The sequence below is a fragment of the Vigna unguiculata genome, chromosome 10, assembly GCF_004118075.2.
Source record: "Vigna unguiculata cultivar IT97K-499-35 chromosome 10, ASM411807v1, whole genome shotgun sequence".
In the NCBI taxonomy this organism is placed as follows: domain Eukaryota; kingdom Viridiplantae; phylum Streptophyta; class Magnoliopsida; order Fabales; family Fabaceae; genus Vigna; species Vigna unguiculata.
The window spans coordinates 37096728-37240906 of record NC_040288.1 but is presented as its reverse complement, the minus strand read 5'-3'; the positions used below and the strand labels follow the sequence as shown (position 1 = coordinate 37240906).

Sequence of the window (144179 nt, the reverse complement as noted above, 5' to 3'; positions counted from 1 at the left end):
ATGAAGAGAAAAGAGGAAGAAAAAGTAAGTGGCCTGGGAAGGGATGATGATGGGGTTGTGAAAATTAATTGGGAGACACAAAGGAAAAGAAAAGAAGAGAAAAAGGTAACAAGAGAAAGGCATGAATGAACAATGGAAAAAGAGGTACACCAGTAGGCACCAGCAACTCGAGGACCAAAAATGAATAGGACTGAGGCTGGGGTTGGGCCTGAAAAGGAGAGGGTGGTTTTGTCCTTCTGACACACTTGCACATGGGGATGGCTGCTACTTTTGTTCCTCTCTAACCCATTCTCTCTCATTCACAATCACAATGAAAGACAAATCTTTCATTTTATTCTCTAATTTTATATCTCAGACCCACCAATGTGGATTTAGTTCCTACAAATAACAAAAGTTGATTACTTTAAACAAGACAACACCACCCTTTACTTCATTACAATACTTACACAGGTATTTTTTGAGCTTCAACGAAAGTTATCTAATCCAAGTTTAAAAAAGAATGAAACTTGCTTTCTGGGAGAGACAAATATATTATATTATAATGATAAATTGATGAGTGAGTGAGTGAGAGAGAAGACAGGGTGTGCTGTGGTGTGGGGCTGTGAGATAGGGACTGCCCCTTCATCATTATGTTGACTTCACCCTACCCTTCACACACCTTCTCGTCAAACACCTTTCACCATAGCCAATTTTCCACCACGTCACTCTCCTCTTTTTCCTTTTTTTTTTTCTCCTTCCCCTTGCCTCCAATGATGCTAATCACCAAAAATGCACGAACCATTTCACACCAAAACACCCCATTTTCAAACCTGAAACTGCTCTCAACAAGGCTTCGTGCTATCCTCTGTCTCACCCGATATGGCTCCCTTCCGCTACTTCATTCTCAACCTCACTCTTCTCTCACTTCCAAATCATCAAAATACTAATCTTTTTTCTCTTCTCTTGTCTCTAACAATTGCATTGCTGTGTTTCTGTTAAACGGATAGAACTAAGGTCTGTGACTTGGATGGAGGGGTTGTTCACAAATACGACAATAAGTTTGAATTTAGGAAATTATCGATTCTGAGAATACCATTGTACATATATATATAACCTTTATTTTAAGATTATAGACACATGTCCTTGTCATCTATGTCTTAATCATAGGTAACATAAATACCATATTATTTCAATATAACTCCCAAGTGTACATTCTGTCTTTTCAAGGAGAATATCGTGATGGCCTTCAATTATAACTTCTCCATCTCATATCAGAACAAAGTTGATTTTTTTTTTCTTTCACTTTTCTGTGTAGACAGTCATTTATACAAGATTGTTTATTTATATGACAAAACTAAACAAACTTATAAAAAGTTCACTTTTTTTATCTTTTTGGTTGCAGTATGGTGCATGATTTATTTGGTTAGATAATGGCAAAATGGATGATGCTGGCATGAACTGGAGGAGGCCGAAAAGAAGCCATCATATATATTATGAAACATCTTTTATAGTATACGGCTATCACGCAAAGTCAATATAAAAAGAGAAGCATCATTCCCTCCTAGTAATTCGTAATGATGAGAACTCCAAAATTTTCAAAAGTGGGTCCTTCCTTCTTCTCATGGACCCTACCACATTCCAATGCACCAAAAAAACATGTTAACAAGAATTCACCACAACATTATACAACAAAAACTAACATTTTTCATTAAATCAAACACAAGAGAAACCATTGGAGCAGCGAACAATAATATACATCACATGCCTTAGCCACGCTTCAGTACCATCATCATCATCATCTATTATCTCTCTCAGCTACCACCTAACATTATACACCTCATACTGATATGAAGACAAGAAATGAATGCCCTGTGTTCCCCGTTTCCCCATCTTCCTTGCAATGATTCGTCCTTTATTCCTCTGCTGCCACTCCCTAAGACTGAGAGCTAGTGTGCTCTCTAGCTACCATTAATGAAGTTGAATATATGATGAACTGCTTCTGCAATGTCACTTGCTGAACGTAGGTTACAGCCTTCTTCAATCTGCATTATTACCACACCACGCCAAAGTCCATTATTTGTCACCCAAATTAAAGAAAGGAAAAAGTTTCAGTGTAGTACAGTCGGAAGAATATACTAATGTTAAATGAATAGTGGTTTACCAAAGGTCCGAAAAGAAATTCTCCCTGTAATTATAATTATAATTTGTAGACAATGTTGGAAATAGGGAACGCAGGTTTGGCTTAGATTGCAAGTCAGAAAATAATAGTACACTGACTTGATTCCTCTCTCTTTGTAGAGTTGACCATATTTAAAAATAAAAGAATTGAGGTGAAAAGACATAGTAATACCTTGAGATTGAGGGAGTAAAGGACAGAAGTCTCTGAGGAGGTGATGTTGAGGTGCAGAATAGTTAGCCTTAGGTCCTCCAAAGCAACAATGACCTTTATCAATTGCCCTGGTTTCCTTTGGCACTCAATTTTCAGGTTCACATGGGTTTGAATCAAGGTCACTTTTATGTCTGCTGTCTCTGACTTGTTTTCTGCCTTCATCTCATCCCCACAGTTCACTTCCTCACTGCTTGATGACCTCATTCCATAGCCATGTGGTGATGAAGATGATGGTGTTGGAGGGGGCTTACACAACACACTGGAAGAAGAACCACCTCCCTCTTCATTCTTTCTCATCCTTTTTTGTGCCTCAAGGGACTGAAGCAACTGCTCCAACTCCTTCACAAAATCTATTGCACCCCCAATTATTGAGGCTTGGTCACCCTACCCCATGAATGATGATCCAATACATCAGTATCAATAAAAAGGGTAAAAAACAAAGACAATATTTTTCAGCATCCCACACTGAAAAAGGTCGGATTTTTAGCACGGACAAAGCTAGAAAAGAGACTTGGAAAGGGAAAAAACTTTCCCAGTCTGAATTTCAATTTTACTTCAGAGATTTATGTTGTAAATCTTAAATATAAATTTTTATTATCTAAATTATCAGAATAAAATTCCAAATTATCCTGAGTAAACAAACAAAAAATTACTTTGAAAAAACGGGGTTGACAATTGGAGTCCGTATACAAAAAAGTTGCATACCCTTTGAATATAGGAAGGAGGCATGAGGGACCTTAGAACACTGAGATGATCATTCATTTGGCGCCGCCGGTTGCGTTCAACAGCAATGTGGGTCATGCGTTGGTTCTCCACATCTTCCTTGTTCTTGCTTGGCCTTGTCCTCTTTCTCTTTCGCCTTTCCCTTGTGGCTGCTGGCTGAGATTTGGGGCATGATTGTGATACTTTCTGTGGTTCCTGGTTGCACTCATAGCTCACTTTCTCAACACACGAAAGTGGGTGTTGGAGCTCATTGCTTTCTGACTTCACTGGTGACTGCATCTCCAACATGTCATGCGTCACGCAACTCTCTAGCTCCAATGCTGCTTGAACTTGAGCTTCCATTCTTGGAACATAGGTCATTTCCTCCCACGGTTTCTTAATGTGCTGCAGTCTCAGAAGTGTTTGAAAGTTTGGCTCTTTGAAAGGGAAAAACTGTGGGGATTCCACACTCTGAAGCATCTGAAGGAAAGGCATCTTGTCCTCTAAACTTGATATCAGAAACCGTTCTTCCTCCTCTAGTCTGAGGGTTTCTTCGTCAACCAGAACTTGGTCCAAACAATTCACTCCCAAGGGGTCTCCAAAGAACTGCAAGAGAAAGAATTTAGCAGATGGAGTGAGAAATAATGGCAGGAGAATGAAGTATTGGTTTCAGTTCACTCTCACACCCAAGTGAATTAAAAAGAAAGAAGGAAGGAATATACGGTCCCATTAATGGAGAAGAGGGTAAGTGTATACAGAAAAGCGAGTAATAAAAGAGGAACTAAAGAGGAATGTCAAAGAAGGGAGCAGATACATGTATTTTCAGGAAAATAGTAACGCAATGGTGCATTTAATGCTAGAGTTTTGAGGAGTAAATGCAGTACTTTTCTTGTATCCAGAAATGGGGTTGGATGAAAAGGAAAAGGAAGAAGAAAGGAAAGGTGTGGATGGGAGAGTAAGGAAAGTAAGTAGAAAATTAGAAAGTAGTAGTATTAATTAGTAGTATAATATAGTAGTAGCAGTAGAGTAAGTAACACATACACAGGAATTGAGGGGTCCTTGGAGCCTCTCCATCAAAGCTGAGCAGTGATGAAAGTATAAGGCCTTAAATGCTGCTGCTACCTTAGGCCTCTATGAGGGTGACCAACATTCCGTATGGTAGTGATACTAACAAAAGAATGGTAATAAATGTAATCCCTAAGCAGAAGCAGAGCGAGACCCCATATGAGTAACTAACACCCCCGCAATATATTCCTTTGTGTTTCTGGTGGCTTTGGTATAGCCTCTTATATATATATAGAGAGAGAGAGAATAATTATATATAAATAATAACAATAAATGTTGTGCTTGGAACAAGTTTCAGGTCACAGAACAGTAGCAGAAGTAGAAAGTAGGGGATGATATGGGAAGAGGGTTAGAGAGGGATATGGTAAGAAATGAAAGGTGGAAACTTCTCAACTGGGGTTAGAAGAGATATGCTTTGCAATGAGATGATGATGCATTTGAAACAGTGTTGTGAAGAGTTGGTAAGTGAGTGTGTGTGAGAGAAAGAGAGAAAGAGAGAAAGAGAGCGAGAGTGAAGAAGTTACTTGTCTGGTTTACAAGGTCCCAAGCATTATTGGCGGTGGCAGTTTTGTCCAGCAGCGGGGACAGACAGTTGTGGGACTCTCTCCCACCTTTCTATGTCTTTCTTCTCTCTCTTTCTCGCTCATGACATGAGAGAGAGAAAGTACGGGAAAGCCAGTGAGGATTTTAATAATTTAGAAAATGGAAAAGGAAGCAGCTCTGGAAAGGCCTTCTATGGATTGTGTGGTCTGCATGATGATCATGATGGATCATGTCCAATTTCCTATTCAGGCTAATATTAGTTACACATAAGAACAAAATCACATACCATACATCATATTTTTATTATTTTCTCAATCACTCCAATTTCAATCCATGTTTCACAATTCAAACATACTCTTAATAGCTAAAAAAGAAAGTGAGAGTCACATTCCAATGTTATAGGGTATGATACTGGTAATATGTTTACAGCATAGGATTTTAAGGTTCTCAGAAAGAGTATTACACAAGCATGAAAGAAATACAAAATTATGATACATTATATCTAAAAGTTGGAATGAACATTAGTGTTTGGTTTCTACTTAGTAAAGGAAACTTATGATATCCATTACCATCTCTCATTCAAGTCAAGAGATGTCAAGAAAGACATTCTAGTATTGGACAATTGATTGTTTTGATCTTGCTTTGATTGAACTCATACATATGAAAATAGTTTCATATTATGGCACAACATTTATTTCTAAAGTTAATATCTGCAAAGCATTGTATTCTTTTGCTCTAACCAAAGAGTTGTTGTTATACAAGTTTGAACACATAAATATTGTTGAGGCCTTTAGATAATATAGTTTGGAGGACATGATAAAAAATAATGTAAAGAATAAGTAAAAGAAATCTAAAAAATTAATGAGATGCAATACATTATTTGTTTAGTGATATAAATGAATTTTCATAGAGTTATATTATTAATGGGATTCATAGCTTATCTTTCTCTATGTTTATGATCGTTTAGTAAGAATGTCATTGAACATTGAATGTTTTAGGCATATGCCATTGTCATAGCTTGAAGTTGATCACCATGCACAAATCACTTTAGGTGGTCAAACTATAGTTTAATGAAGTATGATTGAAAAAATTATGAATGTGATTAATGTTAATGATGTCTAACAATATGATAAAGTTAACCAAAATCATCAACAACATGAAAGCCCTATAAGTAGAGATGAGGGTGTTAGGATTAGGTGACCACAAGCTCAACCCTACCTAATGTTGATTTGCCTCATAAAATAAGCGCTAAAAGTTTAACAAAATTCATCAAATATTTGATTAAATTGAATAGTAATTTGATAAATTTCAAAACTTTTTTTTAAAATAAATATAAATATGAATATTTTTTCAAATCTTTGTGTTAATTTGATTATTATAATTTAATTTATATTTATATATTATTTTTCTTTTCTTTTTCTTGGATAATTGTAGTGTACTTCTCTTCTTTATATAAAATTCTTACTAATTTTATTTATCAATTATAATTTACCTCAATTATTTTCTATATATATGGAAATGACGTTTCTACTACTCGTATATGACTTTTTAAGTTAATTATTTAAAGTAGTATAATTATAGCAAATTATCCAACATAAAATTAACCAACTTAGAATTTTATGCTTTGTGTAACACCTTATTTTAATTTGTTGTTCCGAAATATTAATTTCCTTTAAGTCAACTTTATAAGAATTTTTTTTATTTCAACTTAAAAATCATTTCAACTTAAATTGATGTTTAAATTTTTTTACATAATGTTGTTTAAAAATTAAAAATACTCACAAATATGAAATAACAAACTATTATTTTATTAAAAACCTAGAACAAATATTTCTAGTCAAAACAAGTTACAAGTTTTCAAACCTATAACTTTTTTTTTTAATATTTAGCTAAATATGATTTTCAATATAAGTACCTTTTCATTACTTAATAAATCTTACAATTAATACATATTTTATTTGATTATATTTTATCGTTCATAATTTTTATTTATTTTTACTTTCCATTATTTCTTTCTTAATCTAAATAATTTCATTTATTTATTATTTTTTTCTTTTGACCTAACTCACTTTTAACTTTCTAATCCAAACATTGGCTTTGAGACCAGAAGACATGGTTGGATTGAAGTTGTTGAAGTGAATTTACGTACGCATGGATAGCAAAGGGAGCAAGTACAAGGTAAATTCTCTTTCCTGTTCATGTTTTTTTTCTACGTAACACTGTCTATATATTCTATATTCATTCTTCCTGCAAATTAAATTACAATAATCCAACCAGATTCATGGTAACCTTCTGCTTAAATTTAAACTACGTGCTCATAATTAGCTAAGTAATTTTTAAAACATTTTTGAATAATATTCATTCACCATTACAGAACAGCAACATAATCATGTATTTTTTTTTTTTTTAAGAATGCTTAATTTCAAGATGTTTCTTGCAAGCCAATAATGAGAAATTAAAATTTTATATTTCAGGAAATCATCTTGTTTACAAATATATCTAAATTGTTATTATTATTAATCCAAACAAATTCTGATAGAAGTTGACTCTCATTTACATGTAAGGGCCCACATCTGTGTATTTTGATTCAAATAAATTTTGGACTGGGGCCCAAACAGCAGCCAGCTTTTGGATATAGCATTCATTATGTCTGTACATGGTTTTGTTTTAATAGAATCCCATTTTTCAAGAATGTGTTTGATTTTTCGTTATCATAAGATTTGAAGCATCAAAAATAGAAAAACACTACTTATTTATGTCTCAACAAATGAACATTATCCAGTAGTTTACAGTTTAAAATTTCAACTCTTCTGCTTTTATATGATATTCACAATTGAACATTGTTTTGGCTATAGTTAAGTTAATCACTAATACAAACAACATTTCATAGGAAACTTTGTTAAGGTGGACCAAATGGTTGTGGATCGTTGTCTGTGTTAAGAAAATACCTATTTGTAAGTGTTTAACAAATGAGTCAGGATACTGTATGAACATGAAATGAAGCTCAAAACAATCAAAGATAATAGAACAAAATAGAATGCTTGATTTTGTTTTGTGTGCCGAAACCAATTAGTGGATAATAATTGGTATAGGAGAGACATGTAGGACTACCTTATCATTTATATATGATGATGCAAATCCTGAAGCTATGGTCAGAACATGGTTTTTAAAAAGAAACCCTAAATCTAATAGTCTAATTCAAGTTTCATCGATCGATGGGATGGAGTTTTCATTTATTTATATATTATAAATTTATTTCATTTTTAATCAATATGAAATTTTTGATTTTCTTATATTATAATATATATAAATTGAACTTGAAATTAAATATTTATAGATATTTGATTGATTGTGTATGACCCAACATAATAAAATTTAGGGTTAAATATGTCTCTGGTCTTTCAAGTTTCAGTGAATTTTGGAATTAGTCATTCTTCGAAATTTTATACAAATTTAGTCATTCATCTTTAGAAATACATGGATTTAGTTCTTTTACCAAATTTTGTTAAGTTTATTTGACATTTTAAACACATTTTATGATAATATTTGAGTTAAATTGAAGCAAAAATGTGTCAAATGGTATAAACAATTCAAATACTATCATGAAATGCGCTTGAAATGTTAGATAAACTTAACAAAATTTGGTTAAAATGACTAAATTCACGCATTTTTAAAGATGAAGGACTAAATTAGTCAAAAGTTTTGTAGATGCATTAATTCTAAATTTCACTTAAACTTGAAGGACCAAAAAGATATTTAATCCTAAAGTTTATAGAGGATAAACTTTTAAACAACTATAATACTAGTTTAAAACATATACTTTAAATCTAACTCAGTTTTACAAAATTGATGTATAAAATAAAATTTACACTTATTTATGTATTATAAATTTAATTTATCTATAATCGATTGAGATCTAACCATAACTAAGTCGTTAAAATTGAAGATGAAAGTTGACAGATAAGATAGAAAAAATGTGGAGGATAGTTGATTTAGCAAGCATATGGTAGAATGGGATAACCTGGTATTAACCACGTATGAATGTAGGAAGTGTGGAACATGGGACAACAATAGTTGGCCTCAAATTCTACATACGTTATCTGGTTTTGTGAGTGTGAAGGATATATATGAAGATCTTGCAGAAAATCTCAAACCGAGTCATAGAGTTTCAATTTGCAAAAAGAGCCAAATAAAGACAAAGCATGTGCATGGAAATCCAATGTCTGTCATAGATGCATGCTTCTCAGCCATTCATGCGAACAATCTTCAACAATGATTTATTGTGTGTCGTATAAGGCGATTTTCAGTTTTTTTCTGCATTTCCTTCTATACAGGTAACACCCTTTTACACTTGTACCATACATTTATATTGTAAAAAATGAAAACTTCAAATTATATTTATGAAAATACAGTTATATTCTTAAATATCATTTACGTAATTTATAATTTATCTACAATTTACTCATTATATTGTTTTGGAACGAAAATGATTATTTTGATTAAAGGATGAAATTACTTAGTGCTATACGTCACAATAGAAATGATATACCAAACCATAATCGTTATCTTAGTGGGTCCAAAAAAATTGACTAACATTTTTAAAGACGATAAACCTAAATATATCATTGAATTTATGTTTTCATCGACAATTACCAACATTTAACTTTTGGAAATTATTTATAGGACCAAACATATATGATAAAAGTTCCATATTAACTATCAAATCCATAAACAATAATATTTTTGTGGACAAAACTTAAGTGTGTTTGCGCTATTGATTCACTGTGTTTAGTACTAAAAAAGAGAGAAAAAGATGAAAAATTGAAGGATATATATACACACACCTGTATATAAAAGAGAATTTTTTTTTTTGTGTGTTTATATTTATTTTTCAAATTTACACTTTAATAGGATTTTTTAAATTAAAATAATTATTTTACAAATTTTACCATTTCTTTAAATTTAATCATTTTTTAATTTGATAATTTTTTGAAAATTTAACTATTTTTTAATTATAAAACCACCTATAAAATAAAATTTTTTAACATAAAAAATTATATTTAATTTCATAATTATAATAATAAAAATAATAGTTATAATAATTTTATTATCTTTTATTATCATAAACAAGTAAACACATATGATAAAGATGGTATCATTTTTTTTCATTTATAACGTTTTACACTAATATAAAAAAAAATTATGGGAACGACATCCATCTTTTAAGAATAATTTGTTTACTAAATAAATTAAAAGTAAAAAAAAATAACTACATATTTTTTCCTTCTTATCTATATTTTTAACATTTTAAGACAAATTACTATTCTTCAATTATACTCTTAGTTTAATTAATATGAAAAAAAGAAAAAATTGGTTATGATAAGAGAAGAAAAGTCACATAATGTACAAAACTAAACTGAGATATAATAAACAACTCATCTAAATTGCATTAAAAATAGAAAAATAAACTACATATTTTTTTCATGCTATTAATATATATAATGAAATCATATCATTGTCGTACGACTTCACCCGTAACTTTGTAAAAAGCTAACCCCATTGATAATTTCCAATCTTTATTAATCCAAAATGATAAAAAATAAAATTCTAAATTTGATGATTAAAGATAATACGAATAAGTTATACATTATATATTAGTATTATATATAATTAGCGAAAACACATACGCTATAAAATGAAAAAGTTACAGGTCAACAAAAGAGATAGAAAAAGTGTGGAGGGTATTTGATTACAAGAGAAAATTATTAAAAATATCCATATACAAGCTGAAGTACACTATGCGAATGTCACGAGAACATAAATTATAATTAGATTGTAAGAATTCAAATTTATGATAATACTCATTTAAATATCATGAAGAACAATTTTATTAATTATAATGTAAAAAAGTTGAGAATTAAATAAAAAATCGTGAACTTTCTAAATATTTAAAAACTAAAATTTTAGAAGAAAAAAGTAGAAAGATCAAAATCGCAGATTTATTTTCTTTTAAAAAGAAAAAGAAAACAATTAAATTTAACTTATGAGATATTATAGTGAGTTGTACTAACAACTTCCTTTTAAAAGAAAAAACACTATAAGAAAATATCCTTATAAAACTAATTTTAGAAATAATTATAATTTTACTGTAGATGCCTTGGGTCTGAGGGCGGGAACAGTTTGGGATGTTTTCCCTTGTCTGTACTGCTAGCTAAGGTCTCAATACTCAGCACATGTGACTTCTCTTCCGATAAATCGTACTTCTACCAAACAAAAAATCACTTCAATTTGTAGTTTTCTTACTCGTGCCATCTTATTGAGGGTATAATATCTTGTATAGTAATTTTACACCTTTTCAACAACAATCAATCATACGTTGCACAACACAAGCATTTGCAACATTTTATTTATTTTAACTCTTATTCAGTCAGACGTTGACTACAGAGTCTTGTCGTTGTTCACCAAGGACACCCTAAAACCTAAAACTTGGTGATTCATCAAAATACCGTGTGCTTGTTTTGAGGGAATAGAACCTATGATTCCACACACATGCTTCTTCTGCATTTTGAATTTTGCCAAAGCAAAGCAAAGTCGTGTGCTAAAAGAGTTTCGCTCGGCAATAAATTTAGTACCAACCAACAATAAAACAGACAACTGAGAAGTTTTACAGTCTCATGTATGTGAAGCACAACAATTGTCGGTAATACACTCCAAAACACAATAATAGTGGCTCATCTGTTTGGCACGGGATTAGATAGTAGCAAATAAAGTTTCAAACTACTTCACAAATTTCACATGATTTAAGTAGGGGAAAAAACAATAAAGCATTTGGCAATAATATCAGAGATATACTTGACATCAAAAATATGTAATGAAAGAAGAATAAAAGAAAGTATTATTGCCATAGAGAAATTTAAGTTTCAGAAGCATAATTCCCCAAAGTCCAACTAAATCCTTCCCATCTAATCTTTCACTAGCTATCACGAAATATTCAATGGAAAATGAAATTTAGCGCTCTATCTGTATGGTTACATGACTGATGTTATAGACCCGTTTGATGTAGTCTATAACGTTGTCCAGCACCACGTCTGCATCTGCTTCACGTCTGATTTTAACATGACATGCTAGTAAAACCTTTCCAACTGTAATGGCCCATATGTGCAGTTCATGAACAGCCACTACGTCTTCAATATCCAACAGCCCCCTTTCAAGCTTAGTAGCATCTATCTCACGAGGTGTGCTCTCCATCAGCACTTCCAAAATATTTCGCAGCATATTGATGGTTGTCACCAACACTATTACTGAAAATATTAGAGTGCAAATTAAATCAACTATTTGCCACTCGGGTTTATACCATATTACTGCTCCACCAATCATTACTCCAATACTCTGGATAGAGTCTCCAAGGACATGGAGATAAGCCCCCTGTACATTTATGTTCCATTGCTTCTTCTTCTTAGTTTTTGATTCATCAAGAAGAGATTGAGTAAGCTCTTGGTGATCATGATGGTGCAAGTGATCTTCATGAGTATGGATATCATATTTTGAATGTTTTTCCCCGTGACGGTCTGTGTGATCATGTGTGTGATGGTGCTCATCTTTTGCATGTTTTGCATCATGATGGGCAGAAACTGTAAACCCATGACCGTGGCTGTGGCTATGGCCATGTCCGTGCCCCTCGTGCCCATGTCCATGTCCATGTCCATGTCCGTGACCGTGACCATCATGTCCATGGCCATGATCATGACCCAATAACAAAGCCATGATGATATTAACCACAAGACCGAATGCGGAAACTAAAAACATTAAGAAACCATCCACGCTTTGAGGACCAGCAATGATTCTATCAATGGCTTCATATACCAGAATACCAGCAAGCAGCCATATTAATTGGATAGAAACCAAGGCACCAAGAATTTCTATTCGGAAAAATCCATATGACTGGCGAGGTGTAGCTTCCCATCCAGCAGCCCACAAAGAAAATAAGGAGATGGCAAAGGCAGCAACATCAGAAAGCAAATGTGCTGCATCAGTCAGTATAGCAAGACTGTTAGCTTTGATGCCACCAACCACTTCAACAGTCATAAAAATAACACAAAGGATCACTGCCATAAGGAGCTTTCGCATAGAAGTTGATCTTTCTTCAGAATCCTTGGAGATGGATCCGGCATCTGCAAATCCACATGGTGCTTCCCCACAAATCTTTCTTGCGCCATCAGGAAGATCTCCACTGATCTCAATAACTTGCGTTTGCTGAGAGCTTTGCGCTTCCATCTACAAAAAATATAACATTTCTTGAGTTAGAGAAAAAACATAATTCTTCCAAGCATTAAACAGAAACAAGTAAACATATCAAATATCAATAAATTTTTACAGTGCTCAGAGACAATTTGATCCCACGGGACACTACTCCAGCAGTAGAACAAGTATCTAAAAAGAAAGCTGGCCAAAAAGTAAGGTTTATTGATACCAAGCTGACCAGCTGCATCAACCATTATCCAATTGCACATCTATGACCTATATTAGTTGCAATGGAGTTATGAATCAATTAGAGCTCCCAGTGACATTCTTTAATTTTTGCAGTAGCCCACATGATCTGTGTCTCTTTGTCTATGCTTAGTTTTTAATAACTAGGCAAAAATTTAGTAGTCTGAGTAGAAAATCAAAGTCAAATATGATCATTTTGAGAGAATGAAATGTAATTCTTTTCAGTGAAAGAGTTAGATACAATCCCTTACGGGCAGAGTCAATTGAGAAAATTGCGGCACAACTCTCATATTGGCAGAGCCAATTGAGTAAAATTGTGGCACAACTATACCAACATAGATGCTAATAGAAAAAAATAGTAAAATAAGTAGACCTCAACCAACTGTGCTTAAAGAATTGAGTAATGCTTAATCCTCCTAACACATACTTCTTCTACAAACCCTCCTAATATTTTATAGATAAAGTACTAAAGGAAAACAAAAATATTCAATATTTTGGAAACAAACTGTTAATATCTTCTTAGTTAGAAGAATTGTTTGGAAGAATACGACCAAGGATGTAGAAATTTTCAAAACAATACATATTTCAAATCACCATTTGGCAGGGAAAACATTATTGACAAATAGCAAAAATTAACAAAAGAAACTGAAGGATAAATTTGACGCATACAGTATGAATATTCCCCTTTGGACTATGAATAGAACAAAAAGAAAAAAGGTATATTCCTTTTGCATTCAAAAGATATTTGCGTCTCTATGTTCAACTATAGGCAATTGAAGCTATACATCAAACCCCGGGTCAATGTAAACTGATAAGAACCTTAAGAAAAGTACACATCAAAAGTTAGGTGTTGTTTGAGAGATAATCAAGAGCTTATAAACCCTACAGTAAAATCCCCCTCTTCAAATGGGGGCTTTGGATGGTGAACACAAGGATCTGGAAGATATGGAGAAGATGCTTGAGAAATGGAGAATGGAGGCACAGAAGAGAGGGATGCCTACGAGCTACAGGTCAGGAAGACAGAGGAAGTTCACCATGAAAACTCCCTTCGTTTCACAATGATTGTTGATTAAAGTTTTTTAACACAGATTAAGAAGAAGAACAAGTATAGCACTTATTAAAACAATTTTACCGACCTAGCCTCACTTTTTCAATAAATGCATTTCTTTGAATGAGAAAGAGAGTAAATAACTTCAGTATAAATCAGGGCGGGGCAAATTAATACTTCATTGAAATGTAAGATCAAAAGAGAGTCAATTTGGAAATTTTTTACATAGCCTGGAATTATTGTGGAACAGAGGAAGTGCTTAGGTTGCTGTGTGTATTCTGTAACAGTCAGATTCTCAATCTGCTTAAAACCATGATTCAGATGACTAGTGTAGAAGGTTGCTAAATTCCAATTTGCTCAGGCAAATATGCTTCAGAACAAAGGAAATCCTTTTTAACTTGAGGTGAGCAAATAAGTATGACTGTGAAACTGTAAGGCACAAAATGAAACTCCTACTAGAGAAAGATACATTAGGAATAGGTCAGAACATACTGTGACTAAGAATGCGTAAAATCAGAAAGCCTTATTGAAATTGCAATCCCAGCTCAAATACTTATAAAATTAAGAGCTTTATGATGTAAATCTATGATTAGAAATATAAGGGCATTGATGCATGATAATAATTAGGGTGATATGATTGACTAATAAATTTAGCTAAATATATTTTACATACAGAATTTTCGTTGCAATTCCGTGAATGAAACATGACAATCTCACTACGAATGACTAATTTAAATGAACTAACATAGGAAAAACAGATTTAAAACCCAGGACTTAAGAATTTCACTACAAAACAAATAATTAAATGCAAGCAACTTGTAACATACAATAGCAACATTTTCCCATTGATTGCCAAAATGAACAAACTCAGAAAGAATGAAAACTTCAAGGGAGAAAAGCTTTAATTCAGACAGATGTTCGGTGATGTGTTTCAGTAAATGACAAGCCCCAAAAAGGTTTACATTCACACTACGAGTAGGGTTTGAACAAATAGTATCACAAGTGTAGGAAAACCCATACGCATCAATCATAAACATCAATTCCTTTTCAAATCATTATTCACAAAATTATGCAACGCACTCGTTAAGTAGGCAACAAAGTCAATGAATCACAAACATACTCCAAAAATTCAAATGAACATGAAACATAAATCTACACCAAGCACGGCAGAGCAACCCGCAGAAGACCTAGACCTCATTGCATAATACAAGGAATATCAATACAGCAGAGGGGAGGGGGGGGGGGGGAACCGGGACAGCCCTTACAGTCCTTGAAGCACAATTTTTTTGCAAAATAATCAAGTCAGCAAAGAGCAAGACTATTAAGTGGTGGGTTTCATTAGTCAACACAACAACAGTAAACTCCGCCGTCAAGAACTGAGTATATCTACATCTGCATGGAAGCACTCAAATTCTCATATGAACAGAGATAAATAAACGATGCAAGAAAACACGAAGCATTCGATTGATTTGGTGACTGAATTTCATGTACAACTGTACTCGCATCAAGTTCTGAGACGGAATAGAACCTTCAAGGAACCCGACAAAAGAAATTTGCAACAGCAAAACAACAACGAGGATTCACCTAAACCACATTAAAATTGAATTCCAAAATAATCCCCAGTGAGAGCCACCAAAATAACCGAACCACTAATCACCACGCACGCATGCAACACAGCCTCAAATCACAGGCATTGAAACAAAACCAAAACCACAAAATAAAATTCGAAAAAAAGAAAATGGAGAAAGCAAGAAACAGGTATTCACTATCTAGCTAAGAAAAAGGTGAAGACTCACTTGGCCTTGGGTTTAGGGTTCTGCCGTCGTGAGAATGGAAACGCGATTCTACGAAAATTTAGAAAAAATGAATAATGGAAGAGGGTATAAGAAAGGTGATAAGGGAAAAAGAGATGAAAAGGTTGAAGAGAAAAAGGATTAGAATAAAAATAAAGGCACGGACCCACCTTAACAAAAATGGGCGCAACCTTTCTGGATCTCTCTCCCTCTTGGTTTCGTGATTCTGATTCTGAATCCTTCTTTCTTTCCCAGTCTTATTTTAGCATGGGTTTGTTAAAAAATATCCGTTGTCCAAATTTTTCAGAAATAGAACCATAACAAATATATTTTTAATATAATTATTCTAAAAATCGATGAATTTATTATATATTTTAATTTTAAAATAAATAATTGCATAACTTTTTGTACTTATATTAATTACTCCAATTTGGTGGACATATATTGTAAATTAAAATCTTTAACGTCATCAACTAATTTTAATATAAGTTTAAGAGGATTTTGATAAAAGGAAAAATAAACTTTTTATTTTTCAAAATAATTTTAATTAATCTCCATTGTAAAAGACCAGCGTAGTGGTGTACGCATAGTTAAATATCTACAAATTATTTAAATTTTAAAAATTAAAAATTACAAAATGAACTTAGAAAATCAAAAAATCAAATGAATTTATTATATATTTTAATTTATAAATAAATAATTACATAATTTTTTTTACATTTATTAATTACTCTAAGTTAGTTTACATATCGTAAATTAAATTCTTTAACGTACTAATTTTAACATGATTTTAAGAGGATTCAAATAAAAGGAAAAAGAAACTTTTTATTTTTCAAAATTATTATCGTTATAATTATTAATTCTCCGTTATTAAAGACGGGCATAAACATAGGTATCGTAATTAGGGATATAAAAAAAATTATCCATATATATATAAAATTCGTAACGGATAGAAAATATACATGATAAAAATAGATAACAGGTATCAGATATTTTTTTATACTCGCATGTTAATATGTTAATGGAGCATGTAAGAGTATCATAGTATATAGTATATGTATCGTTATACTTTAATTTAAATTAAAAAAATTAAAAAAATATTATTAAAATATTCGCACATTGATTTTAAATGAGTTATTTTTTATCAATTGGTTTTAAAAAAATTTCATTTAATTATAAACTGTCATCTAATATTATTTAAATGGATTATTTGCACTTTCTTTGAAATTTATGAATGTTATACATTGTATTTTTTTAAATTTATGGTTAAAATATGTGGTTAAATATTAATTTTTTTTTCTAAATACTTACGAATACCCGTGGATATTAGAAGAAATGTGTGGATACCCGCATGCGGATACTCACACAAATATGAAAACGAGTATAGGACATATATTTATCCAGCGGGTAGAATACGAGCTCGTACCCTACCCTCGTTGACATCCTTAATCGTAACTATTAACACATTATTAAATATCTAAAAATTATTTAAATTGTAAAAATAAAAATTGAAAGAGTAAATTTAAAATTGAAATATATAGTCACATATATATGGACAAAATAAATTTTTATTATTGAAATAAAAATATTAAAATAATGTTGTGTAAATAATTTTTTATTATAAATAGTTATTTAAATTTAAAAAATATACAATTACTAAAATAATAAAGGAGTAAATAAATTTTTTATAATGAATAATTATTTAAATTTCAAAAATAGTACTAAATTGAAAAAATTAAAAAATATTTTTTATCATAAATTATTACTTAAATTTAAAAATAGCAATCAGAAAGAAATACCTAGACGAGACATATAGTTATTAATTATATGGTTAAATATATTTTTGGTCCCTCAAGTTTTAGTAAATTTTGGAATTAGTCCCTCATCAAAACTTTATACCAATTTAGTCCTCATCTTTTAAAATGCGTGAATTTAGTCTTTTTAACCAAATTTTGTTAAGTTTATTTGACGTTTCAAGCGTATTTCATGATAGTATTTAAATTAACATTGAAACAAAAATGTGTCAAACAATATAAATAATTTAAATATTATCATAAAATGCGCTTGAAACGTCAAAAAAACTTAACAAAATTTGGTTAAAAGAACTAAATTCACGCATTTTAAAAGATGATGGACTAAATTGGTCAAAAATTTTGAAACGGGACTAATTTCAATTTTCGCTGAAACTTGAGGGACCAAAAACATATTTAACCCTTAATTATACGTAGTTATAGATTAAAAAAACACGATTTTAGTATGCCATTAATATTTTAAAATTGCTTATGTGTATTTCTGAATAATAAATAAATTATTTATTACACTAATTTTGTTAAAATATCTTTATTAGAATTGAGAAATATTTTCATAAAACTATATTTTCCAAAATAAACTATATTTCCTAACTTCTGACTAACTTGTGAGGTACTTTAATGGAGATACATTTATTATAAATCGGAATTAAGTATAAGTTTATTATAAACGAAGGTCTTTATTTAGTATAAGTATAAATATTTATTAAAAAATAAGTATAATTATGACGGAGATACATTTATTTAGTATGTCCTTGATATTTTAAAAATGCTTATGTGTATTTCTGAATAATAAATAAATTATTTATTACACTAATTTTGTTAAAACATCTTTATTAGAATTGAGAAATATTTTCAAAAAACTATATTTTCCAAAATAAACTATATTTCCTAACTTGTGAGGTACTTTAATGGAGATACATTCATTATAATTTAAAATTAAGTATAAGTTTATTATAAATGAAGGTATTTATTTATTATAAGTATAATTATTTATTAAAAATTAAGTATAATTATGATGAAGATACATTTATTTAGTATGTCATTGATATTTTAAAAATGCTTATGCGTATTTCTGAATAATAAATTAATTATTTATTACACTAATTTTGTTAAAACATTTTTATTAGAATTGAGAAATATTTTCAAAAAACTATATTTTCTAAAATAAACTATATTTCCTAACTTGTGAGGTACTTTAATGGAGATACATTTACTATAAATCAGAATTAGGTATAAGTTTATTAAAAATGAAGGTCTTTTTTAAATAATAAGATTAGCATACAACTTATTTTGTGATAAAAGTTGAATTTGGTAAATATACATCGTAAACTTAAAAACTTAAAAGTCTTTATATTTTAAATTAATAAAAATATTAATGATTTTAAAACAATTATTATGAAATATAGGTTTATTTGTGTTTTAAATCTTTGCTAAATTTGATAATTTTCTATTCAACTAATTATAAATTTTGGTGGTATTCAATTAATTTAAATTTGTATATTAAATCCTGCTATTAGCTTTTCTTGTTAGATGGGTTATATGGGTGTTAAGTATAATCACATTACTCATATCATTTTATTATATTTTTATTTTAAAATTTAAAATTTTATAATTTTATAATTTTTTTAATTGTATAATTGTATAATTTTAATATTTTAATTTAAAATTGTATAATTAGAAAATTATGATATTATGAAATATAAAATAATGATATATTTTTAATTCGTATTCAAATCATAGAATCATAATTTTATGATTATAAAATTTTGAATAAAAATAATAAAAATATAAAAATATAAAATTATACAATTATAAAATTATAAATTAAAATAATTAAAAATTCATAATTAAAAATTAAAATTTTTTAAAATAAAACAAATAATAAAATAATATATGGTGACAACTAGTCATATGACATAATAAAATAATAATAATGTCATTCTTGTATTAATAAGCATATCATCCCATTAATAGAAAAAAATTACATGCTGGAACTCAAATAAAAAAATTTTATTGAGTGTTCAATATAACACAAAAATTATTTAAGAATTTAATTAAAAGTTTTCAAATTTAGCATATAATTAAAATATAATTAAATCTAAAATATATTAAATTTATCTTATATAATAAATTATAATTGAATGAGAGGGTGATCACAAAACAAAATTGACCTAAAAGAAGATGATTAGGTTACAAAATTAAAGGTGAAAATGCGACGGAAAAAATATCACTGGAACATGGAGCAGCAATGAAAAACCTTAAACGAGATATTGCTTATGATCTATGGATTCAATCTCTTCTCTATTTTTTTTTTTCAAATATATAACCCCTAAGTTTTACATCATGAAGAATTAATTTCTTGAATATTTTATGAAAAAAAAAACAATATAAAACATATTTATCAAGAAAGTTAAAGTTATGTTTTTAATTATACTATTTAGCCTAGTTGACTTGGACAAATTTATTATAATAAAACTTAATTTTGTACGTTTATTTTTATATTTAATGTGCATATTTGTAAAATATTAATGATTTTAAAATAATTATTATTAAAAGATAAAATTTATCTTATATAATAAATCAAAATTGTATGAGTGTAAACACAGTACAAAGTATATTTATCAATAAAGTTAATGCTGTAATTTTATTTTAATTTTATTATAATTTATAGATTCAGACAGGTTATCTGGCCAAATTTATTATAATAAATATCAGTTTTGTACAGTTATTTATATTTGTATATTTACATGTGTCTATTTGTTTTGATTTATTTATCACAAAACATTTTTTTTTTAAATTAGTTCAGTAACTCTCATCCAACTAATTCTCTCAATTATGCCGTGTAGATTTTTCTTGTCTAAACAACTCACATGTTTGGCATGACTCTCATCCAATCAAAGTGTTTTACACTTTAGTTTTATACTCTAAATTATAACTCATTTCTACTTCCAATTTATTCGAACTCTAGAGTCCATAATTTTAATTTAACATTTATTGAATTTCTTTTAAATATGTCTTTCACTAATCATGACTATTTTTAAACACTTGTGATAATCTTAGGTAAAGGCAAACTAATATCAAGCTTTTTTTCATTAAAATTTAAAAATAAGTTTTTTTTTATCATAATTAAAAGCTAAGTCGACAAAAAAAAAGTGTAAAACTTATAAATATTTTTAAATGTATAAAATTGAAATAAATAGAAAAGAAACATTTATAAATAAAATATAGATGTTCATTTTATTTTATTAGAAATCTCATCTTTCAAATATGTATTTATAAACTCTATTTAATAGTAGAATTTGATAAATACTTTGTTTTGTTGCTATAACATATTCATGAGGAGAGGTTGCAGTTGAAAGATTAAGATAGTTTGATGAGATTTTTTTAATATATATGTTTTCCCTTTAAATTATGATTAAGAAGAGTTTTTATAAGCATTTAAATCGAGGGAGTTTAATGAAGAAAAAGTTATTTTTTAGAATTTATTTAATTAGATATTGTTTATATACAAGAATAATTTGGTTGTGAGATTGTGTGTTTGTTAGAATATGATTATATTTTTTTTTTCAGATTAGAGAGTTGAAATATTAAGAAAAGATATTTTGGAAGGACGATAAAGAAGGATTTAAGATGTCTTTTAATAATATTAACTAAAGAAAAAGGTGTTGTCGATCAAAGTAAAGAGAGTTAATTAATTTATATATTATTTTATTGTGAAATGATATATTCTAATAAAAATTAACTAAATATTTTGTTTGGATATGATAATGACTTTTTTTTCATAATTAACTAGAATTTGTAATGAGATTTTTAGAGTTGGTTGGTTGGTATGGTAGGAGAAAGATGTACACTGGTGTTGGTTATTTAATAAAAAGGGAAAAAAATGTGGTGAGCGGATGTAAAAAAACAAATAAATTGAGTAAGTGTTTTTTTTAAACGAGTTTTGAGACATTCGTATATTATATTATAAACTTCATAAAAAAAAGCATGATATATATATAAATTTCATACAAGAAAAGCATGATATATATTATATTATATTTTTTTATTGTATGTAAGAATATGTTATTTTACAATATTATATATACTTTGTAATGAATTGGTATATACATTTATATTATTATATTAATTGGTTTTAGAAAGATGTTAGCTTAGATTTTAGAAAATCAAGTGGAAATAAAAAAGGAATGATTTTGTCATATCATAACATGCGTCGAGCAGTGATTTATTCACCAAGAGCTATCTAAGCACAGGTTTATGAAAAAAAAAGTATAAAGATAGGAAATGTTGAAGCTTTTAGAAATTTGTTGAAGCAGTATAGGTATATTGGAAGCTCCTCCAATTATTTCGTTGGTTTAAATAATATTATAATAAAAACATGCGATGCAGTTTTAACATAGTTAAATGCATGCTATGGGGAAGGCACATGTGTTGGGGTTGGGTACGCATAATTTTTATTTAGGGGCTGGATTAAATTATGAATAGGTGCTGAGTTAGTTTTCTAAGCGATGTAGGCTCAATCATGTGTTTTTTTCTTAGTGGTTAAGGTGATAAAATTGAAGAGATATTTAGTGTAGTGTAGGGGCAAATGACGCAATTTTTTTTTCTATAAAAAGAAAACTATGTGATACAAATTGGTTAGGGGGATGAAATTAATTAATGAAAAAAAAATTGGTTAAAAATTATATTTTTGTGTCAAAAGCCGTTTGGAGACTTCTGCGAAATAAGAAGGAAGAGTGTGTTTAACTCTAAAAGTGAGTTAGTTTGGATGGTAAGTTACACGCGAGGATTATGTTGACGATTGAACCTCTTCAAGTGAAATTTCACATGAGCTTGTTGTCAATGAATGAGATAATAGACATTGTGAATAATTATTTAATTATGTGATATTGAATGATTTGATAATAAATGCTTGGGTGAGGTGTGATATGATAATTTTATTAGTTATATAACTTATGTTAACTATTATGTTATTTTAAGTTAGCTCACCCTTGTATGTTTATGGTTGTGGTTTCTATCTGTGATGATCGTATAATTTGTCTTATACAATAGCATATGAGGTTGCTGATGATGTTATAGATGCATTGCAATGAGGAGCTTGAGTTTGCATTCAGAAGAAAGTTGTTTATCTCAAATGTATTTGGAATAGTTTTAATTATTGAACACTTTAAAATGTTTTTAGTATTGAATATATTTTAATGTGTGAAACATTTATTTTATGAAATAAATGAAATTTTCATCTTCAATTTTTTATGGTGAAAAATGAATATAAAAAAAATTATAAGTATTTTGGTAGCATCCTAACGCGGTGTTATAGGTTCAATGGATTATACCATTGAGTATATGTAATTTTCACTGTACTAGAAGGGTATAATGATGTTAACTAGATATCTGATTTAGATGAGACAAAATCAATCAGTGGTTAAGTATTCACACTTAGGGGTAGTGTGATTACATAAAGATAATCCAGGAAAACATTATTGCTTGATCAACAACGAAATATGAGTTTGTTGCTCTTGAAATGGTTAGTTGTGAAGTTGAGTGGTTGATGAACTTCTTAGCTAAATTCCATTAGGAATGAAACCAACCCCCTCTGTGTCAATACATTGTGATTACCAATCAGTAATAGCTAGCTAAAGACTAGAATAATTTACATTGGCTATGTGAAGTTGAAACAGAATCTAGCAGATCCCTCTGACAAAACTCCAGGGAAGAAATATGATTTTAGAAACATCAAGGGAAACGAGACTTAAGCCACTTAGAAACAAATAAGTGAGGGTAACCAACCTTTGTGATGGAAGATTTCATAAATAAGGTTCATAGGGGTAAAAACAAGTCACTTGTTAGTTCTGATAACACTAAATTGATTTTTATTTTTTAATTAATTATGTTCATTCCTATAATGTGTGTGAAAGTGTTAGAGTGCATTATTGAGAGGTTAAACTTTGCAATTAAAATTCAATATGGTGTAAGAATTTCAGTTTATTTTTTTTTAATAATTTTTATATCCCTTACAAGTGGTGTATGATTTGCAGCATATACTTGATGAAATTACCTATATGGGTGTCAAATGGGACCGCTTGTATGATATCTTAGCAAGATCTTTAGGGAACTCATGAATATTGTGTATGTGCATGACCTAGTAAGCGCAACACAAAGATAACAACAAGAATTGTAAGGATGTATGTGATTAATAAACCGCTAACACATACTAAGTGTTTTTGGTTCATATAGCTTATTATACCAATTACATTGCATGGTAAATATCTAAGTTTGGTTCATATAGCTTGTTACACCAATTCTGATGTATTACATCTTAATGATACCCATAATTTTCTTCTTTTATTTCCTTCTCTTGCCCTTTTCAATATGTGGGAGATTGTTATATATCAGAGTGTTGCAAAAGGGTCGCAAAACCCCTGCGATTGGAACAACAAAGTTATTTTTCTCTTTTCTGTTAAGGGCAGTTCTATCCGTACAAGTAGCAAGTTGTTGTGATATGTTTGCGCAATTTTGGAAATGCTCACCCGGGGAGGTTAGCATTAACTTCACATCCACAAGTCATGGGAACTTGGTTTCTCACTAGATTTTAGCTGCGAGTCATGGGTTTGGCTCGTCACAAACCCCTTTCTCAATCGAATAAGGGTTTGTGCTTCATTTAGAATACAACACATTCGAGCTTTCAATCTTCTCTTTTCTCTCTCTGTTTTCTCATCTCTTCTTACCTCTCTATTTCCTTTTTATTTCTTGAGTTTAATTATTTACTCTTTTTAGAGTTTCTTGCTAGTTCTATGATCCTCAAAAGATTTGGAAAGTTCATTTTGTATATGCAATACACCGCGGATAAGTCCTTAATGACAGTTATCTTACACAACTCATGAAATCTTTTTTGTTTGTAATTTCGTCAGCATTTACAATACCACTTTATGTACCGATTCTGAATCCAACCAATATAAATTTTTTTTGAAATTTATTACAAAATTATCATCGAATCACTATGTATATCGATTTTGGGTTAAATCTATATAGAAAGTCTTTAATTTTATTATCAAAATATCACTGATCATGTCCAATTTATATACTAGTTGAAACTATGACCCATATAAAATATCTTGTAATATTTACAAATATTAGTTCATTTATTATACCGAGTGGATTATAACTTAAATAAAAATTCATGTAAAAGGTTTTTTTGCACGTGTGATCGTGACTCTATTTATGTTACGAGATAATATAATAATAAAAAATATTCAATTATCTTAGTGATTTTCAAAATATATATACAAATGTATTCTATTAACCAAAAATACATAAAAGAAAAAAAAAACTCTATATTCATACTTAATCTCACTGGTGTTACTGATAACAGCATAATATCATAAACTACAGTGAGTAAATCATAACAATTTTTTTGTACTTAAAATATAATAAATGAATTATTTAAATATATTACACAACATGATATATTATATGACATATATCAATCAAACATCATTTTCACTCCATATAATACTGTAATATAAATTGTTTTTGGTTCACTATTATACAAAAAATACAAGAATTTTAAATTGTACCTCAATAATTAAGATAAGTTTGCGCATTATTAAACACCTTTTGAAAAACTTTTATTAACTATATCCCACTATAGACTAATAAATGACTATCATGAATTTATTAGAAGGTCGATCACCAACTTCCCAGGTGGTTTGTTGCACCTACTTTGTAATAACAACACATGCATTTCTCTCTAAATATATCATTTTACTCACTTTTTTGTATATTTTAAAAAGTAAATAGTGTGTTCATTAACACGTGAATATGTTTTTGTGTTCTTATTTAAAAAGAAATTGCTATATGTGATAAATTTATTAAATTAAATATAATTTTATGTATAAAATTTATATTTTTAAAATATACAAAGTTTAAATTCAATTTTAAATATATCTCTATTATTTCTTTTGAAATAGCTTAAATCAATAGATTTTTAAACCCCACATACAATAAAAGAATGCATGCATTATTTATGCGAATATTCAAACAATATCAGAGTGACACAGGAGACATAAATTGTTTTGACCACATATTAATTTTAGTCAACCTTGTTAGACTCAAAAATAAAATTGATGTGGAATAAACATTCCCTAAGAAGATTCAACTATATGCAAGCAAACATAAATGCCACATGCAATGAATTTTAAGATAAAATGTATATTTAAAACTTTAAAAATTTATCCTTAGAATTATTGTCATTAATTTTAAAAACTAAATCTTTTTTCAATTACTTGTATTATTTGTTTGTTTGATACGATTTTATTTTCTTGTGAAATATGATTAGTTATTATTAATTATATTTTTAAGATATAAATTCCAAATATAATTCGATCTTGCAAAAAATTATTCCTAAAGATATGTATGCACTTTTATATACTATAACTTTTTAATAAATATAAGATCTTCAACCCACCTTTTATATTAAAACATATACATATTGAGTAGAAATTAAATAATCTAATAATAGACCGAAGATAAATGACACGATAAATTCTAATAAACATATCATATCATAACGTACACGTCGTGAAATTAAATAGATATTAACCCGTTAACAATAAAATTTAATAAACAATAAATTTAAGTAGAGTGTGTTGATATTTACTAAAGAGTGTATTTTTACAGTTTTAAATAAACTTCGAATAATATCATATATTTCAGATTTATTGAATGTTTGAACACTTTTCTCATTGATATGCTCCCGTTCAAGTTTTTTTCTAATATGACATTTTATTGTCGTTAATTTTTTTTTTTCATAGTACACATTAAATATTTACGAATTAGGTGAAGATAAAATAATTAGAAAAAACAATAACTAATCTTAGTTATCTTACACTCTTAAATAAATAGATAAATAAAAACATTTTAACAGTGAGTAAATGAAAAAAAAGAAAGATATAAGTTTGAACTTTTAAAACAAGATAAGAAAATATGTTTGGATCTTTATGTCATTTTATATTCAAGTGATGTGAGTTATTAAGTCTTAGTCTGCACAACATTGATTAGTTGTCGTATTTGTCCTTTTGCAATAAATTTTGTGGTAGAAGTATATTCGAAAGGACATTCATTGTTTATTCTACCAATTTTTATTCAATATTTGTTCCACAGGATAACCACTATTTATGAGATGCAGACCTCAAAAGAAAACAAAAAAAATTATTAGCAAAAAGATATGAATTTGCACTCATTACTTAATGATATCACATGAGATAAAAGTTTTTTAAAAAATTAATTAAAAATCGATTTTAGTAGGCTAGCTGTAAAATATCACAAGAAAAAGATAAAATTATAATTGATAAACATAAAATATCACAAAATAAAAAAGTTATACAATATTACAAATTTCAATTCTTTTTAATAACCAATAAATTTGATTTTTTCTAAGATAAATATTAATAGTAACGGACAAAATAAATGTATAATTCTTAAATATTTGTTTTTATCTATGTTATAATTTCTTTAATTAATAATATCTGTCCAATCTCATTTTCTTCAATAGCTTATTATCAATTTTAGATAAATTCTCGCAGGTTTTTGAGATGAACATGACCTTTTGAAGTTCACGGACTAACCATTCTTTTCACTTGTTTTTACCAAAGTGTTGTGTTATGTGACCAATAATAATACCCTGATAAAAAGACTTACCCAAGTTTCTTCTTTTCTTACTGAACAAGTTCAATCTTATTCTCTTTCCTTTTCAACAAGTAAAGACAAAAGTTGATAAAATAATATCTAGTATATGTTCTTCTGGCTTTACAAAAGCAATAACCACTTTATTTATGTAAGATAAGGACAAGACATTTTTCTGATCTGGTAACAAGATAAGATAAAGACAATACATGACAACTTGCTACTTCTGTTGCATCAAATCTCACTCGTCCAATTTTGATTCCTCTGTGCCACTATTCAATCCAAAATCCAAAAAACCATGCCATGCATTTAATTCATAATATTTATGATTCTATATTTTATAAATCTTTCTACATCCATAACATAAACATTGTACAATAATGCGACTTTAAACAATCAAATCTCTACGTTCTATTACATATCACTCAAACACAAAACATAAGTCCCCCAGATACAAAATCCAACTTCTATACCTATTTGCTGGTTTTTGACAGAAAAATATTAAAATGTAGTAAGAATAGGATCACTAAGATACATGCATGCACACATTGTACTTTATTAATCAGACATATATGTCACTTTTCCAGCATGTTTTCAAACATGTTAGAAATCGAAGAATCGCGTCAAATGTGGAACAGAACATAGTATTCATGTGTTCACGTCGCAAACCGGAGATCCAAGAAGAGGAACCTGACCCACAATACCTTTCTTCAGACCCATCAACACATCACATTTCACATACAATCCATAATGTGCTGAGTTTATTTCACCAGCTTTCCACCTCAACCTTCCATACAACACAAGTTTCACATCCACCACTCCATAACTCTCGTCCATCACCAATCCATTCGTCACCTCCACCGACACGGGCACCGGCACGCCTCCGATCTCCGGCGACAGTGACACGGCGCTGTGCTTGTCCAGGAAGAGCGGTGGAAGCATGACATGCGGCGTGATGGGTTGGTTTCGGTAGGAAACGTAGGCCGAGAGCCTGTCGAAGTAAATGGAGACACGCCTGTTAGGGTTCCTTATGACGACGTTGAATTGCAAGGAGATGGATATGAGTGGCGGCGTTGTGGCGTTGAGGCCGTAGACGGCGGCGCTGGCCACCGTGAAACGCGGCTTGGTAGGGTGGTAGGCGAGCCATAGGATGAGGAGTATGATGCCAAGTAAGAGGAGGAAAACGGTGATGCAGATGCAGTGTTCACGTTTGGGTGCGTTGGGTTTGAAGCGTGAAGGTGTAGCTTTGTCCATGTGGTGGCGTTGATGGTGAGGAACTTTGCCAGGGAAACGGTAGTGTGTGTAATGGGTAGGGTTTGGATTAGGGTTAGGGTTATTAGGGTTATTAGGGATATGGTTGTGGTCTTCTTGATGCTGTATCTGCATTTCTGCCATGGGAGGAGTCGTTGAGACGTAGTTAAAGAAGTTGTGTGTGTGAGTGTTTGGTGTATCATATATGAGGATGGTTCTGTGGAAGTGGCAGCTACAAATGGTGGAGGTTGTGGAAATAGTGAAGAAGTGAAAAAGTGAAAGGAAATCCATATGAGACGGAATAATGAGGGAAACTTGGAATCAAAGCATGGGTGTGTTTCTCTTTTAGTTTTTTTAGATCATATCAATGGCTGATTATTGATCTCACTTGATGCTATGTGTTTTACTTTATTTTTTTTCCCTGTTTTATGCCTTGCTTTGTCTTTATCCAACTTCTTTTCTTTATTTGCTTTTACTAACGTAATGTGAATAACAAACCCGTAAGTTAACAATGAGACTCGTTTACATCTTTGTTAAAGAAAATGTTAGATGTAGTTGGATAGAAATAGGTACATATTTCATATTCAGAAAAACCAAAAGATATTGTATGGCACAATGAATAGTCTCATCATATAATTTGGAAGTTAAGATAAAATAAGTTTTTCTTTTTAAAATTTTTAAAACAGTTTTAGTTTAATAGTATTTTTTTCCTATATGTTCAATCTTCAGTCTCAATGTTCCACTTGGGTTGTCAGGTCTCGATTTTTGGTTTGGGTTGGCTTTTTTTAATTTATGACCTAGGTCCATCTCGACCTTAAATTTGGGTTGATCCGTTTTGACCTTAGGATCAACTTGATTGATATTGATCTTTGATCCGATTAATACCATCAACTTGATATACAACTTGTTTTGTCCTTCAACTAGATCGAGCCTATCTCAACCTTTAGCCTGAGAAGGCCATTTTTTTACCTTCGATTAACGATGGTCTGTCTTGACCTTTGGCTTGAGACGACTTGACTCAGGTTGAAGGTGTTGCTTTTAAGAGTTAATTAAAGTGTTTGTAGTGGAACCAAGCCCACTTTGACCATTATCCTAACCCACTTGAGAATAAACTTTGGAGGTTGGACTTCATTTTGTCCCTCATTTAGACCCCCTAAAATGGGACTTATTCGAAGGTGGGTTAAGGCTGATCCATGGATCAAATTGACAACTCTAATAAGGATTCAATTATTTCTCAATTCATTTTGACTTAATATGTTTCCTATATTATTTTAAAGAATTCAATATGTAGTATTAATAATATTATTTCGAGATGACCACTATAAGAAAATTGCATATTTCGACGGGCACTATCCGTTAGTAATAGCAAAAAAATTTCGTTACTAGCATACAAAAATCCATTTGTAAAGTGCTCATTGGTAAACTTTACCGACAGGCCACAAATCTGTCGATAATTAGTAACAAGCCACAAATCTATAATAACAATAAGACAAACCACAAATCCGTCAGTAAATAATCGTTGGTAATTACTAATAGATTCTGATTATCGATAACATTTGTTGATAAATTGCATGATCATTCTTCCTTGTCTTCTTTTTCCTTTATTTCTTCACTTTTTACTCCTCTCCTCATAGTTGTCAAATCGCCACGCCACCACCATTGGCGGAAGTACGAAGGGACAAGGGGGAGCCGCAACCATTTTTTTATATATTTTATTTTCTATGTATTTAAAAAATAATTTTTATAAATTATTATTTTATTTATATTAATTGATTTTTATTTTATTTTATTTTCTATATATTTAAAAAAATATATTTATATATTATTACTTTATTTATATATTATTACCTTATTTATATTAATTTATTTTGAAAAATCTTTTTTAAAATTTAAAAATTATGTTTTTTTCTAATATAATTTCTTAAACTTTTTTATTTGGTTTCTTTCTTCCGTGCCTTCATCTCTCTCTCCCGTTTTATTTTCATCTCAATTTTGACCATCAATTCCTTATTATTTTTAAAATCAAATTGCACTAGGACAAAATTGAAGAGTTAAGGAACATTTTGGATCGAACAATTTCTTCTTTTGAGTAAGTTCATCTTTTCCTTTTTATTTTTGAAGCAATATGTTTATCTATTGTATGTGGCTTTTCTACGCTCTAGACATATCTTTATCTGTTAGAGATCATAAAATCATGCTTTAATTGTTGATCAAACTCTTCTTTATGTAGATAGAGTTATTTTAGGCTTTGAAGTTGTGTAAGGGAAGAACAAGATTAGGAATCTACTCTAAGGTAAGGGAAGCTAATCATTTAGAAGTTATTAATTTTCTTAAAATATTGAGTCTTGCTTTTAAGATTTAATTTGGGGTATTCATAATTTTATCTTTTTGTAAATAGGTGAGAGGTGAAAACTTTATATTAGAAAAATTATGATAAAGAGTAAAATAATTGATTCTTTTTTCAAGAGGAATGCTTGTGATGAAGATGAAAAAAGTACATCTACGTCATCTAAAACTGAGAAACTTCATGAGAATTCAAATATTGAAGAAAACGAAAAATAACTCTCTAAGGTTCCTAAAGTTACATATAATGAATTTGAAAATGCTTTAGAACGTGATCCGGGAAAGCGTCTTCAAATTTGGCAATACCCACCAAATTAAATTGATGAGGTACAAAGGGCTTATCTAAAATGGGGTTCATATCAAATGCGTCTAGAAGATTATTCATTGTTATATTATTTAGATTCTATTGTTTAGATTCTATTGTCATGAGTGCTTATTTTGAATAAAAAAATTGATGTAAAGAAATTATTATTTTTTAATTAAAAGAAATTAATTTTTTTAATTAAAAATAATAATTTATATATAACAAATATAATTTGGCCCCCCTAGAATTTTTGGTCAAGTTCCACCACTAGCCACCACTATCACCTTTAGGTCATCCTCATCTTCCTCTTTCCTCTTCTTCTTCCTCCACCTTCTTCTCTATCTCTAGCAACCACCATTATCAACATCCTCCACCTACACGTTACCAACGACCCTCTGTGTCACTAAGAGCCATTGTCGCCTCACCATCTCCTCCTCCTCTACCTCCACTTTCACCTCTTGTTATTTTCCTCTTCCTCCTCCTCCTCTCTTATTCTTCTTCTTCTCATATTTTTCTCACTCATCTCTCTTTAATATACATAAAACTTCATCAAATGGGGCGAGGAAATTTGTCACCCAAATTATTGATAGATTTATCGATTAAATGAGTTTGTCGGTAATTGTGATGATAAAGTAATGACAGAACTATTTGTCAATAATAATAATTATAATTTACTGATTAATCTTTTCAACAAATTTTACAAATGAATACGAAAGAATATCAATAAATTAAAATATAAAATCTGACAAAAGAATTTGTCGATAAATTAAGTTTATCGATAAATTTATTATCATCAGTATTATTCTGTCAGTAGTGAAACTGACATATGTTAATACAATCACCCACTCTTTTTACACATTTATTGTTCAATCCAAGAATAAAATGAACTAAATGATGTTAATGATATAATATGAGCGATCACATTGAATCTTCGTTAAAAATGTAGGAGTCACAGTAAAAAAACAAAGAAAGAAAAAAATTAAATCATCACATGGTAGAAACAAAAAATACTGTTAAACCATTTTTAATATAACTTTAAATCGAAAAAAACAATCCTGATAACTTAATATTTTAATGAAAAATCATATATAAGAATATTTTTTAAAGGTTAAAATACTCTCTTAGCCCATGTTTTTGTTGAAAAATCTCAAATAGGTCCTAAGATTTTTTTTAGTCTCAATTAGGTCCATATTTTTGAAAATGTGTAACAATTAGGTCCATTCCGTTAGTATAGAGTTAACGGTGTTAAGGATATGCCACGTGTCAGCTTCTCATGTTTTGAATTTTTTTATTTTTTTTAATTTTTTTTTAATTATTCATGCCATGTGTCACATCAATATTGTGCCACGTGTCAAGTCAGTAAGATGACACGTGTCAAGTCATTGTTTGAATATCAATTTGGTCCATATATTTGTTATTTTAATTATATTTCAGTCCAGTTTTTTTTAATTTTCAATTTCATTCTTTCCAAATTGAGATCAAATTTAACTTTTATATAAATTCTATAATGATATTTTATTAAACATTTTAATAATATTAAGTTTATTTTATATTTTGTTTTAAAATTTTAAAATATTTATTTTAACTTGTTACAAAATTGTTTTGAATAATTTATATACAAATGTTAGAGTTGGTTTAAAATTAACAATTTTATAAATAAAAATATAAAATTTTAAAACAATTTTGAAAAAAGTTAAAATAAATATATTTAAAAAATTTTAAAAAAATGGACTGAAATGTAATAAAAATAACAAATATATGGACCAAATTGAGATTCAGACAATGATTTGACACGTGGCACCTTACTGACTTGACACGTGGCACAATATTGACGTGACACGTGTCAAGTCATTGTTTGAATATCAATTTGGTCCATATATTTGTTATTTTAATTATATTTCAGTTCATTTTTTTTTAATTTTCAATTTCATCCTTTCCAAATTGAGATCAAATTTAACTTTTATATAAATTTTATAATGATATTTTATTAAACATTTTAATAATATTAAGTTTATTTTATATTTTGTTTTAAAATTTTAAAATATTTATTTTAACTTGTTACAAAATTGTTTTAAATAATTTATATACAAATGTTAGAGTTGGTTTAAAATTAACAATTTTATAAATTTAAATATAAAATTTTAAAACAATTTTGAAAAAAGTTAAAATAAATATATTTAAAAAATTTTAAAAAAATGGACTGAAATGTAATAAAAATAACAAATATATGGACCAAATTGAGATTCAGACAATGATTTGACACGTGGCACCTTACTGACTTGACACGTGGCACAATACTGACGTGATACGTGGCATGAATAATTTTCAAAAGAAAATCAAAAATTTTAAAAAAAATTTTTAAAAAAATTCAAAAAAATGTGGAGCTGACACGTGACACATCTTTAACACCGTTAACTCTATACTAACGGAATGAGCCTAATTGTTACATATTTTCAAAAATATGGACCTAATTGAGACTAAAAAAAATCTTAGGACCTATTTGAGATTTTTCAACAAAAACATGGACCAATGGAGTATTTTAACCTTTTTTAAATAATAATCAAACTTGATATTGAAAAATGATCATAATTTTTAAATGAAAATAAAAACATTTAATTAAATTGAGATTAAATTAAAATAAAATAATAACTATATACTAAAAGTAAAATAGTGACAGTGACATATTCATGTGACAATTATTTGATAAAAGAAATGAACTGTTTACGCATTTGAAGGTTCAATTATTAATGCATGAAAAGAACAACTTAAACGTGGATTGATGATATACGAGATTTGCATGTAGGTTGCATTTTATTCACTTATTCTCTTGTGATCCCAAATCACAGACACCTCAACAAGAAACAACTAATGAATTTATTATTGACATTTAAAAGGCAGAATGATTTAATGTAGAAAGGACACATGAATTTAATGCATTATGCACATAAGAATCAGTTTTCCCCATTGGAAATATTTGGGTCAATATAAAGAAGTGTTATTCTAACAAATAAATGATAATGAACAAGTTTAACATTATATACCTTTGAAAGTAAGGTAAATCAGTCAAATTATTGGTAAAGTATTTAGTTACAAATTATTAATTATGTGTTGAAATTATCGTTTATTAAATTGAAAAAAAAGAGTTCAGCTTTAAGTTAGATTTTATTAATTAAATAAATTAAATTTTAATTTTAAAAATTTGTCACGAAAGATTGACATAACTAGTTTATATATGATATATTATATATTTAAATATTTTATAATATAGTGTTATTTAGGTTTCATTGAGATGGTAACACACTTGATTTAAAAATTATGTTCTTAATTGAGTTGCACTTATATAAAATACTAACTTTTTTCTAATATATGGATAATTTTTTCTGAGAAATTATACATATATTTTATTAGTATTAGTATTTAAATAATTTTTAGATAATATATTGTTAAACTTGAAAAACGATTTAATTAAGAAAGTTTTCATAAAAATAAAGTTAATTAAAGTTACAAAGGAGTTAAACCAGTTAAACTCAAGCTTAATATATTTTTAAAGGTTAAATATGTTTTTGGTCGTGTAACTTTTAGTGAATTTTGAAATTAGTCTATTTTGAAATTTCGGATTAATTTAGTCATTCATCTTTCGAAATACGTATATTTAGTCATTCATCTTTCGAACTACTTAAATTTAGTCCTTTAAATCAAATTTTGTTAAGTTTATTTGACATTTCAAGTACTTTTCATAATAGTATTTAACTTAACATTAAAGAAAAAATGTGTCAAACAATATAAACAACTCAAATACAATTCTGAAATGCGTACGAAACATCAAATAAACCTAACAAAATTTGATTAAAATGACTAAATCCACGTATTTCGAAAGATGAAAAACAAAATTGGTTCAAAGTTTCGAAATGGACTAATTCCAAAATTCACTGAAAATTAAGGGACAAAAACATATTTAACCCTATTTTTAATATATCAAACTCAAGTTCCTAATTATGATTGATTGAAACAAGTTATTTTACAAGCAGACAAATCTCAAGAAGTTGACTCGATCTGATTTGTTTGCACCCTTAAGTTAGAGAATAATCAATGCAAGATAGCATTGAAAACATTTATTAATTAACTTAAACTTGTTTTAACTAAGTAATTTTGAGTTCAATTCAAATATTAAACGCAAAAAACTGTGTTGAGTAATTTGTTGTCTATACTGGTGAGTCTCTATCAGTAGATAAGATTTAAGAATATTAATTAATTAATTTGTAAATTTTAGTCCATTAATATCTTCATGTGTAAGCATTCACTATCAGCTTTCTGGCTACTTTTATCATTCAATCTCAAAAGTCAAAACAAGCCTCATTAGATTGGAGCCTAGCCAAGACTTCACTTCTTGCTCATGTAGGCTCTTCATTGGAATTTTCTTATAATAAAAAACTTAAAATGTGAAAGGGTAAATCACCATTGTGTTTTCGTTTATGATAAAATAACTTATGCATTGGTTTAATTGTTATTCTATCACAAATTTTATAATAATTATTGATAGTGATTCTTTTTATCGGTAGGTCATATAATTGGAAATATATAATTATTATACTCTTAAAGGAAGTTTGGCAATAGATAAACTTTTCGTATTAGTTTTAGGAATCGCGAATCCGTAAAATGCTTCAAATCTATTTGGTTAATGAGATGTAGTACACAAAATATTCACATACATGATTTCTTAAATACAAGTATTATTCATTAAAATACTCTCTCCATTTCGGGTTTTTCTCCTTTGCACCTCCAAAATTTCTTTTACACCTCCAATTCCAATATATATATTTTACATCCGAAAGTCTAAAATGTAATGTCGACTTTCGAAAGTATTTTTTATTGGAAATCAACATCTGAAAACAATTTTGTTGATTTGATTATGAGTAAGAAGAAAGATCCCTCCATTTCTTTTCTTGTTAGGTCTTTAATATTATCTTGCAGGAACAAAGAAATATAATAAAATAAATTATTCTAATAAAATAGTTGTAAACTTTCTTTTTTTATCTGTTTTTCTCTCCATATAAATACATGTGTAAATTTTGGCAATAACTGTGACATTCCATTTTGATAGATTACACTACTAAATAAAGTATCACACTGTTATAATAACGAGAAGCACTTAGATGAACAAAAACGATAGAAAAGTTAACTGTTACAGTCATCCAGAAGTATAATGTGAAAACAAATTTAGGCATACCACCATGCCATAGGCAACTTAATAGAAAGTTAACAGTTCTACAAAAGGCGATGCTCCTCTAGAGCATGAGGTTACAAAAGGCACTTAGGGCCATAGACCAACCCTGAGAATCACATAGACAGATCCCTTAAGCTGCACCACTGCTACCACCGGGCCTACTCCCAGAATTTCCTCCATCTGCTCCCACCAAGGGTGATCATCGCAAAAGAGAAAACACCACAAACACAAAACAGAAATGCAAGGGTAAGCTAGTGTAATTTAATTTTTATCATGATACAACGAACAAATACTTAAATATACTTTAGCATGCAACACAACAGGCACAGAACATCATGTTATAGCAAACAAGCAGGACACTATGACTCAATTATCCGGATAAATATATCAAGATCGGATTCACTGGACGCTTGCACTTGTGGTGGCCTCTACTGCTTTGCAGAGCCATTGCCAATGGGTTTCACCCTACCACGCACAAGGTTAGCCTTTAAACGTCTAAGGCCATTATCCTGCCATAGACTAGGGCCTCCCGCTACTCTCACCACTTGGGTCAGCTTGCTCTACTTGAGACTCGCTGACCCTTTAGAGCTTCGGGATGCAATCCTTACTTGAATCCATATCTTAACATATACACTACACACCACCATGAAGTCTCCCCATGGGACTCATGGAATTACGCCTATCTCACAATCAGAATCATGTTCCTCATACAATTCCCCAGCTCATTTTGGTCCTTTATCCAATTCTCACGTCAAGTTACTACGAACCCACAATCCATGATAAACCACATACCAATCATGCCAATTAAACTCACAAAATTCAAACACCCAAGCATATTTATGTACATCTTATTTAGGAAGGATAACCTAACCAAGGCATGCAACAGACCATTCAAACAACTAGGAAAACAGAGCACGCCTTCGCGGACTCGCTCAGGCGAGATGCTGTCCTCACAGAAACAGCGAATTCTCGCCCAGGCGAGACGCGCAACAGTGGAGGTTTCACGAGATCTCGCTCAGGCGAGGCCTTCTCGCCTGAGCGAGACTAGGCGTCGCTCAGAAACGAAAATGGCCGCCTAGGCGAGTTCTCGAGGCAAAACCTTAAGCAAAAGCCCTGTTATTCTCGCCTAGGCGAGACGAGCTCGCTTGGGCGAGATTAACAGGTCTCACCACTGTCAACACACATGCAGTAGCGAAAACAGCCCAGATCAACACCCAAAACACATGCAACTCAGTTTCATTCAATTAAACAGGCTTCTCAAGCTTATAAACATGGAACACACCAACAAGACACCCAACAACAAAATGAACGGTTAAATCTAGTTTCCCTTACCTCTATATTGAGCACCAAAAGCAAACCGATCTGAACTAAGGGGTACTACAGCCCCAGGAATGAGCTGAAACATGGCAAAAGGGACAAAACGAAGTCAAGAAACTTAACCCCAACTTGACCCACGCGTTTTAAATGGAGTGAAGAGGAGAAGGAACGGACCAGGAGCTCTAAAGCTCAGCTTACCTGGAAAAAGAGGGAGTTTTTGCTAACTTGAAGACGTAAGGATGGTGTGCCCTAGCAGAGCACCTTGCTTGAGATGAAGAGAGGGAACAGAAGCTGGTTTCTGAAAATGGAACAAAAATGAAGGGGTTAGGGGTCCTACTGAAGGGCTGGCCTTGGGCCTACGAATAGGCCAGGCCCAAACACACATAAGACTGAAAAATGGGGTTTACATTATCTCCCCAACAACAAAAATTTTTCGTCCTCAAAAAATTAGACTTACCAGAACAGATGTGGGTATGAACTCCTCATGTCCTCCTCAAGTTCCCAAGTCGAGTCACCCGTCCTCTGGTCCCATATGACCTTCACAAGACTGGTGGCTTTTCCCTTGCACTCCTTCACTTGGCGGTCCTCTATAGCCACAAGCTGTACCACTACTCTGAGATCTTCCCTGACTTGCACATCCTCTGCCTCCAAGACATGCGATGGGTCAAACACGTACTTCCGTAGCTACGACACATGGAAGACTGGGTGTAGATTAGCCAACTGGGGTGGCAATGCAATCTCATAAGCCACAGGCCCTATCCTCCTCAAGATCTGATATGGACCCAGAAACTTAGGAGACAGCTTCCTTGAGTGGATAGCCCTCCCCACACCAGTGGTTCGGGTCACTCTCAAGAACACATGTTCCCCAACCTCAAACTCTAGGGGTCTTTTCCTTCGGTCTGCATAGGCTTTCTGCCGACTCTGAGATGCTCGCAACCTGTCTCTCACTAATTGCACCTTCTCTGTGGTCTGTTGCAACAACTCTGGTCCAACCAAAATTGACTCACCGTGCTGGTACCAACACAAGGGAGTCCTACATCTCCTCCCATACAAAGCCTCATAAGGCGCCATCCCTATACTCGCTTGGTAACTGTTGTTATAGGTAAACTCCACCAGCGGTAACACCTCGTCCCAACTGCCAAGGTGATCCAAGATACAAGTCCTCAGCAAGTCCTCCAAGGACTGAATCACCCTCTCTGACTGGCCATCCGTCTGAGGATGATAAGCGGAACTCATCCTCAGCCTGCTACCCATAGCCTCCTGAAGTGTCTGCCAGAACCTGGAAGTGAACCGGGGGTCTCTGTCAGACACTATGCTACTAGGCACTCCATGAAGTCTCACTATCTCTCGGATGTAGAGCTGGGCCAACTTGGTCATAGACATTCTGAGATTCACTGCCAAGAAGTGAGCACTCTTCGTTAGCCGATCCACCACCACCCAAATAGCATCATGCCCTCTCACGGTGCGAGGCAAGTGGGTAACAAAATCCATGGCTATGTTATCCCACTTCCACACCGGAATATCTAAGGGCTGGAGCGTTCCACCAGGTTTCTGATGCTCCACCTTAGCCTTTTGACAAGTCAAACAGGCCGATACGAATTGTGCAACCTCCTTTTTCATGCCTTGCCACCAGAAGTTCTCCTTGAGGTCTTGGTACATCTTAGTCATGCCAGGATGCAGACTAAGAAGACTCTTGTGTCCTTCCTCAAGGACCAACTTCCTCAACTCCACATCATCTGGTACACAGACCCTGCCTCTGAACCGCAGCACACCATCACTACCCAAGGCAAACTCCTTGGCCTGATCCGACCCCAGTAGTTCTTTCACCTTCTGCAGACTAACATCCCTTGCTTGCCTCTCCCTGATTAGGCCCAGAAAGTCACTAGATATGAACAAGGTGCTACACCTAATGAATTCCGGCTCTAACTCAAATTGTAGCTTCATGTCTCTGAAGCTCTCTAACAACTCCATCTCTTTTATCATCAAGTATGCCACATGCACGGTCTTCCTGCTCAGTGCGTCTGCCACCACATTCGCCTTCCCTGGGTGGTAGAGAAGCTCGAAGTCATAGTCCTTCAAAAACTTTATCCACCGCCTCTGCCTCATATTCAGCTCTTTTTGATCAAAGAGGTACTTCAAGCTCTTGTGGTCACTAAACACACGGAACTGTGCACCATACAAGTAGTGCCTCCAGATTTTCAAAGCAAAAACCACCGCTGCTAACTCTAGGTCATGAGTGGGGTAGTTCTTCTCATGAACCTTCAACTGCCTTGAAGCATAGGCCACCACCTTCCTCTCCTGCATCAAGACACACCCAAGACCCTGATGAGAGGCATCACAATAAACCTCAAAGGGTTTACTCACATCTGGGATTACCAACACTGGGGCACTCGTCAGCCTCTGCTTAAGCTCCCTGAAGCTCTCCTCACACCTATCCGTCCATGCAAACGGTTGGTCCTTCCTGGTTAGCTGTGTCAGGGGTGCCACTATCTTGGAGAACCCCTCTATAAATCTCCTGTAGTAGCCAGCCAAACCCACAAAGCTCCGAATCTCAATCACTGACTTGGGACATTCCCACTGTATCACGGCCTCTACCTTAGCTGGATCCACAGCTATACCCTGAGCTGATATCACGTGCCCCAAGAACTGCACCTCCCTCATCCAGAAGTCGCACTTTGACAACTTGGCAAACAGTTGTTTCTCCCTCAAGATACTAAGCACTACTCTCAGATGCTCGGCATGTTCCTCATGCGTCTTGGAATAGATGAGAATGTCGTCTATGAAGACCACGACAAACTTATCTAGAAACGGACGGAAGATCCGGTTCATGTAGTCCATGAACAAAGCCGGGCATTAGTCACACCGAATGGCATGACAACATACTCGTAATGCCCGTATCTGGATCTGAAAGCAGTCTTCTCAACATCTCCTGCCTTCACCAGAATCTAATGATAACCTGACCGAAGATCAATCTTGAAGAACATCGACGCCCCATGCAACTGATCTATCAAATCATCTATTCTCGGCAAGGGGTACTTGTTTTTGATAGTCAGCTTGTTCAGCTGCCTATAATCCACACACAGCCTCGAGTCGCCATCCTTCTTCTTTACCAATAAGATAGGCGCTCCCCACGGCGAAGCACTCAGCCGTATAAACTGTTTCTCTAGCAATCCCTCTATCTGTTTCTTCAACTCCACCAACTCCGCTGGGGCCATGCGATAAGGAGCTATCGACACAGGGCTGGCTCCCGGTACCAAGTCTATGGAGAACTCAACTTCTCTCCTCGGGGGCAAACCTGGTACCTCTTCGGGGAACACATCTTCAAATTCCCTGACCACTGGTATCACAGTGATCCTCTCTTCCTTCTCAACCTCCATCTTGGCAAAAACCATAAAGCACTGTGCGCCGCCCTGGATTTCCTTCATAACCCCATGAGAAGACAACAACTCAGGCTCCTCTGAGTTTGAGAACAACAGCTTCTTCTCCCGACAGTCTATGAAAACATGATTGGCGGAGAGTCAATCCATTCCCAAGATCACATCAAGCCCTTGCAGAGGGAGGCATATAAGATTGACTTTGTATACGCGCCCCTCTACCTCAACTGGATATCTAGCACACACAGAGGAAGTCCTAACCAACCCAGATGCCGGGGTAGATACCACGAGGACAAACGGTAGCTCACACACCGGCAGACCCAACTCCCGCACACAAGACTCTGACACAAATGAGTGTGTCGCTCCAGAATCAAAAAGCACGCAACAAGACTTTCCAGATATCACACAACAATCGATCACAAGGTTACCTGAACCTGCTGCCTCTGACCCGGTCATCGCAAAAACCCTGCCTGTAGCCTGAGGCCTGCTGCCTCCCCTCCTCTACTGAGTCTGACCAGAAGTTTGGCTCGGAGCCTGTGGTGAAGGTCGTGCAACTGTCCTCCTCAGAGTGGGACAATCTCTACCAAAGTGGCCCTCCCTGCCACAGTGGTTGCATCTGCAAAACCCGGATAGCTGTGGGCAGAAACTTTTCACATGCGATCCTCCGCAGTGGTGGCACTGTATCCTGCTAGGTGGGGAAGAAAAACCTCTAGACCCCTGTGGCTGTGGATGAGGCCTAGCATAAGGCTTCTTCTTTTCTTCAACTCGTGGCCTGGACCCAGATGGTCCGCTAACTCTCTGATGTGACTGCTGCTGGGCTTCTACCTCTACCTTCATACGCTCCATGACCCTGGCCTTTTCTACCAAGGCCGCAAAGTCCTTGATGGACAGCGGGGCCACCATCAAGCGGATGTCTCCTCTAAGACCATTCTCAAACTTCCTGCAGCGCCACTCCTCATCGAGCGGCATGGTGTAGAAACGTCCCAGATGCTTGAATCTCTCGGCGTACTCAGCTACTGATTTGTTCCCCTGTGTCAGCTGGAGGAACTCTACCTCCTTAGCGTACCTCACGCTATCAGGGAAATACTCTGAAAGAAACCTCCTCCTGAAGGCTTCCCATGTGATATTCTCATGCCTCTCCTCCATCACTAGCCTCATACTAGCCCACCAATGCTCTACCTCTCCTGTGAGCATGTAGACAGTGAAAGCAAGCCTGCTCTCATCGGGGCACCTCTTGGCATCAAAGATGCGCTCCATATCCTTCATCCACTGGTCCGCCTGATCGGGACTCGACTTGCCATCAAACTTGGCGGGGCGGTGCTTCAAGAAGTCTTCCAAACTCCATTCAGGGGGTGGAGGTTGGGGATGAGGACCATGCATCTGAGCACCAGCAGCATTCTCCCCTAACTGACGGAGAGCATCCACATGCTGCCTCTGAGCGTCCTCTGCAGCCTGCCTAGCAGCTTCCATCTGCTGCATCATGAAGTTCTGCTGCTCAAGAGAGGCTTCCTGGCGCTGCATCGCCGCCTCATGCTGCTGCAACATGGCATTGCTTTGCTGGGTCAAAGTAGCAGCCATGGCCTCGATCGCCCTAGCCAGATCTTGCCCATCGCCCTGAGGGGGTGGAGGAGGAGCGATACGCGGGGGTGCCATAACACTGGACAAGCAGAAGAACCATCAGAACTTGGTTAGACTTGAAACCCATCTAAACACGACAAGAAACACACAACGAAAGCTAAGCAAACACATAGCCCACAGACACTTAGGAACGAAGGCTCTGATACCATAAAAATGTGACATCCCATTTTAATAGATTACACTACTAAATAAAGTATCACACAGTTATAATAACGAGAAGCACTCAGATGAACAAAAACGATAGAAAAGTTAACTGTTACAGTCATCCAGAAGTATACAGTGAAAACAAATTTAGGCATACCACCATGCCATAGGCAACCTAATAGAAAGTTAACAGTTCTACAAAAGGCGATGCTCCTCTAGAGCATGAGGTTACAAAAGGCACTTAGGGCCATAGACCAACCCTGAGAATCACATAGACAGATCCCCTAAGCTGCACCACTGCTACCACCGGGCCTACTCCCAAAATTTCCTCCATCTGCTCCCACCAAGGGTGATCATCGCAAAAGAGAAAACACCATCAACACAAAACAAAAATGCAAGGGTAAGCTAGTGTAATTTAATTTTTATCATGATACAATGAACAAATACTTAAATATACTTTAGCATGCAACACAACAGGCACAGAACATCATGTTATAGCAAACAAGCAGGACACTATGACTCAATTATCCGGATAAATATATCAAGATTGGATTCACTAGACGCTTGCACTTGTGGTGGCCTCTACTGCTCTACAGAGCCATTGCCAATGGGTTTCACCCTACCATGCACAAGGTTAGCCTTTAAACGTCTAAGGCCATTATCCTGCCATAGACTAGGGCCTCCCGCTACTCTCACCACTTGGGTCAGCTTGCTCTACTTGAGACTCGCTGACCCTTTAGAGCTTCGGGATGCAATCCTTACTTGAATCCATATCTTAACATATACACTACACACCACCATGAAGTCTCCCCATGGGACTCATGAAATTACGCCTATCTCACAATCAGAATCATGTTCCTCATACAATTCCTCAGCTCATTTTGGTCCTTTATCCAATTCTCACGTCAAGTTACTACGAACCCACAATCCATGATAAACCACATACCAATCATGCCAATTAAACTCACAAAATTCAAACACCCAAGCATATTTATGTACATCTTATTTAGGAAGGATAACCTAACCAAGGCATGCAACAGACCATTCAAACAACTAGGAAAACAGAGCACGCCTTTGCGGACTCGCTCAGGCGAGATGCTGTCCTCACAGAAACAGCGAATTCTCGCCCAGGCGAGACGCGCAACAGTGGAGGTTTCACGAGATCTCGCTCAGGCGAGGCCTTCTCGCCTAAGCGAGACTAGGCGTCGCTCAGAAACAAAAATGGCCGCCTAGGCGAGTTCTCGAGGCAGAACCTTAAGCAAAAGCCCTGTTATTCTCGCCTAGGCGAGACGAGCTCGCTTGAGCGAGATTAACAGGTCTCACCACTGTCAACACACATGCAGTAGCGAAAACAGCCCAGATCAACACCCAAAACACATGCAACTCAGTTTCATTCAATTAAACAGGCTTCTCAAGCTTATAAACATGGAACACACCAACAAGACACCCAACAACAAAATGAACGGTTAAATCTAGTTTCCCTTACCTCTATATTGAGCACCAAAAGCAAACCGATCTGAACTAAGGGGTACTACAGCCCCAGGAATGAGCTGAAACATGGCAAAAGGGACAAAACGAAGTCAAGAAACTTAACCCCAACTTGACCCACGCGTTTTAAATGGAGTGAAGAGGAGAAGGAATGGACTAGGAGCTCTAAAGCTCAGCTTACCTGGAAAAAGAGGGAGTTTTGCTAACTTGAAGACGTAAGGATGGTGTGCCCTAGCAGAGCACCTTGCTTGAGATGAAGAGAGGGAACAGAAGCTGGTTTCTGAAAATGGAACAAAAATGAAGGGGTTAGGGGTCCTACTGAAGGGCTGGCCTTGGGCCTACGAAGAGGCCAGGCCCAAACATACATAAGACTGAAAAATGGGATTTACAATAACTAAAGGTATAATAAAATATATCATTGAAATTCTAAAGAAATAAATAAAAAGAAATATTCTTTCTTCAAAAATAGAGGAATATGTTTTAAAAAATCGGCTGCCTTCATTATAAGGTATTTTATAGTTCGTCCAAATTAAATAGTATGAATATATTTTTCATTAATAAGAACAGAATTTTAAAAGTTTTTAATGATAAAAGGTAAATTTGGCAACTGGTAATATTGAGTTAAAAATTCAGTAAAATAAACTGAATTAGTTGCTTCTATTAGCATGTGGAATTATGTTATAAGTGTCTTACATTAAGAACTAATGCGAGGATTTTAGTTTTTACGAAAAACATAATAATTTATAACTCTTTAACGATTTAATAACAGTAATAAACGTTTATTTCTAACTAAAAAAAAGTTAAATTGTCATCTCTCTTGGTAGGAATTTTTTGTGTGAAAAGCTTCACTAAAAATCATTTACGGAAAACCTAGTTTACTCGAATTGTTATTTTTAGAAGATGGACCAGATGAAAAAAATGAATAAATAAAAGAAGAGAACTAAAAAATTCAGTACTACCGAACGCACCTTAATTTATTTCACAAAAAGAAGCAAAAGGTTAAGAGTGAGATAGTAATACAATTGCCAGTGATGAAGGAGAAAGATTTTTTTTTTTTGGGTCAGCAATAAAATAGCCCAAGAAGGTGATGTGGCTCGATCTGAACCCTTTCGCAAATGTATGGACAAAAATAATTGTGAAGTTTGTGCATGATGTGCTGATTATTGCTAACGTGTCTTCAGTTGAGTACTATTTTGAGTTTGGAGTTTGAATGATTGCGTCTTGCAGTCCCACATCATCCCAGACATTATAGTGTCCCACAAGTGCACATTATTGATGCTTTTGCCGTAGGAAGTCCATGTGCTTGTTTCATCAAGGACCACTCTTCAATGTCAATCGTCCACCATGTAGCCACTACCTATGAAACTGCTTTCTCCATCTTTATGTCCCTTAACATTCAGCATTTCAGATAATCTGCGTTCCAATCTCTTCATTAGAGAAGACGAAACTCCAGAGAAACGGAAAGAAAATTGTAGAACATGAACATGAACATGATGAACATGCGAAGGAACCATACAGTATTAAAGCCATAATTTATATAATCTGCCAGGTTACCACCACCTTCCAAATGGCACGGAGACTACTTACAGGTATGCAATCTTACCTTGCCACTTATTGCACTTATTGCTATGTATCGAGTAAACAGAGAATTAATGTCAGTAAATAGTTGCGAATTAAAATAGATAGGGCAACTGCATGATGAGTTTAAAACCATGCTCAACAATCGAATGCAAAGAATGATCCTTCAACAGTAAAACCAGAGATTCTCGAGGGTTTTTTTTCAAACTGAAACCTACGAACTATGTAATTACAGACCCATATTAGTATTTAACCAAGAAATCATATACACAGGTAAAACCAAATCGATCCCGCTAAATATTACAAAATCCTAAATTTGCATGTGGCAGTCCAAATATAAATTCAGAAGGAAACACCATAAGAATAAATGACACTGCCCTTTAGCTATCTCCCTACTGGCCTACTCTTACTTTGCCTAATGCTTCATGATAAACAGATTCCACCAACACACACAAACCAACCTACAGCTAATCCTTGTGGATGCAATCAGTGTTACAGTCAGCAGTAATTTAATACTACAGGTAACCTAAGTAAATAAAAAAACAAATTTCATGAATCACCACCGGCATCAGCAACTGGATGATCATTGTGTACTTGGCGTACAAACTGCCCTTTGACCCGAGGCCGCTGCTCTGCCAGTCTTTTCCGGCTTTGATATCGAACCTTTACAACAAATTAAGAGTTCTTATTAATAGGATAATCAGCAGAAGATGGTACAGGAGTTTCCAACCTAATTCTAATCATAGATTTACCTTTACCGTAAATACTTTTAAGGTGAAGTAGCATTCTACTAACAGTATCAGTGCTGGTTGAAATACCTTTTTTTCGAAGCATCGCTCTTTCCGCTTCAGTCGAAACTTGGTTAGAGCTGCTTCTCTTTGACTAGTGCGATGAGATTCTGTGCCTCGAGACCCGTCATAATTATGACAAACACTATCACTGAAAACTTCTGGGTTGTTCTTGGATACTATAGCTGAAGTAGCATGCCCATCATTTCCACTGTCCATGCTTCCATACGCACTACTATTGACGTGATATGAAGCATCATGGCATAAACTATAACCAGCACTCTGATCAGCAGCAGGAGAATCACGCCTTTCCTGATCCAAATCAGCGTCTTCCTTTACATTTTGATTAAGACAAGTAGCATCATTGGAACATTCATGATATTGGTCAGAGTTGTGACTTTCAGGATTGGACTGGGAGGAGGTACTTGTGGGAAAGGGAGAACTCTCGTTCTGGCAGACTGGTTTCGGACTCCACACAGGGTGAGGACCAGATGGTGCGTAGAACACTGAAGTGAAAGCATTACCATGTCCCTTGGACTTAAGATCGGAAATAACCCCTGAAACAGGTAACATTCCACATTGACTGTTTGATAATTTTGGCTTAACTTGTCCATGCTGATCAATGACTGTACCGATCATATTCTCCAGGTTTTTATTTGAGCCATCATACTGACAACAATTTCCAGAAGTAGTTCGAGACAATTTATGCGATTCATGAGAATCCCAACTGGGGTTGTTTACTTCTGCGGATGTAATTGATGGTGTTCGAAAAAGAGGGTGCACCAATTTACTATTACTATACCTGCATATAGAAATTGTCACCCACCGTCAGAAAATGTGTAATCGCAAAGAATTATTGCAAGTTGATTTTCTGAAAGGATCACTAGGAAAAATAATTTAGAATGAAAGATTCGATATTGATTTCACATTATCCAAGTGAAAGCTTAAACATGGCCTTAATTTTGGGTGTTGGGGGTTGGGGGAACCATAAGGGTGCAGAAGTTTAACAAAGAGGGGCCAACCTGTATAGTTTAACAAAGTGATTATTTGATCTATAAACTCGAAAATGAACAATCCAATTTATTTTAACAAGCCTCATTGAAGAACTCCTCTTAATGCAGATGACGGTGCACAAAAGCACCCACATTTGTGTGGTCTCTTCAGTATTTAAGGTTTTAGAAGCATAACTATAGGCTCTAAAAGTTTTACCATGATTTGGATCCTTCCATGAGATTATAATAGATCATAGGCTCTCAAAATTATGTTTCACTCCAAATCACCATTTGTTCAGCTGTCACCAATGTTAATATATAACAGCATAAATAAAACTGACAAAAAGACATGAAAGAACATGAGAGAAACAATATAACAAAACTCCACAAAGAACTTTCTTCCACTGGTCAAGATTAGTTTCTTAGGGAAGAAAGATTTTACGGTATCGTAGATGTCAATTAAAGAACTAAAAAGTCACAAGAAAACACAGAACTCACCAAGAAAATGCAGAGGTGTTTGAATGGTTCAATCTTTGAGATTCCTCAGTTGCTTCGCTTGCTTGTTTACATGAACTTCCAGGAAAATCACTTCTTAAAGAAAGTTCCAATTGCGTAACACCATCAAACATGGTTGTATTACCACCATTAAGACTACAGTTTTCATCAGGGTGCTTTGGAAGATTTCCAAATGTTGCAATCAAGTCAATAGCTCCTTTAATAGGTTTCACCCCTTCATCACTGCATCCATGCAACTCAGTACTAATATTAGAATCTCCTATGCCTAAATCAGATTTTAAGATTTCAACCTCAATTTCAGTATCAGCACAGCCATGGCCTTGTTCTAGCCTTAAATCCGCCGATTTAAAAGTTTTGTCGCACCTTGCAGTGTTTGATACAATTGTAATTGAATTATCTGCATTAAATGTTTTAACAGATAGCTCAATAATCAATACGTAAAAACAAGATTAAAAACACATTCATATCCAAATGTAAAATAAAATTAGTATACCTCTTGTTTCATTATCCATCTTTGTTGATTCACTTTCAAATCTGGCAAAATTTTCATGCTTCACCAAATCAATTTTCTTCTGTTTAGAACTTTTCAGTTGGGGCACGTCCTGCATAGTTTCCATGTATGTACTATAAACATCCAAAATTGGCAATGTACAAGTGCTCTAGACAAGAGTTTGCAAAACTTATTGTTACTATGTGAAATTTCACAAGCAAAACCAATCTAGAAAGGATATTTTCTTCAAGTGAAGTGGTTTTGTAAATGCATTGTGCAATAAAATTTAGGTTGCATATCTTTATATGTCACTCAATCCATGCAGAGTGAAAATTGTAGAAAGAATTTCAGATATAAAATATAATTCAATTAAATGTCAATCACTTCACACTCAACAAACCAAACTCCAAGAAAATTGATACTGTAAGAATCACATTAAAAGAAAAATTTGGCAACATTGAGGCAGTGAACTTACTTGAGCCTCGCTTAATCTTTCACTGCATTCGTTGTTTTCCTTAGAGGAGGCCACGGAACCACTAGATTTATTGCTTGCAGAATTGTCTTCGGAGGCAGTTTTAAGATATTTTGGTGAAAATGTTGTATTTAGAGTAGGAGTGCTACTCTGAATGAATAGCATACGGCAGAGAGAGGAAAGAACAAGTAAGTATATGCTAAACATTATAAAAGAAGAAAATAATACAAAAAAATCTCTATAAAAAGATTGAAAAATATGACGTACAGCGTGCCTTCTCCATACATGCTGCCACAAGTTCCCTAGTTCATTCCTCCTAATAGGTTTTATAAGAAAATCAGCTGCCCCTTTTAGCATGCATTTCAACACCATGCTTACAGAATCATGAGAAGACATCACTGCACAGCGATGAAAATAAACCTGAGCCCATTAGCCATTTCTATCTAACATTGAGACTAAAAATACAAATACAAAGTAACAAGTCAACATACTTATGACAGGAATGTTTTTACAAATTTCATGCTCCATGATTAAAGAAAGAAGTGCAAATCCAGATATTGCTGGCAGATCCACTTCAGTTATTATGAGATCTAGCTCGGACGCCTTCATCTTCAACAACTCCCATGCCTTTAATCCGTCTGGAACCGCCATAACTACATGGAAAAAGAAAACTATCCTTAAGTAGTAAAGCATGATAATAATAATGTCTAGCTGAAATTGGATCATCCCTAATGTTTTCCGTTATCAGTTTGTTGAAATAATAAATTGTTGGTTATTCCAACCAAATACAAATACATATATATAACATAATAAACGTTACCAGACTTTCCTTCCCGAAATATAATGCAAACAAATACATCATTTGAAACGAAAGAGGTTGAAATTAAAACAATTGGATTATTCACTTTTTATTCAAAGGATGGAGACAAAAATGGGTACCAAGAATATATAACAACTTACACTGCTTTAACCAACATAACTGCACCCCTCGAGAAACAAAGATTATTGAAACATTACCAAATATACTTCCACTAAAACTAAAATTACAGTGGGAGTCAAGATTTTAAATTGCGGATTACAAATGCAGTTTCATCGTGTTAATTGATATTGCAAAAATTGCCTGTGCTTCTACTGTTGCGTCATCGATGCTCGTGAACTTGTACAGGGTTGCCGCCTTTTTTAAAAACCTTGGTAAAGTAATCACGTTTATTGCGTTTTAAACACTCTAAACATAACGACGAATAAGCCTATGTTTGAATGAAAACAGAGATTCTCATTTTTCATACACTCAGGTCATAATTCATCATAACTGCAAAAACTTACTAAAATTTATCACAAAAAAAAAAAAACAGAAACACATTGACCAACGTATCCATAACGTTACCCGAATCCAACATGAGGAAAATTAAATAGAAGTATTCTCTGGATACCACCGCGGTTATACACGTAACTTAATTCCATAGACCATAATCAAAACGGTAGAACTAAAGAAAAAATTTAGCAAGCGAACGGCAAATAGTTAAATAATACAATGCCGCAAACATCATCCAAAAGAAAATGACATAAACAGCGAAATCGATAACGAGTTCTTCCGAATTAAGAAGAAGAAGAAGCAGAACCTGTGTAACTGCATTTGCGAAGAAGCGCAGCGATGATTTGTCGAGTGGAATGATCAGCTTCTACAAGCAAGACTCTAAGCACCATCCGCGGCAGAAACCTCTCCCACCGAACCACCTCAGCGGAGCGATCGCCATTGTTGCCCGTCCCGGGGTCTTGCATCGTACTACTCAACTCAGCCATTCTCAAACAAAAGCATGCTTCACTCCACGACCAAACAGAAAAAACCCTAATCGGTTACGACGAGGAAGACGAAGAAGAAGAAAACAGAGTAAATGAAATTGACCTCATCACCGTCGTCGTCTTCAGGAGCAACAATAACAACAATAATATTATAATAAACAAAGAGAAAAATGATTTGTTTTGTTTGGAACAAACCCTTCTTCTTCTTCTTTAGTTGCTTCCGATTCTGATTCACTGGTGACCAGCTTTCGCCCACAACCGCGAAAATCGTCAAAAATATCTTCCCACCAAAATCTCCATCCCTCTCACTGGATCATCAAAAGGTGGATCGCTACTCCCATGATGACGTGGCGCAGTTTCCGCCATCAATTATTTTAATATGCAACGCTTGAGGTGATCTTCTGCCACACGTGGGGTCCACCCAATGGACACTTGTCATCCTTATATCCTCTCTCAGGGCCGATATTTTTCTGTACAGTAATATCTGGTTTTATTTTACAATGCTTTGATCTCGTGGTCTACAGACTGACACGTGGAGTCACCAAGATTTAATCTATTTGTTTTTTCATTCTTTCTTTTGTTTGTGAGTCCAGTCACTTTAATACGTTATCCATCATTGCCTTTTCTTCATATTAGTAAAAGTATTCTAATTTAGGTAAAAAAGAATATGCTCAAAATATATTTAAGTAAAAATACGCTGAAAATAAAATTCAACAAAACTAAATTGTTAAAAATTTTGGAAATCAGAAAACAAGAAAAATGAAATATAAAGCAGCTTATCTCCCTTCTTAGTGGTAAAATGAAATAAGGTCATTACAACTGGAGACACCAGCTTAAACTAAAATATTCAGTGTAGTAGTTTTTGAGTACTTCAAAATTATGAGTATTAGGTCATTAATGTGATTTTTTTTTCTTATAAGTGTAAAAGGGATTTTCTTATAAGTGTTAAAAGGATTGTTAATAGAAGTTAAAATCACAAAAGGTGTGATGTCAATTTAGATAAGATGTTTTGCTCTTTTAATTAATTTTCTCTCAACCCATTTTCAGATGAAGATATATAAGGAAATTTTAAACAATAAGTCATGTGTAAAGAATTATAATATTATTTTTCATCTAAAATCTTAATGGATAAATGGGTATTTTTATGTGGTGTTTAATTTGTTTATTTTTATTTCATGTGACATTTTTAACTTATTTGAGTTCCTGAATCATCTTAATACACTTTCATTAATTATAGATGTTATCCAATTTTACTACAACGAGACTCGGTTTGCATGTGTTTGAGATTATCACTAAGATAAATTTGGTTCTAATACCATTATTAGGGTATTTTAGAAGGTGACACTGAGAAGATTTGGGACATTAAGCCATGAGACTTTAAGATAATAGTTATCAAATAGTTATTACCAGGCCGAGTATTAATTAATAGTCAAAACACTTTAGTATGTAACAATCCAAATATCATGATTCACTTTACTTATGCCATGAGACAATTATATCACGTACAACAAGTTGAAGCTCCAACTCAATTTCAACAAGAACTAGCCAGTTGAGAAGATCTAAAGACTAAAAAAGAAGTACTGAAACTTCCTCAACAAGATCTTTCAAGAACACACACAATCACGACACCTTCAAAATCTTTCACAAGATCTAGGACATTGTAGTTCCAATCAGCGAAAATTCTTTAGAGGATGACGAAATCAAGCATTGCCTCAATCCTAACCTTATCCCACACCCAACCTTAATTTAAGCCTTGTAATTCATAAGAAGGAAATAACTTCCAGGAATTTCACATAGAAGAAAACACTCAAATGTTAGTAAAAGTTGAGTCAGACAATAGAGCAACATCAAATAAGAAACATATGGTGGTGGAGAATTTGTGAGTAGTTGTTTGTCATCGAATGTGAGAGAGTTGATGGGAGCAATAAAAGGTGGAGAATTTGGGGGATAAGGTTTTCGATGAATTTAAACCTTATGCCTTCCATGATTTGAGTTATGGTATGAGAGAATTGGAGGGTGAGAAATGGAGGAGGCATGGAGGAGGTGGGGAAAATTGAAAAAAAAAGGGCAAAAGATTTGAGTAGAAATGGAGAGACGGAAGGATCGAAGAAACTAAATGTCTGACACTGACACATATTATTTTCTAACTAGTGTCAACACCAATTTACGAAAAAGATTTCATATTAATTCCTTTTAAATAAATGAAAATTGATTTAAGAATAAAAGATTGAGAGATGAAATTAAATAAACCAATTAAATATTAGAACAAAAAAAAAACCTATTAAGTCATATTAAAAAAACCTTTGCAACCATTATTTCATAATACAAAATTATAAACTTACCTAACAATTCAATAAATATATAGAAACTATATTTTATAAAAGAACAAGTTAACTATAGAAAGCTAAAATTGATATAATGCTCCATTGATAATTGAGTTGAATACATATGTTTTATTATTTAAATTAAAATTAAGAGAAAGTGTTTTTGTCAATTCAAATAAAGGTTACTCAGTTTATATACCTAATTACTATATAATAGACTATTTTGTAAGATTTTTTTTTTTGGATTTTACTTATTTTCATCCAATATTTCTCAGTAGCATGCTTTGCTATCGCGAGTTCTCTGTTAACTAGATATTATAAAATAAAACGTCTTCAATGGTCCAGAAAACACTTTTTCTGTGTTACATGCCACTTTTCATGAAGCAAGGCTACCCACAATATAGTATTAGGATTAGTTTCAAGATTAAAAACAGTCCCATTTCTAAACACACTTACACATGCTACTGTGACCTATAATAAGGCACCTGTTCTTGATGTACCAGCTTTACTCTGAATGAGGTTATTCATGTTCTACTTCACAATGCTCTGCAATATTTGTACTACCAATAGTAGCACTATTTCACCCCATCGTTAAATTCAAAGATCAATTTGACTCAACAACAACACTTTCATATTACTCATTGCAATTTGAAATACAAGAAAAATAGAATAGAATTCACCCATATTTTTGCTGAACTGCCGCAGTGACAGGGTCACCTCACCTCTTCTCTGACCTAACATTTTCTAGTGTAGAAGCCTCGCAAATATGCCTCAGCTATACACACCAGAAATCTTCCTCCTTGAGAAAAACCAAAATTGCTGCCATTGTTATGCAGACACTGAAGCTTCAGTTAAAGGCTCTGTCCTCTCAACACCCTCTTTAACTATTAGTGTTCGACCATAAAATTCCTGCAAGAAAGACCAAACTAAGCAACAAACAGTAACAAATGAAACAAATATCATAAAGTGGTAGAAGCAGATTTTACTGTTCCATTGAGAGACATTGCTGCATCACGTTCCGCCTGAGATTGAAAGGAGAGAAAGGCATAGGCTCGACTTTTCCCTTGTTTAAAATCAAGCATAACTCTAGCACCAACTATATTTCCAAATCTGCTAAAGTGATCTCTCACTTGTTCAGGTCTCATTGTCTTAGGAAGATTGCCAACATACAACTTATGAGAAGATTCATAGTATAAGATTCTCTTGGTGGAAGAGTTCACTTTATTAAAACCCCTTCTTTTAGAATTCACCTCAATTGAAAATCTAACCCTCATTTCGCGCCCACCAACATCCTTCAGTCCAAAACAGAAAAGAAAAATTAAATCAAACACCTAGGCATAATGATTCTAACACAACCAAGGGAGGGAGTGACAGTTTCACAGTACTAACTGATCCATCCAATGTAGCAACTGCATTTCTTGCTGAATATACAGATCCCAGTGTCACGTAACCACACCCCTTACTTTCATTAGTCTCATCATTTCGGCAAACCTGAAGTAAGGCAAGTACAAACACCATAAAGACAAGACCTAATGATGATCCAAACTCTCAGACATAGTACTCACGTATCATTTCTGAAATGTTGACTCAGAATTCAGATTATAATGATAATGACCAGAAACTTTGCTCTATAAACAATTTTCAAATTGGCCAAGCAAAATTTGACAATTAAAATCTTGTAACCTATTATATAAGCACAGATACTTCTTCCCTATGTTACACTTGTCAGACACTCCTGATTAGGTGTTCAATTGCAAAATTATATTTTTCTAACTAGCCTTATTCACAATTTAGAAATGCCACCTTATTTCATGTTTTCGAAAAAACTATAAAAGAACAAACAGGAATGAAAGTGACATTTTTTAATTATTTTCCTTCGGATAATACATAAACCAAAATTAAAAACAAAAATACCAGACATGTTTTTCCTGAATAAATTGGACGAGCTAATTCATAATGAAAAAACAAAATTAAAAAACAGAAACAGAAGCTAAGAGGGTAACCTCAACAGATAGAATGGTCCCATATGGCCTGAACAAGTCAAGCAAGTATGCTGCATCACAGCTTCTGGGGAGGTTGCACACGTACACTTCACACGATTTTCCAAGCCTTTCGTTATCTTCTTCATCCACAAAACCATCACCTTTTTAGGGTAAACATATTCTTCTCCATTAATCCGTTCTCCAACCACCTCCCTAGTTTTCCTCTGCGGAGAGAAAGAAGACGATGAAGAAGGTTCTAGAGATGTGCGGGAACGCCTTGGAAGCCCAAAATGTAAAACGAATCGTTTCACTTGGGGTTTGTACAGGTTGAAGGGTAGCACATAAGAAGAAGAAGAAGAAGAAGACGGTGTAAGAAAAGTGTGAAAAAGGGTGTGTGGCATTTTTTTTTTTTGGTTTTGCTTTTATCCACCCAAAAAGAAAGGGTGAGAAGTGCAGTAGATAGAACAGAGGATAACAAATTAAGCTCGCGCCTAAGTTATACCACTGTCTCAAAAACCTAAGTAAAGTGTACAGAATAAAAACTAAAATCTAATTTGAAAATTGTTTTAATTGACAAAATTGTTTTTCAGTGATAATTTATGAATATTCATTTTTTTTTTGTATTTTTGAATTAAAATATTAAATGTTATTTAGGTTTAAATATGTTTGTGATTTTTTTAGCATTTTGTTTTCTAATTCTCTTGTCATTGTGGTTAGGTTTCATCTGATATTCGAGTAACAACTTCTCTCATGTTAAATTAATATCAAATTAAAATGATAAAATTTTATATTACAAATATTAAAATTATAAAAAAATGTTATGGAAATTATCAATGTATTGAATATATATTAATATCTATTGCGAGTGGTGTCCAAATTTAAACATAAAATAATTTTAAAATAACAATATTAAATAAGATTATGTTTGTGAAAAAAAAAACATAAGAGATTAAATTATGGTTTTCAAAAAAGCATTTTGCACTCAATAAGTACTGTATCCAAAACAATCTATAATAAATATAAATCATAACTTCTTTATTATTAAAAATGGCATAAACGATGGCCATTAAACTAAAAAATCTTCCATAAAAATCTCTTGCAAACAAGTTTGCGTAATCATTATAGACCTTTAATCACATATTTGTAGTGATTTTGACAACAATTTAACATTTATTAGTAAAAATGCGTTTGGTTTTATACTGACATAATACAGACAGGAATGCAAATAATGACATGTTTGGCTTTCACTAATTTATAAGGAAAAAAATTGGATTTTTCGAAAAGATCCACAACAGAGAACAACACTGAGTCACTGGAAGCATTGATCCTATCTATATTAAAGTTCTATGGAATTTCACCATTAAATTGATAGAAAGCAAGAGAAAAGAGAAACAACAAAAGTTTTATTATACAGCATTGGTAGAGGCTATAATCTATAATGAAGATTGTCATCATTCTTGACATTAGTTCAACAAACAATGATAAATGTAAGACACATAAAACCAAGTTTCCAACCTAAAGAACAAATCCTGTTTATATTAGACATTGTGTAACATTTCATAACTAATTAAGCATGAGAAAAGAACACTGATACAAAACTGAAAGTTGAAAGAAAGAAAGAAAGAAAAGATTAGACTTGAGCAGTGCCTTCAGTGAATTTTGGATCCTCACATCTATACCTTCCATCTGGACCAATTCCAAAGCCTTTTGGATCAGCAAACACATTCTCCAGAAGCTGACTACGTGGTGGAAGAGGGCTATTGTCTGCAAACTCAACTGCATCATCAAGAATCTCGTCGATTTTCTTCTCTATGGCCTTCAATTCTTGCTCACTGGCTAAATTGTTCTCAAAAAGGTATTGTTTCAGTGCAGTGATGGGGTCCCTACCAGCATAGTGTTCCTTCTCAGCTGTCAGAGCAGAAAAGAACTTATAATTAGTAACTATTATGACTTATGAGCACCAGATACGCAAAAATCAAAAGAATTTATCAAAGCTTATGCAAACTCATCACGAAATAAAAATGTAGTCACCTAACTAGACATATGTAAGTACAAAACATAGTTATTATTTATGAGAACATCTTAAAAGGATACCCATTTACCATGCTAGAACAACTAAGAACCTGAAACCATCATATTTCAGTGCAATTTGTGACATTAAGGCAGAAAAGAGACTGCAGAAACAACTGAAATCAAACTTAATAAACTCTATCGGACGATAGTTTCACCTGTCAGACAACCAGATTGTTGTCGTCCAGCAGATGAAGTGTCATCTGGCAGGAAACTATAGTCTTATAGTCTGATAGAGTTTATCAATCAGAATATGCATACCCTTACACGAATTGGTTCAGTATTCACACACGTATTTTTCTTTAAGTCAAGATCATTTTTAAAATTCTGTGTATACTCTCAGCCAGGTTAATAACACTTCTTCTCTATTCTACAACCATTGGCTTTAAAACTGTTGGTTTTCTTTTAATAAAAATGTACTGTATGAGCGAAGCCTAAACAAAACTGAAAATGTTATCCCAAATTTCAGAAAAAATAACTAAAGTTTGAGAAATTGGTTGTTTAGGCCATATTTCTCTTCAGTAAGTATAATACCTCTTCACACTGTTAACAAAATTTGGAATGCATGACCACCTCCATCAATTAATATCACTAATCTAAGACCAAGTTGAGCAAACTATATGGCAAAGTAAATTTGTAATGATTATACAAAGTGCACTGAAGATAAATACCACAAGAAGTGCAAAGGAACATCAACATACACACCTCAAAATTAAGAACTACGAAGAGAAGAAATTATCCAAGTAAATGCTCACCAGGGTCACGAAGCTCATCAGGGTCAGCCAATGAATGTCCTCTAAATCTATAGGTCTCACATTCCACTAGGGTTGGTCCCTCTCCCCTTCTAGCCCTTTCAATTGCCTCCTTTGCCACCTCTCTGACCTTCAAAACATCCATTCCATCAACATGAATCCCCGGCATTCCAAACGCTGGTCCTTTCTTCCATATCTGAGGATCTGAAGTTGCTCTGAGATGAGACATCCCAATAGCCCACAAATTATTCTCCACCACAAACACAATTGGCAATTTCCACAGAGCAGCCATGTTCAGACATTCAAAGAATTGTCCATTGTTACAAGTCCCATCTCCGAAGAAAGCCAGTGTCACCTGATCAGCATCTGCCTCATTCAGCACCTCCCTTCTGTACTTGCTCGAAAATGCAGCCCCAGTGGCCACCGGAATTCCTTCACCAATGAATGCAAAACCACCGAGCATGTTGTGCTCTTTTGAGAACATGTGCATTGAACCGCCCTGGCCTCTGCAGCATCCTGTTGCCTTTCCAAACAGTTCACTCATTACAGCTCTAGAGGAAACCCCCTTACTCAATGCATGAACATGGTCTCTGTAGGTGCTCACTACATAATCCTCCTTCTTCAGAAGCTTGATGAACCCAGTTGACACAGCCTCTTGGCCATTGTACAAGTGAACAAAACCAAACATTTTGCCCCTGTAATACATCTCAGCACACTTGTCCTCGAAGAACCTCCCTAGTATCATGTCTTCATAGAGCTCCAACCCTTCCTCTTTGGTAATAAGCTGCACTCACAAATCCAGACAAAAGCAATAATCTCAAAACACTTACTCCCAAACAAAAAATTTCCAAACTTACATATTTTAGCAGTAGCACAACACCAACAAGTTTCATTAATCTGAACTTCTGAAGCCAGTTGGACAAATAACACACAAAACTAAAACCCACATAAAATAGGACAAAACTTAACCGCATCGCAATTCCATAGATGTTTTTTTTTAGTTGCTTTTCAACCATAATTGAAGTTTCACGTAGCTAATTCACGTCATAAAAGTTTCCATGAAAGGTAAAAAAACACGGACTACTTTATTAATTGAGGTGAAACTCCAATTCTAATTGAAGAACAACGCCAAGTACACTTGCAGAACTGCATCTAATCTAAGTTTTGTGCTGTAAACTATAAAAATATAACCAGTGTGTCGAACCGCACATCTGAAAACATCAACCCATATAATAAATTAATAAAAAGAAACATTGGCATTTGAATCAAGCAGCTCATAAGCAAACCGGATCCAATTCCAGTGAACTCAAATGAATGAAAAATTTGAGATTTCCAACCCAAACCAAGAGTATTGTAAAAAGAATAAACAGCAACCCAAATAATAATTTATAGGAAAACAATTAACATTTGAATCATCCAGTTCAAAAATTCAACTGGGTCCAACTCCAATGAGCTAAACAGAATAAAAAACGGAACTTTTTTTTCTTATTTTCACCAAACCCATGTCACAGAACCAACACCCATTTAAGCAGGGATATTTCAATGAAGAAAGAAGGAGAAAGGGTCACCAGATTGGAGGTTTGGTGGAGAAGAACATCAGCAACAGGGGTAGAAGCACGGGTTTGGGCACGAGGCTTGGCAAGAGCAGTGAAGCGAAGAAGCTTGCGAGTGGATCCAAGAAAAGAGGAAGAAGGGTTGGTTTTGGAGTGGTCGGAGGAGAAAGAGAGAGGCTTGTCATTGGATCTGGGGGTGGTGGAATTGAGAGGGAGAGGAGAGGGTGCGAACTTGGTTGCAGTGAAAGACATTTTGGTGTCCCTGCAACAAAACGCCAAATGGAATCAGTGTGACGAATTGAGGCGAAAAGGAAGCAAAAAAGTGGGGTTTATTATAGAAGAGAAGAGAAGTAAGAGAAACAAGGAAGTAAGTAACAGGGGCGGAGGTAACGAGGGAGTGAGACTTGGAGATAACCGTCTTTGAGGTTGGGTTGAGTGAGGGACACTTGCTTTATGCCTATGTATGTACTTGTCTACTCTCATTGCAAACAAATATTAATGAATACCACAAAATCCAACCAACTTTTCCTACATTCACAAATTTAAGCTTCCTTTTTTTAATGAGTTTTATGGCCATCTTTTACAAGATGTTTGGTTGTGAAGATGGGAAGGATGTGAGGAAAAAACTAAAATGGCACATGGGTCGGAGAAGAAAAGAACAAAATTTTTAAAATTCTAGTTTTTTTTTTTATATATTTTTAAGTCACTTGTTCTCTTGACCTTTTCATCCAAACATCTTCAATTTTTATTATATTTTTCATCGATTTTTATCTTTTTTTTTTTTCTCATTTACACCATTCAAAACACTGATCATATAGTATATTTTTATTGTTATTGTGATGAAACATTTATTTTTGATTCAAAATTTATATGTTTAACCTCGGTGAGAATGACATTGTAGAAAGTAAAAAATAAAATAAAAATCTTCAGAAAAAACTTTTTTTCTCCAAAACATATAACAAAGTTTTTAACACCCTCGTTTCCTTGTTTTAATTATCATTTTACTATCTTAGCAATATAGTCCTATTTTTATTTTTTAAAATATAAATATATTGATGATATAACTTTTTTATCTTGTTATTATGAACTGTGATATATGTTTAGATTATTGATTTATATAATATTTATTTTAAGATCATTTTAATTAGATAACACCGAAAAAGTAATTACTTACATGTAAAAATTTATTTGTTTATAGGGACAGATAAATGTTGAATAAATGTTTCTTTGGAATAACTAAAATATAATTTTTTAATAGTATTAGTCGATAAATTAAAAATTATAAAGCTTAGTGGTATAAATGCAATAACATCATAATTTTTTTATAAAACGAATTCTCCAGCGAAATATTAATATATTTTTTAAAAAAGTTACACGAAATCACTTTTCTTCTAAAAGAAAGCAAAGAATTTCTGTGTGAAAATAGATGTTTCATTCAAAGGTTAATTGAGTTATAAATTTAATTATTAAAATAACATTAAAGTTTATTATAATCATATTAGTTAAAATTTGTGTCACATTTTATTAACTTTGTGTTACATTATTTATAAGTATTATTTTGATTAAAGTTTATTGAGGTAAATTACGTGTATATATATATATATATATATATATATATATATATATATATATATATATATATATATATATATTTTGTTTGTTTGTTTTGAAGTTTGTAATTTTTATTCTTAAAAGACATATAAAATAAGGATTTGTCTTGATACATTCAACAATATTATAAATGATTTAGAAGTTAAGGTTATAGTATAGCTTAAATATATTTTTCTTTTTTAATTTTTCAAAAAGTTTTTAAGAAAAAGTAAAAATAGACTATACTTCAAATATAATAATTAATTATAACGATATATTTATTAAAGATGAAATAGTCAATACTAATATGACTGAAATAATAAGTTAGTTAGTTTGTAAATTTTATTTAACAAGTTAGTTTGTAAAATTCTGTTATGATGTAGTTAATTTTTCTCAAATAAATGTCTAAAATAAATTTATTTTTATCCTAAATCTCGAAACTGATCATAATAAATTATTAGTAGTCGTGTAAAGTGGTTTTTCCTTTGACTTTTGCTTTAATATATAAGAAAAGAGTGGTATAAGATTTACATTTTAATAATATTTTATTTATATTTAACTTTTAAAATTAAAAAATAATTTTTTTAATGTTATGATCTAAAAGTTTATTTCGAACTCATTGATATCATATTAGCATTTAATAGTATTTAAATCTTAAGGTATTAACCATTAGTGATACCTAGGAGCTAACATGGAAATCTTATGGTACATTTTTATAATAAGTGAAAAGGCTTTGGATTATTTATTATTATTATTATTATTTTAATTGAAATAATTGTTGAAATAAGCATTGAAAGTTGGGTAGGAGAGAGAATATTGGAAATGGAGTGAATAAAGTTACAAGAAAGTATGAAGACATTGAATGATAATGTGAACCTCATTTACATGGCCACGTGGCAAAGCATTTATGAAAATAATCCAAAGTCTTTTTCATCATCTTCACAATACTTATCCATACATTTTTTTTTTTCAAATAGAAATGGATTGTTAAGATTTTACACCACTTAAAATAATGGTTACTAATATTAAAACAAAATGGCATGCAATGTTTTCATTTGTTATTTATCTGTTTATAGTATAAAGCAAATATATGTAAACAGGTGTTATTTCTTAACAATTTGGCTTAAATATATTTTTGATACTCATTTTTGTAGTGTTTGTTGTGGATGGTCCTCATTTTGACAGAATGTTTAAAATGGTCCTTATTTTTACCGAATGTTTAAAATGGTTCTCATTTTCGCAATTCGTGTTTTATTTGGTCATTTTCTGTAACGTCGTTTAAATCATTAACGGAACATTGTACATGTGACACGGTTTGTATTAGGGTGTGTTACGTGTATTGTACAAGTGTGGTAATTAGATATTTGGGGATAAATAAGTGAGCTAGGTTTTGGTAAGGAATGTTTGGACAGTTGGTGAGTTTTGGCAATCTTGTTCCTTCATTCCCAATTGGTGTTACTGCAATATTCTTCTTCCTGCAATCCCATTATATAGATATGTTACGGTCCTAATCTTCGTGCACTGTTGGTGGTTCAACGAGAAATGGATTAACCCCGAGTTGTAGCTGCGGAGAGATGACATCTTTGAGGATGGCAAGAACTCCAAAGAATATTGGTAGAAAATTTTGGGTACAATCTGTTTTTATTTTTGTGTTAATAATAAATTGGTTTTAATTTTTGGTTTATTGATTTACAGAGTGGTGGTTCCAATAATGTGGACTGTAACTTTTTCAAATGGTGGTGTTGATGAAAAGGATGTCATCATCATGACACAAATGAGGCAAATTAATGATGGAGAAGTCATTGAAGGTTGTTGAGAAGAGGCTGCAATTAGTGATAAGGTTCACTTGTGTTGTTATTGTATTAATCGTACTGTTATTGTGTGTAATCTTTTAAAGTCCAATCTATTTTGTACTATTGTTAAATGAAGAAATGAATTAGTTTGATTATGTTGATATTAGTCCCAACATGTTCAAAATGACATCTTAATATGAGCATTGAAGTAAGTGATATTGATCTAAGCTTGCGAAAAATTAAATTGATCTAAGTCTGGAAGAAGTTAAATTCATAACGTTAATTCATCCTGATCAAAATGCACTACATCAATGTTTGGCAAAAGTGAGATTGAACGAAGTTTAAGGAAAGTCAAAATGCAGTACATCAATAATGAATTCTACATAAGAAATTCCAAAAAATAACTAAGACGTTTGTAGTTGCTATCATGGCCTCCTCCTAATCTGTAATTTCATGCTAAACTGTTGAGATGGTTTTTCTGGTGTTGGTAGTGGTGTTGCTTGACTCTCCACTTTGGTGGTTGAGTTGTTTGAGTTTCAGTCGTTGGTGCATTCTCAGCAGTTTCAGCAGTTGGTGCATTCTCAACAGTTTGGGGATCTGGAATCGAAAGACAAATAAACCCTAAAATAGAATTACGAAAACCCTAACCCACGAGCAAACACAACCCAGAAAATCCTAAACCCACTTACCTCGTTGATGATGATTAATTGGAAAATTGAGATGAAGAGCGCAATTGCAATCCAATGATGAAATGACAAGTATTAGTTGCTTCCTCTGCAAATCCGAGTTCAAGAAAGGCGAAGATGAAAAAATTTCTCTAATTGCAAAATTTCCCCTAAATTGAAAAATTAACGTTAATTAACCACCTGTACAGTACACGTAACACACCTTAATACAAACTGTGCCACCTGTACGATGCTCCATTAATGATTTAACGGCGATACAGAAAAGAAGCAAATAAAACATGAATTGCGAAAATGAGGACCATTTTAAACATTCGGTACCATTTTAAACATTCTGTCAAGATTAGGACTATCCGCAACAAACACTACGAAAATGAGGACCAAAAAGGTATTTAAGCCTAACCATTTTTATTACGAATTTGAATTGTAAGTGTTTTTAGTGAAAATATATTTTAAATATCTAACCAAATTTAAATATGATTAAGTTTTTCCTTATTTAGATTCTTAACGTTTCATAATTTTCAACTTCGATTATGATTTTTCTTTGAGATTTTATAAATTTAAAGGAATATATTATTTGAATAGAAATTCTGTAAGTAAAATTTAACCACTTTTATTGTTTTTGTAATTTTTTTTTGTTCTTTTTTTGATATATTTTATTGATTTTGTAATTTTGTGATCAATAAGAAACCTTTTAGAATTTTGAAGAAAGGACAAGAATTTATTTAAATAATAGAAGAATTGTAAAAATAATAAACATTAATTAAAGTGAATTAATCATAAAGTATTGTACAAAAAGTTATTGCAATGAAAAAGAAATTGAATGATCAAATAATAAAATAATTTGAAAATAAATGAATAAGACAGTATACTAGATCTAGGTTCAATAAAGTATAGTAAAGCAAAAATAATTAAAAGGAAAGTGAAGTGTATAACCAATTGAAAACATTAACAAAAATAAAAAGTAAAAGAATATAGTATTTCGTGATCGTAACGTTATAAAAATTAATTATATGTGTACTATATTTTCTCATTACAATTTTTTTTGAATGTTTTATCTTATATTATTTAGGAATGTTAAAATAAGTTAACTTGATTTATACATTTTAGCTTACCACATGTTGAGTTAAAAATGAGTAAATTTAACCAAATTTATTTTATGATAAGTAAAAAGTTTTGTAATATTGTTCAATATATTATTGATTGATGTGTTAAGTGGGTTGACTCACTAACCCGTCTAAAAATAAAAATATAATTTGTCATTCTTTTTGTTAACTTACGAATCTTATATTAGAAAAGTGGAGAAAAAATGCGTAGAAACAACAGAGGAGTGACAAAAGAGCGGGAAAGTGCACAAAGAAACTCCAGAGGAGCACAAAGGAGCGTTAAACCACAGGAATGCGCACAAAAGAATGTAGGGGAGCACGAAGCATCAATGGAGGACCAAATCAGAGGTGACCGAATGAAGATAAAATCAAACAACCACCCATTTGGGAAGAGGCAGTGGTGGTTAGGAGTCAAAGAAAAAAATCTTGTTTCCTATCCTTCCCGGATCCTTCTATTTATACTCTAAATTTGACTCATAACAAATCAATTATGTGTTATTATTTTATTTTTAAGTACTTATGTATTGTAACACTTTAAAAATCACACTATCAATTATACTGTGATTTCATCAAAAAGATTCATACAAAACTTATGTCAATGCAAAATACAATTTTTAAAAATTAATTATAAACTTTTATTCCCTAGATGTTCTTTCTACACTAATACCTATATTTACTTGTGTACATAATATAATCATCAAAGGTCACACCACAACAACAATTCAAAGGTAGGCTATTTAAACATAGTTTTGACTTAAGAAAATATGTGTAAAGAAAACATTGTAATTAGATATCCAAAACCAATTCAATAATATTAAAAAAACCATAAAGATCACACATGAATCTTATTCATCAAAGATATTCAGCCAACGAAATATCAACTTATGCCTTTCAAAAGACTCATATTATGTATGTCCTACTAGAGACTAACATCAATTCAATTTAAGACATGGATTTACAAGCGAACTCATGAATCATAAATCAGGATAAGTTCATCATAACCCAAATCACATGTCTACATGTGTCACAGTGTGTGAAAACACTTCCCTCAATTTCTCACCACCACATATCTTAATATACTCAATAAATCTACAAGATATTCGTTGAAATTAGGATAAGTTTATCACTATCTAAGTCGCACATCTACACATGTCACAATGTGTGAGAACTTCTACCTTAATTTCTTACCCACTGATATCTTAATATATGTGACTTAGACCATATGTGAAGTTAGGGGATCTATGTTACACCATAGGTGTCAATAATTAATTAAAAACTAAAATAATTGTTCACATATCATCCATATGTATGACATCAAATTCATACGAATTTCACCAATCTCAATGAGCATCGTAATATAATATAACTCTTTCAAACAAAACCAAATTTCAAGAATACAATTTCTAAACAATTTCAATCATTAATCCAAACCATAATTTGATCAAACATCATTCATTAGTTATTTAAAATAAAATTTGTTCTCTTAACTCAAAGTATACATGTTTAAACCCAAATCAGTTTCATAAACAATCATAAAGAAATATTCTATAATTCACATGTATAATATAGTCATGAGATCAACATATAATAAAAGTGTTAAATTCAAAACATGTTAAACAATAATTTATTATAAACGTAACAACATTCAAGTTCAAGAATTGAAACTTTTTCTCGACCAACCACAATCCCTACATACAACATAAAAAATCTAATTTCTAAGTCACCTTCTTTCACATACAAATAATTTATCTCATGGTTATATAAAAGAATTTAAATAGCTTCTTACTTGAAGTGTGCAACTTTAAAGAAATTTTCAAAATCAAATAATAAGATTATTCCAAAATTTAGAGATAGAGTAAATATCCAAACATAAATTTTAGTATGTCATAAAAAAAAAATTAAAATGATTACTTTTTCTCGATTAACCCTAATATGATTAATGGAAATGTAATATGAAAAAGAGAGAACAAACAAATTTTCCTTTTCAAATATACACTAGATGTTTTGGATAACAAAGGTAATTAAGCATATAATATTATAATTACATAAATACTAAGAAATAGCTTCAAAAAATAGTAAATAAATTTTACATATACATAGATAAGTATAAATTATATACGGTAATTGTATGATATTTACTATAATTGAAGAGGGAAAGAAGCATGGAAATGCTTCAAATTGTGATCAATTTTATAACTATAAATAATGAGTAACATGAATGGTTTTGATCAAACATTGTTGGGTCCATAGCTCAGTGGTAGAGCATTTGACTGCAGATCAAGAGGTCACCGGTTGGGCCCTTAATTTTGTTTTACTTCCAAAAAGCTCAATTTTATTTATAAAAATAAGTCCCCTTTAAAATCAAAATTGGGTCCATAGCTCAGTGGTAGAGCATTTGACTGCAGATCAAGAGGTCACCGGTTCGAACCCGGTTGGGCCCTTTTTATTTTTAATTATGTTTTATACCCAAAAAGTTAATTTATGTGCATAAATTCGGCCATTATTTGACCCCATCATATCTTACAAGGCCCTTTTTATTTTTAATTATGTTTTAATATACCCAAAAAGTTAATTTATGTGCATAAATTCGGCCATTATTTGATCCCATCATATCCTACAAGAAAGTATTACGCAACTGGAGCATTTTATGCCATTTTTTGCAATTAAAACTCCGGGTGCCCGACACTTTCTGGTTATAAACATTTACCATGTTCTGCGTTTAATAATAATAACTATGAATTTATAGACATAAAGGATAAATTATAAACGCAAAATACAAATTCGTTAAAATATTACGTCTTTATTTTTTATATTCCGTACATTTTCTTTCATTTTACCCCACTTCCAATGATCAGCTCTTTCCTCAAGTATACACAATACTTGAACTAGCTACAATTCCGAATTACAAGTAGCTCATAATTTTGCCCTATTATGTACTACAGTTTATGTGAAGAAAAGTATGTAGATCTCGGTGCTTCCAAGAAAATATTACGCACAACTTGAGCATTTTAGGACATTTAGTTCAAGTGAAACTTAGGCTAAAATAACAATCATCGCCGATGCCACTCTCATCCCAACAATATAAAAACTACATGGTGCGGCAAATAAAATGAACGATGCTTGTTTGAGAAGAGAGAGTAAGAAAACAAAGCAACCCAGCGGGAAAAAAAATTGAAAAGGGAAGAGAAAAGAGGAGGATGTTTGCTCATGGTAGGATTAGAATATCTCAAACTCGCTAAAATGGCTTTTCCATTGTACGACGTACATACAAAACTTTGTGTATGAGATAACAAATAGATAGAAGAGCTAGTAAAATGTACAGGGAGAATAAAATATAAAAGAATAAGAATGGGTTGAGCTAAACTGAAGATATCTATTGTTAGTCTGTACAGTTGTTAGTGCTTGATCTCTCTTTGCCTACACTGTTCCCTTTTCTCAAAAAAGTTAGTCACCGCTTATTTGTCTTCTCCTTGCCTGCAGACAAGTTTCCCTTGTGTCAGAATTAGGCATTACTAAAGAGAAACCATAATTTTCTTTCGTAAGTAATTACTCACCAAATATACTTGACTTTAAAGGAAATCGGATTGATGAACCCTTAACTCTTAGCTCCCGGTTTTGCTTGTTTCTACTTTGTTTCTCAATAGCAGAAGAATTATTGCTACTTTCGCCTGTCAGAAAGTTTGCAACTTTACTTACCTTTTCATGGTACACAGCAGGCGGGGCAAGCTTCAACGGAGGCAAGTTTTCTATTTGCATAAACCTCTGATTTTTCTGCAGGTTGCTCAAGATCTCAAACTGCAGAAAAAGATTCAATATAAATGTGTTGGAAGTTGTACAATATTGATGGGATTATACAAAGATTTGATTACATTTACCCGTGATATCTGTTGTTGTCCATACATATTCTCTGTCAAATCACTGTCATGAGGATGGAGGGAACTTCCATGGGGGTACTGGCGCTTCGATGAGAATTTGTTGACCAAGCCATTCGTTGCAATGATTGATTTGTTTCGGGACTGCTGGGATTTCTTGTTAGGCACGCACAGAGGGCATCCCGACGAAGATCCTCTGCTTGATGCCTCAATTTCCGAAACTTCACATTGGAGATGAATTGCATGGCCACAGTTGAAAATCCGAATTCCAGAGCTACCAGAGTTCTTTGTAAGAAGGCAATTACAAATACAGCACACGAGACTCCTGGGGGCATATCCATGGGAGGCCCCTTTCTTGAGTAAACTCATTGTATAGAATGAGTCATCTTCTATCAACGATTTGGCAGCATCCTAAGTGCAGAAGTAGCAACATGAGAACAGAGACAGGACAATACATAAAACTTATGGATGAGGAGAAAATTTAAATTATCTTTCGCTGTCTAGAAAGAAACGGTAATTTGTCAATCAATTTTATATTCTATACCGAAGTTATTTTTACATGTCTACTTAAGAAAGTTCATTTTGTTCTCAGAAATGTCACTAGTTAACACATCCATAGAATAAAATAGATGAAAGTAAATAATTTAGCATAGTGAATGAGATAAACAAAATGCACCAACCAACTATTTGTCAATTGGTGGCATCCTTCAGATCCGCGCATGATAAAACTCATGAAGGGGAGCAAGTTTGGGACAATATTTTATCTCCCAAAGAATTGATAACAAATACAAAAAGATTATTGAGTAAGAACTTAGCTTGAATGAATCTTGCCATGTTTCTTACAGCACTTTTTGAGAAGACTATTTAAAACTTCAACCAGTCAATTTTAATTGGAACTTATGAAGAATAATACACTTCATAAATCTTGACTAGTGAAACTAAAAATATAAACAGAACAAATTGAACAAGTTAACCTTACCAGAATTCTTCTTTCGAAGCCATATGTTCCCAGCATTCCCAATATTGTAAGTTTAAAATCACCAAATTCTTGACTACCATTATCAGACAGAAGTTTAGACATGATTGTTGGAAGGTGAACAAAACCAATCATTCCCTCTACAATCTCTTTAATGAACTGTGATAGCAATTTTCTCAAGATATGACCATTCCGGGACTTTGAAATTTTCCAGCTGCTTTTATAGGCGTCCTTGTCCTGTTGTGAATCTGCTGATCCAGCTAACATTCCAAAATGATTTTTACTTTCATATGCTCCTTCAACATTTGAATCGATCAATGGGTCACAAAACCTGAATTTCAATCAAAGGAAAAAGGTAATTAACGTAGAAGTTTTCCAAATGTCAGGAACAAAAATTTAGGAAAGCTTGTTTTTCAGATTTACTTGATTTGATCATTTACCGACAACCATAGAAATCTGTCAGCTTATGGTAAAAAAATCTTCTTGTTTTACCCATTTTACATTAAAAAACAAAGCTATGTCACAACAACGAAAATAAAAAATCACTTCTGTACTCTTCTTTCCATGGGTTAAACCATGAGGTATGTGGACCAATCTTCGTGTAGGTATAGAATCATCATAGAGATTAAATTTGATCTTAACTCAATCCTACAAAACAAACTTATAAAGTAAGAGTTGTTCTCTACTTATATACTATATTTTAGTCATCTCCCACGCACTTCCTTCGTATTGAGAACTGGACTTCTCAAGCAAGAAAATTGCAAAACTAGATGTCCACATTTCTGATTTTAATTGAAGCCTAACTTAATTTTACAAAATTGACTTATAATGTGTGATTTCTCTCTAATTATAAACAATATTTTAAACCTAACTCCAAATGATGTGGAATATCTAACAAGGGCTATAGTCTAAAATACAAGAAAGGAGGTGGATTTAAAAAAAAAGAGAAATGTTCTTTATTTGCTCATTTATACAAAAGTAATATCATGATTTTTTTTTTTTTTTTGTGGGATGGGACGGGTGGGGGGATCCTCAAGTAAGAACAAATGAAAGGAAGGAAACTAAATAATTAAACTCACGAATCAAGTAATTTAAACCAATGCGCTTCTGACTCCTCAGGATTTAGACGAGGGGTGTTCCGCTGACACAGACCAATACAGGCACGCAATAAATCGTGGATGTCACTTCCCTATTAGATTAGTAACCACTAAAAGAATTAGGTCACCAAATAGATAAAAAACAAAGCATACTTGCATCTTTGGAGATTCATTAAAATATAATTTCAGGAATAGATAAACAAACCTCTTTTGTTCTTAAAACACTGTCGAATACTTCCACATGTGAAGAACCAACTCTGCTATGGTTTAAAACTACAGCTTCCACAGCAGCATCAAGCTTAACGAATTTATCATTTAGATCAGAAAGTGTAATTGAAAGAGCTTTACCAACATCACCAACCCTTTCTAGTAAGAACGCAGTTGCATCTATAATGCCATATTCTTGACAGAGACGTAAACAATGTTCAACTCGATAGCTATCAAACATTTCCAGAAACTTGAGAACTGAACTACCTTCGTACCGGCATAGTAACTGCAAAATTAGATAAAGTGAAGAAAAAAACTAAGTTCCTGCTGCAATTACAACAACGAATTCCCTCAATACAGAAAAACAATTTAAAACAGATGTAAAACGATAAACACTAAGTAAATAAATCAAAAGAAGAGAAAAGATGACAGTATGTCCAACCTCATGAGACATGAAGTTTTAAGAGATAGAAAGAAGTAATCACTAACCACCCCAATTTGGTGCATCCCAAAAAGAACAAAGAACACAAAAAACACTCTGCCGTAACAGTTAGTTCTAGATGGCAAAAAGAACAAGATTGAAAAATCAAGCTAGTCCAGCCATGCAAAGGCATTGGTATAAAAGCTCACCTCAAGGTAAAGCTCAATAAGATCATCAGGCACGTGAATAGGTTTTTCCCGCATGAACTTGGGGAACTTGGATATATTCTCTAAGTAATCTCTAACTCCTTCAGAGTGATCCTTAACCTGCCTCCCATTAAGAGGATTCATAGTGTCATCCTTGCTCAAATTAGACAAGTCTAGGGTGCCAAATAAGTGAAACTCAATGAGCGTCTTCAAATAAAGAAAAAGACTTCTTGGATGAGAGTGAAGTTCAGTTATGATATGGGAACTTTCTTCACTAAAATGACCGAGAACCACATGGAATGCACCCTCCCTACAAGAAACCAGATACAGTAATTGTAAATTAAGATGATTGGTTACATAACTTGAAATATAGAAAAAATCATAATTGCTGCATAACCTTTGAAAAGAATCCAACAAATTAAGGTAAATATAATAAGGAGGAATACCTGCTTAGTTCAACCAATTCAGGAATTCGCAATATGACTGCGGACCGAAATGCTACATGCTCATTGTCAGTCAAGTGTGATAATGTTTTATTAATAAAGGAAAAGGTATGAATAGGCTCGTCTACATCTTTCATATAACTATCCAGTGCAGCCACGTATTCATGTCTGAAACTATGGATCAATCCACAAACCTAAAAAAAGTGGGTAAAATTACTCAATTAGATAAAAAGTTCATATTTGGTATCATTGTGCTTCTGAAGACAATGTTGCCAAAATGAAGAAGATGCCTACCTGATGATATTTGGCTCTTTCACATAGATCTAACACAAATGATGGATCCCAGTCTGACTTAGGAAGTACTTCCAAAAGTGCTAGCACTTGCTTCTCTCTGTTTTTTGGAGTTGAGCAATGAACAGAAATATTGGTAGAGGAGTGACTATCAGATGTCAAATATTCCAATATTTGACACAGTACATCCTTTGAAATTTTAGCTCTTTGGATAGCAACATAATATGCAATGAACTCAAATAGATAACCTATGTCCTTCGAAGGCCACTCTTTTATCAACCCATCTTCACCACTACTAAAGGTTGTATCTGTCTGAACAATATTCATATCAATTATTTGAATGAGTGCATCAACTGTGTTCTGAACCAAAGCATTTTGAGTTTCAGTAGCTTTATCTTCTTTTTTTGCTTCCTCTATAGGTTTATTGACTGAATCTGGTGAAGATGAACAGGCATTTGAAATTTCGTCTTCCATAAAAGCACATCTGAGGACATCTAAGGTAGCTTCAGTGTCTAACTTTAAAAGAAGATAAAGATTCAGGTGGGGTCTTCTGGACTCAAAGTCTGAAATGGTCTGAGATTTCGAAGTACAGGAGTCCTTTAACAAAAACTCCACAAGTTCTCTTCTAAGAGAAGGTAAGCGTGTGGGAGGAATAGTCCCACGGCCTACAATTATATGCAACAAATGAATCACTATTTTGTAGTATTATTGGAATATTTTCAAACTAGAAAAAAAGGAAAAATAAAAAGATTATAAAGTACAAGGAAGAATATTACCTGGTGGAAAGGGAAGACCTGTAAAGCAGTACTTGAGATAAACCAGCATTCTATACCTGTTAAAAGGAGAGACAGAAGGGAAAAAAAATACATATTTAGTCACTTTTAATGTGTTCAGAAAAATTGACAATTTTCTCTGGCGTAGGTGAATTGTATATTAGCTTCAGTGTTTCAGCTTCTATTGTAAGCAGTAGGTGATTTGTTATGTTTCAGCTGTCACTTCTGTTATTATGCGAAAGTTGGTTTTAAATTTAATTCAACCTTCCAAAACTAACTTTCAAGGTGAGGTTTGCACCCTTTCTATAATATAAATTGGTCATATCTTTAAAGAAGTCTTGTCCTCTCCTCTTCAGAAGCAAGCCATGCAGCTTGAATAGGATTCACATTGATTCCTTCAACACCTGACATAACAGTTGTTGGTTGCAATTGTCTGTTCCAAATCAAGGAAAACTAAAATAGAACCAATATAGGGCCCGACTTGTAACACAGCTTTCATAAAAATTATGGTTGTGATTACTTTGAGACATATTTCCAGGTTGTTTAGCTTGTCCTCCCCCTTGCCATCACTCACAAATAGCACATAAAGGAAGTTGATGTTAACAACACAATCCTTAATGGTTTCTCCGAAGATGTCTACATGGCTCACTCCCTGGGTTTTGAACATGCAGATAAAACCCTTGTTTGCAAGCTGCAAAAGGCATGGTCTTAACAGGCCCCTAGGGCCTGCCATGATAAGTTGACCAACATTTACTCCGTTTTGGCTTTGTTAGAAGCAACTGTGAACCGTCTCTTCTTATTCTCATTAAGGATGGCTGCTGTCTTTATACGTTGATGATAGCATCCAATTTGTTCAAGTGTCCACACTTTTAAAGCATGTATATCCAATAAAGCTATAAGAAAAACGTATGTATATATAATATATAAACATAAAAACATTGTCTCTTCATAAACAAGAGGGAAATTGTTCTCTTTATGAATTATTTTTAAAATATAATGAGATTAATAGTGTTATTCCAAAATGTAAATAATAGGAAATAATTTATGATGACGATGATTTATAATTTTTTTATTTCTACAATGGATAAGAAATGTGATTTCAATTTGGATGTGCACAATTACAGTTATATCTTCATTAAGTTTAAAAAATTTATATTTTTCTGGATAGTATCATATCTCGTTATTCATAAAATAACCTCAGCTACTTATTGGATAGACATTTTATCCGTTACTCCTAGGGTTTAGGAGTGCATCATAGTTAGTTCCTCTCCCATTTTGATGCAAAACCAGATCACCAAACTTAACACTGTATTTTCTCTAAGCAACTTGATGACTGGGATTATTTACTTGACATTGGGGTTAAGAACATCCACAGGTTCCCTAAGGCTATTCCAAGCTAAGTATATTCGTGACTCTTCAACATAGGGCTGACATGGCTACAGCCAAAGGCATTTCTGCATCTTTGCCTACAAATATAAACTGTCTTGCAATGGATCTGATTACTTGGATGATCCTGCTCGCTACAGACCTACAGTTGGTAACTTGCAGAACCCCAACATTACCAGACCTGAAAATGTGTATGCTGTCAACAAGGTGTATCAGTTCATGTCACACACAGCACTTCAATCTCAGGAATGCTGTTAAACACATTCTTTGGTATTGTCAAGGCTCCACTGATTTTGAACTTGTTCTCCAGCCTGACTCCTCTCAGCTTGAATGCCTTTTGTGATGCTGTTTCAACATCTGATGCAGATGATAGAGTATCCACCTCAGGTACTTGTTTCCTTCTTGGGCAGTATCATTTCATGGTGGTCTAAATAGCAAACACCTGTTACTAGATCAAATACTGCAGAAAAATACAACAGCTTGGCCTTGGCAGCTTCTGAAGTTCTTTGGGTTTCAATCCCTTCTCCAAGAGCGTAAGGTTTCAGTTTTCACTCCCATCATCTACTATGACAATTAGAGTACTGTTGTTCTGAGTCACAATCTTGTGCTTCTCTCTCAGAGCAAACACACAGCTAGATATTTTCTGTGTCCAGGAGAAGGTTCTCAATACATCTCTCACAGTTGATCATGTTCCTTCTCAAGAGTAAGTTACTGAAGTCCTCACCAAACCTCTTTCAAAGGCCAAGTTCTGCAATCTAAGACAAACTCAGAGTTCTAAGCTGCTGACAGCACTCAACCTCATGTGATTGAACATTAGCTCAAGTGTTTCAGCTTCTAAGGTAAGCCATAGATTATTCTTTGCCAGCTCTGGTTAGCTATCTATTGTGTCATTTCAGTTACAGACAGTTACAAAAGCTGCTTCTAATCTCTTTACTACGAACAGCTGAGCCATCTGTTGAGAGATTCCTAAAATCATTAACTTAAACTTTCTTCTCTTTCAATTCTCAGTTTCTCTAAATTCTTCGTAATGTATAAACTGCCATCCATTTTCTTGTGCACATTATACAGACTGCCACAGAAATTGTAGTCAATTCAATTTTTTATTAAAATTAATGTCTAAAAATTGGTTATAAAGGCTTCACGCAAGATCAGAACTGGAGCTAAATAAGGTCAACGGACGTAAAGGTTGTACATAGCTATTTTGTGTAATTATTGGGTACTGGTGAATAAAAAATGTTTTTTTTTTCTTTTCTCTTCACCTTTTCCACGGGAAGTTAAAATAATGGAAGTATGTTAGAACTAGGAATGCTTTAGAGAGATTCCCATTATTTATTAGGTTCCTAGCACTGCCACCATCTCCGTTTGTTCTCTTACTATAACTACATTGCTCATGTAGGCTTCTTCAGAGACTTTGGCATATTTTTTAACTTGAGAAGACAAAAAAAATCCACAAATTTTACAAATCCATATTGGCTTTCTCCATGAGTTGGAACTCACAAACAATACATGGATATGGAGAAAGAAAAATAGGATACTGGAATAATAAGGAGAAAGGAAACATACCCAAGTGCAGTAGCACTTTCCTTTTGGCTATTTTGTAAGACAGCAAACAGCTCCTCGAGAGGTGCCCTAAAATCGTCTAATCCTTTATTGAAGACATAAACCAGTGCACTATAAAGTCCATGCTCCCGGCATAACCTGACGACCTAAATAAAGTATCAAATTAACCATTTGACAGTTGTGCCAACAATAAAAATTAAAGGCAAGAAAAAATGTATCAGAAGATCAAACAACAACCTGATTAAAATCCAAGGATGATATATCCATATGAAGTACACATTGCTCAACCCGCTGTAACCACCCTTTGGTACTATAATACTCAACCAATTCTTGCATGATCTAGACAAAAGTGGGAAAAAACATAAAAATGAAAATATATTATTAGAACTAACAATCAAGAATATAAATTTGAAAGTCAAAAAGATAATATTGATAATGTAGCATCACACTATGTTAAAAAAAGCTTGAAATAATCCAATACCTCGGGAGGTAGAGATCCAAGCATGTCTTTCAAAATATATGGCTCCAGAAGCTCCAAAAATGTTTCTGGAAAAAATTATGAAGTATTTGTACTGTTATACATTTGAAGTTGAAAAAGACTGAATTAATGATGTAAGAGCTTTTACACAAACTATTCATTTTTCCTGGATCAAGTAATCTCAATAAATCAATTGTGAAAAATAGATTTAGCACAATATCCATTCAACCATGCAACCATTAATCAAAGAAAAGTAAGAAAATTAAACTGTTGATGACAATGTAATAATTTCAAATGAATATTTAATTAATTTTCTTTTCATGATTCTTTTGAGGTCTCTGTTTACTGCTGAATGTTTGGCATTTCCGTAAAGTGCCAACAAGAGCATAAGTTCAATGTTGCAAAGAAGAGAATGCATTAGCTATGATAACAAATAAATGCATTAAAGAGAAAGTAGGACTAACACAGGTTGAACCATTGAGAAATATATGTAGAATTGCATCTAATATGGTTTGGCCAAGTAAGAAAAAGATAAATAGAAGCCCCAAAAAAGAACGTTAACCAGATAGAGCAAAGATGGACTGAGTGCTAGAGGTATTGTTCAATATAATACCTTATTAATGGTTTTTGTTTGAGAATATGGTTTTCAACAAAATATTTGGTATCGAATATTTTACTGAGATATCATTAATCAGCTCACAAAGATACACTAATTGCCAGAGGAAGAATATTATACAAAAATAAATAAAAATTCTGTGTTTACTTGTTTTAAATACAGAGCATCTGTTTCAATCATGGAGAGAGGACATTTACAACATCCAAATAATAGAAGACGTTTTATGGTTACTCTTTTGTTTTGGTTTGTAAAGAGTGAACTTCTATCAACATTAAATTACAAATTTACAATGAATTAGTTTTTTTTTTCACTCTGCTGCATCCCCTTTATTAAGAGCCATCCCTTGTCAATTTAAAAATTCATCGAGTTATGAAATTAAAATAAATTGTTAACCAAAAGAAATAATTGAAGCTGGTGCTGAAAAGGATCAAAACACGAAGTGAAATGAAAAGAGACACTCTCTTAATAATATACTACTATAAAATGCTATAGACAACAGGTTACCTCGCTGTTGAACACCCACGAACTTGGAGAAAATTTCATCAAAAAGAATGTCCATCCGTTTGACATGACAACAAAATTCAACAGCAACCCCACCAACACGGGTGTATTGCTCCTTTATCTCGCAATGCATTGAATTGCTTCTACTATTTGAATCATTGGATTGGTCCACTTTACCTATTTGGTTGCAAAACGCCACTGAAATGTAGGAGAACACTTCATCAACATATGATGTAAGCAACTCCACTAAGAAGGGCATTATGGCCTCATGTACGGCATCCAAGGTTCTAGGAAGATCAATAACCCCATGAGCATGGCCATCATAAAGAGTCATTGCCATGTTCAAGGCACCCATCCAGTCACCTGCTTTACGCAAAACAGAAATCCGCTCTTTCCAAGGTAGAAGACGAGAAATGAGAAGATGTGTTGGACCAAGTATATAAATAGAAGCTCCTCTTACAGCAACAGAGTTATGATAAGCTTTTTCAGGATTTCCGAATACATTGATGAAGTGAGTATGATAAGAGACTAGATCATCTCCTCCAATACCATCTATGGCAATACTTGTTTGGTGAATCACAGTTCCATCCTTGGAAAATAAATACAGTTGTCCACTTGAAGTTTGAACTACCAGCATCTGAGCAAGAAAATATATCTTTAACTACCCTTATAGCAAACAAGCAAAGAGATACAACAGGAAGTGTAAAAGGAAACAAGTCGTACACACCCACACACAAAAAAAGTGGTCATACATCTACCTAATCCAGGGACGGAAGTTGATATAATACCTGATCATCCAACCATGCTAGACCTATAGCCGCACCTTCGAGAGACCACTTTCCATATACTTTTAGTTCTGATTTCACCAACTTTGCAACCAGAACCTTACGTTCCCAAGCAATTGCAAGCAATGAAACTCTTTCAATAGCTTCTGCAGACATATTTTCTACAAGAGCAAGAGATATTAGAAATAAGTCAACATCAATTATAATTTGTGATAAAATGAATCGGTACCAGTAGAACTATGTGTTTGTGTCATGTATTTCCATGCAGTATACGGCATGGACCCCTCCCGAACCCCATCTGGCCTAGAGAGTTGTGCATAGACTTGCAATGTAGGGCTCAGCCGTACCTATAACAAAGAAGTCTCAACAAAGCTGAATGAAAAATTATGGCACAAAGGCACATCGAACCAGCAGAAACATCAGATTTCCATACCACCAGTGCAGTTTGATGAGTTACAAATACAACCACACCTTCTTCCAACAAAGAAGAGGATTCATTGAAGAGTTTCCAACCTGCATCTCCACCAACAACACCCATCATGCTGCTTATACTGCTGGCTGGGGTTGAGGTGTTTCCCTGAGAAAAAGGTGAAGCACTTCCGCTGAAGTCATCAAAAAGGAGTGGTGAAGCTGAAAGCACCAAGCCTGTACTTTGCCCATCAAGAAGACACTACAAGATTAAACCAAGTTCAACAAAGGACAAATGTGAGAGGCTTGGATTTTAAATTAACCCACAGCACATTAATGAAAAATGTTATATACCTGAGTTTTGATGGAGAATCTGCTAAACAAAGGAACAACCGAGATAATGTGCAGGAGAACCAGACCCTTACAATCACCAGTAACTGCTTTAAATTGACGAGTATTCTGAGGATCTTGACCTAGAAATAAGGTATGTACTACTGGTGCTGTATGCTCACCACTAATAACTTTTGCTACAACCCCTTTCTGTACATCCCACAGGATAAGATGACCATCACCATAACCAGCTAAAAGAAGGTCTCCTTGTTGATTGAAAGACATGGATGTCACCGGAGCACGCAACCGATCACCTTGTATAGCAAGCATCAACATCTAACAAGAAAACAGCATATATTGATAAATGATGTTAGAGCTGATACCAAACTCAGTGACATAAATGCTTGAAATTATAAGTGTCAGCATTACTGATTTGTGCATTGTCTAGTAATCATTAAAAGAGTGTGTTAATACTAACCCATTAATAATGTGTACACGTGTGTTGGGGAAGCAGGTTTTTTTCTTGTGAGGTAGTTTAATCCCTTATTTTTATCAACAGCAAAAACTAAAAAGTTGTTTGCATTTCCATATTTTTTTCTCATTCCTCAGATATTCCAAGCCAATCTGATACAATATCCTTTCAATGTGAAATCTAAAAGAAAAACTTATCAAGTTAAAAGATAGCATTAAACATAATATTAATATTTGAAAGTCATCTTAGTTGTGGTACTCTTGACAGGCCTTAACTGCAGCCTCATTGGTCTGCTTTCATTGTAGCCTCCAGCACCTTCATAATCATAGTACTAGGAATGAGGGGATATGTTTAGTCCTACATTGCCTTAGCGACATGACCTAACTAAATGCTTATAAGGCTCCTCTCCTTATAATAAGTTTGTTTGGAGCTGAATTAAGCCAAGTCTAAATTTGAAGATCATATCAAGATCTATCATAGATCCATTGTTGGATAACTGCATTGTCCACACTCCCAGCCCACAGCCATTGGCATGAGGTTGTGTTGGAAAGACACCTTAATTGCATCCTCTTTCGTTTGCCTATTGCTGCCTCTTTCATTGTACCACAGCCATCGGCATGAGGTTGTGTTATCAATCATAGATGGCAGAAAATGGTAGAAAGTCAATAGTTCGCAACACCATATAATAGATAGCGTTGCGGGTAAATAGCAAAAGGCACTTAGCCGTTGAAATATGACATATATGTGTGTTAAATTTAAGTTATATTCAAGTAACACTAAAATGCACAAAAATGGGGACAATATTAACGCAAAAGTTCAATTGGCTTAAGACTCGCTGAAAATGACAAGAGAATGTAGGTTGCATGACGCAACTGACACCAACAACGCCCACAGAAGCGGACAGAAGCAAGACTGCAGATCCATGAATTTTATAGCGGCTATTTAACAACACTGGTAAAAGGTGTGAACGGTGTAATTAGTCCCACCGATTTTGTGAAGTTAAATTAAGCACCGAACCCAAATTTTAAGAATTGCATTACTTTTATTGCTTAATTATTATATCAGACTAGGTATATGTTTGCAGGCAACGATGTAAATTAAATTTCCATAATTCATTAAGCATTGAACTTGAGCTAGATCAAAAGAGTTTGATTGAATCGGAAGCAACCTTTCCATCAGAGCTATCAGCATGATGAATGGAATATTTACTGGGAAAGACAACAATGAGCCCTTTTGACATTCCTACTGCAATATAATTAGCATGAACTGCCAAGGCTCGGGCAGAACCTTGCTCGCGCCTGAATGTTTGGGACGAAATTGCCCTGGTGACTGCATTATCAGCATCAACATCAAAGTATCCCAACGTCGTGGACCCTCTCCTAACGCCCTCGAGTCTCATTGGCTGGGCAGCAGCACCCTCTTCCAAATGCAAACCAGTTGAAGCTCGCTTTTTCTCAAGTTTTTCAGCCAATTCAAGTGGTTTCATTGAAAACTCTCGTTTCTTCTCTGCTCTCTTAGCAGCCCTTCTGCTTTCCAATTCCTCAAGCCTCTCTTCCACTAACTCTGAAACATCACCCAATGAACTACCCTCGTCACTACCGCCACCACTCATCTCATTTTTAACATGATCCACAGAGCTGTCACCATTATCCACCGTTTCTTCTGTTTCCACAGCTGAATCCGTAGCTGTGATTCTCTTATCAGCACCATCATTGCCATCCAAGTCACGATCTTTAGTATCTTCATCAAACGTTGAAGAATTCATATCCTTCCCATGGTAACCGTCAACCTCATCTAAATTCCTATTCTCCTCACTCACTATAGAAGAATCATTATAATTGCCATTTCCATCATCATCGCCATCCCCGTTGTCATTATCAGTATCACTATGCACCTGATTGTCAGCGGCACTACCAGCCTTCAAATCAATGACAATATCTGTATCACTCTCAACACGTTCGCCGTTAACAGAAGCACTTTCACTAGACTGAGTCTCGATTTTCAGCGGCACAGGATCGTATTTCTCGCTAAGCTCGCCCAATTCCCCTTTGGAAGAAACATCGGAATAATCGTCGCCAGCGGCAGTGATCGAACTCAACTCAGTGCTGATCGCGGCCGCAGATTTCCTCTTGGAAATGATCGCCGCCGCGTGCGGCGTAGGAACGGATCGAGACGCCGCAGCAGCAGCCGCGAGCGCGGCGCCCGGCTTCGCATTGGACCGCACGCCCTGTAGTAGAGAAGAGAACGGACGCGAAACGCGTGTGCGGTCGGAGAATTCGGGTGGTTTTAGCCGAGAAATTGAATCGAGTGCAGGTTGGAGTGGTTTTGGTTGAAGAGTGGGGTTTTGAGGATGGGAATTGGTGAGTGGAGAGAGAGAGTGAGAGGGAGAGGAAGGAGGAGAGGTTGAGGAAGAAGAAGTGTCACAGTCGTTGAGAATTTCATCGATGGTGCGGTGGGGAGCGTCGTCGTCGGCGTCGGAGGAAGAAGCGGAGGAGGAGGCAGAGTTAAGGAGTGAACGGATGTCAGGCTCCATGGTGTGTGCCCAACCACGATACGCAACAACTCTTTTGTTCTTTTATTATTTTAACTCAATATTCAATTTAACCAAGAAAACAAAAACTTAATATACTTTTAGCTTAAAATTTTTTTAAATAGTATTTATTTAAAAAATAATAAATGTTTTACCTTAAACTTTTCATTATCCTGTCATACAGAGTTTTTTTTATATATATTTTATTAATTTACCAATTTATTATATTTTTAATAAGACATATTAAAACATAATAAATCAATCTTATAATACCATGACAATGATAAGGAACTATAGGAGATTCATGGTTTGTCATCTCAATTTTATCATTCACTCCAAATGAAGTTACACTACTCTAAAAAGAGACAGGATTGTAATATATTCGGGCCAAAACTATTCATGATATTTAATGAAAATCTCTAATAAATATTATAATCCTTGAAATTTTGTGTCTTAAGTTTGTTGGGTTCATATATCCGATAGCCTGTACCTATTATTTATATCTCTTTGGCACAATAACACGGCACTGATAATTTATATATCATGTGTAGCTATATATAAAATAAAGGATTCAATATCATATATGCTTCTAAAGAACTTTGCGGTAGAAAAAAAATTAAATTAAAAATCTAGTCAGAAAATAAATAAATTCAAAGTGAGAAAAAAAATACAAATATGTAATTGAAATGAATAGCAATTATTTCAGTCATTTCAGTATATTCATTAATCGCCCTCTTGGGACAAGGGAGAAGTGCTGTGTAAACTAATATATATTAGTTCCAAAGTGCTCTAAGATATCATGATGATAAAGGAAGAAAAAACCATGATGATGAGTACAATCTGCCAGCCATGTATGATATATATATATATATATATATATATATATATATATATTAAATATAACAGTGATGATGTATGTAATTTTTTATTTTAGAAATAAAGTTAAAGATACAAATAAATAATATTGCATATATTTTACTATATTATCATCCTCTTATTAGCCTTCCTAATATATTACTATATGTTTACTATTATAGATCAATACATTTTTAAATTTATTATTTTATTATCATTTCATCAATTCCAATGAAGAACATATAGAGTATGTCAACATAATATTGGTCAAAGTAAAATTAAGCTTATGTAAAAGGAAAAATAACTTTGTTTTTTCTGAAAGAAGGTTTCCTCTTTGAATTTCATGAATGAAAATAAAACATATTTAAAGAAAAAGTCTCAACTAAAAATATTTATTAAAGATAGGTTATAAATAAAAGTAATAAAGTTAGATAATTGAAATATATAGTATGATGGAAAAAAAAAACATTTTATCATATAAGACATATTCCCCACTTGAATATTGGCTCTTAGCTATTCTTGTTTCTATTATTTTGCGACCACACTTTGTCTCTTTCACAACTCGTGTTCAAGCTTAGCTTTGCTCTCCACCGTCGAAGAAAAAAAATTGAATCACTTTACATCCTCCCATAAACAAATTAAAATCCAAAGAAACCTTTTATTTATTTATCACCTTTTCATTTACCTATCTCAATTAAAAAGTAGGCAGTTGATAAATTCACACACAAAAAAATGCACAGTAACTCATTAAGACAAGGTAAAAAGTTATTTTAAATGTAAATGGAGTTAATCTAAATTTACGATTCGTTGTTGCACACATTTTTTTCTGCACATGATGCACTGACGGACACAAACTCTCAAACCACAACTTGGAAAATGACAACGAACATGACGAGTTAGTGATTTAACCCGTGAAATCATTAACAAAAAGAAAAAAAGGTTGTCTAAAATGTTATTAATGATAAACCCACGAAAAGAATTCTTATTTTTTTTAAGATTTCATTGTCTACTCGAGGGCATATTCCAATTATTCATAGTATCATGCCCCCACAAAATTTCTGAAATCTCAAAAACTCTGCAAGCCTCTAATATCATTTGAGGTGTCCAAGCCATGCAGGTACACAGAATCAATCTATGGTTGCCACGTGGAATCTACTACACTACAAATGTTGCATTCCCAGTGCAGTGTTTTGAAGCAAATCAATAATTCACTGATAATTTTTCATTCCAATGCTTTGTCCTTCTGATTAACCTTGCAACTTGGTCATTCAAACTCCATCAAATTTCTTCAGTCAGGTCTCTCTCCCAAACTCTCTGTGTGTGCTTCATTGCCTGGTTAGTTGGTTCCTTCTCTCATTTTCTTCCCCTTTTTCAGTGGTCCTGGTTTAATGTGCCATTTTCTGAAGTGTTTGTTGTTCTTAATAATTCAAGACAGTTTTTTTGAAAAACATGGTTTCCCTTTTCATTGCAATGATGCTACCATCTTGAATATATGAAAAAGCTCAGAGCTTTGAACTCGTAACACTGATTACAAATGTGTTGCTTCAAGATGATTTCAGTTGAGGAAGTAAGAAACTTTTTTTTTGTTCAGAGTAGGTACCAAAAATGGCAACTTTGACTGCTTCAAGTAACTTGATCTCTGGAAATTCTCATGCCCAACATGGACCAACTGCATCATTTGAGTCTAAATCAGTGGCAATGGGATTTAAATCTCTAAAGCACACCAATCCTCATAATGGACTGAGAATTTTGAACCCAGTGGATGAGCTACTTAACAGGACCCCAATCAAAACCAACTCAGTACAAGCTAAGAGGAAGGGACTTCAAGGCAAGAATGTCAAGCCTAAAGGTGTAATCATATGTGGCATGAATTTGATTTTTGTTGGAACGGAGGTGGGTCCATGGAGCAAAACTGGTGGGTTAGGAGATGTTCTTGGAGGTCTTCCACCAGCATTAGCAGTAAGCTTAATGTTATTATTTTATTGATTGCCATATTTGAAGTTCTTGTCAGCAAGATTCCCTCTAACTAGTCCTTCTCTAGGGTTATGGACATCGAGTTATGACTATCGCTCCACGTTATGACCAATACAAAGATGCCTGGGATACAAGTGTTGTGGTTGAGGTGTGTTCTTGACTTTTCAATTTTGTATTGATGGAAGAGGTTTTAACCCAATTGGGATCTGCTTATTGCAGCTGAAAGTAGGGGATAGAACTGAAAAGGTTCGCTACTTCCATTGCTATAAGAGGGGAGTTGATCGTGTCTTTGTGGATCACCCTTTGTTTCTTGCAAAGGTTGGAATATTTCTTAACCTTTCTGTGATACTGTTTTGCTTTCAGATATTTATTACTAGTGACTGAACTTCCAGGTCTGGGGGAAAACCGGAACCAAACTTTATGGACCAACTACAGGAGATGATTATGAAGACAACCAACTACGTTTTAGTCTATTTTGCCAGGTTCAATATCGTATCCTTTCGATATTTGCAGTTTCTATAATGTTTTCAGTAGAAAACTATTACTTCTAACCAGAAAAGATTATAATAAAACTACTATTTTTAACTGAGATACACGTTTTTAACTTGGGAGGGGGGTTTCACTGTTATCCATCATATCATTTCAATGGTGGTATTGCACATTTTAATTGATTATAAGAAATGCATGCAGTTTGCCTCTGTAAATATTCTCTTTGAAGCATGTTTATAAGTAGTAATATGAAGTTCTGAGTGCAAGAAGGCTACTTGCAGAGTTGCGTTAGTTATATGATGGATAAAGTAGTGATATGTGCTCTTTATAATAACTCATATACATCTAATGTCTACCCTTTCCTTGTTTTTTCTCTTTGAATTAATCTCCAGGCAGCTTTGGAAGCACCAAGAGTTCTCAATCTCAATTCCAGTAAATATTTCTCTGGACCATATGGTATGGACTAAGTTCATGAATGAAGTTCTTCAAAGCTCACAACAACATAGGATCTTTTGTGCATGATGTTTAAATTTTTCTTTTGCAGGTGAAGATGTAGTTTTCATCGCCAACGATTGGCACACCGCCCTTATCCCCTGTTACTTGAAATCTATGTACCAGTCAGTAGGCATCTATAAGAATGCTCGAGTAGGTCTAAATCACACTGGCTTGTTATTCTATACATGATCAACTTACAAGTTCTTCAAATTTTCTTTATGGTTGTTGCTATTACCAGGTTGCTCTATGTATCCACAACATTGCTTACCAAGGAAGATTTGCATTCGCAGACTATGCACTTCTAAACCTCCCTGACCAATTTAAAAGCTCCTTTGACTTTATTGATGGGTATGTTGCTCATAATAAGTTCTGAAATGTAACCGTTGCAGACAACTAAAAAATTTAACCACTTTATGTTGTTCTAATATTGCAGGCATCTTAAACCAGTGGTTGGAAGGAAAATCAATTGGATGAAAGCTGGAATTATAGAATCATGGTTTGTGATAACTGTTAGTCCAAACTATGCTAAAGAACTATTGTCAGGTCCAGACAAAGGTGTGGAACTGGACAACATCCTTCGCAAAATTGAAGATCGTTTCATTGGAATTGTGAATGGCATGGATGTTCAGGAGTGGAATCCATCCAGTGACAAGTATATAGCCGTCAAATACGATGCTTCAACAGTAGGAACCTTTTTTTAAGAGTTAAAGTATCTCTAAATGTGTCATGGCTCATAATAGAAATGAATAAATAACAAATTCTCCTTCTTAGGTTTTGGAAGCAAAGGCTCTTTTGAAAGAAGCCCTCCAAGCAGAAGTTGGATTGCCGGTGGACAGAAATATTCCTCTCATTGGTTTCATTGGTAGGCTTGAAGAGCAAAAGGGTTCAGATATTCTTGCAGAAGCCATTCCCCAATTTATCAAGGAGAATGTTCAGCTGGTAGCCCTAGTAAGTATAAAATCAAAATGAAAGAAAGAAAGAAAGTAAACACAGTTTCTTAACCCTTCAAACATAAGAAAAGAAACAAGAAATCTCATTCAAGGGTGTTTTTGCTGTTGTCTTAGGGAACAGGAAAAAAACAAATGGAAAAACAGCTTCAGGAACTTGAAATTGCATACCCTGACAAGGCCAGAGGAGTGGCAAAATTCAATGTTCCCCTGGCCCACATGATAATTGCTGGTGCTGATTTTATATTGGTTCCTAGCAGATTTGAGCCTTGTGGTCTCATTCAGTTACAAGCTATGCGCTATGGAACAGTATAATCCCTGCTTTGACAATCCTTCATATCTAGTGTTCTTTCTAGCCGTAACATTTCCCAGACTTTACATTTTTCTTTAACTTTTACTTTTCACTGTGCTAGGTACCTATTGTTGCCTCAACCGGTGGATTAGTTGACACTGTTAAAGAAGGCTTCACAGGATTTCAGATGGGTTCCTTCAATGTAGAGGTAATATCTTTCATCAGTTCATAATCTGCAAGTGTGCCATTAGTTCATGAAGTTCTAAGCACTAACCATTATCCTATTTTTCAATGTCTAGTGTGAAGCTGTGGATGCTGCTGATGTGGATGCTATAGCAAAGACTGTCACAAGGGCCCTTGCAGTCTACGGAACTCCAGCTTTCACAGAAATGATCCAGAATTGCATGGCTCAAGATCTTTCATGGAAGGTGAGTGAGGGCAGAACTATATTAGTGGTACTTCTATAGATTAAGTCTAATGATTGAGAGTGGTAAGGTGACTTAGTGGTTAGATGAAAGGGAAGGGAAGAAAAGGTCATGAGTTTGATCCCTTCTGCTAACAATTTAGAGAAATACATTGATTTGATGGATTTGGATGAGAGAAGTCATGGGTTCAACTTCCCTGCTAACAAAAAACTAACAACTAACATTTGTGGATAAAAAAAAGTTTAGTGGTCAAGCACAGACTAGTTTGCATAGTCTTTCCAAATAAGTTCATATTAGACATCACTATCAAGTGCATTGTCTTTATTCTCAAATAATTTTCACACATTCAACCACAAAAAATCATAATAAGCATTAAAAAAGATAAACTTATTGTTGGAAGTCTCACGTCAACTAGAGATAAGACCAATTCACAATATATAAGTCGGTGCAAACCTCACCTTACAAGTTGGTTTTGTAGGGTTGAGTTATGCTTAAAGTTCACTTCTAATACTTATCATACTATATTTCTCAATTTAATCTTGGTAAATCTGTTTTGGAAATAGGGACCTGCGAAGAAGTGGGAGGAAGTGCTGCTAAGCTTGGGAGTTCCTGGTAGTGAACCTGGATCTGAGGATGGAGAAGAAATTGCTCCACAGGCAAAGGAAAACGTGGCAACTCCATAAAATAAGAACATATATGTGAAGGAAGCCTCTTTTAGTGAGTCTCATGAAGTTCCCTAAGCCCCTTGATTCTTATTGTGCTTCTATCCTACTTCCATATTTTTGTTTTCTTCAAAATATATGATAGAAATTAATGTACATGGACTCGGTGATTACACTGTTCGGATCAGTGTTTTCGACTTTATTTATAAGAGTATGTCTTCAAGATTAGCATGCATAAATTAAAGCGTTTCTTAGCTGTCTAGATATGATACTGGCTAACTTAGGCTTATTATTGTATTTTGGCTTCAACAGGTGCGTTTATTTTTGTAAAATGTAATTTTACAGCATAAAAATGTCATGGCTGTTATAATATTTTACAATATAATGTTGGTAGTTAAAGACACGTTTAATTAAGAATAAACTAACACTGAAGATTTTACACTAATTTTTACTATAAACTAATTTGTTAGTGTGTTATTGCAAATTACTTTATATTAAGCTCAACTTTAACACAATGAACTGTAGAAAATGAAAACATTATACATATAAATACTAAATAGTTAAACTTATTAGGACTGTCTAAGTAGTTGACATTTTTTTAATAGTTAATGTAATTTTAAAAGAAATAATTATTTCCTTAAAATAGTGGTACCAATCAAAACATTGGTTTCCCGTTCAATTGAATTTGGACTTTCTGTTGAGTATTTTTGTGTTGTTCCTCTAGTGTGTTTTCACAATATACTGATTACTATTAATTTTGACATTTTGAAATATATTAAAAAGATATTTAAAATATCAATACAATATATTTTTAATGCTCAACAGAGAACAACACCAGAAAAGTCAATAGAGAATTTAAACTCCGTCCAATTCCACCCTTTTTACATGTGCATAATTTTCAAAAAGAAAATATAAAATAACAAAAGCATGCAGAAAAATAGCTGGTATTATTATCTTTTCACCGGTTGTCGCATTAGTCTTTTAAGAGAAAGTTTATACTTTCAAATCGTTGATAATTACAGTTGATAGCAATTCCTTAAAAAAACTCGAAAAGGAAAAAAGTATGTTGTTTTGTAAAGCCTCTCATAATGATTTATCTGTAACAAGCATTAACATTGTTCCTTCAAAAATGTTTAAATATGTCAAAATCATCTTATGAACCCGTTTTTTCCCCTATTCATATTCAATGTGAACCTTAACTTTTATGTAGATCTAAGTAGGTAAAAGGGTTTTTCGAAATGTATTCTATATTTTCTATATCTTTTATTGCTGATAAATAAAATCTTAAGAACCCTTTACCGTTTCATATTAAGAAAGTGTCATTGTTGAAGCTACTTACACTGAAACATTAACATTTAGAAAATTAGTCTATTAGGAAGAGTACAAGTCTTCAATATTGAGAACATGAAGGAAGAATTAGTTAAGTCAATTAGTGGACAAACTTAGCATAAAGTACATCATTTATTCATTCCTTGAATAAACCCTTTCGTTTGAGTTATTGGATTATTTCTCTTGGTACATACATGTATCTTTGCCTCTTCTGTAATTACGCTTTCAAGGCATCATTTGATTATTTATGTGAAGATTCAGCTGAAGAATGTTGTTCAGAAGTTATTTCACTGGTTTGTGAAGCATCCGCAATTGTTCTTGGTGTCTCTCTTTTTGTTGTAGTTCTGGTAGTTCTGGTAACTGTTACATGATTCTTCCTTTTAATGCAATCTTGCTTAAATTTAAGCACCCAAAAGACAATATCAATAACATAATATGTTTTTGAGTTAAATATGTTTATAGTTGCTAAGCTTGAAGACGGAATTGAAATTTGATCCTATTTCAAACTTTGATACAGTTTTATTCTCAAACTTTTTTGTTTTAAAACTTTAAAATTGAATAATGTACCAAAGTTTGAAATACGGACGAATTTTCAATTTTGTGTCAAAGTTTACAAACTAAAACCATACTTAACCCTATGTTTTTTTACCTTACCTGTACTAATAGTTGGTCTTTCCATTGAAGAAGGATATCTAAGGATACCAGGTGACCCATAGTGCCTAGGAATAACTGGAGAATGCATCATTTGGGGATAATGGAATCCAAAACCTTGAGCTTCGATATTGTGTGCATGCTGAGCAGAAAAAGGATAAGTGTTATGGACCAATCCTATAGGTTCAGGTGGCCCAATGTAGGGGTAGTAAGTTGAGAACTGTTGCCCTCCAAGTACTCCATAACAGTTCTACAAAATTGTGCAGACAAAAGTATGCCAAAGTTATTGAAGAAGTTACATGTGCATAATCAATCATTCAGAAATTATTATTGGTACGAGTTATATTATGTGTGAAACATCTATTGCACGAACACCTACCATGGGGTACATCATGTCATGTGAAGGTTGAATATATCTGCTAAAAAAGCAAAGAAGCAAAATCAAAAAGAATGGAGAAATAAAAAGAGAGAAAATAGAGCTTCAAAATAGAAAAATAACCAAAAGTTCTACCCAAAAGTTGAGTTAGGAAATGTGTATTGCCCATTATTTTGATGGAAAAATGCAGAGAAAGGGTCATGATAAACAGAGAAAGGGTCATGATAAACAGAGAAAGGGTCATGATAAACAGGTGAAGCCAATAAACCAGGTGCTTCTCTAAACCAACCTGCACCCACCATGTGAAGTTATTTCTCAATTATTTTTCTTTTGAGCATAAACAACTAGTGATGTTTAACACTTAATAGTAAAGATTGAAAGGAAAAGTTAAAGGAAAATGGACAGATTGAGACCACGCTGTGGAGCCTGTCTGCGATTCTTGTTTGCACCAATAGATGCAATATTGCAATTTGTCTTCCGTCCATCAATTATTGGATATGGGTTTCGAACTGCTTTCAATGCTACCTCAGGATCCTTGAATGTGATCTATGATGATGAAAAAACAAAAACAAAAACAAAAACAAAAACAAAAACTCATTGTTTAAAACCACGTAGAAATTGAAATGGAGAAAAAAGAGACATGAGAATCAAAAGGGGAAAATGGGGCTTACAAAACCATAACCCTTGGATCTTCCAGTGTTCTTATCTGTGATAACAACAGCCTCTAAAATCTCTCCGAACTGCTCAAAATACCTTCTCACTGTGTCCCTCTGAGTCTCCCAAGCTAAACCTCCAACAAAGATTTTGGTAGAAGTTGTATCAATGTGTTCACTTGAATTGATGTTACCACCACCCATTGCTTTATGGAGATACTAAGTGTATTTCAAAATGATATACAACCTCAAATTTCCAAATTCGAATGGCAAATGTTCTTATGAAGATGACCTCAAATGAATTATCAGTAAAAAATTGAAAGCATGCATGCACTTTTGATGCACAGATTATATTTGTAATAAGGTCACAACCACCACTTTTACAACTTCAATTCCTCAGGGGAAAGGAAGAGTAAGGAAACAAAAATCAGATAATAAAATATAATCGTTGCAACACAAGTTATATAGAAGATGGAACATAATATTGAAATAAATAAGAAAACCAACCTTTTTTTACTGTATCACCGTTTTTCATGTGCTGTTTCATTCATGAAAATGTGTCATTTTGAGAGCACAGGACTTCTGCTTCGTTGGATTCAACTTTCCCTTATGTGTGTGCCTTATGGACATGATACGATAATTTTCATATCAAGTCATTTTTTTGTAATAAATAACTGATTTTTTGTTTATCTTTTTTTTTTCCTACTCAGTTTAAATGTCTTAACTTTATGTGTATTTGCGTCTCTAACCTCCTTAACTCTTGGTAGCTGGAGTTGAGGCATTTAAATTCTATAAAAAAAAGGATAACAAAAATAAGAGACTAAAATTAAATTCTAGAATCTAATTTGGCTCTTAATTTATTTTTATCTGTTAATACCTGAACCCAACTCTTCATACACCTAAAACCACCCTCCCCCACTCTTCATTATTTGCAATCTATCTTTTTTCTTTTTTTTCTCGAAGTTGCTTAACTGTAAGAATTTATTAACATTACAAAAAATAAAACTCCATTAAAAAAATATCCTTTACAATATATATATATATATATATATATATATATATATATATATATATATTATTAGTTAAGAGACTTTCTTATGTATATATTTATTTACGCATAATCGAAAATACAAAATTCAAAACAACAATCCATTTCAAAACAAAAATATCATCTTATTTCACGTATTTTATATTTGAATATAAATTTAAGATTTTTATTATTGTATACTCACCCTTTTTTTTTTAAATCCATACCAATCTTATTTCTCCAAACTTACTGACAAAAATTATTAACATTAAAAGAAAGCACCCCATTTTAAAAAAATATCCTTTATAATATAATTATATTATATTATATATATATATATATATATATATATATATATATATTATAACATATATTATATATTATATATTTTATTATAAATTATTATTGTTAAAAATAGATTTTAAATTTAATTCAGTCCCACAAATTGGCTTGTAAAGTGAGATTTGCACCTCACTTGTATAATATAAAATTGTCTTATCTTTAGTCAATATTGTACTTCCAACACACTCTCTCACACCGAGGTATATACATCTTGTGCGTAGGTTTAGAAATGAGTGGTCTATTATTAGCGGGTGAAAAAGAATGTCCAAAAAATCTTGTTATGATAGACTCAATCCCATAAAACCGACTTGTAAGGTGATCTACATAGTATGAAATTATCTTATCTCTAATCAATGTGAAACTTCCAACAATTATTATTATGAGTTAGAGACTTTGTTATGTATATATTTATTTATGATAACTAAAGATACAATTTCAAAGCAACACCGCCATTTCAAAACAAAAATATTATCTTATATAAAGTATTTTATCTAATCACTAAATCACCTTATTACTCCAACATAAACTTTACTTAGTAAAACATTTTCAATGAACATTTACTTAAATAATAAATACAATTTATATGTTCAATTAAGATATTATTAAAAAAAATTATCCATGATTTTCTTTATACTTTTAAAGTTCTATATTTTCACATATATATTAGTAATTTCTCAAGCCTTATACTTATTGCATAAAAAAATAACTCATAGGAGTGGTCAGATGCCCTCCGTTGTAGGGATGGCAACGGGACGGGGCGGGTACGGGTATCATGATCCCATCCCCATCCCCATAATAAAAATTCATCCCCATCCCCATCCCCAAACCCAACGGGTATACAACTTTTGACTCATCCCCATCCCCACCGGGTAACGGGTATTTTCTTATACCCATACCCATACCCATTTTTTTATTGTTCCATATATCAATTAAATATTTTTTATAAAAAAAATTTAAAAATCACACCAACGGAATCATGATACTATCAAAATATTCAATATTAAAATAACATACTCTTTTTGATTTTCATGATGTCAAATATTAAGAAAAATATTATAATAGTATAAATCTCAAATTAAAGTATCAAATAACAACTAAATAAAATTCAAATAATTATATAAAAGCTAAAAAATTACACATTACTAAAATTTTATAATAACCAAAATATTTATTAATTTTACAAATGATCAGTGGTTTCATTTGCATTCGATCCACCTACACATAGACAAAAAATGAAAAATTAGATATGATATAATAATTGAAATTGAAAATTTTAATTACTAGAATATAATGTACCTTCTTCATCAGATTCATTTTCACTCATGAGAACATCTTTTCCTTTTAATTTTTTAACACCTACAAACACCAAATGTAGAATATTAGATGAGAATTCACAAAAAATACTAACAAAAAATATTAATAAATTTGAGTAACTTACCTAGATGGTTTGAGTTCCATATCCAACTTCTTGTACACATCAAAGCCTCTATAGTAAATAATTAAACATTATCATGAAACAAAAAATAAATAATAAATAAAATTATCATAAAGGAGTAAAGATAATTAAATGTGTGACCCAAATTTGAGAATATCCATTTGAACATAACATAACGGAAAAAAAATGTATAATTAAGATTATGATAAAGGAAAAGTACCTTGAAGATCTGCTTAAACCTTAAAGAACAAGCCAAACAATTAAAAGAGAGTAAAAAAGTGTATAACCAAAGTAACAAAAAGAAGAGCTACAAAATAAGAGTCAAACATTTTCATGAAAATAAATAAATAAATAAAGATAATCAAATGTGTAACCTAAAAATTATTTCATAGAATGAAATTGAGGAACACCTATTTGAACATAACCATGTACAGAGAGTAAAAATTATGTAATAAGAAGAAGAAAAATTACCTTCAAAATTAAATCTTGAAAAACAAACCAGACAATTGAGAGAGTAAACAAAGTGTATAACAAAAAACAAAGAGAATGAGAAATATGTTATATATATATATATATATATATATATATATATATATATATATATATATATATATATTATATTATATTATATTATATATTATATTACTATGTATATATATATTATATGTGTGGATATCTTATGTTTATATATATATATATATATATATATATATATATATATATATATAATTATTTATATATATTATATTATATTATATATTATATTATTATTACTATGTATATATATTATATGTGTAGATATCTTATGTTTATATATATATATATATATATATATATATATATATTTATAGATATATATTTATTTTAAGTATATATTATATTATATTATATAATAATATAAATATAATAATATATATTATATTATTATGTATATATATTATATGTATATGCGTAGATATTTTATGCTTTTATATATATATATATATATATATATATATATATATATTTCTTTTAAATTTTTATAAATTTGTCATGTTATAAATTTGTTTATAAAAGATCTCACTAGTTAAATGATTAATTTGTTTTATACGTATATATTATATATATTATATTATATTATTATGTATATATATTATATGTATATGTATATTATATTATATTATATTACATGTATATGTGTAAATATATATATATATATATATATATATAAAAGTATATTTTATTTATATGTATATATACTATATTATATTATATTATATTATATTATATTATATTATATTTTATGTGTAAATATATTATTTATTTATATATATTTTTTAGATTATTTAATAAATTATAAATAGTTTAGTAATTTAAGCGGGGACGGGTATTTGGGCGGGTATATATATATCCCCATCCCCATCCCCAGTTGAAAATTTCGGGTATTACCCATACCCATACCCATACCCAGTCAAAGCGGGGATTCCCGTCAAAACGGGGACGGGTTCGGATGATACCCACGGGCACGGGTTTATTTGCCATCTCTACTCCGTTGTCCTTGATTCTTAAGAACTATAAAATTATACATAATATAAATTTAACTATCTACCAATTTTTTCTCTTACAAAGCTAAATGTTCTTTTATTTATTAGAGTGATAGGTACACCAGTTAGGTTACAAATTATACATATTTAAAGGTATACTCATGTTATTCATAAATAGTTTAATCTTAATTATCCATATATCAAATCAAATTAAAAATATTATATTTTTTATACCTTAACATTTAATGGAATCATCACAACATATTTTCAACGAAACAAAAATCACATATTATACTACCAAGTTTCAAAATTTTCCGTTTATTATCAATTATTTTTAATATATCAAACTTACGTGCCATAATGAATAAACTAGAACGTAAAGTAAATAGAAGCTTAATATGTGAGCTCATTCTAAATTTCATTTCCATGTGTTTTAAAATATTTGTTCTGATCGTTCCTAAAAACTTGTTCCGTATTAAGTATGTTTTGTATAACTTGTTTGTTTCAAAATATATTTCATATATTTTGGAAAAGTTATTCAAAATATTTTGTTCCGTAAATCCTATTTTGAAAGTTTTATTATGAAAATCATTCGGGACATTTAAAAAACTTGTTTTAAAAGATTTTCAGAATTAATAATTTAAAAGTTAAATGATCACTTTGAAATTATGGGGTGCAACTAAAAGTTATGGGAATGGAGGAAGAAAAAAAGTCCAGAACCTAAGAGGACCGAAGTTACCCATTTAGATCAGGCCATCGATCAAGACTAGCCCATTTTGATTAAATATTATGATAACAAAAACGTGGTTATTACTTTTTGCACTCTGTCATATTTCTTTCTGTAACTGATCACTTTCCATTATTTTTTTAAATACTATAAATAACTCCAAAAATTTATTTTCGGAAAACAATCAACCCCTTCTGTTTTGGACAAAATTTTCCAAAAGTTTTTTGGTGGTGTGGAGGGAGAAATTTGATGGGGTGTAGGAAGCAATTACTTAAAAATATTTAGCCATAATGAATGATTCATTTAAGAGAAAATGTTGAAGAAAAGAAAGAAATTGAAAATGATATTTTTTTTTTAATTTTTTGTGTGAAAAAGAAAATAAAAGGAAGACAATAGATGTTTGCTTGTATTTTTGTTCCATGATTTTATTTCCTGGTTTTACTTTTTAATTATAAAATTGTTATCTTGTTTTTAATATTTATAAATTGTGCAATAAACACTTTTTCTTCGATTTATGTAAAAAAAACAAATTAATAATAATGTTTTTAATTCACATTTAAAAAAAGGAAATTAGGTAATAAAAAACTTTCCTGTCCATATACACCACGCAGTTGAGGAGTAACTTTCTTATTTACCATATATATATATATATATATATATATATATATATATATAAAATAGTATAATAATATATTTGAATAAACAAAATTCTAAAATACGTAAAGCACAGGAGCCAATATCTAATAGTACACAAATTAAATACTAGTTACTAGTTTGTCATAACATAAAAAAAAAGTTAAAGAAATGAATTGAACATTAAACATAATATATATATATATATTGAAACTAAAAATATAAAATAGAAAAAATTAAATATAAATTTGAATTTAAATTAATATATATATATATATATGTATATATATATATATTATTTAACCATTCCTATTTCTTTTATTAATTTTAATTAATTAAAGAAATAATTTTAAAATTAAACAACGACTTATTAAAATTTCAAAAGAATTCTAACTTGAATTATCACTATCATTATTCTATCTCTGAATTTTTTTATTTTTTTATATCACTTAGACTCATATTTTCAATAGGTCAAAGACTTCTCATTGATTTACTTGATTCACCCATGTATTGAAACTTCTTATTAATAATATAGAATTGAACCACCATTTTCCATAGAATTTTTTCCTATAATAATAAAAATCACGCTCATACGTACCTCACATATAAATGTAAATTTAAACTTCATTATCAATATAAATATGAATAGATAATCCACAAAATTATTTTTCCAAAAAGGTTTATTATTGAAAACAAATTATTGAGAGTCAAGTTAAAAACAACACACACTAGCAAACAACCATCTTTTACATTCGCAACAATTGAAACCGTTACAAAAAGTTAGCCCACATGGTGAGGTAATAATGTTGCGAATTCAATGATAAGAGAGAAATTAAAGTTCCTTCAATTCTCCATCATTTTAAAGCCGTTATTGAGTGTCATTTATAGGACACTTTAGATTAATCGGGAATCATGTGTTGTATATAATCTTAGACTTTTAATATTGGACCACCCCAAAAAAAATTGCTTATAATTAATTAACTAATTAATTATTGGGAGAACTTTAACGACATGACCAAAAGCCATATAAATTACACCTTTTTGCATAAAGTGTGTTGGAGTTGTGGTGTCTGTAACATTTTCGTCATTTATTGAAAAGTTGGTCTAAAGTTATGAACATAAACCAAATGATCTACCTCAGCCGTGTAGTCCTATAGAGGTAAAGAATAAAGGTTTTATTCATATGATTCTAAGAGTTGTTTTAATAACGTACTTCATCATTATAACCCAAGTTTCAAATCGTAATCAAGTATCACCGAAAGTTGTAGGGGTGTCACAACGCTAAATGGGAAAAAGATGAAAGGATCATGTAAAACATGGTTATGTTATTAACTTCAAGTTTAGGAACTGGTTGGAATTTTTAAGCAAAATTTCGACACCAAATTTATAAGTCTTAATAAATATATGATATATAGGATTCTTCACTCGATTTTGATAAGTTGTTGGTTTTTTTAGTGGAGAGAGTTGAATTCACAACCTCTTTTATCCTCCTTTCTAAATTTCATCAAACCAACTTTATTTCTCCAAATTGTTAGCGGGAGAGGTTGAACCCATGATCTTTCCCTCTCTTCCCTTCCTTCTAATTACTAGGCTACCTTATCACTCCTGATTCTTCACTCGTATTATATTTCATCGGTCACCAAAACAAATTTTTACTCTGACAACACTAATGCGTCTTTCAAGAGAAATACATCAAGAAAAAACAACAATATATGAGACTTGAGACAAAATCACATAAGAAATCAAGAAAACTTTAACCTGAAACTTTAATATAAGGAATTTATGGATTTTCATCCTTATATAATATTTAACTTTTTCATATTTATTAAATTGTGAGACTGTAACTCAGATCACTAATAATTATCTCATTCAATATATACCGGATTAGATATTTATATATAAATCCTTGATCATCATTTTGAACAATAGAACTCTAAATGATCTCATAACTAAGAAAATTAGTTTTTTTTTTTTTTTATAGCAACATTCAATAACAAAGAGAAAAGGCAAAAACATGTGTGTTTGGAATTCCATGCAAGTGGTGGTATTATAATAGACAAGTATACAGTGCAATGCCTATTTGGTGAGACAGTGCCAAGTCGAGTTTGGTCGCCAAAGAGTCTGATTTTGACTCCGAAAATCAATGTTGTTAACCTTTCATCATCAATCGTAATCCCTTATCCTACCCACCATATCCTTAACCAAGCTTCTTCCAACTCCTGCCAAAATAACCACACGAGAATTTTCCCTAAACATTATCAAAATATTTTAAGTGACACAATTTAGTTCATTTTTTTTTATTTGAATTAGATAAAGTTATCATAAATAGTAATGTGAAAATGATCCATATAATAAAAACTCGTGTACTAAAAAAAATTCCGAGACTTGCAATAATAATATTATAAGTAGTCTCAAGACTAAGACAAACCCTAAAACTGTTCATAAATATATTCAAAATGCTTTGAGTCTTGACTCAGATAGAGTTAGATATATGATCGACTTAATTTATTTTTACAGATAAAATCAACCCTTGATAAAATTAGTCATTTTACTTATGAAATGTTAAAATCCCATTTTAATATTAAATCCGTTACACCAATCTCTTATATTTTTTGGTCCGTCGGTGAAAAATGGGTCCCCTTTTGTAAAGCAAAGGTGAAAAGAATAAATAACAACCCATGAATGAAAATGAATCCATATTGATTACATTTTTTACATATTCATCGACTTTTAGAGCACCACCCACTCTTCTTTTCATGGCAGCTGGTCAAAAGTGGGTCCCCTTTCTATAAAGCAAACGTAAGCTGGATATGAACCACAAGAGGAATGTACCATTGACCACAATCACCATTTCTGATCATAAAAAGTATAAAGTACAAGACCAAATATCTCTAGGTTTAATTTCTAATGAGGTAAATTTTTTCAACTTTCAAATTACTAAATTGTGTCGAGGAATGAATTTAAATTGAGTGAAGAAGTTTGATGTACGGATACGATAGGTGTATCGAATGCAATATATATCTGATATATTGATATGTTTTTTTTTAAAATAATAGGATACGATATATAATATATATAGTTTACAAAGTGTATAGTTATTCTAAAAATTGTGATAAATTTATAATTGTTATTGTGTGAATCCAAATTAAAATTATATGTATTAAAGTTATCAACATAAAAAATTATAAAATATTGTCATCGTAAAAGTATTATCGCTTTGTAGACTACATACTTCATTGGTAAATATCCGTAAAACATCCTAAAATATCGAGCATGGATATATATCGGATACGAACATATGATCTAAATTAAAATATCGATACATCATACGTGAAAAAAATAATGTATTACTAGATACAAATTCACTTACGTTTTCTATGTTCAAGTGAAAAATAAAGTAATAAGGGGAAAATAAATAGAAATATTAAAAGAGTAAGTTTATGTTAATCTTTTTGTTTGTAAATATATTTTTGTATAAGTTTTCGTAGTTTTATTGTTGGTTATTAAAAATGTGAAAAAACAGGAGAATGAACAAAATATAGAAAATAACTGAACACATAAAACATATAAGAGAAAAATATTATAAATGGTGGAGTTTGAAATGAATGGTAAGAGAGGTGTGATCAATAGAAATGCAGAGAAGGATGTTATTAAAGAAATTACAACCGACACGGTAAAATGCTTTTTGACTCAATTAAATATAGATGAAGTCACATATGCTAAAGGATCTCAAAGACATAACAAAAATAGCTAACTTCTATCTAAGTGAATTAGAATATGTGGCTTTACGTAATAAGAGCATATTCCCACATCCAGTTGGGTCATTAAGTATAGTTAGTTTAATTATTACATTTATTATTTATCTTGAAATTCAAAGTTTCGTCATAATTTTTCTATTTTTATTAAATGTTTTAGAAATTTAAGAAAGTTGATATATATTTAAATAATTATTTTGATGCAAACTTTTAAATAATATGAAACTATGGAATATACTCAAGTGGATTTACAGACAAGGTTTGAAAGGGAAATGAAGATTTCAGAGTTCATATTTGAATTTTTGTTTTTGTTTTTATATACTTGTCAATGTTCCAATTAATTAATTAATGTCATTAGAATCAATTATTAGTATTATATGTTTTGGTGTTAGAAGTCTTTCATCAATTAGAGATAAAACTAATTCATAATATATTTTTGAATGTAAACTTCACTTTACAAGTCAGATTTGTGAAGTTAAGTTAGACTTAAAGTCCACTTTTTAACATATTAGATTCATAGGTTAAAATCTATATTCTAGCAAAATTTATTGTTTGTTAGACCTATGTTTATCGAGTTGTTATCGGATCACTCATTAGTGTCTAGTCCTATGTACGATATGTATATACCTTAGTGCGAGGATGATGTATTAAAAGTCCTACATCTACTATACTAATTCATAATATATGAGTGCGTACAAACATTACCTACAATATTATATGGTTGAGTTAATCCTAGAGTTAGCTTCACCTTAAAATTGTCACAATTATAAGTTAAAATTAAGGAGAAAATGCAATATTTTAACAGTCCTATATCTTTGTATGAATTATTGTTTTTACGATACTAGTTAACATATGTATTTATAAATTGATCTCGTAAGCTGAAGCGTAGTAGATTGATTCTTATTATATATATAATCATTAATGTTTGGGCGAAGATGTTACTATTGCCGGTGAAAATTATTATGGGGGTCTGTAAATCATCAAGACCTATATTTTGAAATTTTAGCTAAGAAATTGGTTGAGTTTTAAAAATATGCATAGAAATCAAGTTTCTCTTTTGAAAAACATTAATACACCTGAAAGTTAGGTATTCATCAATCTCAGAAATCCTCCACTTATAATATATTGATTATATCAACGCTTAAAAAACCCAAGTAAAATAAAACCCGTAGTATATATATATATATATATATATATATATATATATATATATATATATATTTTTTTTTTTTTCAATATTGCATATTGAATTTTGTAATCATTTTTCAATTATTTTATTTGGCCTTTTCTACAATTGTTTTCTAACAAAATCAATCATTTTAAACATAACAGATAATACTGTTACCCACTCTATTATTTTTGCATTTAGACACATTATGAAGTTAATCAATACACATGATCCCTAATCGTTGACCTTGTGATGCATTTTTCATGATAATCGAAGATCACAAGGTGCAGAACGAAAGGATCATAGTATATCTAAGTTATTAGTTCCTTCCTAATAATACAAGAAAAGTAGGACCACCCCCCTTAATAATAATAGCCACCAAGCAATGCACACCCGATTCTGGATCCGATAGAAGAAAAGGATTTCATGTCCTTTTGTGTCGGTTTCTTCATTCACCCATCTTTCCAACCATGAACAAGAAACCCTCAAGAAACCTCCTCACTCCAAAACCAAACCCTTTTAATCAACGTTAGCCACAACAAAAAACACACCACCTTAACCACAACAAACACAATCCAAAACCTCTCTTCTTTCTTCTTTCTTTTTTGTAACTCCGATCCAACTGGACCCGTGTTATGGGAAACTGCGTGTTCAAAGGTTTTCACCACAACATGTCCGAAGACATGATGGTGAAGGTGGTAACCTCAAACGGAGGCATCATGGAACTCTTCTCTCCCATAACTGTGGAGTGCATAACCAACGAGTTCCCCGGCCACGGCATCTTCCGGAGCCGCCGCGACATCTTCTCGGAACCGCTGCCGAAAACGGAAGAGCTCCACGGCGGCCAAGTCTACTACCTCCTCCCTCTCAACCCTTCTTCTTCCAGAAAGAGCATGACACGACAATTATCCGATGTGGCCTTAACTCCTTACCGAATGTCCACGTGCGACAAAAGCAACAATAACAACAACAACAACGTGTACACGGAACCAGAAGTGGTCCCCAGATACAATAGTGGTGGAGTGTGGAAGGTGAAGTTGGTGATAAGCCCTGAGAAGCTGTCAGAGATCTTGTCGCAAGAGTCGCGGACCGAGGCGTTGATAGAGAGCGTGAGGACGGTGGCGAAGTGCGGCAACGGCGTTCCGTCGTCGGTGGCAAACTCCGATCAGTGGAGTTTGGCTAGCAGTTGGAAAGGTTCTATGTCGGAGAAGATGGGTGTAGAATAATAGCAAGCTAAAATTAATTATTTGATTTATTTTTCCTTTTTGACTTTTTGTTTAGTGTTAACAAATCTGATTATTATCTTTTTGTTTGTTTGTTGGTGGACGTGTTAAATATTTCTTTTTAGGTGTCGTACGTGTGTGTGTGTATATATGCATGTGAAGTGAGATTTGTTTATTTATTTTGTTAGATGGTATGAAAATAACAGCAGATTACATAGTGTAGAGAATTATATTTTGCATCTTTTTTGCGTTAACATAGATATACTACTATATATATATTGAAATTATATTTTATTAAATGAAGTAAGATGACAGCATAATATGTATTACTTGACATAACAGTATCTCATTATTTAGTGGCATGTCTTTAAGATTGTGTTAGATATTTAACAAACAGGAATCAAAACACAAAATTGAGATACTAATTAAAAGTTCTTATTGTCGATTAATATTAGATAATTAAAGTGGCATAATATTAGGAATTAACACTATTCTTTTTCATCAGATAAGGAGACAAAAGCTACTTGATCCTTTAGATGATTTTAGCATCTTTCGATTAATCTTTATCGGTGATATTTCATTTTCTTATATTTAAACTTGCATCACGAGGTTTCATGAATGTGACGAAGGTTGGAAAATTGGATTCTGCATTCGATAGTGAAATGTTTATGAGTTGATGTGTGATAAGATATGATTAGGTAGATGAATAGAAGATTAAAGATTCCTCTCCTGTTCGTAATTGGACTGATGAGGAGTCGTGAAATGGTTGAATTGTCAAAAGAAGAATGGAAAAAAGGTTTCGTTGTTCCTTCTTAAAGTGAATCAAAACTTTTCAAAATCGTTTACTGTTCACTTTGTCAAAAAGAACATTTCAGCATAAATTTAAAACTACAATAAATCATATTTCAAGGTGTTATTGAATTAACAATATGGAATAGTTAATTTTATTCTAGATGATAAATTTTCAAATTCTCATTTTGTAGTGTATTTTTTTTTCCAAAATGCCTTCTTCAAAGTAGATAATCCAAAAACTTCTTAATACATCCTGATAACAGTTTTCAGACAGTGTAAAGGTTTCAAAAAATGTAACTTTGACGTTCCTAGAAAAGGGAGAGGTGCACACAACAATTTTGGAGGTTCAAAAGGTAATAATGAATGCATAAAAGAGGCCTATATTTGGACACTTAAAGTCCATATCTATTTTACGTTGGCTGGAAGCAAGAAAATAAAAAATATGGCCCAGACTGATATTAGTGGGTAATAAAACCCCGAATTAGTCAAAGTGCAAACTGTTCTACATTCATGAAATTATCGAAATTAAAATATAATTCTTAAGGTTATAACTTATAAGTCGTTCGTCACTCAAATTAATTATGTTGCTAAATTTAATCTTTCTGAAATTTAATGAAGCACTGTTTAAATCAATTGAAAGAAAAAAAAATGATATTTTTCAAACTTTCGAAGAAAACACATTTTAAAGTAACTGAAACTGAAATATCCAAAAGCATATTTTTTTGCAACGAAGAAGAAGATTGCAATATAACAACAGAAGATTATAGTAGAATAGACAAAATTGATACTACGCATAAGAATAGGGTAATTGGATTGGTAGGGTTGTGTGAAGTAAATTGCAGCACACGATAGGAGACTAAGTGCATTCTCTTATTGTATAAAGTGTTGGATTGATGATCCGCAACTTAAAATCAAACACACTTTTTTGAGAATTCTGATGACTCATTTTCTGATAACTTTGCCGACCATTTCACTTAATAAGATGTCCTTAGAGACAACTTGGTTGATGCTAATTAAGAACAACCGCTTATCTTGAAAACAAATCCTTCTAGAACCAACAAATTCGGTTGATAACTTCGCACCACTGATTCATCTTTGTATAGGTGCTAAAATTTCGAATGATATTGTTCATAAATGTTACAAAATTTATTTAAAAAGTGTAAATTTGATATATATATATATATATATATTTTTTTTTACTTTTTTATATTTATAATTTTTTGAACTTTTTATTAATGTCAATTTTTTTATATTTTGTGATGAAAGTGACTGGTATTAATTAATATATTATTGTCTCAATTTTAATAGAGAATATATGTTCCAGCCAAGGTAAATTTAGTCAACTAGAATATACAAGGAGTAATCTCTTTTTTCCTATTTCAGAGAGTCCCTTTTATCCTTTACTTCTAAATTCCCAAATTCATATCGTCTTTATTATTCTAAAAATCCTTCATTTTTTTCACTCAAATATATTTTAGTGTCCCTCATTTATTGTTGACCAGCTTCTATGTGTAATTGTCTTTATTATTATTAATAATCAAGTCGATATTTTACCTAATACATTATAATTAGCATTGAACTTACAAGATTCAATCAATTTGAGTTTTATCGACTCAATTTGGATCTGGTAACACCATTAGAGATGTCAACGAGGTAAGATACGAGTAATAGCTCTCTCGTACTCTACCTAGTAGATAAATATCTACTTTAAATCCATATTCATATCCGTTCAGGTATTTGTTATGCGAGTACCTGCATATTTCTTAATATTCATGGATACCCGCAAGTATTTACAAAAAGAAAAATTAATATTTAACAATACGTTTTAATCATAAATCAAATAAAAATACAATGCATAACATTTATAAATTTCAAACAAAGTGCAAATAATCCATTTAAATAGTGTTGAATGATAGTTTACAAATAAATGTAGATTTTTTAAAACCAATTGATAAAAAATAACTCATTTAAAATCGATGTGTGTTAATGTTTTAATCATTTTTTTAAATTTAAATCAGAGTATAGCATGTATGGATATCCACGAGTACAGATACTATGATACCCGTACCCGCCTCATTAACATGCGAGTATAAAAAATACTCGTACCCATTATCGTAGGTATCCATTTTTAATACTCATTTCCAACCCGTTATGGATTTTATCCGTGGATACTCATAAATATGAATTTTTTTAACATCTCTAAACACCATAATATAATATCGTCGATTTAATATATTTTTTCAATTATATAATAGGACATTGTTGATATTAAAAAATAGATCCTTAGCACCCTCTTATAATCCCCTCAATTTTGGTTCTTTGTTTCCAGAAAAATATTGAACAAAAGATTCACAAACAACACAAACATCCCAACATCACTTCTCATTACCAATGTGTACGTTTCTAGCACTATAGACACCTTGCATCCATACTACATAGGTACCATATCAAACATGCTCTTTTCTATTATAACGAGTGAATAAAGTAATACAAATTTTGGATTTTTTTTTTTTTATAAAAAATGATTGTTTATCAAAGTTTATCGAACAAAACTTTATCAAAGGATATTTTTCATTGTGCTACTTCACCCATATGGTTATGCTATAAATTAAATCATTTTTTTTTTAATTTATTTGTTTTCCTTTCCCTGTTTATGTTTGTTAAAATTAAAAAAAAAACGTTAAAATAAAAAAATCAAAACATTTTGGTAACTTAAATAAAAATGAGTTAATTTTATTTAATTGATTTTATTACAAAAAAAATCAAAAATTTCAATTAAGAGTAAATTAAATTTATTATAAAATTTAATTAAAATATTTTTGTTAGATTACTTTATCAATGTTGTTTCTTTCCATTTATTAAACCTTGGCCTTTCAAACCATTTTTAAAAAAACAAAAAACATAGTATTAACTACACCTTATTTTTTGTATTAGGACACTCTTTTTTTCTTTTTCTTTTTTCTCTCTTATTTTTTCTTTCTCTCTCTCTCTCTCACCCTCGTGTCCTTTCTAGTAAGTATCAACCCATGCAGATTTTTATTTATTTTTTCCCATAAACTTGATTAGGCAATGTTTTATGATTTTAGTTCGAACTAGTTTGCCTCAAATAACTAAAACTTGTTCCAGAATTATTTACGATAAAAATACAAAAAAAAAGACAATTTTATATAATAGGAATGTTTGAAGATGGACCAAAACCAAAGTGTCCAAATAAATACGCACTTGAAAAAGTGGTGCGTCGTGGGATATCATTTGAAGGTTTATCTCTATACATCAAAGGTTACTAACTATAGTGAGCCATGACGACGACGTCGATCTTAATTCTTATCAAGCATAATCAATTTAAATACTAAAATTAATAGAGTTGATTTTCTTTACACTTTTAATTAATTAGAAAAAAAAAGAAATGATATAATATTTACAATATTATTACAAAAACCAATAAATTCATTCACCCATATTTATATTATCATCCTTTAATATTGTTAAAATGAAAAAAATAATACAAAAGAATCCAAGTGGTTACTTTGCGTTGACGATAATTCTATATGATATGTATGACCACATTCCCACAACACACCCATGAAAGTGTGAGTGCCCACTAAAAAAAAAGATTCTTTTTCCTTCGAAATTTGCCAGAGACCTTTCATCCACAGTAGTCATCCATTACTTTCAATATGCTTCCAAATTCCAGAAAGCTTCACGAGCAAGTAAGAACAAATTACTAATCACCTCTTGGGACCAGGAATCCAGATACGGCGAAACCTATATATCAATTTGTCAGGGACTCAAGTAAAGAGTCTAAATTTCACATCGACAAAATAAAATATTATAAAAGAATAAATATTCATACACCAATTGTCTTAAAATTTTGGGTTGAGAGTAATATCAATATCTTATGCGATTGAGTTCAAGTCTCATTAGTGTTGTATATTTCCAGTTATACCCATAATACCTAACATAACTAATAGCTGTTTATACTATTTTTTTTTTCATCATATAAATCTTAAACATGTTAAACAAAAAGACAAAAATTTCTTTAGCTAGAACATCGTTTTCGTCTCTATTCATTATTGAAAATTCCTATTGCAATTTTTCTTTTTCCGATGAAAAACAAGAATGGCTAGGCAGAACTGGGTCTGTGCCTCGTTGTTGTCTCTTGTCCTTTTACTCTTCTCCTTATCTTAATTACATTATCAAAGTACATACTGTTTTTGTTACATTTAACTATTCATTATCAAAATAAAATAATATGAAACACTTCATTAATAATCAATTTTTTTTCTTAATTTTCTCACTCAACGACTCTTTGTCCGGTGTATGAACACAATGGAAACGATATACATGAAGAAAGATAACATGACAACAACTTATATTTTTATTAGTCTGAGAATCAGGTTAGGGCATAATTTCCCATGTAGTTACAGTCATAAAATATAAATATCCCACTCTGGGTTGACTTAAAAAGCTATAAAAGTCAACAAGTCAATACTTTGAGTGCTATTAGATTTAATTTCCTTTACGATCGAGTTTTACAAATTAAAAAAATAAATTATGTGAGAAAAAAAAAAGATTTCAGTCACCGCTATCGAACCACCAATCATCTACGTTTTTATTAATATAATATATATAAATCTCGAACCTGAGTAACACCATGAAGAAAACATTGTAGTTTGAAAGATTATTAATTATAGATGCAATGAGCTACAGCGACCTCACTGTAATTTCCTTGTAATTTCCGGAACACAATTTTCTTCTTGTTATTTTCAGAAAAATTCCAGCCACAATTATGGTGCTAGCGTAAAAAAAGAAGGTAATGACCCATAAACAAAATTAGCATGATTTTCAATTAAATTATAACAAAGTTTGATAAATTATTTATTTAAGTAAAAAAAAATACTACTTTATTACTTTATTTTAATTAAAAAATAAAAAATTAATCAATTTTAATTCTAGTTATAGAAAACTTGTCAAATTTATCAAAAAAAAAAAAAAATTGTCGAAAACTCATTTTCCTTAAATTATACTGTGGATCAATTATTTAGCATAGTCAATCGGATATGACACGTTAAATAATGAAGATAGATGCATGCAACCATTTCATTAATTTATAAACGTGTTAAAGGGGATCGTATTTTAACGACGATATCGATATGCATGTGCCTCATAGTTGAATCCATCATCCATGTATGAACAAATCAAAGTGAAACTTGAGAAAATCGCTTTCTAGTTTCTAACTATCAAGCTGGATAGGAAAAATTTAGAGATTATAGACAAACTTGTACAGCCTGGTCATTGAATTATAAATATAATACCAAATACAGGTTTTTATTTTAAGAGTTTAATTTGCAAATAAAACTTTGAATTATTATATCAGGCTAAAAACCTGTAATTATTATTGAATGAGTTGCAGACAAAGGTGTCCAAAATCATCCACAGCACGGGCGTACATTGCTCCTCAATCATGGGGCACTGGGGTCTCTCAAAAGATACCTTTGGGATAGAAGACTTTTAATAAGATCATGATACTTTACACATTCTATAAATTATTTATCTTTCTTTTATAAGGTGTGGATATCTTAAAAGTGCCCAAAATTCAATTTTTTTTTTTTTTTTGAGAGTGAAGAATATCTTATGGGGGCTAGTTAAGGAATGCCACAAATTCTCTATTTAAACAAACACTTTGCTCCGTAGTCATTCACATTAACCCAATCATGGCTACCCATATTTGTCTCTCTCTTTGCCTCTTCTACTTCGCAACCCTCACGTTGGCTCAGTCTGACAATTATATCATTCACATGGACACATCAGCCATGCCCAAAGCATTCTCCACCCAGCACACTTGGTACCAATCCACTCTTTCTTCAGCATTGAAAAATTCCAAATCCACCACTAATAATCTTAACTCTGTTCTTTCTTCCAAGCTTCTTTACTCCTACACCAATGTCATCAATGGTTTCAGCGCAAACCTTTCACCCAAAGAGCTTGAGGCTCTCAAAACCTCCCCCGGTTATGTTTCTTTCTTACGAGATTTACCGGCCAAGCGTGACACAACACACTCACCGAAATTTCTTGGCCTCAACCCCCATGAGGGGGCCTGGCCAGCGGCACAATTCGGCAAGGATGTCATTGTTGGTTTGGTGGACACTGGAATTTGGCCAGAAAGTGAAAGCTTCAGAGACGAGGGAATTGGTGCGGTTCCTTCACGATGGAAAGGCCAATGCGAAAGTACCATCAAATGCAACAGGAAGCTCATTGGAGCAAGGTTCTTCAACAAAGGGTTGTTGGCAAAGCACCCCAACATCACCATAGGTGCGAACTCAACACGTGACACTGAGGGTCATGGAACTCACACATCAAGCACTGCAGCTGGGAGCGTAGTCGAAGGTGCATCGTATTTCGGCTATGCTTCTGGATCAGCTACTGGAATGGCTTCAAGTGCGAGAGTTGCCATGTACAAAGCCCTGTGGGAAGATGGAGCTTACATGTCTGATATAATAGCTGCAATCGACGGTGCAATATCTGATGGGGTGGATGTTCTTTCCTTGTCATTTGGCTTCGATGATATACCTTTGTACGAGGATCCTGTTGCTATAGCAACGTTTGCAGCAATGCAGAAAAACATTTTTGTGTCGACTTCAGCAGGGAACGAAGGGCCTTTCCTCGGAAGACTTCACAATGGAATACCATGGGTCATAACTGTGGCTGCTGGCACTCTGGACCGTGAATTTCACGGGGCTCTTACTCTTGGCAATGGAGTCCAAGTAACCGGCATGTCTCTCTATCATGGAAACTTCTCCTCTGGCCATGTTCCAATTGTTTTCATGGGGTTGTGCGACAGAGTGAAGGAACTGGCCAAAGTGAGGAGCAAGATTGTGGTGTGCGAAGACAATGGAACAATCATTGATGTTCAAGTGTCAAACATTTATGAAGCAAACGTTGTCGCGGCAGTGTTCATAACAAATAGTTCCGACAGTTCGTTTTTCTTAGATAATAGCTTTGCAACAATTGTTGTTTCAACAACAGATGGGGAAATTGTGAAAGCTTACATCAAGAGCAATAACTCTAGTGCGAAAGCAAGCATGTCTTTTGAGATGACAGTTTTGGATACTAAACCAGCACCGAGTGTGGATAGTTACAGTTCCCGAGGGCCTTCGAGTAGTTGTCCATTTGTGTTGAAACCGGACATCACTGCTCCTGGTACTTCAATCTTAGCTGCATGGCCTCAAAATCTTCCGGTGGAAACGTTTGGGACCCAAAATGTTTTCAGTAACTTCAATTTGTTAAGTGGGACATCCATGGCATGCCCTCATGTTGCTGGTGTGGCAGCATTGTTAAGAGGAGCACACCCTGAATGGAGTGTTGCGTCCATTAGGTCAGCCATTGTTACAACATCAGACATGCTTGATAACACCTTGGGACCCATCAAAGACATCGGCAACGATAACAAAGCAGCCTCTCCTTTGGCATCTGGATCTGGTCACATCAACCCTAATAGAGCCCTTAACCCTGGACTTGTTTACGATGTTGGAGTTCAAGATTACGTTAATCTGCTCTGCGCTCTTGGCTTCACCCAAAGAAACATCACCGTCATCACCGGAACCTCTTCCAATGATTGTTCCAAACCTTCTTTGGATCTCAACTACCCTTCTTTTATTGCTTTTTTCAACAGCAACAATTCAAGTACAGCACAAGAATTTCAGAGAACAGTGACCCATGTTGGTGAGGGACCTGCAAGCTATGCTGCCAGCTTTATACCCGTGGAAGGGTACGAAGTTAGTGTGAGCCCTGAATTGTTAGTGTTCAAGGAGAAGTACGAGAAGTTGAGCTACACATTGAGAATTGAAGGTCCGAGAAAGAAGAAAGAGAAGAAAGTTGCTTTTGGGTATCTCATTTGGACGGACCTCCAACATGTGGTTAGGAGTCCCATTGTGGTCACCACTCTCAAATTCGATTTCTAACGTTATATATATGTATCTATCTCATATCTATGAATCAAGTGAAAAATGTATATTAACTAAAGAATTTTTCTATAGAAAATAATCATCATTTCTCACTTGAGTAATACGATTTTCTACGACTTGCCAAATAAGTTTGATTCTTTTATACTCCAAATTTTCCTACTTTGATAATTATAAATATATATATATATATATATATATATATATATATATATATATATATATATAAAACTTTTTTCTTCTTCTTTCTTCCTTATCATACCATTATAATACTTTTTTTTTCACTATATTTATCTTGTCCGTCTAAAATACGTACCGTTAAAAGATGTAGAAAATCACCTTTATTCAATATATATTAAAATAATTTAATTGTGAAAATTGCAATTTCTACTTATCTCACCTCTTATTTAACTCTATATACATTGTATTTGACAAGTTTTTCTGTTTTGTGTGTATTTTTATTTGTTTTTATTAACAATACAATCTCAAGATGAGAAATTTTAAATAAAACCACATCGTTAAAAATTTAAAAGATGTTTCCAGGCAACGGAAGTATTCTTATCCACTTCCTCAATAACTATTTTTAATATATTATAAAATAACTATTTTTATACAATGTGCAATGAGAAGATGCATAAATGACTTTCAAGCTCGTCTTATACGTTTTTGTTTAAAAAAAAAAATGAAACTTGTGAAAATGTAGATGTAGTGGAATTTTTCAAAATTATGGGTTCAATTCTTTGTACAATATCAAAACTTATTTTCTAACCAATTAAAAACAGATTTCGATTCTATAAAAAATTGAAGTCTATTATTTTGTTTAAGGTTAAATTTTTAGGAAAGTTAGTTCCTTGATACAACATTGCGTTGCGGTAGAACTTTTGTATCTCTTATGCACTTATGAGAACTCACACTCTTCCTTCTTTGTTGCATTTGAAATCATTGTTCTTCTTCTCTCCAAGCGAAATTCTTCTCCATTACCATTGTTGGTCGTTGCGAAACATCTTATTCTTATTTACTCTCCTTGCGAAACATCTTGTTCTTCTCTCCTCTTCATTTCTATTCTTGGTCTCCAAAGACAATCTCTTATTATTTGGAGGATCATGTTCCTTTTTCTTGCGTTTCTTTTGGTTTATTTATTAAATGTTTGTTCACAATGAAGAGACAACATTTTGGTCTTCGTCACAAGTTTGTCAAAATCACATGTTTCTCCATTGTTGATACTCTATTATATTGCTCATGCATTCTCTTTTTATTGTTTTGGCATTGCTCATGCCTTCTTCTTCCATTGTCCTGCACACTCCGTACACGTTTTGCCTCTCATTTCTGTATTCCATTATTCGAAACACACTCTTAATTCTACATTTAAAGGATTTCAAATTTTTATCTTGTCATGTATAGGACCAATGCTTTGATTGTCAATTCCATAATCGAAGTCTATATATTAATGTTTTGATTAAGATAAGAATCGAAGCCTAAGTCCCCATTTTTTTACCTCGCATTGAAATGTTTCGGTTGGAGAACTAAAATAAATCCCAGAAAACAATTGATGTCAAATTCATTCTCTTTACTAGCATATAAACAATGTACTAGTGAAGTATTCAAAATGTTCATGTCTAGTCTGCTGACATGCGTTAAAAAATATATTTTTTCTCTTTTTATCTTACAAAATTAAGTTGAAATATAATTTGTTTTTATGGAAAATCAGTTTAAAAATAAATTAATTGAATAAAAGAGTAAGATAATTCTCCATAGACATGTGAAGAAAAATAAATATAAATAAAAAATAAATAATGCGTTAAAACTAAAATATTAATTGTTTTAATACTTATTGTGACATCCCATTTAAATAGATTAATTTACTAAATAAAACATCGCATAGTTATAATAATAAAGAGCAAAGCTCACGGATGAAAGCCAGAGTCAAGAAAAGTACTTTAACAGTCATCCATAGGAGTACTTAAAAGGAATCCTAGGCATACAACCATGCTATAACCAAAACAAAATCTAAAAGTTCAACAGTTTTGCAAAAGGGTTGCCATTAAGGCAACTATTACAAAAGGCCCCATGGCCGTGAAATTACTCCTAAGAGCCATCGAGACAGAAAAATCTAAGCCGCACTGTCGCTACCCCCAAATCCACCTTGAACATCCCTCCCATCTGCTCCCACCAAAAGGCGATCATCGCAAGAAGGAAATAAGACAGCACAAACATGAAATGAAAGGGTAAGCTAGTGTAATTTGAATTTAACATATTATAGCAGATAAGTACGTAAAACAGTCCAAGCATGCAAATCAGTAGGGCCAAAGAATCATGTTATAACAAACGAGCAAGACTTTATGACTCAATTATCCGGATACATATACTAAGATCGGATTCATTGGACGCGTGCACTTGTGGTAGCCTCTACTGCTCTGCAGAGCCATTGCCAATGGGTTTCACCCTACCACACACAAGGTTAGCCTTTAAGCGTCTAAGGTCATTATCATGCCAGAGACTAGGGCCTCCCGCTACTCTCACCACTTGGGTCAGTTTGCTCTACTTGAGACTCACTGACCCATTAGAGTTTCGGGATGCAGTCCTTACTTGAATTCATATCTTAACATATACACTACACACCACCATGAGGTCTTCCCACGAGACTCATGGAATTACGCCTATCACACACCAAATTCATGTTTCGTATATCGTAACCAACACTTTCATCTCATACATCCAATTCTCATTTCACCAAACCATCATTCAACAATTCCATGCCATAGCTCATACCAAACATACCAATTCCAGTGCATGCAGATCAAACAACCAAGCATATTTAATACATACAGCCAAACCATGGATAAATTCAAGGAACCAAGATCATTTCTGCCCCATTCTCGCTCAGGCTAAAAGCCTTCACTTAAGCTACAACAACTGTCTCGCTTAAGCTAGGCGTTGTCGCCTGAGCGAGTCCTGCAATAGTGGACCTCTGCGATCTCTCGCTTGGGCGAGGCCAACTCGCTTGAGCGAGACCACCACTCGCCCAAAACCAAGCATCTCGCTTGAACGAGGACGCGAGTAGAGAACATCGAGTTTTCCTCGAGGGCTCGATTAGGCGAGCCATTCTCGCCTGAGCAAGACAATGCGTCGCTCAAAACAAGAACTCTCCGCCTGAGCGAGATGCTCGAGCAGAACCATGGCGAGCTTCTGATACTCTGGCCTAGGCGAGACAAGCTCGCTTGGGCGAGAATGACAGTTCTCACCACTGTTAGCACACATGCAGTAGAGAAACAGTTCAAGCCAACATCCAACAATGCATACAACCCAGTTTCATTCGATTAAACATACTACTCTAGCTTATAAACATGGAACAAACCAAAAACACACAAAAATAACTTTGAACTGGTAAATCTAGCTTCCCTTACCTTGCTTAGATGCTACAAAACGGAACAGACCCGCAACTGAAAGTACCACAACTCCAAGAACTATATTAGAGAGTTGAAACATGAAGATTCGCACAAAACGAGGTTAGGAAACTTAACCCTAACTTGACCAACGTGCTCAAACAGTGAGAAAAGGGGAAGGAACGGACCAAAAGCTCTAAAGCTCAGCTTACCTGGAAATAGAATGGGTTTTGTTAGCTCTGGGGCGGACAAACTTTGTGCCCTAGCAGAACACCTTGTAGGAGACAAGAGGGGGGAGAGGAAATTGTTTCTGAAAAGGAGACAAGTGCATATTGAGTGAGCTGAAAGGGGTATTGAGGTCCCTTAAGTGGACTAGTCTTGGACCTACGAAATGGTCAGGCCCAACCCTCAGGAACAGAAAAATGGGCTTACAATTATCAATAAAATAAATATAGGTAATAAAGTAAATTTTTTAACATTTTTTATATAAGTCTCACGGTGCATAAAATAAATAATAAATAAATTATAAATACAGTCTTAAGAAAACCTTATATTGATTAGATAAAATCATTAATAATTTTTCTTACTGTTATACAACTGACAACCCATTTAATTATGTATTTATCTTAATTTATTTAATTTTTATTTGAAGTCTATTAATAAATTAAACGTAAAACATAAATACAGTATTTGACTACTCATTAAAACACATAGATGCCTGAAAAAACTTAAATTTATTATAAATATTTTTTCTTATCTCTATATAAGAAAAGTCACGTAACTTTAGTTAACTTTGTTCAATTTTTAACTGATTATTTTAATTTTTTTTGAAATATAAAATTAGTCATTCAATACATAGAAATAAATTAAAGTTACGTGACTCTTTTCAACAAAAAATAACTGAATTTGTAACATCCCATTTTCTTAGTTTTTATACTATTAAACAAAATATTTTAAATTTCAATAATTCAGAAGCAGATAATGACGTAGGTCAGTAAAATGTATAATATAGTTATCCCCAAAATAACCATACATACCCTGGATCAATACATACAATCCTTACATTTCTAGAGGGATTACAAAACATCTGGCCTATTAAGCCTAACAAAAAGTTACAACTACTAAAGGAACGTCTAATATACTCATCTCCTGTCCCGGAGGGGTGCATCCTCACCTGTAACTATATCTGCTCACGTCAATCGAGAAGGACGATCATTGCATAAATAGAAGACACAAGAAACACACAAACATACAAGAAGGGTAAGCTAACTTGAATCAAGACAAATCATGCAATTGTTATATTTAGGCCGAAAACAGAATTTATCACACAAAGAATCTAAATCATCCCATCAATCTCAACCATAACACTACACACCCTTCTAGACTCGATATCCAGATTATGTAAGTGGCATTGGAGCTCTCGGTGGCTTGCACTCGAGATGGTTCCCAAACTCTGCAGAGTTTTAGGTACAAGGGGTATTCACCCAACCACTCTCAAGGTAAATCCCATCACCTCTATGACGGATCGAGTTCATAGACCAGGACCTCCTGCTACTCCTCCCGACATAACTCATCATGCTCTACTTGAGTCTTAATGGTTACTAGGAGCGTCAGGATGCCACCAATATGAGTCCTCATGCCCTTACATTTACTAAAACCATCTTCCTTAGAATTTCCCTTGAAATTCCAATTCCACACATTCTCCATTAACTACATTTCCACAAATTATAATCAAATAGACTATTAATCATAAAGTTCACATGCATAATAGTCAATTGTAAATATCAATTCACTAGCATAGATTCATTTCATCAAAAACATAAGAAACATTCAACTCTGCAGTGAAACTCGCCCAAGCTAGGGGATCTCGCCTGGGCTAGAGAGTAATCTCGCTTAGGCGAGTCGCTCTCGCCTGAGCGAGACTCCAAACAGAGAGCAACCCCAAAATCTGAGCGAACTCTCGCTCAGGCTAGGCTGTTTCGCCTAGACGAGATTTGACTCTCGCTCAGGCGACATCAGCTCGCCTAGGCGAGACCTCACGCAGCATCAGGGGTGGTTTTCTGTCATTTTCGCTCAGGCGGAAACTACTCGCCTGGGCGAGATCATCAGAATTTCGAGCTGTCTCAACATGCAAGCCACACAGTTCATGCCCAATACGAATTCTACCACATACAATTGTTCACACTCATCAATCAACATCCAATTCATGCAATTCTAACCTATATTGATGATCTGTTCGCAAAAATAGGATGATAGGTTAGCTTCCCTTACCTTAATTGATCACCAATCTACTATTATGGCTTCTCACAGTGAGGCACTCCAATTCACAACCTAAGAGACTGAAATGAAGGTTCATACAGTAAGGATAGGGCCCTAATTCTGTTTGGCTCGAAATTAACTTCCAGAATTCGAAATTGATGAGAAGTGAGAATGAATTTTTACTTACTTTGAGAGAATGGAGGTTTAGCTAGGAGGGAGGTACCAACTGGCCCTTCTGATTTGTCTGCTGAAAATCAAGAAGAAGGATGGGTCAGTATGAAGGTTGAACTTTGGTTGAGAGAAAGGGAGGGACCAATGCAGAGTGAAGAGAGTTGGGTCTGTGGAGTCTTTTTCAGTGAGTGAGAAGTGGTAGAGAAAAGAGAGATAAAATGGGGTTTCACATAATTTGTCCTCATTTATCACATTGCCCCTACACAAATCTCAATAATATTTTTGTTTTCATACATTTTTCTGTTTGAAATTACTAAAATATATTCAATATTATTAAATCTAAACAATTTATCTTAATTCTTTTTATCTTAATTTAGTAACTAGTTTCTTAGACACGTGTTTACAATTATTTGATTTTGATTAAATTATTTTTTATACTTTTATTTGATATTTATACAATTATGATTTTTTTCTTGATATTGGACAAAAGAGGATATACATCCTTTTAACATCAAATACTTGATAATATTATCTAATTTTTGTTGTGAATTTTATTTTTTATAATATAATTATTTAATTAATATTTAAAATAATAAACAGACAAGTTCAAAAATACCCGTTGGTGAAGATAAGGTTAAGATAAATATTTTATATTTGTTTAAATATATAAATGTGAAGATAAATTTTGACTTCATAGATAAAGAAAAGATAATCAAATTATAATAAATTATTTAATTCAAGTCTCATGATAAACAAGATAAATAATAAATAAATTATGAATATAGACTACTCATTAAAATAAACGCCTCATATGACTATGATAAAATCATTAATATTATTTCTTACTGTTATACAACACTGACCACCGGTTTAATTTTGGTATTTATCTTAATTTATTTAATTTTTATTTTAAGTCTATTAATAGATTAAACGTAAAAATAATACAGTATTTGACTACTCAATAAAACGTACAGATGTCTTAAAAGTAAAACTTAAATTTATATAAATAATTATTCTTATATTTATTGGTGTAAATATTGGTTTGACGTAACAAACGTATTTTTAAATATTTTTAAATTATTTAAATTTTACAAATAATAATTAAAATGTTAAAATAAAAAAATAAAAAAGAGTTCATAGTTATAGATATAGATATATATAAAATAAAATTTAATTATTAAAATAGAAAATATTTTAATTAATATAAGGTAAATAATTTTTTTATTATGAGTAATTATTTAAATTTGAAAAAGTTGTTATCAAACAACCAACTAATTCTTTTATAATAAATAATTAATTGAATTCAAAAAATAGTTATTAAAATAATAAAATTAAAAAAAATGTTTTTCATTATGAATAATTTTTAAAATTTTAAAAAATAATAATTAAGAAAGTAAAAGTTAGAAAAACCTGAGGAAATATTTTTTTATGTATAGTTATAAATATCACATTAAGGATTACAATTAAAATAGCTGGAAAATAAATTTAAAATAATTATTTATGTTTTTATATAATTTTTTGTTTTATATTTGTATAATTATAATTTTCTTATATCAGAAAAAAATATATATATATATATATATATATATATATATATATATATATATATATATCCTTTTTAATATGAACTAATTTTTGTTGTAGTTTTATTTTTTTGTAAAAAAGTAATTCAATTAATATTTAGAATAATAAATAAACGGGTATGAGTATATATGTTTTTTTAATAAGGATAAGATTAAGATAAAAATTTATATATGTTTGAAAATGTAGATGATGAAGATATATTTTGACTTCAAAAATAAAGAAGAGATAATAAAATAATATTATATAATTTAATTTAATTTAAGTCTCATAGTGAACAAGGTAAATAATAAATAACTTATGAATACAGTAGACTACTCAATGAAATAAGCGTCTTATAATGACTAGATAAAATCATTAATATTGTTTTTTACTGTAATTGACAACGCCTTTATTTTTTATATTTATCTTAATTTATTTAGTTTTCATTTAAAATTTATTAATAAATTAGACGTAAAACATAAATACAGTATTTGACTACTCATTGAAACATACAGATGCCTTAAAAAGAAAACTTAAATTTATAAAAATAATTCTTCTTGTCTTTATATCACCTTAAAAATTACAGTTAAAATCACTTAAAAATAAATTTAAAACAACTTTAATTAGGTATGTAAATCAACTGTTGATGTGGGTATTATCTCCGTTCGATTATAATAAAAGATTAAAATTTTCTTATTAAGTATGTATATATAAATAGGAATAATATTTATTTTTTTAATTTGGATACGAGAATAAGATGATATGTCCATATCAGACATTGTTCCTATATCAATTTCAATAATCATTTATATTTTTATATATTTTTTGGTTTTAAATTATTAAAATATCTTCAATTTATTATGTAATCTAAAAACTTATGTTAATTTTTTTATCTTAATTTTATAACTTGTTTATGATAAACGTGACCATTTTATCCTTTTCTATAATTATTTGATTTTTATCAAATTATTTTTTATAGTTCTATTTAATATTTGTATAATTATAATTTTTTTCTTAAATCTTTTTAATATTAAATAATTGATAATATCATATATATATTTTTTTAATTTTTATCAAGACAATAATTTAATTAATATTTAAAATAATAAATAGTCGAGTACGAAAATAAAAATATTTGTCCCCTAACGAAGATGAGGTTAAAATAAAAGTTTTATATATATTTGAATACGTGAATCATAAAGACAAATCTTAACTTAAAAAATAAGGAAGAGATAATAACATTCATACTTATCTTGTTATCATTCGAAGTTTTAATATGAATTGCACACGTGATGATTCAATTTATTTTAGCAAAATTGCATTTTAGTGGAATCAGTTGACCAATTAATAATTAATAATATATTCAAAAGTGATTTATTTTTAGTATATATATATATATATATATATATATATATATATATATATATATATATATATATTTAATGGTGTTGTAATCGGTGGAGTTTAATAAAGAAAAATATATTTTGATATTCATTTCAAAATACAACTATTTAATAATTTTTGGTAACTTCCTCTTTGGTAACTTATTATAGTGTTATGTTTTAATTAGATAATTTACTTTTTATAAATAAAAAATAATTTGTTTATTTATTTAATAAAATAAAGAATTGAATAACTTTTCTTTATTTTAAAATAAGTAATAACTTAGACACGTTATAAATATTAGTTATATAACTTTTAATAATATTTTTAACAAATTTATATATATATATATATATATATATATATACTTAATTTTACTATTTATTATTTTATAATTGATTACTCATAAAAAAATAAATTTATATGCATTTTAATATAATAAAAACGGGAATACATATAAGAATAGTTAAATAGCTGTACTTTAAAAAGTGGAATATAAAAATGATGATACACGTACATTTTTCATCTTATATTCATTTTTTAAATATATATTTTTTATCTCTCTTTTCTTATGACATTGTATAATTTATAAATTTATTATTTTTCTTTTTTTTCCTCTTTAATCATGTATTAAAGGCTAATTAATAATTTTTGTTTTGTCCTCTTTAAGTACATATATTAAATGTTAATTAGTAACTTTTCTTTTTGTCCTTTTTAACTATATATTAAATGTTAATTAATATTTTTTTATTTAATTATATATTAAATGTCAATTAATATTTTCAATAAACATAAATTGTTTTTCTTATTTAAATACCAATCTTGATCATTCGTATTCAAAATAATCTTCCATCATGGCTACCAAAACTCCTTTTTTTCTATGTTTTTCTTGCATCATTGTCCTTAATCTCATTTATACCATGGCTCAATCAGATAACTATATCATCCATATGGACAAATTAGCCATGCCCAAAGCATTTTCCACCCACCATGCTTGGTATTTGTCTACTCTCTCTTCTTTATTAGATAATGTTCCTACCTCTAATGATAACAATCTTAATATTGCCTCTTCTAAACTGATTTACACCTACACCAACGCCATGAACGGTTTTACTGCAAATTTGTCACCACAAGAATTTGAAGCTCTCAAAACCTCCCCAGGTTACGTTTCTTCCACACCAGATTTCCCAACCAAGCTTGACACAACACACTCACCGGAATTCCTTGGCCTTAATCCCAACACAGGAGCTTGGCCTGCTGCAAAATTTGGTGAAGATGTCATTGTTGGTTTGGTGGACACAGGAGTATGGCCAGAAAGTGAAAGCTTCAATGATGAAGGGATGCCTGATAAGCTTCCTACAAAATGGCATGGCAATTGTGAAAGTAGTATCAAATGCAACAAGAAACTCATTGGAGCTCAATTCTTTAACAAAGGGTTCCTTTCCCAGAAATCCAAATTGGCAAAAATTGTGAACTCAACTAGGGATACAGAGGGCCATGGAACTCACACATCTTCCACTGCAGTTGGAAGACAAGTCGACAATGCATCATTCTTTGGAAATGCCAATGGATCAGCAAAAGGAGTTGCTTCAAGGGCAAGATTAGCCATATACAAGGTTGTGTGGAATGAAAACGCTTACCCATCTGACGTAATAGCTGCAATTGATACTGCAATATCAGATGGGGTTGATATTCTTTCCCTTTCACTTGGCTTTAATAATTTCTCTTTGTTTCATGACCCTGTTGCTATAGCTTCCTTTGCAGCTATGGATAGAGGCATTTTTGTGTCCACGTCGGCAGGGAATTCAGGGCCTATTCGTGGAAGTTTGCACAATGGAATACCATGGGTTATAAACGTGGCTGCTGGAACTTTGGATCGTGAAATTCGGGCGTCTCTTACCCTTGGCAATGGTGTCAAACTACTTGGCTTATCAACCTATCTAACAGGAAACTTCTTAGAATACCAAGTTCCTATTGTTTTTATGGGCCCATGTAACAATTCTACGGAACTGGCCAAAGCACATAACAAGATTGTGGTGTGTGAGGATATGGGTGGAAATCTTTCCAATCTTGAGTTTAATATAAAAGCTGCAAATGTTTTGGCATCAGTGTTCATTTCAAGCGTTACCGACATCTCAATTTATAATGACCCTGATCTTGTAGGAATCATTATAAACCCAAGATATGGAGAAATTCTCAAAGCATACATCAAGAGTGATTCTAATGCAAAAGCAAACATGTCTTTTAAGATAACAACATTAGGTATTAAACCTTCACCGAAAGTAGATGTTTACAGTTCTAGAGGACCATCAAATAATTGCCCATTTGTGCTGAAACCAGACATCACTGCTCCTGGTACATCAATCTTAGCTGCATGGCCTCAAAATCTTCCAGTTGCATACTCTGGATTTCAATCCCTTTATAGTAACTTCAATTTTTTAAGTGGAACATCCATGGCATGCCCTCATGTGTCAGGTGTGGCAACATTGTTAAAAGGAGCACATCCTGATTGGAGCCCTGCAACTATTCGGTCAGCCATAATGACAACATCAGATATATTTGACAATACTAAGGAACCCATAAAAGACATTGGTAACGGAGACAGTCCAGCCTCTCCTTTAGCCATGGGTGCTGGTCATATCAACCCTAACAAAGCCCTTGACCCAGGACTAGTTTACGATGTGGGAAGTCAAGATTATGTCAATCTTCTCTGTGCAATGAACTTCACCCAGCAACAGATCACAACCATCACAAGATCCTCTATCTTCAATTGTTCCAAACCTTCCCTAGATCTTAATTACCCTTCTTTCATTGCTTTGTTCCGTGACAATGGTTCTTCTAACGAATCAACCGTAACTTGGGACTTTTTTAGAACAGTGACCAATGTTGGGGAAGGACAAACGATATATACTGTTAGTGTTACACCAATCAAAGGGTTCAATGTTAGCATTTTCCCAAACAAGTTGGTATTCAAGGAGACGAATGAGAAGCTAAGTTACAAGTTAAGGATTGAAGGTCCAAAGAGGGAGAGTTTCGGGTATGTCACTTGGACTGACGTGAAACATGTGGTGAGGAGTCCTATTGTTGTCACCAATCCATTATCTTCACAATAATTTCCATATTCATGAATTTTGTAATCGAGAAATGCTTCCATATGCTTAAAGTGGAAAGTATACACTAACAAAGGAAATGTTCTTGATATCATAGTTCCTAGTAATCCTAATGTTTGTTTGAAAATTTGCCAACAATATTCTAAAAATTGTAGTTTTACGCATAAAATTTGATTTTGCTTCATTGGACTAAACGAGCTTCATATGTTCTCTGTACAATAATGTGGTTGTCCATTGCATTGTTGATTTTGATGGTGACCATGTAGTCGGTGAAAAATATGTTGTGCAACTACGATTGGAGATGGTAATATATTTCCTATTGTTGAAGGACTCCATCAATAAATTTGTTGAATTGGAATGGAAGCTCATATGACAAATCTATTCCTTAACGGTAGAAAATCATTCTTCACTAGTTACAAATTATTGTATGAATTGATTAATCTTTTGTGAATCTATTTGCTAACTAAAATATATACTTCTATGTAACTTTCAACATAATCATTATTATTGAAAATAATTTTATTAGATTTATTATTGAAAATATATATTGAATAGTATCATTTTAAAGTAATTAATTTTTCACTTTTAAAATTACATATATTATCTATTATCTATTATTTATTATACTCTATTATAAATTATGATATAAGGAAAGAACATACCAGAAAATTTACTTTATTATGCATGTTTATTTTATTAACAAGTGTTCAAAAATTGATTTTTTTTAATACATTATTATTTTATTTTATTTTATTGTCACATTTGCATAGAAGTTATTTTACTCTTTTCTCCATTTGTTTTATTTTTAAATTGATTTGATCTAAAAATATAAATCTATTTCTATACTAATTTTTTCATTCTTAATTTTTTTATAATTTCTAATTACTTTGTCATTTAATAAATTATTAAAGAACAGTTTATCCTTAAAGTATTACTTTTTTTTAAAATTATTTTATTTATTTTTTGTAATACCTCTCTTTTACCCTCTTCCAAAACAGAAGCTCACTCTTCTTCCTCATTCCTTCCACTCTCCTCTGCAACTCCAAACTCTCTTCCACTCCCTCTCTCTGTGCTGCCATCTCACCATTTCCTTTTTCCTACTCAGATTCCGGAAGAACCAACCAGCAGGAACCTCCGCAACTCTCTCCCTCAAACCTCCATCCCCCAAGGTAGGCTTCTTTTAAAATTGGGTTCGGTTCCAGCTAGAATCCTTTAATTACTCGCCGATTTCTGAATCTAATCACGAAATTCTTTCTTCTCCATGTCGTTGTGATGAATTCCTCTAGGTTAAGCTAAAACTCTGCTGTCTTGTAAATCTGCTTGAGTCCACCAGTTAAAGTCTTGGCAAAAGGTAAGGGAAGCTAACTTTGTAACTCATTTTGGTGTGAATTGCATTTGGGAGTGCTTTGATTGCATGATTGCTTGTTTAATTGAAGTTTGAGACTGCTAAAGTATGAAATTGAGTGGGGATGGCCTTTGGGCGAGTTTGCATGTGCAGAACAGGGAGAATTTTCTGGTAGTTTCGCCTAGGCGAGTTGGTCTCGCCTGAGCGAAAATACCAGAAACTCACCTCTGTCAATTTGCGAAGTCTCGCCTAGGCGAGCTGGAGTCGCTTGAGCGAGATAACCTCTCGCCTAGGCGAGCCAGCTTCGCCTGAGCGAGAATTCGTCCAGAGCTTCTTTTTACCACTGTAAGGGCTCTCGCCTAGGCGAGGGAAGCCCGCCTAAGCGAGATAACCTCTCTAGCTTAGGCGAGACCCTCTAGCCTAAGTGAGATCCCCTGCTGAAGATTGTTTTCTTCCACTGTTTTGCTTCCTTGATGTTTGATTGTTTGCTTTAAGATGATGAGGGTTGATAATTGTATGAGATCTTTATGCATAGTAAATTGTATGCAGACCTTGGGTGTGAATGTGATGTGAATGGAGCATGTTATAGTTAGGATTTCAAGGGAAATCCTATAGTATGTGGTTTAGTGAATGTAAGGGCATGAGGACTCAGATTGGTGATATCCTGACGCTTCCAGTAACCATTAAGACTCAAGTAGAGTGTGATGGATTACGTCGGGGGAAGTAGCAGGAGGTCCTGGTCTATGATTCCGATCCATCATAGAGGTGATGGGATTTACCTTGAGAGTGGTTGGGTGAATACCCCTTGTGCCTAAGACTCTGCAGAGTTTAGGAACCACTTCAAGTGCAAGTCACCAAGAGCTTCAATGCCACTTACATAATCCGGATATCGAGTCTAGAATGAGGTGTGATGTTATGACCAGGATTAATTGGATTGATTTTAATTGATTGTGTAACAAAAGTATATTTCCTGTGGTAGTATAAAAATATCAATTGCATGATTTACTCTGTGTCCAGTTAGCTTACCCTTTTAGTTTCTTTTGTGTTCTGTGTGTCTTCTATTCTCTTTTGCAATGACTGTCTTTAATGAACGGCGCGAGCAGATAAAAGTGCAGGTGAAGGTACACCTTTCTCGGACCGACGTTGAGTGAATTCCTAGACGTTTCCCAGCTGTATGTAGCTACTTGTTCCCTAGTAAATGTTTAGGATGTTTTGCAACCTTCAGTGATGTGGGCTGTACATATTAATCAGTGTATGCACTCCTTTTGGATGACTGTACTAGTTATATTGGCCTATGTTATCATTTGCTTCTGAACTTTTAAAATTTGAATGTTTTGTTTAATAGTTTAAAACTATAAAATGGGATGTTACAATTTTAATTTTATCTTTTTATGATTTCTAACATGGTGAATCAGCAGAATCTAGCCTTGCAGCAGATGGAGTCTGCAAGACTAGCAGCAGAAGCAGCCCAGCAGAGGCACATGGAAGCTCTACACCAGATAGGAGAAAACCGTTCAGCCGCTGGTACTTCCCAAGCTTCACTGCCCCGAGTGCAAGAGTGGAGTTTGGAGGATTTCCTACAACACCATCCATCCCGCTTTGATGGTAAAGTTAGCCCGGATGGAGCTGACCAGTGGATACGGGACATGGAACGAATCTATGATGCTAAGAGATGTCCTGCAGAGAACAGGCTTGCTTACACTGAGTACCTTCTTGCTGGAGAGGCCGTGCATTGGTGGTCCAGCATGAAGATGATGTTGGAGGACAGCCACGAGACCATCACATGGGAACTGTTTAAGAAGAAGTTCTATGCTGAATTCTTCCCAGATAGTGTGAGGTATGCGAAGGAGATTGAATTCTTGCAGTTGATGCAAGGAGATATGTCAGTGTCGGAGTACGCTGAAAAGTTCAAACACTTGGGTAGATTTCACACCCTGAAGATGGCAGAAGACTGGCAGTGTAGAAAGTTTGAAAATGGATTGAGGGGCGACCTCAAGCTCATGGTGGCCCCGCTTTCTATCAAGGAATTCCCTGCCTTGGTAGAAAAGGCAAGAGTGATGGAGAAGCTTAAGGCAGAAGTTGAAGCTCAGCAGAAGTCTCAGCTGAAGGTGGGAGGACCATCTGGGTCCACGAGCAGACACGACGACAGAAGGAAGCCATACTCTAGGCCTCAGCCCCAAGGGCCCAGGAGGTTCTCACATCAGCCCCAGCAGTCACAGCCTTTCAGGCCACAGTGCTTCCACTGCAGGGGGCCCCATCTGAGGAGTGCCTGCCCTCAGCTTCCTGATAGGAGGACATGCCATAGGTGCGGCCAGGTGGGCCACTTCATCAAGGATTGCCCAGCGGAGAGGAGCACAGTGTCGAGGCCTTCATCACAGCCTCAGTCACAGCCGTCGAGGGGAGGTGCGAGACCACAAGCAGTGGGCAGAGTGTATGCCGTGACGGGTGCAGAGGCAGCTGGATCAGGTAACCTTATCATCGGGTCTTGTGTGGTAGCTGGTAGGAGCTTGCATGTTCTGTTTGATTCGGGGGCGACACATTCTTTTGTGTCGGAGTCTAGAGTAGTAGAGTTGGGTCTTCCGGTGAAGGAGCTTCAGTTTGACCTGGTGGTGTCCACACCTGCTTCTGGGTTGGTCAGAACCTCGACCATGTGTGCTAGGTGCAAGATCGAGGTTGAGGGGCGCAAGTACAGGGTAAACCTCATCTGCTTACCCTTGGTGGGGCTAGATGTCATCTTAGGGATGGATTGGCTATCTGCCAATCACATTCTCATCGACTACAACGAAAGGAAAGTGTTGTTTCCTATCTTAGAAGATGAAGACTTGTTGGTGTCCTCACAGCAGGTGGACAAGGCCATGAAGGAAGGATCTCAATGCTTCTTGATTCTGACCCAGTTATCCGTGGAGACTGAGGTTGGACCCTTGGAGGCGCCTGTAGTGGGGGATTACTCAGATGTGTTTCCTGAGGAAGTGCCTGGCCTACCCCCTACTAGGGAGATAGAGTTCTCCATTGACCTGGTGCCAGGAGCAGGACCAGTGTCTATAGCACCCTACCGAATGGCTCCTGCTGAGTTGGTGGAGTTAAAGAAACAGATCGAAGAGCTGCTAGAAAAACAGTTCATCAGGCCGAGCGTATCACCTTGGGGAGCGCCGGTGTTACTGGTTAAAAAGAAGGACGGTAGTTCCAGACTTTGTGTGGATTACAGGCAGCTGAACAAGTTAACCATCAAGAACAAGTACCCTCTGCCAAGAATTGACGACTTGATGGATCAGTTGCACGGTGCTGCTGTGTTCTCTAAGATTGATCTGAGATCAGGATACCATCAGATCCGAGTCAAGTCTGATGACGTGCAGAAGACTGCTTTCAGGTCCAGGTACGGACACTACGAGTACGTGGTGATGCCGTTTGGTGTGACTAATGCGCCTGCTTTGTTCATGGACTACATGAACCGAATCTTCAGACCATTCTTAGACAAGTTTGTGGTGGTTTTCATAGATGATATCTTAATTTACTCGCGGACTCCAGAGGAACATGCGGAGCATCTGAAGATAGTTCTGAGCATACTGAGGGAAAAACAGTTGTATGCAAAACGGTCAAAATGTGAGTTTTGGATGACCTCGGTTTAGTTCTTGGGGCACATGATATCGGCTTAGGGCATAGCAGTAGATCCGTCTAAAGTAGAAGCTGTGCTAAGTTGGGAACGCCCTAAGTCAGTGACTGAAGTAAGGAGTTTTGTGGGGTTGGCAGGTTACTATAGGAGATTCATTGAAGGATTCTCTCGGATAGCAGCACCCTTGACCCAGTTGACCCGCAAGGATCAACCGTTTTCTTGGACCAACCGGTGTGAAGAGAGCTTCTTAAAGCTAAAGCAAAAGTTGACTAGCGCTCCAGTGTTGGTGATTCCTGATACTGGTAAACCCTTTGAGGTTTACTGTGATGCTTCTCATCAGGGATTAGGATGTGTTCTGATGCAAGAACGGAGAGTGGTGGCCTACGCCTCACGACAGTTGAAGAATCATGAGAAGAACTACCCCACGCATGACTTGGAGTTAGCAGCAGTGGTGTTTGCACTAAAGATCTGGAGACACTACCTGTATGGTGCACAATTTCAGGTTTTCAGTGATCATAAGAGTTTGAAGTATCTGTTTGATCAGAAGGAATTAAACATGAGACAGAGGCGGTGGATGGAGTTTCTGAAAGACTTTGATTTTGAGTTGTTGTATCACCCGGGGAAGGCGAACGTGGTGGCAGACGCCTTAAGCAGAAAGGCAGTTCACGCATCTCTTATGATGGTCAGAGAGTTAGATCTGGTGGAGCAGTTTAGAGATATGCGGTTGCAGGTGGTTTTGGATGAGGGAGTCATTAGATGTAACCATCTCTCAGTGTCTAATGATTTCCTTAAGCTGATAAAGGAGAAGCAACAGTCGGACCCCAAGCTACAGAGGACAGTAGAGTTACTTGGTACTAAGAAGGCTAAGGATTTCTTGGTGGGAGGTGATGGGGTACTGAGATTCAGAGGCAGGGTTTGCATACCTGAAGATTTAGAGTTGAAAGGTATGATTCTGGAGGAAGGACACAAGAGCCGTTTTAGCATGCACCCAGGCATGACTAAAATGTATCACGATTTGAAAGAATCGTTTTGGTGGTCAGGTATGAAGCAAGATGTCGCTCGATATGTATCGTCATGTCTAACTTGTCAGAAGGCTAAGATAGAACACCAGAGACCGGGGGGGATGCTTCAGCAGCTTGAGATACCCGAGTGGAAATGGGATAGCGTCGCTATGGACTTTGTCACCCATTTGCCTCGAACCGTGAAGAACCACGATGCTATATGGGTGATAGTGGACCGTCTCACCAAGAGTGCTCACTTCTTAGCAGTGAATTTGAGGATGTCTATGGTGAAGCTAGCACAGTTGTATATCAGCGAGATCGTGAGGTTGTATGGTGTGCCATCGAGTATAGTCTCTGATAGAGACCCAAGATTCACCTCTCGCTTTTGGCAGACGCTACAAGGTGCTATGGGTAGCAGGTTGGCTATGAGCACTGCGTATCACCCTCAGACTGATGGGCAGTCCGAGAGAACTATCCAATCTCTTGAGGATCTCTTACGAACGTGCGTGCTAGACCATCTGGGTACGTGGGATGAGGTCCTACCTTTGGTAGAGTTCACATATAATAACAGTTTTCACACCAGTATTGGTATGGCACCTTATGAGGCCCTCTATGGCAGGAGATGTAGGACGCCTTTGTGCTGGTATCAGGATGGGGAATCAGTGGTGGTGGGACCAGAGCTTCTGAGGCAGACTACTGAGAAGGTCAAGCTCATCCAAGAAAGAATGAAAGCATCCCAGAGCAGGCAGAAATCATATGCTGATCAGAGGAGAAGACCTCTAGAGTTTGAACCAGGGGACCATGTTTTCTTGGGAATTACCCCGACTACTGGCATGGGGAGAGCCATCCGTCAGAAGAAGTTGTCTCCTAGGTTCATCGGTCCATACCAAATTCTGAGAAGAATTGGACCAGTGGCATATGAGATTGCCCTACCTCCTCCCTTAGCCAACCTCCACTCGGTGTTCCATGTTTCACAACTCAGAAAATATGTTCCCGACCCTTCCCATGTACTTGAGATGGAAGATCTGCAGATCAGGGGAGATCTCACAGTAGAGGTTCAGCCCGTGAGTTTAGGAGATATTCAGATGAGGCAACTCAAAGGGAAATCCATCAGACTCATCCAGGTCATTTGGGACAAGAGGACAGGTGATTCCACTTGGGAATTAGAAGAAAATGTGAGGAAGTCATATCCACACTTGTTCTCTGGTAAGTCTCAATTTTCGGGTCGAAAATTTTTGTTGTTGGGGAGAATGTAATACCTCTCTTTTACCCTCTTCCAAAACAGAAGCTCACTCTTCTTCCTCATTCCTTCCACTCTCCTCTGCAACTCCAAACTCTCTTCCACTCCCTCTCTCTGTGCTGCCATCTCACCATTTCCTTTTTCCTACTCAGATTCCGGAAGAACCAACCAGCAGGAACCTCCGCAACTCTCTCCCTCAAACCTCCATCCCCCAAGGTAGGCTTCTTTTAAAATTGGGTTTGGTTCCAGCTAGAATCCTCTAATTACTCGCCGATTTCTGAATCTAATCACGAAATTCTTTCTTCTCCATGTCGTTGTGATGAATTCCTCTAGGTTAAGCTAAAACTCTGCTGTCTTGTAAATCTGCTTGAGTCCACCAGTTAAAGTCTTGGCAAAAGGTAAGGGAAGCTAACTTTGTAACTCATTTTGGTGTGAATTGCGTTTGGGAGTGCTTTGATTGCATGATTGCTTGTTTAATTGAAGTTTGAGACTGCTAAAGTATGAAATTGAGTGGGGATGGCCTTTGGGCGAGTTTGCATGTGCAGAACAGGGAGGATTTTCTGGTAGTTTCGCCTAGGCGAGTTGGTCTCGCCTGAGCGAAAATACCAGAAACTCACCTCTGTCAATTTGCGAAGTCTCGCCTAGGCGAGCTGGAGTCGCTTGAGCGAGATAACCTCTCGCCTAGGCGAGCCAGCTTCGCCTGAGCGAGAATTCGTCCAGAGCTTCTTTTTACCACTGTAAGGGCTCTCGCCCAGGCGAGGGAAGCCCGCCTAAGCGAGATAACCTCTCTAGCTTAGGCGAGACCCTCTAGCCTAAGCGAGATCCCCTGCTGAAGATTGTTTTCTTCCACTGTTTTGCTTCCTTGATGTTTGATTGTTTGCTTTAAGATGATGAGGGTTGATAATTGTATGAGATCTTTATGCATAGTAAATTGTATGCAGACCTTGGGTGTGAATGTGATGTGAATGGAGCATGTTATAGTTAGGATTTCAAGGGAAATCCTATAGTATGTGGTTTAGTGAATGTAAGGGCATGAGGACTCAGATTGGTGATATCCTGACGCTTCCAGTAACCATTAAGACTCAAGTAGAGTGTGATGGATTACGTCGGGGGAAGTAGCAGGAGGTTCTGGTCTATGATTCCGATCCATCATAGAGGTGATGGGATTTACCTTGAGAGTGGTTGGGTGAATACCCCTTGTGCCTAAGACTCTGTAGAGTTTAGGAACCACTTCAAGTGCAAGTCACCAAGAGCTCCAATGCCACTTACATAATCCGGATATCGAGTCTAGAATGAGGTGTGATGTTATGACCAGGATTAATTGGATTGATTTTAATTGATTGTGTAACAAAAGTATATTTCCTGTGGTAGTATAAAAATATCAATTGCATGATTTACTCTGTGTCCAGTTAGCTTACCCTTTTAGTTTCTTTTGTGTTCTGTGTGTCTTCTATTCTCTTTTGCAATGACCGTCTTTAATGAACGGCGCGAGCAGATAAAAGTGCAGGTGAAGGTACACCTTTCTCGGACCGACGTTGAGTGAATTCCTAGACGTTTTCCAGCTGTATGTAGCTACTTGTTCCCTAGTAAATGTTTAGGATGTTTTGCAACCTTCAGTGATGTGGGCTGTACATATTAATCAGTGTATGCACTCCTTTTGGATGACTGTACTAGTTATATTGGCCTATGTTATCATCTGCTTCTGAACTTTTAAAATTTGAATGTTTTGTTTAATAGTTTAAAACTATAAAATGGGATGTTACATTTTTAATTTTATCTTTTTATGATTTCTAAATTATAATTACTTCATATTTTATAAAATTAAATTTAGAAAATATATTTAAACTTATTTGTCCTAAAAATAAAAATATATTTCTATATTATTTTTTATTTATATTCATTTTGGTACCACGTATACATAAAAGTTATTTTACTCTTTTATTCATTTGTTTTATTATTAAATTCATTTCTTCTAAAAATAGAAATATATTTCTATGCTTTTTTTTTTAATTTTTAATTTTTATAATTTTTAATTACTTAATCATTTAATAAATTATTAAAGAATAACTTGCTTTTAAAGTATTACTTCTTTTTTCCATTTTTATTTTTATCTTTTTTATGATTTTTAATTACTTGATCATTTAACAAAATTAAATTTAGAGTAATATATTTTACTTTTATAAATAATTACTTTTTTTAATGTAAAAATATATACTTTTTTTCTAATGACAAATATAAAAAAGTAAATAATAATTAAAATTGTAAAAGAACAATTGGATGAACGTCAAAAAGTTATAGAAAAGAATAAAACATACTATAATTTTTTTAAAGACTTTATTAGTAATTTAATTTTCTAATTTGTTAGTTTAGTGTCTTAATTATTTTTTGTTTAATTTAATCCTTTAATTTGGTCCTCCAATTTTTTTAAAAATTTAATTTAAAAGAAAAATTCAATTTAGCTCTCTATTTAAAATTTTGATCAATTTAATTTTTATATTTTTAAAACAATCCAATTTTGTTTTCTTCAATTTGAAGTCAAATTAATAATTAAGTTTAACCACAACTTATATATCAGTGTTGATATTTTTGTGTAGAATTTAGAAATCAAATCACGCCATCTAAATACTTAAATTATTTCATTTTTTACGCTTCACCTAAATACTCAACTTGTTAGATGAAATAATTTGATGTATAAATTCTAAAAAAAAAAAAATTAATATGTATATATAAGTTGAAATAAAGTTTAATTATTAATTTCATCTTAATTTGAAGAAAAAAAATTGAATAATTTTAAAAATTGAAGAATTAAATTGAATCAAAATTTTAAATAAATAACTAAATTGAAATATTTGAAAAACCAAACATGTCTAAATAATATAAAAGTAACAAGAAGAAAAAAATCAAACCAATTAATTAGAGACCAAATCACTAATTAAGTTTTTTTCAAATTAACTTATAAATAAAGATGTTTTAATAATTTAAATTAGAGAGACAACATAAGTAAATGGATATTGAAAAGTAAATATATATACGTTTCTTTTTTACTTTTTAAGGCATCTATACGTTTTACGGAAATATATGTACGTTTCTTTTTAAGGCATCTATACGTTTTAAGGAGTAGTCAACGAGAAACTTAACTTTTCTTTTCAAGGCATATATATACATTTTAATGACTAGTCACCTGTATTTATGTTTTACGTTTAATTTATTAATAGACTTAAAATAAAAATTAAATAAATTAAGACAAATACATAAACTAAACGGTTATTGTGCTATAAGAGTATGAAATAATATTTATAATCTTATCTAGTCCCGTTTATATTTTAACGTTTAATTTATTAATAGACTTAAAATAAAAATTAAATAAATTAAGATAAATACATAAATTAAACGGTTATTGTGCTATAAGAGTATGAAATAATATTTATAATCTTATCTAGCCCCGTTTACATTTTAATGAGTAGTCTACTGTTTCTATATTTTATTTATTATTTATTTTGTTCATCATGAGACTTCAATTAAATTATCAATAAATAAAAGACTTACACATAACAATTTATGAATGGTAAATTTCATATTATCTTTCAATAAAATATAATTTAATAGGAAAACATTATATAAGTTGGTATAAAAAATAATTAAATCTTGAAATGGAGAAAATTACTTTAGGACTATTTTCATTCTTACATTGTCATTGATTAAAAAAAAGAAATTATAAATTTAGAATTGAAGGTTAAAAAAAAAGAATAAGAAGAAAGGCAATGATGTCGCTTGTTTGTAGACATGTCAAAATGAGTCAACTCGGCTCACACGGGTTGGCTCACCACGAACCGAGTTGAAAATGAGTGAACCCAACCCGGCTCACTTTATAGCGAGTCAGAAATTTTACAACCCTGCTCAACTCACCACGGGTTGGTGGATTAAGTAGATTGACTCACCAACTCACATAAAAAAAATATTTATGTATTTATTTTTAAGTATTCATATATTTAAATAATTTTTTGAGCAATCCATAAGATGACAATCACAATAAAATCAATAACAAATGTATTCATCATGCTCACCACCAATATATGATGAATTGTTTCTAAGAAAGTGTCCATATAGTATAAGAAAACATGACTAATATTACATATTTTTTGTTATGCTATTCAATAAAATATAAATAAAAAAACTACACATTTGTCATGCTAATTTATAAAAATTTGTTTATAAGATAGTTGATTGAGTAATTTACTATAAAAATTATAGTTAAAGATTAAAGTACCAACGTATATAACTTGATAATCAAATGAATTAAACATTCAAATTATTCAAATATTATTGACTTGAACTCATGGTGAGTCGGGTTGACTCACGAGTTAAAACTCATTTTGACATATCTATTTGTTTGTCATATCTCTCTTGACTAAGGTGAATTGTGTGGTTAAAATCCTTACATCAACATTCAAATTCTAAATTAATAATATTAGGATAAATATTCAATATATTTAAATTTTAAATCAATAATATTAGGATAAATATTTGATTTAGTAGAAGAAGTATGACATACTCATTTTTAGTACAATAAGAAAAGATATTGACTATTTATTACATGATGATGCTTAATGTTGAAACACTTATCATTTATTTAAACAATTTATACTTTAATAAATATTCTTAAACTTTCTTAAAATTGTATAAATATTTGATGAAAGGTACTTTAATTATATTAATAAATAATTAAAATTGATTTATTTTTAATCTCATATATTATTTGATTAATTAAATTTATTATATTCTTATTTGAGACACTTGTAATCAAAGTGAGAGGAAGTTAAGTTAGAAATTGATAATTGAAGGTAAAAAAAAAAAAAGGCAATCATGATGAACTTGATACTCAAACAACAGTGAAAATAAATTATACTAAATTATGAGAAGTAAATTATAAAAGAAAAATAATAAAATAACTCAGAGAATTATAGATTATGTCAACATAATAAAATAATAAAAGAAGTTCATTACAATAAAAATTCTTGCAATTATATCCACGTGTATTATTCAATCTATAAGTACTATCTATAATAATTTACTCACAAACTAATAATCACTATAATCATGAGGTGAATTATATTGTTATTCGTGTGGTCGTTGTTCATTACGCTCATATTGATTTTGATGGTGATTTTTTAGTTGTTAAAATATAGGTCTTTTTTATGGTGATTTTTTAGTTGTTAAAATATAGGTTTAATTAGACTTTTGGTTCCCTACTTTTTCTTCGAGGTTCATTTTGGTCTTTTTTTTTTCGGGGTTCAATTTAGTTCCCCAATTTGTTAAAACAGTTTAAAATGGTCTCTCCCGTTAGTTTTAGTTAAACGACGTCAGAATAGTGCTATTGTGTCTGTTTGGAACAGGGACGTGACAAGTCCTGAGTACCTTGTCATCAATGTGGTGTAATGAGGTGGCAATGAAAGTTATTTATGGAGATAGAAGTGTTCATTTGCCCTAATTTCAATCGTCTTCTTCGTCCTGTTGGAGTTCATCTTCATTTGGCAAGCTTTCTTAATTTTGAGTGATGTCTAGGGGCCACTCTTCTTCATCTTGCTCCTGTAACTCGTGGGGTACGCAAAATCCAAGGTTATCTAATCATGGTGGTGGTGTTTTGTCTCACGGTGGAGCGCCCATTTGCAACTGTGGAGAAGTTGCTGTGTTAAGAACAACTCGAAGTACTAAAAATGGTGGGAAGCAATTTTGGGGTTGTCCTAATTACAAGGTTAGATCCATCACCCTTTTTCTGTGATTCGTTGATCAATAATTGTTTGCAACTAACATGAAGGTTGTTTTGTGTTGTGGATGTTGTCAATAACAGAGGGGAAGTGAAGCTTTCATTGGTTGTAATTACTTTAAATGGTGTTCGGAAGATGCTGCTAATGAAAGGGATAACACTATTATAAGGCAAAGAAGGAAGATATTTATTTTGGAGAAAGAACTTAAGGGATCCAGAATGTTTGTTAATGTTTTACTAGGGATAGTGGGTTTATTAGTTGTAGTGAACATCATTGTGTTGTCACGATTGATGAAAAGTGTGTGATTAAATCTGTATTCGGTGGTGTTGAAATCTGTATCGGGTGTATCAGTTTGTGTATTGGGGGAATCAGTTTGTGTTTTTCGTTTTATTGTCTTGAAATATGTAATTAGAAAGCTCAATTGTTGTATGACTTAGTTAATTAATGAAAAATTGGTGTTAAAGAAATCTGTGTTTGGTATCCTACTTACAAGCATTACAAACATTCAATAACGACAATTTTTCAATCATAAGCCAATATTATAGAAACACATAATTGTACTTGCTGTTACAGCACAAAAGACATCCAATAGTGTTTTGGATTTTTGAACTTACAATGTAAAACATGTAAATTAAAAGTGGACAAAACATTCTTGACTTAGAAATCTAAAAGCTGCATAATACATCAAAGCTCCAAAATAAATCGTGCAGCATCAAGAAAAGCATAAGTCATCCTCATGGCTTCCACACACGTCCTCTCCTATGCTGCAGTTTCTGCCTTTTATTGGGTATGGTTGGACGAGGAATTGGAAGGTGGCATGGGTGTGGCTGTTGTGATGACTGTGGTGGCTGCTGTGATGACTGAGTTGGTTGAGTCATAGGTGTTGGTGGTGGTTGTTGTGATGACTGAGTTGGTTGAGTCATAGGTGGTGGTGGTGGCTACTGTGATGACTGAGTTGGTTGAGTCATAAGTGTTGGTGGTGGTGGCTGAGTTGGTGGTGCTGGTTCAGTTGGTGGTGTTGGCTGACTTCCTGCTGCTGTTGCAGTTGGTGGTGTTGTTTCAGTTGATGGTGTTGGCTGAGTTGATGGTGTTGGTTGAGTTGATGGTGCTGGTTCAGGTTGTTGGGGACAACTTTTTCGATTATGACCAACTTATTTGCATATGCTACATTTTTTAGTCATGCCATGTTTTATAATATGCTTCCCATTCTTGTTCATCTCCCAAGCTTCAAGTCTTCTTTTCTTTTTGGGTCTTCTAGGTAGAATTCGTTTAGAAGGGGGCAATACATCTGGAAATTCTGTTTCAGTCCACATTTGCTGCTCGTTACAAGGGTATATGATGGAATTGTAGGTCTCTTCATAGGTTGAGATTCTGAACCAATGAGGGACAAAATCTTCTTCACTTAAGTTCAAAAACTTAATTGCAGCCACTGCATGACAGCAAGGTATCCCTATTAGACTCCACTTTCTGCAGGTGCAGTGCTCGCTGTACATGTCATATGATTCCCACCCATCATCAGATAACCCCCTATCTCGCATATCAACATGGTCACTGCCATCAAATTCTAAATCTTCATCCTCACTATCTTCTTCCCCATTTCCTTCCCATAAATTGTCCTCATAATGGACACTTACATCAACTAGATCAGAATCAGTTTCATCTTCATTTCTTTCCTCCCCACCTACTGCCTCATGTGCCTCAGCTCCAGTTTCACCACCTTCACCTACTGCATCAGCTCCAGTTTCCTTATCTACAACTACTCCATCAGCTCCAGCTTCATCACCTTCTGCACGAACTCCAGTTTCCTTATCTATAGCTACTCCATCAGCTCCAGCTTCATCACCTTCAACTTCTGCATCAACTCCAGTTTCCTTACCTACACCTACTCTATCAGCTCCAGTTTCATGACCTTCAACTACTGCATCAGCTCCAGTTTCCTTACCTACACCTACTACATCACCTCCAGTTTCCTCAAATTCAGTTTGTGGCTCCACCCTAATGTTATGGTGACTATCTGCGTCATCTTCCAATTCATATTCCATATCACAAACGTTTTTATCCTGTTGCATTTCAGCTTCATGAACAACATTATTATCCTGCACAGGATTAATGTGATCTCCATCGCCACAACCACTGTGACCATCCACCTCAGCCTGGACCTCAACATTTGTAGTTCCTATTTCTGCAACCACCTCTTCAGGGAAGTATTCCAAAAAATTGTCCACAACCTCAGCTTCACAAATTGAGTGATTAACATACATATGAACCTGCCCATTACTTCTAGCAATTCTAACCATTTGCATTGCACCTATGTCATCAGTCAAATGTTTCAAGTTGTTCTCCAATACCTTTGACCTACTAACATTATACCACAAATCTTTAATGTTTACATAACCCATTTCCCTAAGTATTTCCATTATTTCAAAATAGCTCCACCTATCTGGGTCACACGCCAACATGGACGTTAACCCATTACTATAACTCCACCTAGTTTCATTCCTTTCAAAGTATCCCCCATGGTGGACCACCACCTCAAATCTATCGTCACACATCCCAACCTATAAAAATACATATTCCAAGTTACTGGACGCACAACCAATGCCCACATATACAATACATATTACATCCCATACCCCAAAAAAGTTAAAACGGGACCACAACCTACTAACCACAAACAAACGGGACCACCACAAAGCAACGGGACCACAACCCACACACCATTACAAACACACACAGACAGAATAACACATAAAAAATAATACCAACGCCAACAAAGACAATACTATATAAGTAAAACGCGACATTCAATCCATAAAAAAACCAGAAAACTTACCTTCGATTTCGTCCCACTATGAACACAGCGACGAACCTTTGCCGCACCGAAGGAGACCGCGAACCCTAATATATTGATTGATTGATTTTCGCTTCTTTCTCGAACCCTAATTTGTTCAATCGTTATCCCCAAATTCTTCCTCGCACCCAAATTTCTTTCTTCCACGAACCCTAATTTCTTTCTTCCACGAACCCTAATTTCGCTTCTTCCAATTACCACTGCCTTTAATTTCTCGTTCTGTACTGTCCACATAATCTGATGTCCCTACTTGACACGTCATGTAAAATTGCCACAGTATCACATCAAATCACTCTGTCGTTAATTTTTTTAACGCTGTTAACACACAGGACTGAATTGAACCTCCTACACAAACTAGGGGACTAAATTGAACCCCGAAAAAATAAGAGGACCAAAATGAACCTCGCATATAAAGTAGAGGACCAAAAGTCTAATTAAGCCTAAAATATATATGTTGTGTAGTTGTTGTTTGAGGTGATAGGTACATAAATATTCACCGATAAATATATTTGGATGAATTAGAATGGAAGCTCATACGACGAATTTGTTCCTCAGTAGTGAACAACTACTCCTCACTAATTACATGTCATAGTCTTGATTGGTTAATCTTTTGTGAAACTACTTGACTAATACATATTTGTATCTACAATATGTCATTTTCAACATAATAAAATAATTTTATTAAATTTATCATTGAATAATATTGTTTATGGAATAGTATATTTTAAATTAATAACTTTTTTACAAACTTACAATCTAATAACAAGTTTTTATCGTCATGCTAACAAGTACCCTTAGGATAATATGTCTTGAATTTTACAAAAGTGTATAGTTAAAGACATTCTTAAATGAATATTGACTTAATCATTATAAACATAATTTTACTTTATTTAAAATACAAAAAGGCTCATAAGTGATATACGATTCTAATTAATAATTTATTCGATGCACAACCATAAAAAGTTAAAAAATAATTAAAAAATAAAATAATACATTTTAATATTGCTAAATAGTAAAGTATAATTAAATGTAAAAAAATAAAATTAATTTGAAGGATTGACAAAAACATTATGAAGAAATGAGAAATTTTTTCACATGAAAATACAATATTTTCATCACAGAAGAATTTGAAAAAAACTATAAATTTCAAAAAGATTCTTTTTTTTTTTGCAAAATTGAAAGACTGAACCTTATAAATGTTTCAAGTTTCCACTAAAAGACTCTTTCAATGTATGAGACATTTTTTCTCGTATTTTAGTAGAGACCTTAGAAATTCTAAAGTGTTTATTTTGTATAAGAGATATTGTTTAGAAGTTCTAAAGGACACTTTTGTCTTTATAAATCTTTTATATAAATTTATATTATTTTAATTAATGAAATTAATTATTTTATTTTCAATGTAAAAATGATAAAATCAAAAATCACTCATTATACCTTAATTGGTGCCCTTAGGGCACTAGTTAGCATTCTCCGTACAAAAATTAATTTTCTTATTTAGACTCCAATCTTAATAATTTGTATTCAGAATAACCTTCAATCATAGCTACCATAAATCATGTTTTTCTATGCTTTTCCTGCATCATTATCCTTAACTTTGTATATGTGATGACTCAATTCGATAACTATATCATCCACATAGACAACTTAGTCATGCCCAAAGCATTTTAAATATATATTTTTTGTCGGTATATATATTAAACCTTATTAATATTTTTTTTCTCTATAAGCATGTATTAAATGCCAATTAATAATTTTAATTTTTCCTCTTTAAGTTTATATTAAATGTTAATTAATAACTTATAAATTCATAATTTTTTTGTATTTAAGTATATATATTAAACCTTAATTAATAAATTTTTTCGTCATTAAGCATATATTAAATGTCAATTGATAATTTTAATCTTTTCCTCTTTAATTTTATATTAAATGTTAATTAATATTTTTAGTATACATAAATTATTTTTCTTATTTAAACCTCAATCTTAATAATTCATATTCAAATTAACCTTCAATCATGACTACCCTTATTCATTTTTTTCTATGTTTTTCCTGCATCATTATCCTTAACTTTGTTTATACAATGGCTCAATTTGATAACTATATCATTCACATGGACAAATTAGCCATGCCGAAAGCATTTTCCACCCACCAAACTTGGTATTTGTCTACTCTTTCCTCTATATAAACCGATTTACACTTATACCAATGCCATGAATGGTTTTACTGCAAATTTGTCACATCAGGAATTTGAAGCTCTTAAAACCTCCTAAGGTTACGTTTCTTCCACACCAGATCCGCCAACCAAGCTTGACACAACACACTCACCAGAATTCCTTGGCCTTAATCCCAACACAGGAGCTTGGCCTGCTGCAAAATTTGGTGAAGATGTCATTGTTGGTTTTGTGGACACTAGAGTATGGCCAGAAAGTGAAAGCTTTAATGATGAAGGGATGCATGATAAGCTTCCTACAAAATGGTATGGCAATTGTGAAAGTAGTATCAAATGTAACAAGAAACTTATTGGAGCTCAATTCTTTAACAAAGGGTTGCTTGCCCAGAAATCCAAATTGGCCACAATTGTGAACTCAACTAGGGACACGGGGGGTCATGGAACTCACACATCTTCCACCGTAGTTGGAAGAAAAGTTGATAATGCATCACTTTTTGGAAATGCCAATGGATCAGTGAAAGGAGTTGCTTCAAGGGCAAGATTAGCCATATACAAGGTCATGTTGGGTGATGCGATTTACCCATCTGATGTAATAGCTGCAGTTGATACTGCAATATCAGATGGAGTTGATATTCTTTCCTTTTCATTTGGCTTTAATTCTTTTTCTTTGTTCGATGACCCTATTGCTATAACAACATTTGAAGCCATGGATAGAGGCATTTTTGTGTCCACGTCGGCAGGGAATTCAGGACCTTCTCGTGAAAGTCTACACAATGGAATACCATGGGTCATAAACGTGGCTGCTAGCACTTTGGATCGTCAAATTCAAGCGTCTCTTACCCTTGGCAACAATGTCAAACTATTTGGTTTATCAACCTATCTAATAGGAAAATTCTCAACACACCAAGTTCCTATTGTTTTTTTAGGCTCATGTGACAATTTAACGGAACTGGTCAATGCACATAATAAGATTGTGGTGTGTGAGGTTATGGGTGCAAATCTTCGTAGCCTTGTGTCTAATATAAAGACTACAAATGTTTCAGCATCAGTGTTAGTTTCAGGTGTCACTGATATTTCAATTATTAATGACCCTAGTCTTGTAGGCATCATTATAAACCCAAGAAATGGAGAAATTCTCACATCATACATCAAGAGTAACTTTGATGCAAAAGAAAACATGTCTTTTACGATAACATCATTAGGTATCAAACCTGCTCCGAGAGTGGATGTTTACAGTTCTAGAGGGTTGTCAATTAGTTGCCCATTTGTGTTGAAACCGGACATCACTGCTCCTGGTACATCAATCTTAGCTGCATGGCCTCAAAATCTCCCAGTTGCATATTCTGGATCACGACCCCTTTATAGTAACTTCAATCTTTTAACTGGAACATCCATGGCGTGCCCTCATGTGGCAGGTGTGGCAGCGTTGTTAAAAGGAACACATCCTGATTGGAGCCCTGCAACTATTAGGTCAGCCATAATGACAACATCAGATATACTCGACAATAATAAGGAACCCATTAAAGACATTGCAATGGGAGGCAAACCAGCCTCTCCTTTAGCCATGGGAGCTGGTCATATAAACCCCAACAAAGCCCTAGAACCTGGACTTGTTTACGACGTGGGAGTTCATGATTATGTCAATCTTCTCTGCACTATGAACTTGACTAAACAGGAGATCACAACCATCACAAGACCCTCTTCCTTTAATTGTTCCAAACCTTCCTTGGATCTTAACTACCCTTCTTTCATTGCTTTGTTTAGTAAAAGTGGTTCTTTTAACGAGTCAATAGGAACTTGGGAATTTTTTAGAACAGTAATTAACGTCGGGGATGGACAAACAATCTACACTGCTAGCATTACACCAATCAAAGGGTTCAATGTTAGCCTCATCCCAAGCAAGTTAGTGTTCAAGGAGAAGAATGAGAAGGTAAGTTTCAATTTAAGGATTGAAGGTCCAAAGATGGAGGGTTTCGGATATGTCACTTGGACTAACAGGAAACATGTGGTGAGGAGTCCGATTGTGGTCACCTATCAATCATCTCCATATTAATTTTCATATACATGATTTTTGTAATTGAGAAATACTTCCATATGCTTAAAGTAAAAAAGATATAACAACCAAGAAATGTTTTTTATAATCCATCATCATTCCTAGTAATCTTAATTTCG

The 144179-nt window shown here is 33.0% G+C and overlaps 13 protein-coding genes, 2 long non-coding RNA genes, 1 other non-coding gene and 1 pseudogene across 26 annotated transcripts; 7 read left to right on the top strand and 10 right to left on the bottom strand.

The window, feature by feature from the left end:
- Positions 1–1663: 1663 nt before the first annotated feature.
- Positions 1664–4826, bottom strand: LOC114166225 (transcription factor bHLH57-like). Of its 2 annotated transcripts, none has more exons than XM_028050921.1 (4): positions 4660–4826; positions 3074–3676; positions 2330–2752; positions 1664–2021 (listed from the first exon to the last, which is right to left on the bottom strand). In XM_028050921.1, the coding sequence occupies exons 2-4, from the start codon at positions 3563–3565 to the stop codon at positions 1938–1940; spliced, it is 999 nt and encodes a 332-aa protein (XP_027906722.1). In that variant the 5' UTR covers positions 3566–3676; positions 4660–4826; the 3' UTR covers positions 1664–1937. The 2 variants fall into 2 exon arrangements, with proteins under 2 accessions (XP_027906722.1, XP_027906721.1); XM_028050920.1 differs by lacking the exon at positions 4660–4826 and adding an exon at positions 4112–4650.
- A 6719-nt stretch (positions 4827–11545) lies between these two features.
- LOC114166976 (metal tolerance protein 1-like) lies at positions 11546–16290 on the bottom strand. Of its 5 annotated transcripts, XM_028051861.1 has the most exons (4): positions 16177–16290; positions 16010–16057; positions 15479–15605; positions 11546–12952 (listed from the first exon to the last, which is right to left on the bottom strand). In XM_028051861.1, the coding sequence occupies exon 4, from the start codon at positions 12950–12952 to the stop codon at positions 11687–11689; it is 1266 nt and encodes a 421-aa protein (XP_027907662.1). In that variant the 5' UTR covers positions 15479–15605; positions 16010–16057; positions 16177–16290; the 3' UTR covers positions 11546–11686. The 5 variants fall into 5 exon arrangements, with proteins under 5 accessions (XP_027907662.1, XP_027907660.1, XP_027907663.1 ...); XM_028051859.1 differs by lacking the exon at positions 15479–15605; XM_028051862.1 differs by lacking the exons at positions 15479–15605; positions 16177–16290 and adding an exon at positions 15742–15797 and having other exon boundaries at positions 16010–16134.
- Positions 16291–27694: 11404 nt separating this feature from the next.
- Positions 27695–29052, bottom strand: LOC114166317 (NDR1/HIN1-like protein 12). Its single transcript, XM_028051031.1, has one exon. The coding sequence runs from the start codon at positions 29038–29040 to the stop codon at positions 28147–28149; it is 894 nt and encodes a 297-aa protein (XP_027906832.1). The 5' UTR covers positions 29041–29052; the 3' UTR covers positions 27695–28146.
- Positions 29053–45870: 16818 nt separating this feature from the next.
- On the top strand, positions 45871–47873 carry LOC114166714. Its single transcript, XR_003600013.1, has 3 exons — positions 45871–46170; positions 46596–47513; positions 47596–47873. It is a non-coding gene; the product is annotated as an uncharacterized LOC114166714 (long non-coding RNA).
- LOC114166712 (two-component response regulator-like APRR3) lies at positions 46319–51572 on the bottom strand. Of its 3 annotated transcripts, none has more exons than XM_028051490.1 (9): positions 51413–51572; positions 51037–51263; positions 49909–50070; positions 49685–49815; positions 49421–49567; positions 48949–49057; positions 48438–48852; positions 46978–47749; positions 46319–46822 (listed from the first exon to the last, which is right to left on the bottom strand). In XM_028051490.1, exons 2-9 carry the CDS (start codon positions 51215–51217, stop codon positions 46709–46711), a joined length of 2031 nt encoding a protein of 676 aa, XP_027907291.1. In that variant the 5' UTR covers positions 51218–51263; positions 51413–51572; the 3' UTR covers positions 46319–46708. The 3 variants fall into 3 exon arrangements, with proteins under 3 accessions (XP_027907291.1, XP_027907292.1, XP_027907293.1); XM_028051491.1 differs by having other exon boundaries at positions 51037–51234; positions 51413–51530; XM_028051492.1 differs by lacking the exon at positions 51413–51572 and adding an exon at positions 51321–51339 and having other exon boundaries at positions 51037–51234.
- Positions 51573–53957: 2385 nt separating this feature from the next.
- LOC114165634 (RNA-binding protein CP33, chloroplastic) lies at positions 53958–56758 on the bottom strand. Its single transcript, XM_028050209.1, has 5 exons — positions 56728–56758; positions 55545–55684; positions 54931–55032; positions 54528–54833; positions 53958–54450 (listed from the first exon to the last, which is right to left on the bottom strand). The coding sequence occupies exons 1-5, from the start codon at positions 56756–56758 to the stop codon at positions 54370–54372; spliced, it is 660 nt and encodes a 219-aa protein (XP_027906010.1). The 3' UTR covers positions 53958–54369.
- A 146-nt stretch (positions 56759–56904) lies between these two features.
- LOC114166848 (pyruvate dehydrogenase E1 component subunit alpha-3, chloroplastic-like) lies at positions 56905–60352 on the bottom strand. The gene is made up of 3 exons (XM_028051713.1): positions 59914–60352; positions 58349–59129; positions 56905–57431 (listed from the first exon to the last, which is right to left on the bottom strand). The coding sequence occupies exons 1-3, from the start codon at positions 60148–60150 to the stop codon at positions 57154–57156; spliced, it is 1296 nt and encodes a 431-aa protein (XP_027907514.1). The 5' UTR covers positions 60151–60352; the 3' UTR covers positions 56905–57153.
- A 7087-nt stretch (positions 60353–67439) lies between these two features.
- On the top strand, positions 67440–67511 carry TRNAC-GCA. Its single transcript has one exon. It is a non-coding gene; the product is annotated as a tRNA-Cys (tRNA).
- A 770-nt stretch (positions 67512–68281) lies between these two features.
- Positions 68282–82454, bottom strand: LOC114167345 (vacuolar protein sorting-associated protein 8 homolog). The gene is made up of 19 exons (XM_028052411.1): positions 81061–82454; positions 79445–79756; positions 79116–79352; positions 78912–79029; positions 78686–78843; positions 77901–78534; positions 76784–76848; positions 76540–76641; positions 76306–76448; positions 73360–73415; positions 72587–73248; positions 72296–72486; positions 71853–72159; positions 71221–71508; positions 70998–71107; positions 69922–70249; positions 68946–69353; positions 68625–68865; positions 68282–68544 (listed from the first exon to the last, which is right to left on the bottom strand). The coding sequence occupies exons 1-19, from the start codon at positions 82423–82425 to the stop codon at positions 68519–68521; spliced, it is 5751 nt and encodes a 1916-aa protein (XP_027908212.1). The 5' UTR covers positions 82426–82454; the 3' UTR covers positions 68282–68518.
- Positions 82455–84338: 1884 nt separating this feature from the next.
- On the top strand, positions 84339–88823 carry LOC114167381 (granule-bound starch synthase 1, chloroplastic/amyloplastic-like). 2 transcript variants are annotated; one of them, XM_028052464.1, is made up of 14 exons: positions 84339–84612; positions 84874–85236; positions 85319–85399; positions 85471–85569; positions 85644–85733; positions 86133–86196; positions 86285–86385; positions 86474–86583; positions 86669–86918; positions 87007–87183; positions 87300–87491; positions 87596–87682; positions 87774–87902; positions 88463–88823. In XM_028052464.1, the coding sequence occupies exons 2-14, from the start codon at positions 84883–84885 to the stop codon at positions 88580–88582; spliced, it is 1854 nt and encodes a 617-aa protein (XP_027908265.1). In that variant the 5' UTR covers positions 84339–84612; positions 84874–84882; the 3' UTR covers positions 88583–88823. The 2 variants fall into 2 exon arrangements, with proteins under 2 accessions (XP_027908265.1, XP_027908264.1); XM_028052463.1 differs by having other exon boundaries at positions 84341–84612; positions 84869–85236.
- A 1179-nt stretch (positions 88824–90002) lies between these two features.
- On the bottom strand, positions 90003–92029 carry LOC114167657 (RNA-binding protein 38-like). 3 transcript variants are annotated; one of them, XM_028052771.1, is made up of 6 exons: positions 91589–92029; positions 91331–91463; positions 91053–91206; positions 90921–90960; positions 90545–90791; positions 90003–90250 (listed from the first exon to the last, which is right to left on the bottom strand). In XM_028052771.1, the coding sequence occupies exons 1-6, from the start codon at positions 91772–91774 to the stop codon at positions 90132–90134; spliced, it is 879 nt and encodes a 292-aa protein (XP_027908572.1). In that variant the 5' UTR covers positions 91775–92029; the 3' UTR covers positions 90003–90131. The 3 variants fall into 3 exon arrangements, with proteins under 3 accessions (XP_027908572.1, XP_027908573.1, XP_027908574.1); XM_028052772.1 differs by having other exon boundaries at positions 90921–90957; XM_028052773.1 differs by having other exon boundaries at positions 90185–90284.
- Positions 92030–102407: 10378 nt separating this feature from the next.
- Positions 102408–103642, top strand: LOC114166050. The gene has a single exon (XM_028050700.1). It carries the CDS (start codon positions 102816–102818, stop codon positions 103404–103406), a length of 591 nt encoding a protein of 196 aa, XP_027906501.1. The 5' UTR covers positions 102408–102815; the 3' UTR covers positions 103407–103642.
- A 6214-nt stretch (positions 103643–109856) lies between these two features.
- LOC114166231 (subtilisin-like protease SBT1.9) lies at positions 109857–112265 on the top strand. Its single transcript, XM_028050936.1, has one exon. It carries the CDS (start codon positions 109910–109912, stop codon positions 112154–112156), a length of 2247 nt encoding a protein of 748 aa, XP_027906737.1. The 5' UTR covers positions 109857–109909; the 3' UTR covers positions 112157–112265.
- A 1819-nt stretch (positions 112266–114084) lies between these two features.
- Positions 114085–118159, bottom strand: LOC114165957. Its single transcript, XR_003599824.1, has 3 exons — positions 117986–118159; positions 117811–117878; positions 114085–114316 (listed from the first exon to the last, which is right to left on the bottom strand). It is a non-coding gene; the product is annotated as an uncharacterized LOC114165957 (long non-coding RNA).
- A 3610-nt stretch (positions 118160–121769) lies between these two features.
- On the top strand, positions 121770–124217 carry LOC114167487 (subtilisin-like protease SBT1.9). The gene has a single exon (XM_028052583.1). It carries the CDS (start codon positions 121770–121772, stop codon positions 124026–124028), a length of 2259 nt encoding a protein of 752 aa, XP_027908384.1. The 3' UTR covers positions 124029–124217.
- A 13920-nt stretch (positions 124218–138137) lies between these two features.
- On the bottom strand, positions 138138–140071 carry LOC114165633. Its single transcript, XM_028050208.1, has 2 exons — positions 139820–140071; positions 138138–139544 (listed from the first exon to the last, which is right to left on the bottom strand). Exons 1-2 carry the CDS (start codon positions 140069–140071, stop codon positions 138138–138140), a joined length of 1659 nt encoding a protein of 552 aa, XP_027906009.1.
- Positions 140072–141851: 1780 nt separating this feature from the next.
- Positions 141852–144060, top strand: LOC114165632 (annotated as a pseudogene).
- Positions 144061–144179: the final 119 nt, after the last annotated feature.

Bases quoted from the DNA above. Each gene is read 5' to 3' on its own strand.
- LOC114166225 (XM_028050920.1), bottom strand. From the start codon at position 4,144: ATGGAGAGGCTCCAAGGACCCCTCAATTCCTGT. The intron at 3,677-4,111 runs GTATGTGTTACT...TTTCTCTTGCAG, and splicing joins AAGGACCCCTCAATTCCTGT to TTCTTTGGAGACCCCTTGGG. The intron at 2,022-2,329 runs GTATTACTATGT...GTAATAATGCAG, and splicing joins TTTACTCCCTCAATCTCAAG to ATTGAAGAAGGCTGTAACCT.
- LOC114166976 (XM_028051861.1), bottom strand. From the start codon at position 12,952: ATGGAAGCGCAAAGCTCTCAGCAAACGCAAGTTATTGAGATCAGTGGA.
- LOC114166317 (XM_028051031.1), bottom strand. From the start codon at position 29,040: ATGGATTTCCTTTCACTTTTTCACTTCTTCACTATTTCCACAACCTCC.
- LOC114166712 (XM_028051490.1), bottom strand. From the start codon at position 51,217: ATGGCTGAGTTGAGTAGTACGATGCAAGACCCCGGGACGGGCAACAAT. The intron at 48,853-48,948 runs GTATACTAATTT...CATTTAATGCAG, and splicing joins GATGGATAATGAAACAAGAG to ATAATTCAATTACAATTGTA. The intron at 46,823-46,977 runs GTATTTCAACCA...TTTGTTGTAAAG, and splicing joins AGCGATGCTTCGAAAAAAAG to GTTCGATATCAAAGCCGGAA.
- LOC114165634 (XM_028050209.1), bottom strand. From the start codon at position 56,758: ATGTCATTATTTGCATTCCTGTCTGTATTAT. The intron at 55,685-56,727 runs GTCAGTATAAAA...TACCCTAAAAAG, and splicing joins TGCATTCCTGTCTGTATTAT to GTGATGGTTTTGTGGATGAA. The intron at 55,033-55,544 runs GTTACCCTCTTA...GCCTTACTTCAG, and splicing joins GGACCATTCTATCTGTTGAG to GTTTGCCGAAATGATGAGAC.
- LOC114166848 (XM_028051713.1), bottom strand. From the start codon at position 60,150: ATGTCTTTCACTGCAACCAAGTTCGCACCCTCTCCTCTCCCTCTCAAT. The intron at 59,130-59,913 runs GTGACCCTTTCT...TTGTGAGTGCAG, and splicing joins TCCACCAAACCTCCAATCTG to CTTATTACCAAAGAGGAAGG. The intron at 57,432-58,348 runs GTGAGCATTTAC...CTGCTCTGACAG, and splicing joins TGATGAGCTTCGTGACCCTG to CTGAGAAGGAACACTATGCT.
- LOC114167345 (XM_028052411.1), bottom strand. From the start codon at position 82,425: ATGGAGCCTGACATCCGTTCACTCCTTAACTCTGCCTCCTCCTCCGCT. The intron at 76,642-76,783 runs GTATTGGATTAT...ACTTTTGTCTAG, and splicing joins TTGGATCTCTACCTCCCGAG to ATCATGCAAGAATTGGTTGA. The intron at 72,160-72,295 runs GTATTCCTCCTT...GGTTTCTTGTAG, and splicing joins GAATTGGTTGAACTAAGCAG to GGAGGGTGCATTCCATGTGG.
- LOC114167381 (XM_028052464.1), top strand. From the start codon at position 84,883: ATGGCAACTTTGACTGCTTCAAGTAACTTGATCTCTGGAAATTCTCAT. The intron at 85,400-85,470 runs GTGTGTTCTTGA...TGCTTATTGCAG, and splicing joins ATACAAGTGTTGTGGTTGAG to CTGAAAGTAGGGGATAGAAC. The intron at 87,903-88,462 runs GTGAGTGAGGGC...TTTTGGAAATAG, and splicing joins CTCAAGATCTTTCATGGAAG to GGACCTGCGAAGAAGTGGGA.
- LOC114167657 (XM_028052771.1), bottom strand. From the start codon at position 91,774: ATGGGTGGTGGTAACATCAATTCAAGTGAACACATTGATACAACTTCT. The intron at 91,464-91,588 runs GTAAGCCCCATT...TCATCATCATAG, and splicing joins GATCCAAGGGTTATGGTTTT to ATCACATTCAAGGATCCTGA. The intron at 90,792-90,920 runs GTAGGTGTTCGT...ACAATTTTGTAG, and splicing joins ATGACATGATGTACCCCATG to AACTGTTATGGAGTACTTGG.
- LOC114166050 (XM_028050700.1), top strand. From the start codon at position 102,816: ATGGGAAACTGCGTGTTCAAAGGTTTTCACCACAACATGTCCGAAGAC.
- LOC114166231 (XM_028050936.1), top strand. From the start codon at position 109,910: ATGGCTACCCATATTTGTCTCTCTCTTTGCCTCTTCTACTTCGCAACC.
- LOC114167487 (XM_028052583.1), top strand. From the start codon at position 121,770: ATGGCTACCAAAACTCCTTTTTTTCTATGTTTTTCTTGCATCATTGTC.
- LOC114165633 (XM_028050208.1), bottom strand. From the start codon at position 140,071: ATGTGGACAGTACAGAACGAGAAATTAAAGGCAGTGGTAATTGGAAGA. The intron at 139,545-139,819 runs GTAAGTTTTCTG...GTATTTTTATAG, and splicing joins ATAGTGGGACGAAATCGAAG to GTTGGGATGTGTGACGATAG.